Source organism: Anolis sagrei, chromosome 3 (genome assembly GCF_037176765.1).
Source record: "Anolis sagrei isolate rAnoSag1 chromosome 3, rAnoSag1.mat, whole genome shotgun sequence".
In the NCBI taxonomy this organism is placed as follows: Eukaryota; Metazoa; Chordata; class Lepidosauria; order Squamata; family Dactyloidae; genus Anolis; species Anolis sagrei.
The window spans coordinates 223348599-223467232 of NC_090023.1; the positions used below are offsets into that span (position 1 = coordinate 223348599).

General features: G+C 41.7%; 3 protein-coding genes across 4 annotated transcripts; 2 read left to right on the top strand and 1 right to left on the bottom strand.

Moving 5' to 3' along the window:
• Window positions 1-618: 618 nt before the first annotated feature.
• Window positions 619-19294, top strand: UBE2G2 (ubiquitin conjugating enzyme E2 G2). Its single transcript, XM_060768024.2, has 6 exons — window positions 619-790; window positions 4421-4456; window positions 4546-4591; window positions 12196-12314; window positions 15551-15691; window positions 17229-19294. The coding sequence occupies exons 1-6, from the start codon at window positions 748-750 to the stop codon at window positions 17339-17341; spliced, it is 498 nt and encodes a 165-aa protein (XP_060624007.1). The 5' UTR covers window positions 619-747; the 3' UTR covers window positions 17342-19294.
• Window positions 19295-50512: 31218 nt separating this feature from the next.
• On the top strand, window positions 50513-91786 carry TSPEAR (thrombospondin type laminin G domain and EAR repeats). The gene is made up of 12 exons (XM_060768023.2): window positions 50513-51029; window positions 63223-63443; window positions 65101-65339; window positions 69330-69420; window positions 74587-74743; window positions 79214-79345; window positions 80129-80361; window positions 84312-84498; window positions 86218-86447; window positions 89106-89293; window positions 90171-90272; window positions 90518-91786. Exons 1-12 carry the CDS (start codon window positions 50936-50938, stop codon window positions 90669-90671), a joined length of 2028 nt encoding a protein of 675 aa, XP_060624006.2. The 5' UTR covers window positions 50513-50935; the 3' UTR covers window positions 90672-91786.
• A 974-nt stretch (window positions 91787-92760) lies between these two features.
• On the bottom strand, window positions 92761-115504 carry LRRC3 (leucine rich repeat containing 3). Of its 2 annotated transcripts, none has more exons than XM_067465918.1 (2): window positions 115089-115504; window positions 92761-98639 (listed from the first exon to the last, which is right to left on the bottom strand). In XM_067465918.1, exon 2 carries the CDS (start codon window positions 98462-98464, stop codon window positions 97676-97678), a length of 789 nt encoding a protein of 262 aa, XP_067322019.1. In that variant the 5' UTR covers window positions 98465-98639; window positions 115089-115504; the 3' UTR covers window positions 92761-97675. The 2 variants fall into 2 exon arrangements, with proteins under 2 accessions (XP_067322019.1, XP_060624003.2); XM_060768020.2 differs by lacking the exon at window positions 115089-115504 and adding an exon at window positions 112228-112572.
• Between the last annotated feature and the right edge of the window lie 3130 nt (window positions 115505-118634).

Genomic DNA, 118634 nt, shown 5'->3' on the forward strand with positions numbered 1-118634 from the left:
GCTTCCCTGGAGACGGATGCGAAACAATGCCTTCAAACTACAAGAGAGGAGATTCCATCTGAACACGAGGAAGAACTTCCTGACTCTGAGAGCCGTTCAGCAGTGGAACTCACTGCCCCGGAGTGTGGTGGAGGCTCCTTCTTTAGAAGCTTTTAAACAGAGGCTGGATGGCCATCTGTCAGGGGTGATTTGAATGCAATATTCCTGCTTCTTGGCAGGGGGTTGGACTGGATGGCCCATGAGGTCTCTTCCAACTCTTTGATTCTATGATTCTATGATATAATCCAGCTTATCAAAGCAGATAATCCACTGAACGAATTGACCATCAATTTGGACACCAATACACCTATCAGGCCAACGAGTGACCATCACTCATTAAAAACACAGCAGAAGGGACTTAAAAGCCAATAAACAAATAATACATTACAACGCATGAGCAAAACCACAAATATATAGAAACATACACATACAAAACACATATACACAGACTGGGTCACAGCAACACGTGGCAGGGGACGGCTAGTGTTAAAAAAATCTCCTTATAAACCAGTCTTTTCTTTTAGTATATCTATGGGCTTCCTTGAAAGGCAAAGACTTCCGGTCTGGGTCGACATCCGCTCTGACAGGCGAACCGGAAGTGCGGCGCTGGAGGCGCCCGAGGCGAAAGGAGTTGGAAGCCAGGGGCGGGAGCGAGGTTTCCAGCGGCGTCTCTCGGCCTTGCTCGGAGGCTCCCTGGGCCGCTTCGCCATGGCCGGCACCGCGCTCAAGCGACTCATGGCGGAGTATAAACGTGAGCGGAGACGGGAGAGGAGGGGAGGGTCGTGGGAGACATTATAAAACAGGCCTAGGCAAACTGGGGCCCTCCAGGTGTTTTGGACTCCAACTCCCACCATTCCTAACAGCCTCAGGCCCTTTCCTTTTGCCCCTCAGCCGCTTAAGTCGTAGATCAGTTTTGCCCCTCAGCCGCTTAAGCGGCTGAGGGGCAAAAGGAAAGGGCCTGAGGCTGTTAGGAATGGTGGGAGTTGGAGTCCAAAACACCTGGAGGGCCCCAGTTTGCCCAGGCCTGGTGTAGATGCACTTTCTGCCCTCACTACACTACAACTCCCAGAATTCCTTGCCATTCTCAGGCTGATGGAAACTGTAGGCCTCTAAAGTATTCGAGTAGTCGTAGATCAGTTCTTCCCCTAACACTCTTCTTCCATGGGTTCAGGAATCCCAATTCCCAGAATTCCTGAGCATAATCCCAAGGAACAGATGCTTTTGGAAAATGAAGTCTAGAGTTTGGGAATCATTGCGTGTAGTCCCCCCCCCCCCTTTTCCCAGTTTAATTGGGAAAACTATGGGTCGAGTAATAATAATAAATTTTGTCTTGTCGAAGGCTCTCACGGCCATGATCACTGGACTGCTGTGAGTTTTCCGGGCTGTATGGCTATGTTCCAAAAGCATTCTCTCTTGACGTTTTGCCCACATCTATGGCAGGCATCATCAGAGGTTGTGAGGTATATTGGACAACTAGACAAGGGAGGTTTATATATCTGTTGAAAGTCCAAGGAGGGAGAAAGATCTCTTGTCTGTTGGAGGCAAGTGTCTCTCTTGACGTTTTGCCCACATCTATGAGAGGGATCATCAGAGGGTGTGAGGTATATTGGAAACTAGACAAGGGAGGTTTATATATCTGTTGAAAGTCCAAGGTGGGAGAAAGAACTCTTGTCTGTTGGAGGCAAGTGTGAATGTTGCAATTAATCACTCTGATTTATTTATTTTATTTCGAACATTTTTACCCCGCCCTTCTCAACCCCTAGGGCAGTGGTTCTCAACCTGGGGTCCCCAGATGTTTATGGCCTTCAACTCCTGGGATTTCTGGGAGTTGTAGGCCAAAAACATCTGTGGACCCCAGGTTGAGAGCCACTGCCCTAGGGGGACTCAGAGTGGCTTACAATTAGTAACAATTCAATGTCGTCATAAAATACAATAGCAAAAATAACAATTAAAACCATGAACATTAAAATAAAAATTAAACAGTATACTTACAATCCATTTAGCTATTGCCAGTCTGGTGGCTATTTATCTAGCCATATACTAATGATAACCCCGCTTCACTTATCCAAATCCACTTCCAAGCCATAGTCAAATATTATCCATTGTCCTTTAACCTGATTGCCCAAAGGCCTGGTCCCACAACCACGATTTTACCTTCTTTCTGAAGGTGAGGAGGGATGACGATGATCTAATTTCCCCGGGAAGCGTATTCCACAGGCGGGGGGCTACCACTGAGAAGGCCCTGTCCCTCGTCCCCGTGTTTGAGACAACATGTTTGAGACAACAAACGTGTTTGAGTCAACTGATTAGCATCGCAAAGTCTTGCAGCTTCAAGGCCTCAGCGATTCCTGCCTGGGGGAATCCTTTTCTTCGTGATCGCATCTTCCCCTATGAACCAGTGCGTACCTTGAGATCTTCTGGGGAGGAACTGCTCTCCCCCCTCCCCTCCCCGCCGTCTCATGCACGGTTCGTGGGGACGAGGGAGAGAGCCTTCTCAGTGATGGCCCCTCGACTCTGAAACTCCCTCCCTGGGAAGATCAGATAGGCTCCCACCTTGTCCTCCTTACGGGGTCAACTAAAAACCTGGATGTTCTGGTGTGCTTTTGATTAAGCAGCTCACCAATAACTTTCCTGTCCCTACTTGAAGTTCCGCACTTTACACCAGCCCGCACTTTACACCGGCATATGTTCTACTTCAGCATGTGTTATGACAGTATTTTCTGCCCAGTTTACTGTATTGTTGCACTTTCCTGCGCTCCTGTAAAAATGTATGGCACTCATTGAATCTGTACCTCAGCTATGTTTCTTTCTAAAGGTACCGCTAGGGGGTTTTTTTTCTTTAAAAAAGAGTGAATGGAACAAGAAGAACAAAGAAATAAGAGGATATTATATAGGAAATAATGGAAAAAGAAAAGAAGTTAAAAAGAGATCCAACTAATTTTGAACCAGACAAGAAACTAATAATGTAGAGAAAGAACAAGATGGAATCACAACGTTAGATGTAGAAAGAAAGTTAAGATACACAAATAAAACTACTTTGAACAAGCCAATACATCAGGAAAATGGCTAGTGTACAGAATAAAGAAAAATCAAGAAAATACACAAGAAAAGAAAGTGACATCTTTGCTTCCTGATGGTTCACTATACTAATTATTTAAAATATTGTATAATGTCACTTAGTAGCTAAGTGTATATGGTATATATGAAACATATTTCCATACTTCCAAAATATCCTATGGCCACATGAGAATTCAGAGTTCACTATTCTGAGCACCTAATCCAATAGTTATACATTTGCACTAGATTGGCTCATGGTTTCAGATATTCTCGAAAAGTACTGATTACTTTGATTTGTTATGTCATTACATTGGTTGTATTTGGGAGAGCTAAATGATAGGCTAGCTCAAATTCCAGTTCAATTATATAAAGCAGAAACAAACCTGTTAGTCAGGTAAGTAGTACATTAGATGAGTTTAATGTTATGTTAGTTAATCATGAGACATATTCAACTGAATTGTCAACTATGGTGACAATTCACCATAGTGCTTAGTGGTGGGATAGATGTTTTGAATGTAAAGATCTTATAATAGGAATCTTCAATTGGACTGGGAAACCCTTCAATCAAAAAACCCAGAGAGCTGCTGCCAGTCAATATAAACCTATATGAAGGAATGGTCTGGCTCAATATAAGGAGCTTCCTTTGTTTCTACCATGTGAAAATGTGGAATGTAATAGAAAAAAACACGATATTGACAATCATCATCATCATAGGCTATCACAAGTGTGATTGTCTTCCAGAAGTAGAGTCTTGGGGATGGATCTGTAAGTGACTGTAGAGACCTATTCTGGATCCGCATGGTCATCTTGCAAAATGGATATGTATGTGACTAAACATGTGAAGCTACCTTATCTAGGGCAAGAGCAAGGCGGTGGCATTTTCCAGTGCCAAACATATAATTAATTTAGCTGTCATGCACTGAATTATGGTGGCTCAGATAAGCATAGGTGAATAAATAAAACATTGATGCTGGTGTTTGCATTTTTTCCACTAGAGAGAGCAATAACTCCTTTTTTCATGGTGTTTCTTTTCTCTAGTCATTTTTCCATTCTAGTTCTAGAAATTAATATTAATTGACACGTATTAATAGTTACAATGTAGAGAAAAGTGAGATAATAATTTATATGTGATAAAACAGAAAATAGTTGTTCAAAAAATGCAAAGTACTTCAAAAAGTTCCCCTTCTCTTCTAGGCTTGCTATTTAGTCATTGTATAATGATTTGTAATTCCATTCTCATTGCAGACTGGTGAATGTCTTGTGCTTGCTTTTTTAAAGTATGTGTTTTTCCAAAAATACTGAAGACATATTTTCTTAATTTTAGAGTTGACTCTGAATCCACCAGAAGGCATAGTAGCCGGTAAGGGCTCTCTTTTATTCTTTTATTTCTTTACTTTTGAGTTAGATGTCTTTTGAGTCAAGTAACGCTTTTGTTTTTCTTTAAAACAGGGCCTATGAATGAAGAAAATTTCTTTGAGTGGGAAGCATTAATAATGTAAGTTATTCAGACATTGTGCATTTACATTATGTCTAAATATGTAATGAGTTGTACTCTTGGGCATTACAGAAGAAAAACCCTGATCTTCTAATAAACAATATATGTTAAAGGTTCACTTGGAAATTTGTCATTTTGTATGTACATATTAATCCACTCACATAAGCATTGTAAAGATAAAAACTGTCCACTTGCAAATCGGTTGTAGGATTCATTGATAAACTTTTTTTTGTATTATATAAAATCAAAAAGAGTTTGCAAGCTAAGCACACCTTTCTTCAGTTTGCTCTTAAATTGTTAATGTTTTCAATGTGATGCCATGAAGAACTTCGTTGCTACAGGAATAGTTTGTAGTAATAAATACAAAGACACTTAAAATATAGTGTGTATATGAAGATAGCAACTCACCTATTTAGGAGACTCAAAAAATGAAGAGGGAAGATATTACTAGTGTTTTAGCCTTAATCTCATACAAGCCCTCAGTATGTACAGATTCTATATGCATTGATGTGATCAACCATGATGTATGTGTGTGTGTGTAAAAAATTCAAAAACCAAACTTTGATTTTGCCATTGTGTATAAGGTACACTATTTTATTATGTCATTATATATAGAAGGATTTAAGTATCCACTGATTTTGGCATCCATGGGGGTCCTGGAACTAAACCTCAGCAGATAACAATGGCCTACTGTGAACAGATAGCCAAACATGATCAACAAAATATATTCTGGTTTTTATTTACATTAAATAGGGAGTGAAACAATTATAATTGAATCTATATGGATGCTGCTTTTGTTTAAATTGAGTATGTAGTTCTTCTTTACCATTTCATTTAAATCCAGAGTTGGACCTTGGCTTTCTTTGCCATAGCCGCAGTCTTCTAGGACCTTCTCCCTACTGAGGCTTGTAAATTGTTGAACTTGTCAGTTTTTGGAAGTGCCTGAAAACATTTGCACTTATGGGGTGCCAGCTCAAAAAGAATGCAAACAGGAAATTGTTCCCTTAGTTCTTATCCTTCAGGCTCACCTTAACACAAGATTGAGACATTCTGGCCCACAGGCCTGTCCCTTTAGCGCTAGGTTGTTACCCTATGCACTATCTCCTATAACTGATAGTAGTTATGTGATTTCATAATTGATCATATTCCTGCTTGTCGCTGAAGAAATGAAATCTTGTTTAGGAATAATGCAGGGCAACATCACCTTAATGTTTTCAGATTTCGATGTGTTACAACCTGGAATTGAAGTAGATTTAATTGTCATTGTCAGCCCCTTGATACATGCAAGACCCTCAACAATCAAATATTTATTTAATTTTTGTGTCAAAAATGTTTTGTAGCTTTATAGTCTTGAGATTATTGTATACATCAAGTGATATCAATATCAATTAAATTCATTTCAGTGCTAGGTTGTCACGACCAGCAAAAAAGAAATGTCAAAGTGGATTTGGGGTGGGGGTGGGGGGGGCGTATACTTTTTAGGTGCTTTATAAGTAAGATTGTTCTTTTTATCTTTTTGGTCCCATTTCGCTATAATATGGTAGTCATCGTGTAATAAGAATGGTTATTCTAAAGAAGAAATATAATATTAAACATTCTTCTCTTACTTCTCCCTCTGTCTTCTTCCAGATTTACTTGACACTTTGTCATGCTGCTTTATAACCCATGTGAGAGGAGAACTTTGTTTTTTTATAGACAAAATCATCACGTGATCTTGGGATAGCTTACAACAGTTCAGGGAATAAATGAGGCAGTTTTAAAACAGAAAGATCAAAACATAAAATGCTGAAAAACAAAAGCTGCTAGTACATGTCTAAAGATAAACAGAAAAGAAGCTAGTTATGGTTCAGAAGAAAGAGAACGTAGGTGGGCCTCTGGGAAATTCTGGATGTTTTAATAGCTGATAGGCATTTCACCTTTAGGAGGGCTTTTAAAACTAGCGTTATAGTTCATGCAGGTTGGAGAAAGTGTTCCTTCTACTGTTTGGGTTTAGGAGGCTTTGTATTTCTGTATATTCATCTTGAATTAGACTCTTTGACTCATACATTTGTGGAAGTAGAAGATGTCTCAATAAAAGATAGCAATAGTTCAGGTTTGGGAATATAAACATTATTTCTCCTCCATGTCATTTGAGTATTGTCTTGTCATTTTCAATTAACTGAAAACATGAGGACAAGTGTTGATGTATTTTCTATCTCTTACCAGAGCATACTGATTTAACATATTAACTTCAAAACTAATGGCATTTGAAAACTGTTAGTACTTGTTACCACAACAGTTTATCACACTAAAATAACATTAAAATGATCATTGTTAGAACTTGGTTAGCCTAAAGGCTCCTCTTAAAAATAACAAGTACAAATTTAAACCAATATTTTAAAAAGCTGTCTAGAAAAGTAATTATATTTTAGTTAGATATAGGTCTTGCATATGTTTACTTGAATTTGGAATTCCCCTTTGTAAATTGTGAAATGGGGAGAGAAGGGGATTGCAGCTGCTTTTGGAAAAACAGAAGAAACTGTTCATAAATGTGCTTAAAACAATTATTACAGCATTAACTGACCTCCCATGTTTTCGTTCCATTAGCAGATGTTTTTATGAAGATTCTCTACCCTCTTATTTTCAGTAATTGTATGTTACTGATATATTGCCAAGTTTTTATCCTATATTTTTGCACTTTTTTCCTGTGCCACTGAAGTGAAGCCAGCATTAATTTCTTAAACTTTTCAAGTTATTTTTATATTTTGAGTTGTTTACATAATGTTTCTAGCTAACGTTTATAAACAAAGTTGCACCTAACTGTTGGAGCTCTTTATGATTTTTGATTTGGCAGAGCAATCGGCTGCTTTGAATGTGTAGGTCAGTAAGGAAATTACTGCTTGCTTAGTTTCAGTATTTAACATTTAATTAGAATTTTTAAAGTATTGTGGTGTAACTATTATTCTTAATATTTAATATATAATACAAAGTAAAGCCTGGGGGAGAAATTAGAGAATATATGTGGCGCCATTGGTTAAGTCATGATTCTTTAGAAATATTTATGTTCTCACTTTTAAATTTAAAGAAGGTTTGTATTTCTGGATATCCTGGGAAACATTAGAATTCTGCATATTTTGCCTAGGCTTATGCTTATGTTATCTGCTATTTATTTTATAATTCAGATGTGCAGTCTTAATCTCTTCTTCCTTCTTACTGTAATCTGGGTAAGCAGAAGGAACTTAATATACTTTCTTTTGCATTTCCCCCAGCCATGAATGATTTTATTACTTATCTATTAAAAAACGGGATGGATTTGGAAATATTAGTTGCAAAAAACAAACAAACACTTTTGATCTAGAAAGATTACAATGTGCCATTCCAGGAGGGAAAAGTCAGTTGCAGCTCTATATATGGATGTCATTTTATACTATAAATAGCAATATGTCAAACTTTGTCATGATAGTGAACATTTGAGTGTTTCCTGCTTTTATGATGGAAACTATCTCATTTTTCCCAGTTCTGTGACAGAGACAATATTTCTTTGTAAACGTTGGCTGGATAAATTCTTTTTCTCTCTGCTACTTTATATGTGCTAGTACTGAAATATGTGTGTGAGTATCTAAATCATTGCTGCTGTTGCTTTGGAATTTGATAGTGCTTTCCTCCTCCCTCACTTTAGCTTTTTTCCCTATCCTTCCAATAAATGTCCTAAATGCTTGTAATTGAAATAAAACCATAACAGAATAATAAATATGGAACCAGAACTAAATATAAGCAAGAAAAGAAGGTTTCTTTTATTTAAAACAAATGATAATTAAACCTTTTAGTACAAAATTAAATATATTATTTATTTTACTTATATACCACTTTTCTTACTCCTGGGGGACTCAAATCAATTCCCAACATAATCAATGGCAAAATTCAATGCTTTACATGTATAAAACAACACATATCAAAAGAATAACAATGACAGTATATTAAAACCATTAAAATTATAAAACTAAAACAACAGTCACACACAATACATACAACAATTCAGAGGATATCTTTAACTACTTCCATATTTACATGTTTCTGACATTCACCAAATGCCTTCTTAAATAACCAGATCTTAAGTTGTTTCCTGAAGGCTAGGAGAGAGGGGGCCAATCTGATCTCACTGGGGGGAGTTTCACAGCCAAGGGGCCACCACCGAGAAGGCCCTGTCCCTTGTCCCTGCCAGTCACACCTGAGAAGATGGTGGGAGAGAGCAGGGCCTCCTTGGTGTTCTAGCTGGCTCTTAGAGGGAGATGCATTTGGACAGGTAAGCTGGACCAGACCCATTTAGGGATTTACAGACTAAAGCCAGCACTTTGAATTCTGCTCAATTGCAGAATGGCAGCCAGTGGAGCTAACACATATGCTCCCTGTATGTCGCTCCAATGAGCAATCTGGCTGCCGCCCGTTAGACTACTTTAGGCTTCCAAAAAGTCTTCAAAGGCAACCCCATGTAGAAGGCATTGTAGTAGTCTAAACAAAATGTGATGAGAGCACGGACCACTGTGGTAAGGTCTGGCTTCTCAGGGTATGGGCACAGCTGCCACATAAGTTTTAATTGTGTGAATGCTCCCCTGGCCACCACCAAAACCTGAGGTTCCAGGCTCAACAATGAGTTCAAGAGAATTCTCAAGCTGCAAGCCTGTGTCTTCAGTAAGATTGCAACCCTGTCCAACACAGGAGCACTTCTGTCTTGTTTGGATACAATTTCAATGTGTTCACCCTCATCCTTGAATGTTTCTAGGTTTCCCATATTTACTTACTAGTATAGCTTCGATTCCTCCCTAGAGTTATATTGTCCTTAACTTTTTGTTTAGCTAGATTTTGTTTCAGTAACCTGATGCCAGCAGCTCTGCTTGCTGAAGATAATGAGAGGGTACCAGAATGGGGATTGGGGAAGGGCTAATCTAGACAGGGTGGCTTCTGTTTGATTCATGTTCATCAATCTAACTCTTGTAATTCCCATTACAATTTATGTGCAATTAGCTCTGTAGAAGTTTGTAGAATAGGAGACACTCACTCAAGACTAAGTGAATCACCTTTGTGTTTTTAATGGCATTCTACTTTCTCCCAGAAATGGAACCCAAGGTACCTATTATTAACATGTTCTTTAAAAAGTGTTTTTGAAACGTCAAGCAGATCAGAAATTTCTGACTATTACCTTCTGCCACTGCTTCTGCTGCTTCTTATCCATGTTGGGGATCTGGAGGGCTCATAGAAGAAAGGGGGGGGGGGAAGGGGAGGGGGTGGGAAGAAAGGAGAGAGAAAAGGAAAAGGAGAAAAGGGGCAGAGAAGGAAGGAGAGTGGGGGGAAAGGAAAAAGAAAGGTAAGTAGGAAAAGGAGGGAGAAGGAATTTAGAAAACATAATGTAGTGGTTTTTACCTCGAACTATGGTGCTGAATCCCCTGAGTGATTTTAAACACACCCTCTCAGCCTCAGAGGAAGACAAAGGGAAATCCCCTTTTGAATAAATCTTGACAAGAAAACACTGTCAGAGGTTCGCCCTAAGTCTGAAATGACTTGAAGGCACACAACAACAAAAACCTAATTAATCATTAATTATACCTTATCAGGGAAGTGGGGTGCTAAAAGCCTATTTGTGGCCCCAAGAGACTTATCCTATCTAATTTTGGTTCCTTTCTCCTGACATGTGCAGGCCTGATCTAGGACAATGTAGACACATTTTCAAAGTGACACTTGTGTTCATCTGCTGCAGCATTAAAATAAAGAGTGAGGGATAAAGGAATCTAGTAGCATCTTTAAGACTAATTGATCTATTTTAGTATGAGCTTACACAGATTTCATTCTACTTCCTGAGCTATACAAATGAATTTTATATTAATGCAACAGATATAGATGTATCATTGTACATGTGGGAAAAGTGGGTTTCAGAAGTATGTTACATGAAAAGTGATTAAGACGGTATTTCCTAATTTTCAGAAAAGGAACAAATGTCCTAGGCTTAAGGAAATGAGTCTGGGGAAAGAGAAAAAGATTGAATATATGACAGAAGGAATGCAGTCACAGAGAAATCCTAAATTCTGCATTCCGCTATTTCCCTCTTCCGGTTACTACAATTGTGAAATTCTTTAGTTTTTGTTCCTATCAGCTGTGCACAGAGAGAAAGTTTTAACAATCTTTAAAGAAAGCAATACATGGCTGCACATATGAAACATTTCATATTCAGTCATTTTGCTTTCCAGATAGATGGCCAGTAGTATTTGGGTGTGTTCTGGTACAGCTCCTCTTGGGTGTTCTTCATTTCAAGAGCCTTAAGCTTAGACAGCCCATGCACCTAATTATATACCCTGAGGTTGCTTTGATTGCTTGAGTTGTATTAAATTGTAACATGTACACCTTTTTAGGGCCATTAGGGGAGTTTCTCATGAGCCTTAGTTATACAGTGTCTTTTAAATAGCAGCCTCTGCAGCCTTTGTCCATGCAGCATAGCAGCATCTTCAAAGCGGCAGGATCAGCACCTGCCGGCAATATCTTGACGTGCAAGCAGTAAAATCTGGAACATGCCTTGGAGACAGATTTGAGTATAATTGAATAAACACACCCTGGTAATTAAGCAGTGTGTTGTGACCTTCCTAGTAATTTAATGTGCATGCTTTGATTTCTCTCCCCTTCAGCTTTTGTTTTAGGTTAGTGAAAATGGATAAGAACAAGTTAACTCTTTATATTTAAGATTTCTGTCCAACAAATTGATTGTGTGAACCTTATATTGTGCATTGATTCAAAAGTTTGGCTGCCAAGGCCTGGAAGGTCTGCTCATCCAAATGCATATTGCTGATACTGTGGGTACTTTTGTAGATGTGGAATGCAAGCAGTAGAAACGTGGAAGCACATTTGTCAATTTTTAGATGTGGAAGCAAACATGCATGAAGCAAACACCCAAAATTGAGTAGTTACTGCTCCTATAACATGAAAAAGCTATTATCACTGAACCAGGTTATGGCAGTAATTAGATTGCAGCCTTTGGGATGAGGGGGACGTGATGGGGTCTAAATATCCTAAAGGCGCTAGATCCCATTTGACATTCAAAGCTAAACATGAACAGCTCTGGGTAGTACTTGAATTGGAGATTGCCAACAAATACCAGGTGCTGTAGGCTCTATTTCAGGGGAAGGGACTAATAAAACCACCTCTGTATAACAACAACAACTTTTTGTTTATATTCTGCCACCATCTCCCATAGGGACTTGGGGCAGCTTACAAGCACACAGTGGTGCCATACAACATATAAAGACCAGTATAACAACATTAAAACTATTAACACATTTTAACCCAAACATAAAATTAACAAGAGCAATATAATCAATAAAACATGGCAATAGTCGTTAATTAAAAGATCCATACAATATGACTCTCTGATTCATGGAGTTCCCATAAAGTTACAAGCAACTTGAAAGGACACACACACAGAGAGACTCCTTTGTAATGCTGCGTATTTTGACAGTAGCCTATTGTAATCAAACATACATTTCATGCTTTCATTCTTAGAATTAGTATTTTTGAGCAGGTTATAAAGCAGTGCGGAATGCCTCCTGTTATATATATTTAATACTCTCATTTGCTTTTTTTAGGGGCCCAGAAGACACTTGTTTTGAATATGGTGTTTTTCCTGCTATTTTGAGCTTTCCTCTTGATTATCCTTTAAGTCCTCCAAAGATGAGATTCACATGTGAGATGTTTCATCCCAATAGTAAGTTTCAACAGTAGATCATAGCATTACCTTTTCTACATAAGTAAAAAAAACCCCATCAAATCGTTATTCATATTGTCATTCATTTTTTTAGACCAGACAACAACATATTAAATAACCTATTGTTTTGACTTATATTTTAATGTAGGTTTTTTTTTTAAAAAAACAGTACTTAATGGAGATGTCACTTGGTTTGTTTAGTTATCTCTTCACACTTTTAACAAAGTTTTACACATTGGCCAGTGTGACCTAGGAGGTAGAAGTGATTCTTCCACACAGAAACCACCCTCCTCCTGATTCTGAGCTTTGTCAGTGATTACAATAAGCCATAGGAGGTTTCACTAGAGACCCTTGTGGCTCTTCCACAAGGGTCATCAAATGTAGATTTGATGGGAAGCCTATGAAAGATTGTTCCAAAGTAATGGTTAATCTTCAGAGTGCCACTGATTGTAGATTTTGCTGCAGCAAACATGGCATTTTCTTTTAAGGCACATGTTTCTACAGGGTTTATCCCAAAAGCACCATTTCAGATATTCCTCAATTATTCTGCAGTACAGTAAGATGGGAGTGGAGTGGGTTGCCTATGCTGCACATTTCTTTTCATGTGTCAAAGAGCCAATCTCTGTGAATGGTGCAGACACATTCATAAAGTTACAGTGTATGTGGCTGCTTGTCACAACTGCTTTGACCCACTTTCCATGTGCGAGTATGTCCCTAATTTGCTAATTTCTAATTCTATGTTCCTAATTTTAAACATTTATGGATTGTCTTATTAACTGCTTATGCTACTTTACAAACATTGAAATAAAATTGTAAATGTTATAACTGAAATTAAAAAATAATAGCATTTGCAGTTGGTAGATTCTGTATGCGGTTGCCTTTGCTCCTCTTAAAATCAAAGAAAACTTGGCCAATCCTTGCTTCTCATGTCCTATCTTTCTTGGCATTGCATGGTATAAAATAGTGGTTCTCAAATTGGTCATCCAAATATTTGGACTTCATATTTCAGAGACTGCAGCCAGATTGGCCAGTGGTCAGAGATTCTGGGAACTTAAATTCAAAATATCTGATCCAAAATGTGAGAATGATTGATCTATACAATAAGAGATCATGGAGAGTTGGAGTGTATAAGCTTGCCTGACAGCGTCCACAGATACTTCATTAAGATCTTACTGTAGAAATGAGACTGCTTATGAAGATCTTTTGTGTTTAATATTAAGACTGACAGATTTAGCAACAGTTAATTTAAGTTTCCATTTCATTTCTAGTGCTATTTTATCTTTACTCTGAAAATGCATAATTTCCATCTTGAAAGGCAAACTAATTCCCAGATTCTTAATCTTCCTTTTTTTTAAAAAATTGTGAGCTTTTTTCCTTTTAACATGTTGTAGACCTGCACAGCTGAAGGGAAAATCTGAATATCTGCCTGTCAGCTTTTAACCCCCCTCAAATATTCTGTATTTTTGGTGAAGCATAGCTGGACAGAAAGAAATTAAAAATTGAGAGCCAAAGTTTTCCTTCAGTTGTTAGGATAGAATAATGTTAATAGTTTCTATTTATGATGTGACCCATCTTCATCAAAGCTATTAAAAGCAAATAATAATAATAATAATAATAATAATAATAATAGAGTAAAATAACGGAAATGTAATAATAACAGTAATAATAGATTAAAATAATAAATGTAGTAATAATAGAGTAAAATAATAGAGTAAAATAATGTAAATTTAATAATTGAGTAAAATAATAAATGTAATAATAATAATAACAATAATGATGGAATAAAATAATAAATAACTTTGACTCGAGTATAAGATGAAGGAGGCTTTCTCAGCCTAAAAAAGGGCTGAAAAAATCTGCTTATACTTGAGTATATATGATATTCATGTGGAAGATTTCCAGGAAATATGATAATTTAATCAGGTTTCTCTTGTAACAGACTGACATACTCTCCAGTTCATTGTATTTTATATTGTATGGCAGATATACAATTAACCATCTGTTTTCCAGGACAAAAAGATCTCTAAAACATTCTTAGCAACAACAAAAGATTTTAACATGGCCAAATGACTAATAATGTTTAGATAGAATATATGTGAGAAATGTTTTTTAAAAAAGCAAGTATATACATTTCTTGGAAGCTGATGTGTTGATTTTCTCCAACTCATATGAAATAGATATATGAATGTCTGTATAGCAGGACTGGGCACCTGTAGCAGATCTGAGAGGAAAATTATATGTCAGAGGATCTTCCAAAGGCCACATGGGCTGCCAGTAAACAAACTCAGTAATGCTCAGCATTCTACTTCTGATTTTGAAAAAAAAAGTGTTAAAGTGTTAAGCCCTAAACAGTTCTGGTCCAACTTACCTGCCCAAATGCATCTCCCCTTATGAACCATCGAAGACTTTAAGATCGTCTGGAGAGGCCCTGCTCTCAGCCCCGCCTTTGTCACGAGTACGTCTGGTGGGGACGAGGGACAGAGCCTTCTCAGTGGTGGCCCCTCTGCTATGGAACACCCTCCCAAGGGAGATCAGATCGGCTTCTTCGCTCATAACATTTCGGAAAAAACTCAAGACATGGCTATTTGAGCAAGCATTTGTAAATATTGAGTAATGGACATAAGAAATAAATTATTATAAATTATTAAATAAATTATTGAAATAATAATTTAAATTATTACCATTAAAAGCCACTGTATTTCAGATAAATGTGGAGGAAGTGCACAATTTACCTATTTCATTTAATTTTTACTAATGTTTCCACTAATCTGAAAAACTACACGATGAGACTGGACAATGTTTTTAATGAGAATTTATTGATTTATGTTTTATTGTTACTGTTACGATTTTATTGATGTTAATGTTTTTATATTGTACTTTTGTTTCTATGGCATTGAATTTTGCCTTGTAAACCGCCCCGAGTTGCCGGAAGGCTGAGAGGGGCGGTATACAAATACAGTAAATAAATAAAGGTTAAACAGTGTTGAAGCGTCCCATAGACTATTAGAGATTGCCTAAGATGCATCTGGGCCATAAAGACAACATATTTTTTTCCTCCTGTTTTAGAGGTTTTCTTAGTCTTTGCATTAAACGCATTGTGAGCATTCTTTATTTTCGAGTGCAATATATTTCTGTTCTTTGGCTATTAATACTAGGCATAATTAACATGTTCCCTTTCTACATTTTTTTTAAAAAAAACATTTGTCATAGGAAAACATTTCTGTTCTTTTTTTCAGTTTATCCAGATGGGAGAGTATGCATTTCTATTCTTCATGCTCCTGGGGATGATCCTATGGGCTATGAGAGCAGTGCAGAACGATGGAGCCCCGTACAAAGTGTAGAGAAGATCCTCTTGTCTGTTGTCAGCATGCTGGCAGGTATGGAGCAGCATTTAATCTTCAGACACTAAAAAAGGCAGTCAGAACAAGGGCGATTTCAAGACTTGTCCAGCTTTTTCTGAGTCCAATCTGAGTTTTGCTGGTGCTGCTCTTTGGAAGCAAAGGTTACATTACTCTCAGATGCTTTGTGACTGTGCAATGGCATAAGAATTAAAAACAGAAATCACCCCAAATACACCGGTATTTTATTATCTGAAAGGCTGAAAAATCTATGTGCAGAGCAGGCCTGATGAGCTGCATCATGGTGATATCAGTCAATCTGGCATTGAAATAATCATTTAAATTATTACCATAAAAGCCACTGTATTTCAGATAAATGTAGAAGAAGTGCAAAATTTACCTATTTCATTTTATTTTTCCTAATGTTTCCACTAATCTGACTTTTTAATTAACAAAATCCAAACACCAATGTAAAATTAAAACCTAAAGGTGCAATTGACATGAGGATACAATTGTTCATTTCAGTGAACTAAGTTGACCAGTAGGTTTGCTGGAATTGTTTGTGATCCTAATATGGATAGTTCTTTATGGTTTCTATGTCACAACTCTATCAATAATCTTTGATTATATTATGATGTAATTACAAAGTTGCATGTTTTGATGCCTTCTTTTCCCACCTTCATTTAGTACAAAAGGGATAGACTTGCTGTTTTGTGCCTTCAAGTGATTTCTGACTTTGCAGTGATCCTAAGGCAATGCTATCATGGGGTGTTCTTGGGAAGATTTGTTCAGATTGGGTTTGCCTTTGCCTTCCTCTGAAGCTGAGAGAGTGTGAATTGGCCGAGGTCACTCAATGGGTTTCTATAACTTGCTGGAATTCAAACCCTGGTCTCTAGTCATAGTCCAATAAATGCAAGTTGTTTCTGGTGTGAGAGAATTAACTGTCTGCAAGGACATTACCCAAGGGACGCCTGGATGTTTTACATCCTGTGAGAGGCTTCTCTCATGTACCCGCATGAGAAGCTGGAGCTGACAGACAAGAGCTCACTCTGCTCCCCGGATTCAAACCACTAGTCTTTCAGTCAACAGTCCTGCCAGCACAAGGGTTTCACCCACTGCGCCAGCGGGGGCTCCAGTATTTAAACCACTACATTATATTGGCTCCCTTGGAGAGATTACATTTAAATAGTACTTTATTTTTCCCAGTTTGAAAGAAAGTACAAGTTACAGTATGATTTATTGCACATTGTGATGCGAAGTTTCAAATTTTCTCCATTCATTTATGTAAGATACAGAAATGCTTGGAGGACATGTAAAACCAAATTTCAAAAGATGCTCATGTTTGTAATGATGGACTGTGCAATCTGAGTCTATTATAAAATCTGCCCAATAATATTCTGAATCCTAAATTACTCTTGTGGATCAAAGTCTTTATTTCTAGAGCAGTACATAGTATGGACACTGGATATCTTCTACTGTGGGTGCTTGTAATTATTGTGCTCCCCTCTACATAGGCAAATCCATTAATGTCCCACTTTTAAATATTGTTTTAACTTTTCTGTATTTTCTATTTCAGAACCAAATGATGAGAGTGGAGCCAATGTGGATGCCTCTAAAATGTGGCGGGAAGACAGAGAGCAATTCAACAAAATAGCCAAGCAGATTGTCCAGAAGTCACTTGGGCTTTAAAAAGGAACGTGAACCCTGAAATGTTTGACAATCGGAGTGTTGAATTTTTTCATACAGCTAGACAAATGTAAAATGTGGTGGTATCAAAAGGCAAGTCTTGCAAAATATTGACTAGGTTTCATTATCCTGTTCCCCTATATGCATTCCCATCTTTTTCTCTATGAAAAAGAAATATCTCTCCCACTGAGACATATCTGTGTCTGGAATACAACTGAATTTAGTTTAGCAGAAAACTTTCCTGGCAGAAACCAGGGAACTTTACATTATATTCATCTTTTCACTTATAGTGTGAATGTTTTTTTGCTCAGTTGCTGGTAGTGAGATTGAGAAGGGCTATCTATTTAAAAGTGCTCAAAAGCATAAAAATGTTTTAAGCACAATGGGAATCAGATTTTTGGAAATGCAAAACTGCCCTGTAAGAAGACCTTTCTTCTTTAACGTAAGAGGAATTTCTTGCCTTCTAAATACTACGAAACAGCTTCATCTTGAAATTCAATAGAAACCGAATTAAACTTTTGGACAAGATTGCTTTATGAGCAAGAGATTTACTCTTTGAAACAAGAGTAAATCAGTGATGATGTGGTCAATGTAATCAGTATTTTTCCTCAGGACAACGCATTCTTCTTCCCTAAATGAGTAACTCTTTAGGTAGCTACTTATGAATAACATCAAACACCTCATGAAACACAAATCGAACTTATTACATACCCATCAGGTTTGATGTTATCGGAATAATATTCCTATAAGTATTGACTTCCTCAAACCTGTCTCCCTGCCCGAAACAGATGCTGGAAACAACATGTCTATTGATGTTGCAAAAGAGCAATCACTACCAGGTTATTTTTCAGTTCCAAATTGGCAGAAGTTGTTCTAAAATGAAAGGGTGTCTTGTCTTTCCTGTGAAAGAAAACTTAGTGAACAAAATCCAGCATTAATACTTCTGAATTAGCAGGAATTGGTGGTTCTTAGCATCTGTTATTGGATTCTCTTTCTGGAGCTGTGGAATTGGTCTTGATGACAACTGTTTAAAATACCTATGTATTTGTACCATAGGAATGAAAAATAGTGCTCTGTTCTTGTTAACTGAAGGAACTGAGCATTAAAGAACCTTCCTTGTATTTCATTTCCAGGTTGCAGAGCAGCTCCCAACCATCTTTTATAATGCAATATGGCTACCCATTTGGTACTACTTTGGAATGCCACGTTACAAGCTTATATTACAGGAAATATGATGGATGGCTCTTGCAAGAAGTCAGTTATTCTTATAGTATTTACACTTGAATCAGACTTTCAGATGTAAATAGATAACAATGAAGGAGTCCGTCAATAGAATGTTTTATTATGACAGTTCACATGATATATTTCCACATTGAACATCATTTGACAGCCTTTGTTCAACTTATACCATGTGTAGATCTGTAAGATTAAGTGAGAGACAATTGGCCAATCCAGATATTACTACCTTAGCATGCCTTCCAGTGAAAATAGCTTGCATGCCCTAACTGATCCACAGGGAAAACTGAATCCAGGCATGGAAGCAGGCTGTACGAAGATCTTACTCTGTGAGAGTGGTTTTCCGTGAGAGGAGTGCCATTGGAGCAGTGTCAGTATCGCACTTAGATTATTTCCTGTTTAGGAAGTTTTGGGGAAGAGATGTAGCTTTGAGTATGGCCTGGAATGTTTGGATTGAATAGGTATTAGTATTTGTCCAGTATGCCATCCACAGCTGTCGCTGATCTCTTCACATAGAAGAGCTTATTAAAAGATCGAGTATAACTTGAAGAACAAAACATGTCAGCAATATTCTAATGTATGAGTGTATTGCTTAATGGTTATTAAAAATTGATATGACAGCTATCCTACTCTTATACAGTGTTCATGTATTTAAAATATGTTGTTTTATAATGGACACATTCTCTTAATGAAAATAAATGCATATTTTCCTTAAAAGTAGAGGATTTATATCAGTCTTTTTTTTGAGCATCCTAATGTAACAAGAAATGCTTACAGTTCACAGAGTTTAAATGCCAGTGAAAAGAAGTGTAGAAAATGAATGAACCAATGGGAGTGAATTGCTGCAGAGGAAATGTCATCGGCTCTGACTCATCTGGCATTTGCCAGGAGATACTGTAAATACCAGTGGAGCTGTTTTAACTGTTTGTACTATAATTGTGACATATACATATTGTTTGTATCTTTATCATCAGGTTATATATTCTGTCTTTCTGTAATCTCTGTTTGCCAGGTCTTCCTAAGGGTGGCTGTAAATGCGGGTACATATTTCTATATGTGCTCAATTACCATTCACATGCTTTCTAGGAGAATTTGAATGTGTGCATGCCTTCACCACAATGCCATGTGACATATAGCATTGTCTGCATCAGAAGAGTGCAAAGCACAGTTGAATTTGAATCCCATGGCTGTTTTTGTGGCCATTACACAAACATCCAAACACACAGAGAGAGATTTTCCCAAATTGCCCTTTTCTGGTAAATAGGGTGAATTAGTTGTCCTTGAAGCCTCCAGGACCATTGATTAAATTGACAAACACTGGATTAGTCCATCACTGTACTACTTCAATACTTCTCCCAAGCAATGAGATTGGTGAGATCCAATAAAGCCATTCAGTGTATTTAGAATAGGCATGGACAAATTTAGGCCCTCCAGGTGTTTTGGACTTCAACTCCCATAATTGTGGGAAGTCGAAAACACCTGGAAGGCTGAAGTTTGCCCATGCCTGATTTAGAAGGTAAGAGCTGCCAGCTAAAACTGCCCCATCCTCTTCTTCCTCTCCTTTCTCCACTCCAGTGTTTTTCTAACCTGAAGAGAAAGATATTGATTGTGGGAATATGCTGTCTTTTAAAATCCAAATTACTAAAGCAGCCTTACTTTGATATGGATGCCCCCAAATTTGACCAAAATCTGTCCATTTTGTTTCTACACAATTTGAAGCATAGTCTTGCTACAAATTATGTTCCTTTTGCAAATTGCAGTGTTAATAGATGTTACCATATTATGCATGTGAGTGATCTCTTAATCTATATTTTTATCATCTTTTATTTAAATTGTTTGCTTTAGGCTTTATAGTTCTAACAGTTGAAAAGGATGCAATGCATACATTACCCCTGGCAAAAAGGCCTTTGTCATGACACACCCACACATGTGAATAAGAAACATAAATTAATAATCTCTCTTTCTCTCTCCCCTCCTCCATGGGTTTTTTGGGAGACCTAACTGCTGTATCAAAGGTGTTGGAACCACATAAAACAGTTGATGCTTAAGGGCAGGGCTGATTCCTGGATTCTTTCTGTCTTCTTGTATTCGGCCCAATTTTCACTTTGCGATTATTAGCGCGATGAAAGAAACGTGTGTGTTCTACATTGAGGTTGGCACATTTGCTTTGAAATTACTATGCATTGCCATTGACACCTGCCTGTGAAATTTTACTTCCCATTTGTGGGCAAAAGTTTCTTCCAGCAAGATGTGAGACATTGTCCACAAAGAGAAACATTGCATGCTTCATCTACCCAAGTCACAGCGAGATTGTAACTTCTGCGCTGATGTTGTGCCTGAAAGTTGATGGTGTTTTATATGTTGTCACAGGATTAAGTAAAGATGTGAGTTTTTCTTATTTGCTCTCAAGGGGGCCTCCGCTTGTGTGCCTGTCATCTTATGGCGCCCCCATGAAGTCTTGAATTCTTAGGCAAGAACAATCAAGAGGTTGTTTTGCCAGTTGCTGAAATGTGGCCTGCACTACCTGGTATTTCTTGGTAGCCTCCCTTCTAAGTTTTTAACCAGAGCTGAGCCTTTGTAATTTTCAAGATTTTGGTGCTTTTAGTGTATAGTAAAAATGAGAGACCTCCAGGTACGATCGATGGTCATCAGTCGCCTTGATTATGTCTTTCAAGCTCAGTGCTCTAGTTTCCTCGATTGAATCATTCCATCTGCTGCTTTTCTTACTACATTCAGCTTAACCGGGTGTTATCTTTTCCAGTGAATCATGTCATCTCATGATATATCCACAATCCAATAGCCTCAAATTAGTTATTCTGCCTTTAGTGAGAGTATAGACATGGTTTGCTCTCAGACCTTTCCATTTGTCTTCCTAACATTTATCACTGATGGATAACCCTATTTTTTCCTCATAGGTACTACTATCCTTCGGATATCTGCAGTGATTTTTTAAAAACAAAATATTGTATTTTTGTAGTATTATATTAGTATTTGGCCTGCACACTGTGTTTTTGAAATTTTATCTGGGAGAGGAAAAATCCATTCCTCTACTGATCTGTGACATCGGAAGAGCCTAGCACATTTTCGAAATCATCAAATTGATGGCTATGAAAAGGAATATACAGTAGTATCTTTAATAGTTTGTAGAATATATAGAAATCATATATTAGAAACCAAAATCCCAATAATACACTGCAATAACACATTTCAGTCTTTTTATTATTACATTGTGAAATCATCCAATAATCCTTTTATATTAAGTTATAAAATCTTCCAACCATATGATCAAAAAGTTGCAAATTATAGTAGCTATAATGGACGCCTGCAGAAATGTTCCTGACATAAAACCATGTTTTAGACTTGCCCTCTTGATCCTACCATTTGAAGTTCCTGATTTCATGAGGCGACACTGAAACTGCCTTTAAGTCCTTTGGAATTACCTTGCAGTTGCCTCATGTAGCTGTCAGAGCCCAAACCATTGTGCTAATAAAAAGGCTAGTAAATGGCTATGGTCCTAGCAATTTTCCCTACCTTAACTGGGAGTATCTAGAATAAAATATTACAAGAACAGCAACTGTTGTTCGAATTCTACACACTAACAGGTAGCTCAGGCTTATGAAGTAACTAGCTTAACAAACTTCAGATTCTCTCCGATTCAAAATATTTTCTTTGATGTTGATCTTAAGAGCCTAAGAACAGAAATATGTACTCTTTTATCTTCCACTGATTTGTCCTTTGGCACTTCCTGATAGGAATATTATTTAATCAGTTAACAAAATTATATTAACTTCATACATTCCAACAAATAACACATTTTGTCTACAAGTTACATCAGCCATAGCTGACACGCTTCTGGGAAAGGTGTCTAATAGAAGGTGAGACAGACACAAGTAATAATGCACATATAGATACTATTTAAATGTTAGTATGTTCTATTTTTTGTCGAAGGCTTTCATGGCGGGATCATTGGGTTGCTGTGAGTTTTCCAGGCTATATGGCCATGTTCCTTCTGGAGCCCGGGAAACTCACAGCGACTCAATATGTTCTGATTATCAAAGCATTTCTTATTTCTAGTTTAACAGCCATGTCCAATAATAATGTAGTACCTGTAAAGATGGAAAGTTTTGTTGCTATCACTCTAGGTAGGTAGGTGAAAATTATCATCCAGTGTACAATTTTGATGTCGGGCATCTCTGATCCAGTCTGCTGAAATTTGGATTACTCTAAATTAGACATAACAGTTGATTTCAGTTTGGAATGTGTTTTCAGTCAGTGTGCAGTGGACTCTTACCTTATCTCCCAAAATAATCATGCCTTAACTACTCTAGCCACTTGGTGGTGCTTACCACATGTCTAAATGTAGAATAATTGTGTTCAAAAAAAGGACAACAATCTGTATATTTATAAGAACCAACTAGGTCAGGTTGTCCTTATTTCTTCAGGTCTAATTTTTGGTCACTGGTCTTTGATGGTTAAATGATAGAAGGATGTTCAGTATATGTGCAATAGTGCAAAACTGGCACCAAGAGCTGGAGTACAGTAGTTCCCTTGTGAGGTTTAAAATCACCCTGCACATGAATGTAAAAGCTAGAAATTGCTGGATCAGTATAGTCCCATGTGTCATATTAAACATGAACCAACAATTTTGGGCTGTATTAAAACAGTATAGTGTCTATCTGTGGTTCTCGGCCTTTGGCACTCCGGGTGTTTTGGACTTCAACTCCTAGAAATCCCAGCTAGCTTACCAGCTGTTAGAAATTATAGGAGCTGAAGTTCAAAACATCCGGAGGACCTCTATTCTGCTGTGGTCAGACCTCACCTGGAATACTGTGTCTAATTCTGGCCACCACAGTTTAAAAGACAAGCTGGATGGTGTCCAGAGGAGGGCAACTGAAGTGTTCACAGGTCTGGAGACCATACCCTATGAGGAGCGCCTTAAAGAGCTGGGTATGTTTAGCCTGCAGAAGAGAAGGTTGAGAGGAGACAGGATCACCATGTTTAAATATTTGAAAGACTGTCATAAGGGAGCCTTTTTATTTATTTATTTATTTATTGCTTCCTGGAGACTAGGACTTGGAGCTGTAAGTTCAAGTTACAGGAAAAGAGAATCCAGTTGAACATTAGGAAGAACTTACTGACCATAAGAGCTGTTCAGCAGTGGAACTCTCTGCCTTGGAGTGTGGTGGAAGCTCCTTCTGTGGAGGCTTTTAAACAGAGGCTGGATGGCCATCTGTTGAGGGTGCTTTGATTGTGTTTTCCTGCATTGGGGGGTTGGACTAGATGACCCATGCAGTCTCTTCCAACTCTAATTCGGTGATTCTGTGGACACAATTAGCCTCGCACTTGAAAATACCTTCAGGTACGATTAGCTAGAGTGCCTTAGTACATCATCATAAAAATTCATGTCTGCATAAAATTTCCACATGTTAATGGATAGGCAGATTTAAACACAATTAGTAGCTTATTGGAAATACAGTAATAGTTTGCTCTGGTTTCGTCTGCAGTGCAGATGGTCCCTGTTGATGTGTGACTCAGAGGCCGCTGATCTATTTCCATATACTGTCATCCTTCCACATTCATTAGGGTTAAAAGCTCAGGACCCCCATGAAACTGGAAAAAGTGTGAATAAAAGACATTATTTTTGTTTACCTGATAGAACACCACTCTAGGATACTAGGTCCTCCAGTGTGACTTATGATCAACTTCCAATAGAAGTGTTCCAGAGGATGTTCTGATGTGTTATTTATAAGAATCTGTAGGTCCTCCATTGCTTGAAGTTGACCATAAAGATGCCCTGAATGACCTAGAGATTCCTAGGGAGACCACATTTGCAAATAAATCCACAGATGTAGAGACCTGGTTGTAGTTCTTTCCTTTAGGTATTACATTTCTCTATCTGACATGGATTATATACAGTACAGTGGAGATGGGAAACATGTTTGCTTGCATAGGCTGAGCTGGCACGTAGTGACACAAAGTCACTTCTGTGTATTGTCGAAGGCTTTCATGGCTGGAATCACTAGGTTCTTGTGGGTTTTTTCGGGCTATAGGGCCATGTTCTAGAGGCATTTCTCCTGACGTTTCGCCTGCATCTATGGCAAGCATCCTCAGAGGTAGTGACCTCACTGCCTTTGAGGATGCTTGCCATAGATGCAGGCGAAACGTCAGGAGAAATGCCTCTAGAACATGGCCCTATAGCCCGAAAAAACCCACAAGAACCTAAAGTCAGTTCTGCTTTCGTTTGGTTTTAATAAAACCTGGCCTTTGCCCTTGGTTCTGAGGATGTGGAAAAACCAGATTTCTGCATGGTGGGTGTATTTGGAGCTGTTTTTTCATGAATAATCACCTGAAACTCCACCTGACAATTCAAATAGGGTTTGGGGGGTTATTAGGAGGCTTTGGGCACTGAAAAAGTAGGGTTCAGGGGCACACAGCCTGCAAGGTACATTTCCCCTTCCTGAAATACAAGATGATTTAAAAAAGATAACTATTCTGAAAAGTAGAGTACCGTTGTGTAGAGCAGTGGTTCTCAACCTGTGGATTCCCAGGTGCTTTGGCCTATAACTCCCAGAACTCCCAGCCAGTTTACCAGCTGTTAGGATTTCTGGAAGATGAAGGCCAAAACATCTGGGGACCCACAGGTTGAGAAGCAATGGCGTAGAACAATACATTTTCATTCTTCTGGATTTGGAGTGTGGAAATATCAAACATGAATAGTTAGCTGCTGTGTAATAGTGTGCCTGTGCTAAATCTGTTGGGACACTGGTCATATGGCAATATTTTCTTTAATGAAAAGCTGGGAGTAGTTATTGGGACTGTGAAATAGTCTGTATGTATGAGTATGTTTGCAAAGGTGCATGTTTCATCTTTTCCCATGGCTGCAATCTCAGTGAGAACTTAACATTCTCCCTCTCATGTCTCCTATTCACAGTAGAAGGAAATATTGTGATGTTTGATGCTGATACATTACAGATATAGATACAGTTCTACACTTTTTAGTGGTCCACATTAAAATATAATGAGTAAAGTAGCTCAAGGTGGATTGTTGCAAGGCATTTGAACAGAACAGTGCAGATGGGAAAAGCAGCAGAGGTGTTCTTTGTTTACATATTATAATAATATGACTAAATTTGAAGTACTGTAAATAGATGTCAATATTTGTTTTAAACTGATTATATTTGCTATTTATTTGTTTATCGTGTCAGAAGCGAATTGAGGGTATGCTAAATGTCCTTTGACCAGTGCCTCTGGTGTTGCTATGTGAAGGCCTTCCATTGTGCATGTGGCAGGGCTCAGGCTGCATTGTAATAGGTGGTCTGTGGTTTGCTCTTCCTCACATTCGCATGTCATGGTCTCCACTTTGTAGCCACATTTCTTAAGGTTGGCTCTGCACCTCATGGTTCCAGAGTGCAGTCTCTCCAGCACCTTCCAAATCGCCCAGTCTTCTGTGTGCCCAGGAGGAAGTCTCTCATTCGGTATCAGCCATGGATTGAGATTCCGGGTTTTAGCTTGCCACTTTTGGACTCTTGCTTGCTGAGGTATTCCTGCAAGTATCTCTGTAGATCTTAGAAAGGTATTTCTTGATCCAAGGTTATCTTTGCTGTATAACAGGAGCCTCTGATGGTTCAGTGGGTTAGACCTCTAAGCTGCTGAATTTGCTGATATAAAGGTTGCTGGTTTGAATACAGGGAGTGGGGTGAGCTCCTGCTTTTAGGCCCAGCTACTGTCAATCTAGCAGTTCGAAAACATACAAATGTGAGTAGATCAATAGGTACCACTCTAGCGGGAAGGTAACGATGCTCCATGCAGTCATGCTGCCCAATGACCCTGGAGGTGTCTACAGACAACGCCAGCTCTTAGGCTTAGAAATGGAGATGAGTACCAACCCCCAGACACAGACACAACTGGACTTAATGTCAATGGAAAACCTTTACCTTTACCCTTGCTATATAACATGTAGAAGTTGATAAATGGCAAGGATCTAAATAACTATAAAATAAAGCCCATAATCCCAAAGCTGTGTGGGGATCCCCCCACCTTACATTTAAAAACAGCCCCTGTTCTCCATGACAAATGTATTCAAATATCACACAAATTGGGTTGTACCATGAAAATCAGAATTTATTAAAAAAGAAGAAAGTTGCCAGTTCCACAAAGGAGTGTAATGGCACCGGTCCCTTGCAAAGAATCTGAGTACCTTTCTGGATACTAGATACCTCTCAATTTCAAATATTCATTGAGGGCTGTATTCCATGTTATATGGAAATTAAAAACCCACATTGGCTGGTGGTTTGTTCCAGATATAGCAGCTTAAAGGTGAGGACATTTTGCAGGAGACAAATGGTGGGGAAGCTAGGTGTGTTCCCTTTCCCCTCCCTAAGCAGGTTTCAGATTTACCTCATAATTACAGATAATGCCCTCAAGGTGAGTTGCAAAGAAACAGAAGCCGCCTGGCACGAGAAGGAGTTAGCATCCCTCCCTACTTCCTTAAAACTTTGTCTACAATAGGAGTAGGACAATCATGTTAGTCTGGTGCAGCGAAAAGGGGGGGGGGGGGGAGGAAAGCAAGGCAAGGCAAGGTGTCTTTGTGGCATTAAAGACAGAAAATGTCAGTATGTATGACGGGTTGTGTGTATGTCAGTACATATGGAACCCCCTGTGGTGCAGTGGGTTAAACCACTGAGCTGCTGAGCTTGTTGATTGAAAGGTTACAGGTTCGAATCTGGCGAGTGGCATGAGCTCCCGTTGTTAGCCCCAGCTTCTGCCAACCTAGCAGTTCAAAAACATGCAAATGTGAGTAGATCAATAAATAGGTACCGCTCCGACGGGAAGGTAATGGTGCCCATGCAGACATGCCGGCCACATGACCTTGGAGATGTCTATGGACAATGCTGGCTCTTTGGCTTAGCAAATGGAGATGAGCACCAACCCCCAGAGTCAGACACGACTAGACTTAATGTCAGGGAAAAACCTTTACCTATGAGAGGCACAAAAGCCAATCTCAATGACCTGCAATTATCTATCTTATCTATATATCCCATCTACTATTCCTGGAATACTCCAGCTACTGGCTGTACTGGCTACTGGACTCTGGGAGTTTTCATCCAAGAAATATGTTTCACAGCTGCCTCTCCACCCCCCCCCCCCCCCAGACTCTTTGGGTCTCGACCTTTTCTTAGTGAGCAGAACCAGGCTAGCAATTACTGGTGTTTTGCAGGAGGATTAAGATGATCCCCGTGTGTGCGGCCCAGCAGCTGCCTGCTGTTTCTGAGCAATTAAAAAAGGCTCTCTGGTTGTAGCAGAGTGTTTTAGAACTATGCCCGCATTCCCTTGATGAAGCTGGACTCCCCAGGATTAATAGGTCCAGACTGCTTCTTTATGATGACTGAAGAACCTGTCTCCTGCCCTGTTATGAGGGGAAGGGAGGAGGGAAGAAACTAATTTCTTTTGAATCAGATTGCTGGTGCAATGGGTTAAATCTTTGTGCTGGCAAAACTGCTGACCGACAAGTCAGCGGTTCGAATCAGGGGAGAGCGAGTTGAGCTCCCCCTATCAGCTCCAGCTCCTCATGCAGGGACATGAGAGAAACCTCCCACAAGGATGGTAAAACATTAAACATCTGGGCATCCCCTGGGCAACGTTCTTGCAGGTGGCCAATCCTCTCACACCAGAGGCAACTTGAAGTTTCTGAAGTAGGTCCTGACACAAAAAAATGGCCAGGGGATATAGGAGTTGTGAGCCAACATATATGGAGGAAAGCATTGAGTGAGGACTACTGTTTCAGAGGATAGTTAACACAACGTCCGTGGCTTCTCAATCTGTTGCAGCCTTTTTCCACCTTCACAGCTGTTGTAACATGTACCATGCTATCCTCCGCCTGCTCCGCCGTTGAGGTCTTTGAGTCTTTAGACTGTGCTTGGTCTGGAACCTCCCCCGCAGCCACTCCTGGGAGTGCACGACTTCAGTTGTGCCTGCAGGTTCATTGGAATATGCAAGCCCCCTCACCATGACAAGATGACAGTCCATCAAAGGGGACTCAAAGATCGGCTCAAAGTCAACCTTACAAATTCTGGCATAGACACTGAGAACTGGGAAGCCCTGGCCCTTAAGCGCTCCAGTTGGAGGTCAGCTGTGACAAGCAGTGCTGCAGAATTTGAAGAGGCACGAATGGAGGACGAAAGAGAGAAATGTGCCAAGAGGAAGGCGCATCACGCCAACCCCGACCGGGACCTCCTTCCACCTGGAAACCACCTGGAGAACATGCAGATCAAGAATAGGGCTCCACAGCCACCTACGGACCCAGTACACCGATCTTGGAAGACAATCCTACTCAGACAATGAGGGATTGCCTAAGTAAGTAAGTACTTAGGCAATCTCGGAAGAGAAGCACTTCACATCATTAAGAAGAACAGCAGAAGAACTCTATAGGATGGAATGTGGATTGATAATTTTTCTGATGTTCTTGTAAGACCTTGGCCATATTGGCCAGTCCAAAACACATTTATTTTTTCCAACAGCATGAGTGACTCTTGAAGAGTGGCCAGGTTTTCCAGGCTGGTATTTTCAACAGAGAATTTTCTGGTTGCAAGAAAGAGTTTCTCCCTCATTAACAGCCTAGTGCAGCTCTTCAGGGCATTTGGATGCTTTATCACAAGTTCCCAGGTTTGGAGCACATTAAGGAAGATTGTCCCAAGTCTAAGGGGAGGGCAGTGTTGGGAGTGAGGGCTTGTTCCTGTTTGTTTCTTTAAAGAAGGTGACTTTAGAAGCTCCACAAGCTTGCATGCTCCATGAAAGGCCATTAAGATTATGGTGTGTACGAGTATATAATTAATGTTAATTATATGTTTTGCTATGTCATTAGAGAGGATGCGCTTCAGTTGGCATTGAATGGGTAACTGGCTTGTAAAGCAGGAACCTGAGTACTCCGTGGCAACTGAGCAGTTCCATCTGAGGGCTCATTTCATGCTGCCATTGTGAAGCAATAGATGGAGTCGGATGCCGGGTGTCTTTTCCTATTCTGGGAGTGTTCACAAACGCACTGTCTGCTTGCTTTTGAATCAGCACATTCTCAGGTCTCTCCATCTTTCACCCACTCACTCACACATGCGTCCATGCACTATCTAGCAATGCCCAGTTTTTCTCTTACTATCCTAGAACTTAATCCACTTTATGAAATGTTAAAATATGATTTGTGCTTGAATCATGCATTTTCTAATATACACCATTGTGCAGTTATGATGAAATTGTTTTGCTGTGGAGAGTCCAACATATGGCAACCCCATCCTAAGGTTTGATTGAGAGAAAATTTGCCATTGCCCTCCCCTTAGACTTGAGATAATGTGATTTAAACTGAGATCACACCATAGTTTTCTATGACTGGGTAGAATTTTGAACCCTACTGTCTTGAAGTCCTAAGTTATCATTCAAACCATTATGTTATGCAAACTCTATACATTGTTTAAGATTTCTTAACAGTGAGAGGACAACATGCTGAATGGTACAGCGTTTATGTGTTTTTGTACTTCAAATGAATGTGTTTTCCTGGATGTCACGAGCCTTTGGTGGTGTAATGGGTGCTGGCAGGACTGCTGACCGAAAGGTCGGAGGTTCAAATCTGAGCAGCGGGGTGAGTTCCCATCTGTCAGCTCCAGCTTCTCATGGGGACATGAGAGAAGCCTCCCACAGGGTGATAAAATATCCAGGCATCCCCTGGGCAACGTCCTTGCAGACAGCCAATTCTCTCACACCAGAAACAACTTGCAGTTTCTCAAGTCGCTCTTGACACAAAAAACCCAAAAACAAAACCTGGATTTCTACAGACATTATTACAGGCATTCTGAAATATAGTACATATCCAACCAAACAATGCAGAAATTACAGAAAAGTAAGTCAAATAGATAGGAAGACTAAACATTTCCATGCTGCTGAAAAATAGTGGGTGAAAACTGAACGAGAGTTCCCTGTTCCAGAGGAGTGTAATGGGGTGGGGGGAAATTCATGGAAGATCATAAGGCACCTCTTCCCCCTCCCCAGAGGTGTGTCAATATTAAAGAGAAAGAATACAAACTCAAATCAACTGTGGAATGAAGCCAAGAGAAAATTTGCCGCTAAACCTGACTGTGTGCTGTTTCCCCTGTATTTGTTAAACTAGCAATTAATACCCGGGAACACCCTGTAAGCCGCCTATATATGGGAGAAATATGGCAGTAGTTCTCTGTAAAAACCAGTAGAGAGCTAGAAGGTAAATGCCCATAATTGTTGTGTTGATGGATATGACATTGTAACAATCTGGAAGCAAAGAGACCTGATGTTTAGACACGCATAATGTGAAGTGTCAACAGCCTCTTTTACAGGCTATTTACTTGTCAAGGCACAGTTTATTGCTGGTGACAGCAGCTTGTTCAAATTGTTTTGGGGGAAGAAAGGCTGGTACAACACCAGCCGCCATACCTCAAGAAGGGAAAGAAGCCTGTTCCAGGCAGGACAGTAGAGATAACAACATTGTGGGTTGAGATAGTTGGAAGTACTTTCTTTTAAATGGGTTGCCATCAAAGGAAAAGAATGGACACATGGGTACAGGCATTGTCTTCTACATGCTGAGCGGTGGGGGAAGACACACATCTTTAGTATTCAATAATAGCACCATTAATATGGGTTGAATGTTGGACTTAGACTTTGGAGACCCAGCTGTAGAAGCGCAATGCATTATCTCGAGTGAATCACACTCTCAGCTTCAAAGGAATCATATAATGATAGACTTGGAAGATACCTCGTGGGCCATCCAGTCCAACCCCCTGCCAAGAAGCAGGAAAAATGCATTCAAAGCACCCCAACAGATGGTCATCAAGCCTCTATTTATGAGCTTCCAAAGAAGGAGCCTCCACCACACTCCAGGGCAGAGAGTTCCACTGCTGAACAGCTCTCTCTCACAGTGAGGAAGTTCTTCCTAATGTTCAGGTAGAATCTTCTTTCCTGTAATTTGAAGCCATTGTTCCACGTCCAAGTCTCCAGGGCAGCAAAAACCAAGCCTGCTCCCTCCTCCTTGTGACTTCACATATTCATACATAACTATCACGTCTCCGCTCAGCCTTCTCTTCTGCAGGCTAAACATGCCCAGTTCTTTAAGCTGCTCCTCATAGTGCTTGTTCTTCAGACCTTTGATCATTTTGGTTGCCCTCCTCTAGACACATTCCAGCTTATCAACATCTCTCTTCAATTGTTGTGCCTGGAATTGAACACAATCTTCCAGGTGTGGTCTGACCAAGGCAGAATAGAGCATGGGTAGCATAACCTCCTTGGATCTAGGCACTATACTCCTATTTTTGCAGGTCAAAGTCTCATTGGCTTTTTAAGCTGCCGCATGACATTGTTGGCTCATGTTCAACTTGTTCTCCATGAGGACTCCAAGACCTTTTTCACACGTTCTGCTCTTAAGCCAGGCATCCCCCATTCTGTATCATAGCATTTCATTTTTTCTGGCATTTGTCACTGTTGAACTTCGTTTTGTTAATTTTGGCCCATCTCTCTAATCTGTTAAGATCGTTTTGAATATTGCTCCTGTCTTCTGGGGTATTGGCTATCTCTTCCAATTTGGTGTCACCTGCAAACTTGATGATTATGCCTTCTAACCCTTCATCTAAGTCATTGATAAAGATGTTGAACAGGACCGGGCCCAGAATGGAACCCTGCGGCACTCCACTCGTCACTTCTCTCCAGGAGGAAGAAAAGCATTCATGAGCACCTTCTGGGTTCGTTTGCTTAATCAAATATAGATCCACCTAACTGTAGCTTTGCCTAGCCCACATCTGACTAGTTTGTTTGTCAAAAGGTCACAGGGGACCTTGTTGAAGGCCTTCCTGAAATCCACATATGCTACATCCATGACATTCCCTGCATCCACCCAGCTTGTAACTCTATTGAACAAAGAGATCAGATTAGTTTGACATGTTTTGTTTTTTTATAAATCCATGTTGCCTATTAGCTATGACCGCATTTGTTTCTAAGTGTTTGCAGACCACTTCCTTAATGATCTTTTCCAGACTCTTGCCCAGTATCGTTGTGAGGCTGACTGGATGGTAATTGTTTGGGTCATCCTTTTTTCCCTTCTTGAAGGGAATAGATGTCAAAGGCGAAAGCTTCCTTGAACAAATCTTGCCAAGAAACCTCCATAAGTCAGAAATGCACACCACAATAACAACAATATTAGTATCACCTGAGTCCATGGAGTACCAGATCCCTAAGATCACAGGAAATGTGTGATTATTCCAACTACACATCTTTCAGCTGTATTATTTTGTGTCAAAGCCTTTTTAGTACCAAAGATTATGAACTGTGCTCCTCTCCCAAAAGCTCTGGTGATTACATTTTCCTCCTTCAGTCTCTTTAGAAACCATGTTGTACTGTATACTCATGGCCTACACCCACCCCCATCCCTGTCTGGGAAACCAGAAACATTTTCACCTTCATCTTTTGGTGATAATTCACCCCAAACCAGATGCTTTCCACTACTGTCAGCCCTCTGTCAGTATTCAGTTTAAAGGTTGCTCTGATGTCAAGCACCAGCAGTCTGGTTACAAACGGCACCCAATTCCTTTTTTACATACTTATCTTGTCATCAGATCTTCCCCAGTTCATCCTTCATCTAAAAACACGCACACCACCTTCACAAACAGAGACTTCTCAACATCCCCCATGTAGCTGACTTGTAAGGTCAGTTATATAGGAGATGTTGAGAAGTCTCTGTTTCTGAAGGTGATATGTGTGCCTTTAGATGAAGGATGAACTGCGGAAGATCTGATGACAAGATACGTGGAACATGTGGCACTTTACAAAAAGCTACTGTGGTGTATATGTGTTCCACAGACGTGTGCTTTGATTCAGGGCATGATTTTCCATGTGGTTGTAGGTTCTGAGGGTTAGAGTCCCAAAAAGTAACATTTTTGGGCTGTGGCCTTTAATTGTAGAAACTTCTGCACAACAATAGTTTTGGTAAGTAATAGTGAACTGAAAGTGCTGTTAGCCGAAATCAGTGATATGTGAACAGGTGAAGTTAATGACCCCCACAATGAAATTGAGACCTACTAAACTCTGTCTAAGAGTCTAATAGGCTCTTAAACATCCAATATAATCACCTGGATCTTGTTTCTGGACACTAGAAAGGCTGCTGAAATCCCAAGTGCTTGTCAGAAGGATGACACGTGACCAGCTAAGGGAAAAGTGCATGCCCCAGGTCTGCTAATCCCTCTGTTTTTTCTCAAGTGAGAATTATAATTAACCATAACATTAGGAGCCCTGTTTGCTTTTGATGTGCCTTTTCTTTGGCACCTCCAACAATATGCTAAGCCTACAGAATCTTGTGGAAACCTCCAGACAGTATTCATAGCACATACCAGAAGAGATTTACACCTCTCCATTTAGAAGACTGCAAGAGTCTCCTTGCATGAGCAATAAAGGATTGCTAGTTCAGTGGCTCTCCAGATGTTTGGAGGTCAACTTCTGGAATTCCTGGGCATTGGCCAAGCTGGCTGGCCTTTCTGGGGGTTGAGTTCCAAAATGTAGGATGAAAGTTTAAGGAGTAGCATTTCCAAACAACTGAAAACTGTAGCCGTAGCCTTCCAGAAGAGCCATCATGTCTAGAGACTATTTATCACATTTATGGGAATTGACATGAACACCTTTAGGACTGAGCTAACCACGATATGTTTGCAGAAAGTCCCCATCTGCCACAATCCTATATCCTTCAATGCAAACATTCCCATTCATGTTTTAATGAAATGGGGGGCCTGGAACATACCAGAGAAGCGCGTGGTCTGATAGAATTAATCTGGACAGTGGTAAAAATGACATTTAACTCTTGTCACCAAGCTTCCGCTGCTGTTTTCAATAAATGTACAGTGTCATCTTCATGATTACATTTTTAAGCTGTATGAAATATATGTATGTAACAAAGCTTCAGGGGCAGAGATCATTTAGAGGGGGGAAAGAGATAATTACCAGAAACCAGAAATGCACAGGAAAGCTTTCCAAACACTACATAAAAGTAAAAGAGATCATTTGCCTTTGGAAGGAACTTCTAAGAGAATCTGGATGAATGAGTAAAATGGCCTTATTTTCTGCATTACCCAAGAACGATGCATACATTGCTGTTTAGCTCTTGTTTTGTTGTCAATTTGGTATTTTCCATCTTTGCAACAGCAATGACAAGCCTGTATTTACTAGTCTGTACATCTAATTTGTGAAATTGCCTCTTTCACGATCTGTTCTGCAAAACCCCATTTTTAGTTCCAGCTAGAGTCAACCTGTGATATAAATAGAACTTATACAAATATTATCTTACCAAGATTTCATTCATTTAGTGAGTCTACTAAACACCTGACAGTTGGATTTAAACCTTGCAAGTGTTCTATTCAAATCGGATGTGTTTACTTCTTATCATTTAGTCATTTATTTACTTCACTTGTATACCGCTTTTCTCACCCTAGCAAGGGATTCAAAGTGTTTTCCAACATAATTATTGGCAAAATGTAATGCTTCACATACAGAAACTTAACATAATGACAATAACATAAAATTATCAATTAAATCATAAAGCATGACATCATTTGATAATATCATATCAACGTAAACATGAAAATCACACAACGTAAACATGAAAATCACACAATCCAACAATCCTAGTCCAGGCCATTCCAAATATTATATCAATAATAATAATAATAATAATAAAATAATAATAATAATAAAATAATAATAAAAGTCTGGATTATTGATGTCGCCATACCAGGTGACAGTCGCATTGAGGAAAAACAACAGGAAAAACTCAGCCACTATCAAGACCTCAAAATTGAACTGCAAAGGCTCTGGCATAAAACAGTACAGGTGGCCCAGTGGTCATTGGCGTACTGGGTGCCGTGTCAAAAGATCTCAGCCGGCATTTGGAAACAATAAACATCGACAAAATCACGATCTGTCAACTGCAAAAGGCCACCTAACTTGGATCTGCACGCATCATTCAAAAATACATCACACAGTCCTAGATGCTTGGGAAGTGTTCAACTTGTGATTTTGTGATATAAAATCCAGCATATAGATCTCATTTGCTGTGACATAGTGTGCTTTTGTGTCAATAATAATAAACGTTATTTATACCCCACTACCATCTCCCCCAACGGGGACTTGGGGCGGCTCACATGAGGCCAAGCCCAAACAGCAAATTACAATACAGTAAAATACAATAATATAAAAACCGAAACGTAAGCAACAACACAGTAAAATACAAAAACATGATGAATACAATAAGCAATTAACACAAAACATAAGAATGCAATGAACAATCACAATAACAGTGAGTTGGCCGCATGTACAATAAAATGATTAAAAACTCAGGGTGATATAAAAGGAGCAGATTATTTGCAAGGGAGAGCTCATAGGGAAACGGGGTAGTAAACAGGCCTTCGTACAATGGGAGGTGTACTCCAAAGGACAAAAGTGTTGAGGGGAGCAATAGCACAAGGTTGTATGGCTGCTCTCCAAAAGCTCAACGGCAGAGCCAGGTCTTGAAATTCTTTTAAAAGCTTTCTAAGGTAGGGGCTTTCCTAATCTCTCCGGGCAATGAGTTCCAGAGTCGGGGAGCCACAGAGGAGAAGGCTCTCTCCCTTGTACCCACAAGACGAGCCTGTGAAACTGGTAGGGGTGAAAGGATCCCCCGAGCTCTTTGATCCCCCGAAGATCAAAGAGCTCGGGCTGGTTCACAGAGAGAGATACATAATCCCTGATCATTCCTTGTACTGCTTACTGCCCAATGCATAGCAAACACAATCCTATGCAATTGTTTGGATGGGTGAGTAGGGGTTTCTGTGTGTGTCGGGAGCAACTTGAGAAACTGCAAGTCACTTCTGGTGTGAGAGAATTGGCTGTCTGCAAGGACGTTGCCCAGGGGATTCCCAGATGTTAGATGTTTGACCATTCTTGTGGGAGGCTTCTCTCCCACAATGTCCTTGTATGGGGAGCTGGAGCTGACAGAGGAAGCTCATATGTGCTCTCCCTGGATTCAAACCTCTGACCTGTCAGTCTTTAGTCCTGCCGGCACAAGGGTTTAACCCACTGCACCACCAGGGGCCACTTTGGGTAAGGCCACTTTGTCCTATAGGACAGGAGTCCCTCTGTGATCCATTTGGTTTCCTTATGGTTAAATGTGTGTAGGACTAAACCGATGGATTTCTTGCCACAACATGACGTGAAGGCCACCAGCTTGTACCAAATGCTGGACCAGATGGGTCTTTAGTGCTGTCCAGCACAGCTTGTCTAAACGCCATATGTTTACTTTGGAAATGATGCTAACCTTTTCCGCCCTACCCAAAGAGCATTCATCCAAAAACAGAAGACTCCGCCGACCACTCCCTTAATTCCCAAGTCAGAGTAAACAGATGGATCAAAGAGTTACCTTGCCTTAAAAGTAAATAAATAACATTTACTGTAAGCTCCCAATGAGAGGGAAAGACCCTTGTTTGCAATTTTTCATGAAAAGAAATTAAGATACAGGGTGTGTGTATGTTTTTCTGTCTTCATCTCTTCTGTTTGGAAAGACCCAGTTCAATGAGTTTGATCCAGTTTAAGTGTGTGCAATCGGACTGATAGAAGTGGACCCATTCCTCACCACATAAGTTCTTTCAACCCTCTGCAAACACGCTCACAGACATTTAGACATGTCGTTGAATGGGAAATCCCCAAAATTGGGCAGATGCACCTTTTGTGAATAGAGCTTTCCATTCTATTCCTAAGGGAGCATAGGATTTCACCCTCTTTTGCTACTGTCATTTTTGCTAGTTCTCATGTTGTGCATTCTCAGAGTGTTTTCGAATGACAGTAGAGTCTCGCTTATCCAACATAAATGGGCCGGCAGAACATTGGATCAGTGAAAATGTTGGATAATAAGGAGGGATTAAGGAAAATTATGTTATGATTTTACAAATTAAGCACCAAAACATCATGTTTTACAACAAATTGACAGAATGTCATATGTTCTGCAGTTGATGGTGGTTGGTGATAGAAGGGTTAATGTGAGTATTAGTTCTAGAGGGTTTGGTAATCTGTAAGTGGGAGTTCATGGGTGAAAGCAATTAGGGGTGGAGGTGTGCAGGAGATGGGTTACTGGATTTATGGAGCTATCCTTCAGACTGATCTTTGGGAGAAAAGTTTTTGTTGTATTTTGGTGGTGGATGCTACTGGTTTTCCCCCCAGGTCTGTTGGATTTTTTGGTATCCTGACCTGTCTCCTGTAATCTTTGAATTCCTTCAGCCTTGAACTTTTGGACTAGCTTTTGACTACGGTATAGACTCTTGATCCCTGGACTTTGTTTATTGAACTCTTGGCATTTGACTATTGGACTGGACCCTTTTTGACTACGAAGTTATTTTTGTATCAGTTTTTGTTTATTCTGTAGCTGCGTGCTATCTTTGTGTTTTATATTTTGGTCTATTAAAACAGCCAGCAAGTAAGTGCTGTTTTAATTAAACTGTTTGATAAAACTGGGAGTTTGGTTCATCTCTACCTAAACAAGGTAGAGCCCTGGCAATGTGACAGAGAAAAAGCCATCCAATACACAGTAACATTATGTAGTGATTATTGTATTTATGAATTTAGCACCAAAACATCGCAATATATTGAAACAGCTGTGGATCCGGGCAGGAGGTTGACTGTGTTGGATAATACAGAATGTTGGATGAGCGAAGGTTGGATAAGTGAGATTCTACTGTAGATGTGATTACTAAGTTCCTGTTTGCTCATTTTAATAGGACATCCTCATTATGTTTTAGCAAATTCTTTTCCTATCATGTTTCCTTATGCTTTTTTGAACTTTTTTTCAGGCTGCAGAAAATCTGAGTGGTTCCAAATGAGGTTTTCATTGAATATTCACACTCTAGAAAAAAAAGTATTCTCTTATTCAACACTTATTCAAGGAGGTTAGTAGGGAACCTTGAAAACGGTTGCATAAAGCGGTCCTGGTGATCTTCTTTTGCAACATCAGGAAAACTAGTCACAGTCGACCCTCAATTTTGCTGTTGATAAGCACAGGAAAATTCTGGCCAGAGTATTAAATAGTGATATTTACTGATGTTCCAGTTTTTAAATCTTTATTTCTACATACATCGGCTTCTGGAGATTAATTTTACATTTTATTCTACTTTTTAAAACAGTAATTCCCATTGAAGCATATAAAGCAATTCCTATTTTTTTCAAATGGAAATCAAGTTATTTACAATTCCACGCGTGGCTGATAGGAAAATAAGTATGTTTCAGGCCCCTTCCACACAGCTGAATAAAATCCCACATTATCAGCTTTGAACTGGAATATATGGTAACATAGACTCAGTTAACCCAGTTCAAAGCAGATATTGTGGGCTATTCTGCCTTGATATTCTGGGTTATATGGCTGTGTGGAAGGGCTCCCAGTAGCTATAAAAGATCCTGTTTTGAATCATTCTTAAAAATACACTAGACGTTAAGGTAAATACCTATTTCCTGTCCTAGACTAGTTTCCACTTTCAGAGTGAAATTTCCTCAGTAATCAGATTTGCAAATGAAGCCTGTGCTGTCATAAAAAGCACAGTAAGGATTCAATACAAAGCAAAGAAAGGCAAAGCAAAAGGATCCTAAAGATAACATATGTAGGTACACATGTACTAGGCATTCTTGCTGCTTGAAAGGCTGCCTCATTTAAAAATAATTACCTATCTAGTTTGACTCATACATATTGTGATACTGCTTTTGTTGCAAATAATTTTCCGGTCTATTAATAACAGCATTTGGTTTCATAGCAACATAGAATCATAGAGTTGGAAGAGACCTCATGGGCCCTCAATCCAACTCCCTGTCAAGAAACAGGAAAATCCCACTCAAAGCACCCCCAACAGATGGACATCCAGCCTCTGCTTAAAAGCCTCCATAGAAGGAGCCTCCACCACACTCTGGGCAGAGAGTTCCACTGCTGAACAGATCTGACAGTCAGGAAGTTTTTCCTAATGTTCAGGTGGAATCTCCTTTTCTGTAGTTTGAAACTATTGTACTGCATCCTAGTCTCCAGGGCAGCAGAAAACAAGCTTGCTCTCTCCTCCCTATGACTTCCCCTCACATATTTGTACATGACCATCATGTCTCCCCTCAGCCTTCTCTACTGCAGGCTAAAAATGCCCAGCTCTTTAAGCTGCTCCTCATAGGGCTTGTTCTCCAGATCCTTGATCATTTTAGTTGCCCTTTTCTGGACACATTCCAGTTTGTTGACATCTCCAATTGCAGTGCTCAGAATTGGATACAGTATTCCAGGTGTGGTCTGAGCAAGGCAGAATAGAGGGGTAGAATGATACAGACACTCTACTCCTATTGTCGCATGACATTGTTGCCTTATGTTCAACTTGTTGTCCATGAGGACTCCAGGATCTTTTTCACACATACTGCTATTGAGCCAAGCATCCCCCATTCTGTATTTTTGCATTTCATTTTTTTCTGCCTAAGTGGAGCATCTAGTTTCATCAAAAGATAATTCTCTAATATGCCTGTTATCCTTAGCATCTATTTTTGAACTCTGTATCTACACACATGCGTGCGCGCGCGCACACACACACACAAGATCTTTCTGTTAATCTCTTCAAATAATAGAGGGTTTGAACCCTTTTGACCAGGAAGCTTCAAACTATGGCTAGTACAACAGTCCTTAAGCCTCTCGGTGTATTTCATTGCCTAATGAATGGTGTGCTTAGCCACTGAATCACAAGAAAACAGCAAGCTACAGCTCTGGAGAGGTGGTGGATTGTAAGATGAATTGTAATTTTAGGGCAGAAATCTTGGATCAAGCCCCCTTTTCCCTTCTGCCAAATACACTGCAATTAAGGGTGCAAAAAAAATACCTGAATGTCCTCCACGTAATTTCTGAAAAGTGCTGACTTCAAAGGCTTGGAAAGTGGAGAAGTGCTGAGATATTGAAGCTCACTGACGAAGGGATATAATTACAGCTAAAAGAAAAGAAAAAAGAAGAGAAGGGAAAGGGAGGGAGAACTCACCTGAGCTCAGGGTGGGATCAAGGGCTTGCTTGTCGTCGTCATCATACAGAGCTTCCCCTGTCTATTTATCTTCTGCTTTTTGGAAGCAGAGCCCTCTATTTACTGACGCACAGCCCTATTAGGAACAAAGGTGTTTTCTGTTTGATGTGAATCAAATGCAGTCTATAAAAAGGAAATCTGTGCCAGGTTTTTCTCTGGTAGCTTGTTGTTTTCTTCTTTCTTCGCCCTTTGATACTTCATCTATGTTTAACATGAAGCACCCCCCACCCATTTTGTGGTAAGATTGTATGCAAAGTGTCATGGAAGCATTGCTTTCCTGACCTCCCCTGCCATCTGCCTCCTGCACAACAAACCCCACCTGGCACTCCCCCCCACATTAACAATTAAGCATAAGACTCCCGTGGTTTGCACTAGGATACAGTTGGTTGACACTAAGATGGCAACGGAAAGCCCTTTCGCATTACACAGTTCTTAAGTTTTATGGAATTCTTGGACTTGCTGTTTATACCACACTACAAACTCTAGGATTCCATGCTAGTAAAAGTCTATAGTGCTATAGTTGGGTAGTCTGAAAGGACACTGAATGTAGATGGAGTCCCAGGGAATCGTAATTTCCATGGATATATGTGGTGCCAAATCCAGCCGAACATATCATGTAACACCTTTTGTGCAGATAATATTTCTTCACTGTTTCCACTATAGACTTTTTTATTACACCAAAAACCAACATTTGGCAAACAAGATGTTCAGGGGAAGGTTGCTAACAAATGGCACTATGAGAAGCCCACAAGTAGTTTTCTAGTAACTGATTTTAAAAGCATACTGCTTTTGGTCCTGCATGGCATACACACACACACACACTCACACACACACGTCACTATTGATAGTAAAGGTTTCCCTTTGATATTAAGTCTTGTTGAGTTCAACTCTTGGGGGTGGTGCTCATCTCCATTTCTAATCCAAAGAGCCACCGTTGTCTGTAGACCCCTCCATGGTCATATGGCCAGCATGACTGCCTGGAGTGCTGTTATCTTCCTGCTGAAGTAGTCCCTATTGGTTTACTCACATTGGCATGTTTTTGAACTGCTAGATTGGTAGAAGCTGTGGCTAACAATAGGAGCCCACCCTGCCCACTGACCTTCTGATCAGCAAGTTCTGCAGCTTAGTGGTTGGACTTTTGCACAGTACTAACTGTGCCACCGTGGCCCCTGCCTATTGATAAGCTCTATTAATTTAATTGGATTTTAAAGCTGTCCAAGTTGGTATCCTGAATTCTGTAGTTTAATGATATGTGTGAAGAAGTTATCTATCTGGACCAACCACCAATGGCACAACCTTTTTGTGGTGTTGGGATTGCATGCTCCTGTGGGGAAAGAGACCATGGTGATGGCATGGTTTCCATTATTAAACATTTGCTGGAGACCCAGACTATATGTTCCATGCTGCTACTGGATATCAGCAGGTATATGTGTTTGAAACTGGTGAAAGAAACTGGTGAAAGATCTCTGAGATAACAGCAGTGGCAGCATAGATATAGATAAAGGTAAAGGTTTTCCCTTGACATTAAGTCTAGTCGATGAGTGGTGCTCATCTCCATTTCTAAGCTGAAGATCCGGTGTTGTCTGTAGATGCCTCCAAGGTCATGTGGCCCGCATGACTGCATGGAGCACCATTACCTTCCCACCGGAGCGATTCTTATTGATCTACTCACATGTTTTCGAACTGCTAGGTTTGAAGAAGCTGGGGCTAACAGTGGAATCTCACGCCGGTCCCCGGATTCAAACCACTGACATTTCGGTCAGCAAGTTCAGCAGCTCAGAGGTTTAACCCACTGCCCTACCAGGGGCTCCATCTTGTTTGCATATTGAGGGAAAATTGGAAAATATCATATTGGGCTCCAGTTTTAATCAATATGTGGTCATCTCCCACTACCACTTACATAAGCACAAGAGGTTACTCCATCTCAGTGGGGACTAGAAAGATAAGTTTTTACTGTGCTTGAAGGATAAACTCCTTGAGACTTGGGATTTTGAGGCCGTCCATGTTCAGACTCCTCCATGCCATCAATTTCCTGACATGCCTGCTGGCAATTAAAAATAGGACCTGTATTGTAATAACCTTAATCCTTTTATGTTTTGTATCATATTTTCCATTCACAAAGTTAACCAGAACTTTCCACCTTACTGTGACTGTAAATTAACTGCTTTTCAGTGCCTGACAGACTAAAGACTTAGTTTCCATTCTCTCAGAATGGATTATACTATATCCTTAGAAAAACCTGTCACTTTGTCTTGTTGTATAAATCACTTTTAAAGTCAGTTGTAGTAAATCAGGTGAGAGGAGAGTGTATTAGCTGGCACAGTTATACAAACAAGGGTTAAAATGGGAAAGCAAGCCTTTATGGTTTCACATTCAGCCTCAGGGGCTCAAATCTAATTCAGATTCCAATTCAGACCAAAGGCAAATAAAATACATTGCAAATTGTTCTCAAAAAGCTGCCAAAATGGCAGGAGGAGTTTTAAAAAAAATGTCAAACAGCAGGAACAAGGCTCTTTACTTGACCAAAAACACTGAAAGTCTCGATCTTATCTTAGGCAGTAGCATGCCAACACCTTAAATCAAGAAACAACTTCCTAAGATCTACAAAGTTCTTGCAGGAACACCTCAGCAAGCAAGCAAGAGTCCAAAAGGGGCAGGCTAAAATCCAGCATCTCAATCAGTTGCTGAGACCAGATGAGAAACTCCCTCCTGGGCAGACAGAAGAGTGGACAACCTGGAAGGCGCTGAACAGGCTGCACTCTGGCACCATGAGTTGCAGACAGGGGCGGCTCAACCCATTACGCAAAGTAAGCATTTGCAGTATAGTTGATTTTGCCCAGGGGCGCTCTTGAGGCGCTCTTGGGGGAAAATAGACCTTGACATATGCGAGTTGTAATTACTGGGATGTATAGTTCACCTACAATCAAAGAGCATTCTGAACTCCACCAATGATGGAATTGAACCAAATATAGCACACAGAACTCCCACGACGAACAGAAAATATATATCAGTGATGGGTGGGGTGGGGTGGGGGGGCTAAATACTGTTTGCTTACCGTTGAAAATTACCTAGGGCCGCCTCTGGTTGCAGAGCTAACCTTAAGAAATGGGGCTACAAAGTGGAGTCCACAACATGTGAGTGTGGAGAAGAGCAAACCACAGACCACCTATTACAATGCAGTCTGAGCCCTGCCACATGCACAATGGAGGACCTTCTCACAGTGACACCAGAGGCACTCCAAGTGGCCAGCTACTGGTCAAAAAACATTTAGCCTAATGCCAAGTTTTTAAAACTTTGTTTGGGTTTTTAAATGCATTTAACTGTACCCTCAACTAATTTCTGACACGATGAATAAATAAATATCTTAGGTAGTGATTGGCATGTGAAAGTAAGGCAAAGTTGTATGAATCTGTATTACAGCTCCCTAATTTTCCAAAATACCCTAAAGGCACCAGATCCCATCTAATCTTGGAAGCTAGGAAAGGTTGACTTTGGTGAGTACAGGTAGGCTGCCAACTAATACCATGTGCTGTAGGCTGTGTTCCAGAGGTAGGAACTGGCAAAACCATATTGAAGTATTCCTTCTCTTAGGCTTGATTTACACTGCCATATAATGCAATTTGAAACTCATGATATAGTCAGTGTCAAAAACTGCATTATATGGGTCTACACTGGCCATATAATGCAGTTTGAAACTGAATAAAATAGTAGTGTATATCCAGCCTAAGAAAACCCTATGAAATTCATGGCATTGCTTGCCATAAATTGACATGCTACTTCAGTCAAACACAAACATGTATATTTGTGTGTATGTATGTATTTACTACTATATTTCTATTAATAAAATAGTCTTGGGGTTATACAATTACCTGTTCTGTCTCTCATATGAAAATATCATGAGCATCCTGTCCTTAAGAATATTTCAATAGAGTGTTGATGCTAAATTTGCTTGTTTGAACTATATTATTGTTCATGAGTTAGGAGTCCAGGTCACTCGAAAATGATAAAGTTCCACTGGAGGCTCACAGTGGTTCCCAAGCTTTGGGCCTCGAGGTATTTTGGACTTCAACTCCCAGAAACCCCAGTCATCTTACCAGCTGTTAGGAGTTGTGGGAGCTGAAGTCCAAAACACCTGAGGCCCAAAGCTTGGGAATCATTGTTAGAGTGACCATATTAACAAAATTTGAATATAACTCTATGTGACACAGTTTTTGTTCCTGGGTTATAAATGTCATTTCCTAATTGGTTCTATCATAAAAACATGGAAAAGTTTATTAAACTGCAAAAACTTAGTTTTTGTGGGATATCCTGTAGCACATTTTGCTATAGTTTTTCAATTAAAATCTCATATAGTCTCAACTAATTCAACATAGTTTGTGGTAGCCACAAAAAATGAAGTTTCTAGAGTATAACAACTACAGTAGAGTTTCACTTATTCAACATAGATGGGCCAGCAGAACATTGGATAAGCAAAAAAGTTGGATAATAAGGAGGGATTAAGAAAAAACTATTAAACGTCAAATTACGATATGATTTTACAAATTAAACACCAAAACATCATGTTTTACAACAAATTGATAGAAAAAAGCAGTTCAATACTCGGTAACATTATGTAGTAATTATTGTATTTACAAACGTAGCACCAAAACATCACAATGTATTGAAACAACCATGGATCCGGGCGGGAGGCAGACTGCATTGGATAATACAGAACGTTGGATGAGCAAAAGTTGGATAAGCGAGACTCTACTGTACTTTCAAAGTAAGCACTGCACAATTAAACAGGAAATAACACTTTCAAACTTTTTCAAATTTTGTTACATAGTGTAATCAAATTCACCAGCAAATGAGGAGGGCTGATTATATAACAATTTAAATGTAAAATTAAATTTTAAATGTAAAAATAATCAGAATCTGATTCTAAAACAGTTTAAACAGCACTTTGAAACCTTTGATGCCATGTGGAACAGCACTCTTTTGACTGCCCACTACCTAAGAAAAACCAAACACGCCTGGTTAAGTGATGAAGCTCCCCGAGCCGCCAAAAAAATAAAAAGTTCCATGTTATTAGCATTAATTTAACACAATTAGAACTTCCAAATACCTTTATTAGAACTACTAAAATATCACAAGACGTTAGTTTTTATTCAGTCTTGAGTGTTAACCTGGGATTCCAGGGGAATCAGGTAAGTCCAAATATCCCTGTGTAGAGTTGCAGTGAAGTCAGCAGGGAGTGTCTCCTTGGGACAGGGTGGAGACCTGGGTACACTTGATCACGGTCTCAGTTTTCAAAGTGAAGGCTTCGTTCATCTGCTTCAATTAAACCAAAAAGTAAAGGAGAAGGAGGAAGGAATCATTGAGCACTTTAAAAATTAAATGACTTATTTATTTTAGTACGAGCTTTCACAGCTTAAATACCATTTCTTCGTAAGGTCTGTGGTTCTGCAGAAGCTTGGATGACTCATCTCACATTACTTTTTCCACTTTTTCAGTCATCAACTAACTCATCATAGCTTTTGAATGTTTTGCATTTGACGGCTGCACATTTCCCCTCTGAGAATTGCACAATTTGTGTGTAATGGTACATATACTGTATATATGTACACATATATATGTATATACACACACAGCCCTTCATTTTTAGTGTCATCAACATTCTCCATTAGTTCTTTCACACATATTATAGAACATCTACATGCTGGAGAAGTTCAGAATGGTGTGTTCAATATGGTTGTCATGAACTAATGGAAGCTTAGAACCCAAGTCCTCAGAGAAAGTGGCTTCTTTGACACTATGAATGGGACCCACATGGTCACCCACCCAGTTCATGCTTTTCAGCAGGTTCTGGAGGAATATTCAGATTGACCACACTTTTCCAATAATGAGTTAAAGATACAAGTTGAATAAGTTGGAGCAGGTTTTGGGAAGGGCAACAAGGATGATAAGAGGTATGGAGAACAAATCATATGAGGAAAGGTTGAAGAAGCATGTTCAACTTGGTGAAGACTGAGGAGTGACAAGATTGTATTCCTTAAATACCTCGTGGCTGTCACAAAGGTGAGGGGCAAAACCAATACTAGGTCAAATGATTTTAAATTACAGGAGAGTAATTTCAATTGAACCTTAGAAGGAACTCCTTCACAGTGATTCAGCAATGGAACTAATTGTCTAGAACAGTGTTTCTGAAACTGTGCTCCTCCAGGTGTTTTGGACTTCCACTCCCAGAAACCCCAGCCATCTTACCAGCTGTTAGGAATTGTGGGAGCTGAAGTCCAAAACATCTGGAGGAGCACAGTTTAAGAAACTCTGGTCTAGAGAGATGGTGAGGTACTCCTTCACATAATCCACTTATTTTTTAAGTTACACTGTAAATGTGTCTTAAGAAATTTCTATTTGTCATTAATTTTCCAAGTTTTGTGCCATTGTCTTATTATTTGTAATCACAATTACTAACAACAAAACATTGCAATGGGAACGGGAACAATCAGAAGTATAGCTACCTGAGAAAGAAGCAGAATTATTCTCTTTTTCTCAATAAGAATTTTGCTTCCCAATGACATTTTACTTCAGTTACCAACCCTGTAGCACCACATTAACTTACAACATAATTGGAGCCTTTCAAAATTCAGTTTAGGCATCCAATGAAAAGAGAAGGCCAACTTACCAAAGAATTGCGAAAACAGTAAATACGACATTTCTAGGAGTAGATGATATTCATTGTCTTACTCTCTGCAATGCTAGAAATTTGGAGACTGCACAACAATGTTAACGCCAGTGTGTTGTAATGGTTTGAGCACTGGACTGCTACTCCAGAGATCGGGGTTCAAATACCCACTTGGCCATGGAAACCCATTGGGTGACCTTGGGCAAGTCACCCTCCCCCCCCCCCCCGCCCCAAATTACTCTTTCCAAGAAAACCCAGTGATAGGCTTGTCTGAGGGTCACCATAAGTCAAAAACAACCTGAAAACACACATCAACAATAACAAACTTTCATGAAGGGGGAGAATTCTTGTTTGGAAGGACAATATCTCCATTCTCCACTATCTGCAATGACACTTCTAGGAACAAACTGTTTTTAAAAAGTAGTTGAGTTGGACTCTTTGCAGATGGAAGGTCTATGATGTTTTGGGAAGTCGTTTGGGCCCAGGGTGCACCTGGAACAAGCAGGTTAAAGATTTCTGAAGCATTTATGGTTCTCATGGTCTTCATTAGTAGGAGTACATTCTTGCTAGCCATTTCCTCTCCCACCGCCATGAAGGAATGTGTAACAGCAGGCTGGGCTCCTGTCTTGTGGAGATGCCACAGCAATGTCTGAAGCCTTCAGGGTTTTGTGTACACCAGTCTGTATCTAATTTACAATCTGAGGGCTTTAAAGTTTTTATACTAATGTCCACAGGATATCTGCCAACTAAATTGGATTAATTACAGCCCAGCGTCTGTTTTGTTTTTTGGCCCATGAGCATTATTTTCCAGCTTTATATTGGATTTTTCATTACCATTGCCATCCTAATTTTTGTGTATGTACAATGTTCCCAGGTATCAGCCTCCACTCTTCCATGTTCCAGATCAAACCCATTGAAAATCTCTGCTATGGACTTTGTTCCCAATTTTACCTCTCCTTTCTCAAGAAAGCTGCTGTCCCAATGTTAAGACAGCACTGTAGAATCCAAAAACCACAACTAAAATTTGAAATACGTATTGAAACCACATCCAGGAATTTGAGGAGTTCTTCCACAAAGATGCCTAGTTCCAAACATCTTAAGAATGTATGTCTGTGTTCCATAATCTATGAGGATTACTGTGTAAGATTTATGTAGGCAGCATAATACAGTTGGTAAAAAAGCACGAATTCTGAGAGCCTTGAAGATTTGCCACACATGATGCTGTTTCAGATTGGTGTGAAAGCAGAATTTAATTATGATTTAGGGTTCAGAGAAGGTCCAACTTGATGTTCTTTCAAAGTTTCATGTCACTGGGTTGTTTGCACTACCTCCCATCCCCATTCCTCCTCATGTCTTATATGGCAGAAATGGCATCACTATCCTCCCATGATTGTTGCCCCCTATAAAGAGCAGCCCTAGGGAAATGAAGCAACTTAAACTGCTTTCCATGGAGTCCATTCGCACTACACAAATATGAAGAATTATAGCCCTCTGATTCCCCTTTAATTGCTATAGTTCTGTCCTATGGAATGCTGAGATTTGAAGTTTGGGGAGCACTGGAACACTGGCTGAGGATTCTATATGCCCTTCTCTGCACTACAAATCCCAGGATTCATAAAATCATAGAATCATAGAGTTGGAAGAGACCTTATGGGCCATCCAGTCCAGCCCCCTGCCAAGAAGCAGGAAAAAAGCATTCAAAGCATCCCCGGCAGATGGCTGTCCAGCCTCTGTTTAAGAGCCTCCAAATAAGGAGCCTCCACCACACTCCGGGGCAGAAACTTCCACTGCCGAACAGCTCTCACTGTCAGGAAGTTCTTCCTAATGTTCAGGTGGAATCTCCCTTCTTGTAGTTTGAAGCCATTATTCCGCATCCTAGTCTCCAGGGCAGCAGAAAACAAGCTTGCTCCCTCCTCTCTATGACTTGCTCTCACATATTTATACATGGCATCATTTTCCTCTCAGCCTTCTCTTCTGAAGGCTAAACATGCCTGCTTCTTTAAGCTGCTCCTCATAGTGCTTGTTCTCCAGACCCTTGATCATTTTGGTCACCCTCCTCTGGACACATTCCAGCTTGTCAACATCTCCCTTCAATTGTGGTGCCCAAAATTGGACACAGTATTCCAGATGTGGCCTGACCAAGGCAGAATAGAGGGATAGCATGACTTCCCTGGATCTAGACACTAAACTCCTATTGATGCAGGCCAAAATCCATTGGCTTTTTTTTGTCGCCTCATCACATTGTTGGCTCATGTTTAACTTGTTGTCCACAAATACTCCAAGACCTTTTTCACACGTACTGCTCTCAAACCAGGCGTCCCCCACCTTATGCATTTCATTTTTTCTGCCAAAGTGGACTATCTTGCATTTGTCACTGTTGAACTTCATTTTGTTTGTTTTGGCCCATCTCTCTAATCTGTTAAGATCATTTTGAATCTTAGGACATAGTACAAAACCATGATATTTAAGGTGGAATCCTAGCACTCTTGTTTTGTAATAGTGCCTTGTTCTAAGGTGTCTGTGTTGGATCCTTTCTCCAAGTTGGCCCTTCAATTCCAACCAGTGAGAAAACTCACGTCTAGTAAATGGTTGCCATCCACATAGAATTTAAGCAGACAATAGGTGTTTAATTTTTTTATTTTAGGTCCTACTGGAACACCAAGACCATCAACCAGAGCCAAAAAGGGCCTGAATGATGAGTTAGGTTTTACAATAATCCTCATTGATTCACAGGGGTGACACTAGATTGGACTACCCTTAGCATTGTGGTCAGGATTCTCTAAGCACATTCTGAATATAGAATGCTATTTCCATATGTAAAGTGGAATTAATAATAAAGATCTGTGAGAGGGATGCTGGATCTTTCATCTTCTGCATCTTATGGCCTTGCATATTGCTCCTCTAATGACTTTTCCCCTTATGTACCCAAGCTGGTGAAATACTGTATTCCTGCTCTTTTCAGTCTGCCATCTCGTCTGAGCACTGACTCTGGTGGAGAGGGAAATTCCTTTGCTTAATCATTATTTAAAGCCTAACCTCAAGAGGGCTGGGCAAAAGATGAAAAGCTCCCCAAGGCAGAAGAACTCCTCCTCCTTCTCCTCTTCTCTTTTTTTTCCAGGCTAATTTCCATTTAAATGTCTGAAAACTGCTGCTCACAGCTATTGCAGACTTTGTAGTTAGTATGAAGTCTCCCTCTGATGGGGCATTTCAGCAACTTGGCAGCTGCCTGCTAAGAAGAGCTCCCTGCTTGGCTATTCTCTCTGTTGAACATTTCCTATCTGTCGGAAAATGACTCTTACCTAGTAGCTTCCTAACAGACTGAGCCAGATAGTATTTTGTGGATGACATGAGGCAGAATATATCAGGGCGAGAGGCAAAGGGAGGAGACATTGATTTATGGTGACCAATCCTGAACTTCAATACTTCGATGAGAAGCAGAAGTTCTAGGTTGCTGGCTCACTTACCATATGTCTTTACTCCCAACCAAAGCTTTTTGCAAAGCCTTTGGAATCTGTACGAATCTTTGAGGAGGTGTTTAGGATGAGGAAGTTAGATGATGACCAGGAGGGTTCTTCTGCATGGACCTGGTGACCAAGTTCCCTGATGTCTGCTCTGCTCCTGGTTTGGGCTGTGCTTCTGCACTTGGGAATTGAACAGTCACTGGGCAGAGGAGGCAAGTCATGGGACCACTGCACAGGTAAGCACTGCAGATAGGAATATGCTAATCTGTGCATCTCATTCTCATCTCTCAGAATGCTGCCAACGTTCTCATCCTAGTCTAAAGCTCTTTTAATCTTTCTCCTATCTCCCCTGTAAGGAATTTTGTATATTGTGCATATTTTAATTCAGCACTTTTGTGTGTGTGCATTTTTCCTGTGTTCATTGTATTTTGTTAATGTACTTATGCAAGACAGTGGGCTTGTGCACATATTGGGAGATGGGGTCAACCAGCATAGTGGTGAAATGGGCATTTCTAGTATCTGGCAGGGAACACTGATCATCTTCGCATAGAGCTTTGGTTGGTCACTAGGATGGAATGTAATCTGAACCCTGAGGCACCAAGCACATGGAGGAAACCACTTCTACAAGGGTTGCTGAATGTATCCGTATATAAGGTGCCTTGGATAATTCCTCACACAATCTTATAAAAATGTGCCCAGAATTATATGGGCATCATGATGTTGATAAGCTGGAAGGTGTCCAGAGGAGGGCAACTAAAATGATCAATGGTTTGGAGAACAAGCCCTATGAGGAGTGGCTTAAAGAGCTGGCCCTGGGCATGTTTAGCCTGAAGAAGAGAAGGCTGAGAGGAGACATGATAACCACATATAAATGTGAGAGGAAGTCATAGGGAGGAGGGAGCAAGCTGGTTTTCTGCTGCCCTGGAGACTAGGACACTGAACAATGGCTTCAAACTACAAGAAAGGAAATTCCATCTGAACATTAGGAAGACTGTGAGAGCTGTTCAGCAGTGGAACTCTCTGCCCCGAAGTGTGGTGCAGGCTCCTTCTTTGGAGGCTTTAATCAGAGGCTGGATGGCCATGTGTCAGGGGTGCTTTAAATGCAATTTTCCTGCTTCTTGGCAGGGGATTGGACTGGATGGCCCATGAGGTCTCTGTGATTCTATGATTCTATGACCCAGTTGGTTCCTGGTCTGAGGCATTACATACTTTATCTCCTTGCAAGTCTCCTGAAGTGCAAAACTGGTGCTTTCATGGGGAATTTTAAATGTAATGAACTCTTTTTCCATCTCTTGCTGGGACATATCGGTGGAAATCTTTAGCAGCATTTATGAAGGTGGTTGGAGTGGTTTGGTTTGACCACACTGTGATACACTGTAAAGCAGAGGCAGGCAAAATGCAGTCCTCCATATGTTGGACTGCACACTGGAATGCCTTTCTCATAGGTCCTAGCCAGCAAAGAGGGATGATGGGAGTTGTCATCTGACAACATCTGGATAGTCACACTTTGCCCACGGTTGCTTTGATGCATGTGCTGTTCTAAATTTGAATGCATATTTAGATTGCAAGGTCCCAGGCATGGCCAGCTGAACAAATAAATGGACTCCAAACAATCATTCCACTCCTCTGAATGGTATTATAGCATGGAACATAAAAGGGGGAGTCATCTGCGAGCTTTGAGCAGCACTTTGCCTCTTCATCAATCAGCACATGTCTGTTGAAGGAAAACAAAATGCCACTGTTACATATCCTTGCTTGGTGTTGTGTAACTTGGTTGCCCTGAGAGCAAAGAAGCTGGAAATTGGAGTAATTTCACTTGCTCGATGACTCAGTTCTTTTGCTGGAAGGACAGCAAAGAAATTACACAGCATAACTGAAAAATCACCACTGCTTCGGGCTTTCCTATTTCCACTTCTATGTAAGATGTAGAGAAACCTTGTACAGAAGAAAATGTACTGACAAAGTTCACTGTTTTTGTTATGATGGACGTTAAATGGGATGTAGGTAATGCTAACATTCTGCCATTGCAAACCTTTTCTTGCTTGCTGAATATCCATCTTTATCATTGCTCAAGTGTCAGAGACGCCATTGTGGCATAGAAATGATCTCATCACATGGGGCTTTTGCCCCGTCCTACAACACTTCCAGGACAGAGCCAAGACGGAGCCCGCCACGATGCAGGGCTACTTCTAGTGGGGCTCCATCCTGGCTCTATCCTGGAAGCATCATAGGACAGAGCCCTGAGAACACGGGTGGCTACCCGTGTTCTCATTACCTAAGCTGGGGGCACAGGGGGAAGCCAGGCAATGATTGCCCCCCCCCCAACCATGTGATGGGGAAGGGGGTGATGTGGTGCACGGGTTACAGTTTTCCTTGCTGCCGAATGGATTTGCCCCACTGCCGGATGGATTCCCCTGCTGTCCCCTGGCTTGAGAACCTCCATGTGACAAGGTCCTTAGACTGGTCTGGATGTGGGACTCACACTCTAGAAGACCAGGTTAAAAATGGCATAAGAAAGGTTAGAAACAGCACACTGAAAGGTTAAAAATGGCAAAGTTTCTGTAGTATAACAACTACTTTCAAATTAAGTACTGCACAATGAAACAGGAAGTAATACTTTCAAACCGGGACAGATTTTCTTTCCAAATTTTGTTACATAATGTAATGGTTTCTCATTATGACAGTGTTTCTCAACCTTCCTAATGCCACAACCCCTTAATGCAGTTCCTCATGTTGTGTTGATCCCCAACCATAAGATTATTTTCGTTGCTACTTCATAACTGTGATTTTGCTAATGTTATGAATCACAATGTAAATATCTGATATGCAGAATGTATTTTCATTCACTGGACCAAATTTGGCACAAATACCCAATATGCCCAAATTAGAATACTGGTGGTGTCGGGGTGGGGGTGGGGGGGAGTAGATTTTGTCATTTGGGAGTTGTAGTTGCTGGGATTTATAGTTCACCTACAATCAAAGAGCATTCTGAACTCCAACAACAATGGAATTGAACCAAATTTGGCACACACAACTCCTATGATCAACAAAAAATACTGGAAGGGTTTCGTGGACATTGACCTTGAGTTTTGGAGTTGGAGTTTGGAGAGCACTGTGGACTTAAACAATGATGGATCTGGACCAAACTTGGCACTAATACTCAATATGCCCAGATGTGAACACTGGTGGAGTTTGGGGAAAATAGACCTTGACATTTGGGAGTTGTATTTGCTGGGATTTATAGTTCACCTACAATCAAAGAGCACTCTGAAACCCACTAACAGTACAATTGGGCCAAACTTCCCACCGAGAGCCTCAATGACCAACAGAACAATACTGTGTTTTCCGATGGTCTTTGGTAACCTCTCCGACACCCCCTTGCCACCTTCCAGTGGTCCCGACCATCAGGTTGAGGAATGCTGCATTATGAAGACCCCAGTTGAGTTTTTAATTCTTTCTTAAAATGATATACTTCCTTTACCAGAATATTTTTATGTGCAGTATAGCCCTAGCTTCAAAGCTCTGTTCAAATGTTTATGCTAGCATGGGGCTCTTCCCTTTGTAAAATACCAAAACACTGGACTTTGTTTGCAGGTGTTGCAGTTTGTTATTACGTAAAATTCTTGTTGTTAATCCAAACCATTAACTCATATTCTATCTCACTGTTAGTTTTTTAAGTTGGTAATTTTAATCTTAACTTTGCTTATCGTAAATAACAGCAAGGCTGATGGGAAGAGACATTTAGCTGTAAATTGAGGCATAAATACAGATGATACCCGAATTTCAAATGGAAATGACAAGAAAGATAATATATGAGTTCACATTTATCTTTAAGTATAATTACATCTGTTAGTAATTATATGTAAATATAATTACAGCTAGGCACACAAAACAAAAATCTACAAATGCACCTTCTCTTGTGAAATTAATATATGTTGAGCATCCCTTCCCTGGAATTCCCAAATCCAAAATACCCCAATATCCAAAATTGTCCACATTGGAGGCTAAAATGATTACATCTTTTTTCTCTTTAAACTTCTTTTGTCATGGAAATAAGTGCTCACTTATGGATTTCCAAAGTGATATTGATTGTTTTCCCATTTTAATCAGTTCAAACCAGCCATTAAAACTTACAAATATTTGGGCCCTTCCAGACAGGACCTATATCCCAGGATATGATCCCAGGTTTTCTGCTTTAAACTGGATTATATGAGTCCATACTGTCAGATAAACTGGGATAAACAGAAAACCTGGGATCAGATCCTGGGATATAGGGCCTGCCTGGAAGCATGAGAGATGTTGTCGAAGGCTTTCATGGCCGAAATCACTGGGTTGCTGTGGAGCCCCCGTTAGCGCAGTGGGTTAAACCCTTGTGCCGGCAGGACTGAAGATTGACAGGTCGCAGGTTCGAATACGGGGAGAGAGTGGATGAGCTTCCTCTGTCAGCTCCAGCTCCTCATATGGGGACATGGGAGAAGCCTCCCACAAGGATGGTAAAACATCAAAACATCCTGGCATCCCCTGGGCAACGTCCTAGCAGACGGCCAATTCTCTCACAGCAGAAGTAACTTGCAGTTTCTCAAGTCACTCCTGACACCAAAAAAAAACCTGGGTGGCTGTGAGTACTCCCAATTATTATTATTATTATTATTATTATTATTATTATTATTATTGTTTACCCCCTCCTCCCTGGACATACAATTTATACAATAAATTACAGAAATTATATTTGAAATTTCCAGATAGTGTCCTTCAGGGTCTGGGAGGATGATGAATAGCCTCTGGAAGCATACACTGCTGTTGTCAGCTCTCCATTGTCCTCTTGCCTCTGACTGACAATAGAGGAAGAACTGCAGCAACAAAACACTGTGGATTCATTTCTAGAGAATTAAAATCAGTATTTTCCAACTGAATGCCTTGGTTGTTGGGGGGGGGGAGAGACATTTACATCTCCTTCATTGAATGGATAATAACTGTATATTTACTTCACTGAAGAAGATGATAATTCCGAAAGTTCTCTTCCAATTAAAAAAACCAAGTATTTGTTTTGAGGCAGTAATAGTTAAGTTGTAGCATGGTGGACGATCAATATATTTTTCAATAATTCACTGACAGTTCCAGAGATTCATTTAGAAAATTAAACTTAAACATGTTAAACAAGAGAATCCATCCAACTGCACTTAAATCTGAGTTGAACTGATCAAAAGAGTAATGCCTTTGGAGAAGTGCCTCTGCCTCTTAAAGCCTGGCACACTTGGCAGCCAGGGAACAAGACGGCTGATGGATATCTGGCACAGCCTGGGTGTTTTGCATGTACTGACAGTGCCAGGCCCAGCTCTTCACCAGTGTGCTCAGAACCATGGAATACCTCTCCCAGTCAACTTGGCAAGTGCCTCTTTCAGTTGCCAAATCAACCCCCTGCTCTGATTTGTTGCACAACACAGCCACCTGACATTGAAAGGAGGTGCACAGGTTTTGTATTACACAAGGCAAACTCATTTTGCTTTGAATACACAAAGAGCATGGCTCACACAGACCTACCATTGCTAATGTGGCTTTATTTAAACTAATATGAGACTATAGGCCCTTCCACACAGCCCTGTATCCCAGAATATGAAGCCAGGAAATCCCACATTATCTGAGTGTGGACTCAGATAACCCAGTTCAAAGCAGATATTGTGGAATTTCTGCCTTCATATTCTGGGATATAGGGGCTGTGTGGAAGGGACCTATGAAAAACAATTTTATTTGCAGTATTATCAAAACATGAAAAGTAACCATTTTCAATTAATCCCGTGTATTTCATTTGGATGAGTCAAGGGAGACTCTTGGTGTGCTTGTTTGTTTATAGTCATTTTCTTACAAAGCACCATTACAGATTAGGGAGGGGGGAAGATTGTGGAGTGTGAAAGGCAGCATGCGCATGGCGGTAATATCTATCTTGAAGATGGATAAAATCCAAATCATTATGTTCCAACACATTTGAGGTGGTTAAAAAAATAACCTCTGGAGATGCATGTAAGCTCTTATGACGAAGAGTACAAACCACAGTGATTAATATCTTGAGGTTACTCATGATGAGTAATTGGCAAAATGACTTTATATACAGGAAAGGTTGTGCTGTGAGGTGATTAACTAAAACCTGAGAGGATGAAGAAAGTGAGCGCAGCTATTGGTCGGCATGGCTGTGGAGATCTAGGGTGTGTAATTCAAAAAAGTAACTTTCCTACACAATGGCTGGTATCCTGTTAGTGATTTCTGCATGCATAATGGCAGCTTAGTGAAAGAAAAGGTTAAGTTTTCCCCCTGACTTTAAGTCTAGTTGCGTTCAACTCTGGGGGGTTGTGCTCATCTCCATTTCTAAGCTGAAGAGCCAGCATTGTCCATAGACACTTCCAAGGTCATGTGGCTAGCATGACTGCATGGAGCACTGTTACCTTCCTGCTGAAGCGGTACCTTTTGATCTACTCACATTTGCATGTTTTTGAACTGCTAGGTTGGCAGAAGCTGGGCCTAACAGCAGGAGCTCACCCCGCTCTTCGGATTCAAACCACCCACCTTTTGGTCAGCAAGTTCAGCAACTCAGTGGTTTAACCCGCTGTGCCATCAGGGTGTAAACTGCAGCTTACATGTGTGCAAACCCTTTTGCATGAGTAAACAGAGACCATTCTCTTCCCCTTGCACTTTCTCCTAAAAATCCTCACTGTCCAGCAGCTGTCAAATCCCAAAAAGGGGTTCCTTCTGCTCTTTCTGATTGGTTGGGGGAAAGCAGGGCAATTCAGTCCCTGAAGATCTGGGTGCTCCTAGGGGAAGGAAAAGGCATTTCAGTGCATTTCATTTGCAAACACATCCTCCTTTCTTTCTTTTCCCCAATCAAACTGAGTCCATCTGCTTCTCCAAGGTCTGAATTGCTTCCCTTTCCCTTCTCTTCAGTAATTGACAGCTGCAAGGTTGTGATGATGGTCAGGTGGTCAGAGGATATAAGATTGACAGAGTAACACAGAGATGTAGGACCTCAGCTCTGTAATATACCTGTCCCATTAGTCATTTTGACTGGGGAATTCTGAGACTTGTGCAATTCAAACGTGTAAATTACTATTTGCAATCCAACAATTAATATTTCCACACTTTGTAATCAAATTGACCTAGCAACTGTTCTTTCTGCCTGTCTGTTCGACAAGGAAACAGTAGTAGTTTCTGCCAACTACTCTGCTTATTTATTTACTTACAGTATTTATATTCCACCTTTTTCACCCCGCAGGGGACTCAGGGCGGATTACAATCCGCATATACATGGCAAACATTCAATGCCATTAGACATACAACATATATAGACAGACACAGAGGCAATTTAACAGTCCAGCTTTCTGGCTTCATGAGGGTATGCTCAATTCTGGCCACAGGGGGAGCTGCCGCTTCACCATCCACTTGTAACACCGAGTCCTTGATGGAGTACTTCCTCATTCTTATGCACACTACTGGAAGGATTTATGGTGTCGTAAATTAGTTAAATTAGCCTCCCCACATAAAGAGGTACCTAAATTTCCTACTTGACAGTTGTAACTGTCTTTCAGGCTGCATAGGTCAACAGCAAGCTAGACTATTAATGGGCAGGAGCTCACTTCAACCCATGCTGGCTTCGAACTCATGACCTCTCGGTCAGTATTGATTTAATGCAACTGGCTACTAACTACCTGTGCAACAGCCTGATCTGGTCCAGATAAAAATGGTACAAGCCAACACTGTGGCTACAAACATGCTTACTTTTGGTGACCTATTAATTATTGTTTACACATGGGCAAATTACAGAAGCTTTGGGAGCATAAACAATGTGAAGACAGTGAAGGGCTTTGCAAATCAAAACTGGTATTTCACCTATGAGCACCTTTACCTCATTTCCTCATTTCTCCTGTTCAGGAGCTCCACAACAGAAGATACTTGTGGATTGTCACATCATCAGTACCTTTCCCAGCTAAGGGAAATTAGATATCCAAGTACCCTGAGAACTTTTGAAAATGCTGCCCCAGGCACTGCCTTGATCTGTGTGATGTGCCCATTCTCATATATTTTGTAAATGGCGAGAAAGGATCTAACCAGAATCCTCATGGCATGAACTGCCAACGTTCTCTCAAGTACTGACAGCTGCTATTCATTAATATGATCCCGTCTAATCTTTGTTTGGCTTTAATCATTAAAAAAGGTTTGTTTAACATGGGAGATGAAATGAAAAGGACTGGTTTGGCTTTTGATTTTACATTGGTGTAAGAAATCGACTCGTTTATTTGTGGAAAATGTCTACAAAACATAGTCCGAAAACTGCTTGTATTCATCTACCACATCTGTCCTTCTACTGAAGAGAAAGCTTTAATTAGGGGCCATTTCACATTGCACAGTTATAGCACTTTGATACCACTTTAACTGCTACCACTACACCCAATGGCATTCCAAAGTTTTGGGGAGGCATCAAAGCTTGGTAGCCAAGAACTATAAAAGCTTCTTCTTTAAATGTAAATCGCAGGATTCCATAGGACAGAAGCATGACAATTAAAATGGAATCATAATGCCCTACTTGTGTAGCGTAAAAGGACACTAGATGAGTATGAGGAGCATAGGCATCCAGGAGAACAAGTTCAGTTTTCAAATACAGCATTGTTATTCGATGGATTTAGATATCACCTCCACATTTGGAAGTTCTGATTTATGAGCATTAAAAGAAATAACAAGACAAAATACACCAAACTAGGATTTTTGAATGAAACCTGATAGAAAGCTGTGTTGCCTGAGTTAGGAATTCCAAATCCCAAGAGGAAAGATATTTATCTGTACACCCAAATATCTATCTATCTATCTATCTATCTATCTATCTATCTATCTATCTATCTATCTGGACACACTTCCCCTGTACTATAAATTGACACTTGGAAATAGTAAATTAGTAAGACTGACACCCCAAATAAGAGTGTGGCCTTAGTCCTGTCCTATAGATAGGAGTGATATAATAAGAAAATATTTGTCACTTTTAGCACTTCAGTTAGTGTTTTTATCAGGAATATTGGGACAAGATCACTATATCCTTTTGATTCTTAGTAAAGGTAAAGGTTTCCCTTTGACATTAAGTCTAATCATGTCTAACTCTGGGAGGTGGTGCTCATTTCCATTTCTAAGCCAAAGAGCCGGCATTGTCCGTAGACACCTCATAGATCATGTAATAGGTACCGCCGGAGTGGTACCTATTAATCTACTCACATTTGCATGTTTTCGAACTGCTAGGTTGGCAGAAGCTGGGGCTAACAGTGGGAGCTCACCCTGCTCTCCAGATTTGAACCACCAGCCTTTTGGTCAGCCCAGGCCCGTAGCCAGGATTTTGATTGGGGGGGGGGGGGACTGAGTTTGGTTCGGGGAGGCTGAGTCTGAGTGAAAAAGGGTCTATCCTAGCAAACCTTTTGTATCATTACCCCAATATCCCCATGCATATGGAATATATTGAGCATGGTGATCAGATAATGATATGAATAAACATCACAGTCTAAATAATGTACCAGTAAGGCCTTCTCGCGGACCACCATGAGAATTTGGGGGGGGGGGCTGAAGCCCCCAAGCCCCCCTCCCCCCCCCCCCCCGGCTACATGCCTGGGTCAGCCAGTTCAGCAGCTCAGTGGTTTAACCCACTGCGCCACCAGTGCCACCTTAAAAAAAGTTAATTGAAATGGTGACTTTTAAAAAAGGAAACAAAATACAGAGGCAGCACACATACATACCAAGCCCCCGGTAAAGCTTATCCATTACTAGATGCCCTACAAAACATTATGCATAACCAGTATTAAAACATGAGTATTTCCCTTTGTTGCTAAACAGATTTTGTGTTGCTGGTGTTTTCATGGACCACTGCAGACTTGCGTTAGCTGGCATAACAAAGCTGAGATCTGTACTTAGCAGATGTTTTCTGTCAAAGCGACTTATCCCTTATGTTTTTTTTTTTAAGTCCCAGTGTTTTCCTGGGGCTACTCCTGTCTCTTGCTTTCTTCTGTGAAGAATGTGAATGCTTTGGAAGCTGTGTGTCTTTGCGGGAGTGTATGTAGACATGGCTGAGTTTGTGCAGAACAAAGACAGCTAGGCTAGCAGCCAATTCCCTAGAGTCTAAATGCATTTGGTAATACTAACATGGTTAGATAATTTTCTGAGTGTGATATTCAAGTGTGTCCAGAGGGTTCACAGCCTTTAGTCTATTCTTAAATGAAATCAGATCATCTGTGGTTCCTCTGGCAAATAAGGACAAGGGCTTGTCCTATCATTAAGTAGTATAAAGCAACAACTTCAGGCAGCAGATGTTTTAGAGGACAAAACATTTAGGTGAGTCTCCCATCCATTCTCTTGGAGGACAGTGATATCTTTGCCAGCTGACTTGTTTTGACCCTTAATAAGGCTGCTTCCTCTAGGTATCCTGTGGGAAATTTTGCCAATATAAAAATAGCACTCAGGTGGAAATTGAGTTGGCTTCTCAGTGTGGAATGGGATGGGCGAGGGAGTGCCATCTTATCTATCACCCGAGGCAGCAAGATGTCTTCAAACAGTGCTCTGTGTTTCCAAACCTGCCTCTACAAAAGTCTAATGGATTATCTTTAAATGTTAAACATCTGTTGCAGATCAGCTTTCACTTTGTCAAAATGAGTACGTACATGTATAGGAGTAGACACATGTTTTTCATACACCCACCTGTAACAGGCTTTCACAGCATTGTTCCTTCTGCATCTGCCAAAAAGGGGACAAAGGATAACGATTGGCACGAAATTGCTGTGTACGAATGTATCCATATACACTGGGCTCTTTGGATGTGAAGGATCTGGTTCTGTGATTTCCAGTGGTTGGCATTTAATAATATGGGGTGTGATCATCCATGGGGGATTTTTTTGAATTCATGGTGGGTCCCAGCACTGAACCCCCATGGATTCAAAGAGCCCACTGTAGTGCAATTTTAATAATAATTGCTAGATTTTGATGGAAATATAGTGTGTCTTACTAGAGAGAAGCTATCTATGACTAGGGGAGCCATGTGGTACAGCTATAATGTATTTTTTAAACCCACAAAATTTAAAAAACTTGGCATTATACTAAATGTCCTTTGACCAGTCACTGGCCACTTGGAGTGCCTCTGGTATTGTTATAAGAAGGTCCTCCATTGTGCATGTGGCAGGGCTCAGGTTGCATTGTAATAGGTATTTAGTTATTTGCTCTTCTCCACACTCGCATGTCGTGGACTCCACTTTGTGGCCCCATTTCCTAATGTTGGCTCTGCATCTCGTGGTGCCAGAGTGCAGCCTGTTCAGCACCTTCCAAGTCACTTAGTCTTCTGTGTGCCCAGGAGGGAGTTTCTCATTTGGTATCAGTCATGGATTGAGGTTCTGGGTTTTAGCCTGCCCCTTTTGGACTCTCACTTGCTTCCGCCCTGCAAGTATCTCTGTAGATTTTAGGAAACGATTTCTTGATTTGCTGTTTCAATGAAAGGCAGTGATATTTCCAGCCCATCCTCTGTTCGGATATCAGCCAGTACACTATTTCATTGGTGTGCTGGCTGATATCCGAACAGGGGATGGGCTGGAAATATCACTGCCTTTCATTATTGGCTGCTATTTCCCAGCAGATGTTAAGTGGTGCGATACCAGCTAAACAGTGTAATTTCTCCAGTAGTGAAGGGTGCAGACATCCTGTGATAATGCGGCATGTTTAATTAAGGACCACATCCACTGCTTTAGAGTGGTGAGATGTGTTCCACACTGGGCATGCGTACTCAACAGCACAGTAGCAAAGCACAAGGGCAGATGTCTTCACTGTATCTGGTTGTGATCCCCAGGTTGTGCCAGTCAGCTTTCGTATGATATTATTTCTAGTGCCCACTTTTTGCTTGATATTTAAGCAGTGCTTCTTGTAGGTCAGAGCACGGTCCAGGGTAACTCCCAGGTATTTTGTGTGTGCTGCAGTGGGATTCCTTCCCAAGTAATCCTCAAAGTTTGAAATGCCTGACTGTTCTTAAAATGTAATCCAGGTAATCCCTGGAAACTAAGTTCAAAATGTGGAAGATGTTGGTACTATATAAACTCAGAGAAGAGGGAAAGAGATGGCATTTGCCCTTTTCAGTAGATTCAGGCAAAAGCAAACTGCCGCCGTCCCTCTTAGCTTGCATTTTCATCCCCATGAGTAACCTTTGCCATCTTGATCTTTAGGTGTGGAGTGATGGATCTGTGGAATGCTGTTCAATGCTTTAATAAGACAACGAAGGGATTTTTAAACCAGTTGTATTCTGCTATCAAATCAGTTTTCCTCCTTGTTTTGATTTGTTTGGAAACTGCTTTGTAATAAGAAGCTTCCCTGCTGCACTCTGCTTGTGTTCTCCCAGCTCAAGTAATACAATTTTCTGTTTTGTCTCTGTTATAGATTTGCGCCCTTTGGATATTCTCTCTGAAGTGGTTCCTATGAATGGAGTGATGAGTGGGATACGGATGATCCAAATCCAAGGGGCACGTGGTTTCAAGTTCTCTGCAATGCGTCCTCGTTTCCTTAGTTTTCCAGCATCACGGATTTTCATTTACTGTGACCTCTTTCCAGAGGAATTCTCCATTGTGTTCACCCTCAGAACTCTCCACATGCAATCCAAGGTAACGATGTCGTAGATTGTATTGTCGAAGGCTTTCATGGCCGGAATCACTCAGTTCTTGTGGGTTTTTTCGGGCTATATGGCCATGTTCTAGAGGCATTTCTCCTTAGATGTCGTAGATTTTACAAAAGAGTATCACATATCCAGTATCATTGCTGGATATAATTTATAAACCATTTTGGAGATGTTCTCTTTTGGACAACGTCTCCCAGAATGTGCCAATCAGCTTGACTAGTAGCCATGATGTCTGGCAATTTTGAGAAATGTTGTCCAAAAACAACTTTTTCAACCTCTGAACTGGATTTAGAATTTTGTTAATTAACCAAACTTGGTCAAATCATGTAAATTGTAGTTGCTGGGATTTATAGTTCACCTACAATCAAAGAGCTTTCTGAACTCCACCATCTATGGAATTTAACCAGTCTTAGCACACACAGAACTCCCATGACCAGAAGAAAATACTGAAAGGGTTTGGTGGGCAATGGCCTTGAGTTTTGGGAGTTGTAGTTCACCTACATCCAGGGAGCACTGTGGACTTAAACCAGAGTTTCTCAACCTGTGGGTCCCCAGATGTTTTGGCCTACAGCTCCCAGACATCCGAGCCTGTTTACTAATTGTTAGGATTTCTGAGAGTTGAAGGCCAAAACACCTGGGGACCCACAGGTTGAGAACCACTGACTTAAACAATGATGGATCTGGACCAAACTTGGCACTAATACTCAATATGCCCAGATGTGAACACTGGTGGAGTTTGGGGAAATAGACCTTTACATTTGGGAATTGTAATTGCTGAGATTTATAGTTAACCTACAATCAAACAGCACTTTGAACCCAGCCCACAATGGATCTGGACCAAGCTTAGCACATTAAGTACATGGCCAACATTGAATACTGGTGGGGTTGGGGGGCTGTTTTTGAATTATGGGAGCACCAAAAACGAAGAGAAGGACAGACAGAGAGATCTTCACCCTTCTCTGTCAAAGGGGTTCCTAAGACCATCAGAAATTTGTGTTTTCTGATGGTTTTTGGTGACCCCTCTAAAACCTCTCTTGCGAACCCCACTTCCAGACCCCAACTTGGAGTCCAGACCCCAAGTTGGGAAACACTGAAATAGAGTTTAAGATATTTTTAAAAAAGCATTGTTGACATTTGTTATTGTTAACTGCCATCTATTTAACTTCAGCTTATGGTGACCTCTATGAATGAGAGACCTCTAAGCTAAGATGTTTTCAACTGTACTGCTCAGGTCATGCAAACCTGAGGTTGTGGCTTCCTTGACTGCACCTGTATTGCAGTTTTCCTCTTTCCCTACTGCCAAGCATTATTATATCATGTCTTCTCAGGATATGTCTGAAGTATGACAGCTTAAACTTAGTCTAGTTTAGGCTTGATTGGCTCTAGCGCCCATTTATTTGTCCTTTTGGGACTTCAAGGATATTTTCAGAACTCTCCTCCATTTCAGATGAGTTCATTTTCTTCCTATCAGCTCATTTCACTGTGCAGCTTTCACATCACACTCCTTGTATAAGTTTGCTCTTCATCCATTTTTTTAAAAACATGATGCCAACAAATCATTAAAAATAATAAATACCTTTTGAGGTGATAGAGGAAAAGTATTGTTGAAGAATAAGGACTAACAGATTTAACTTTGTTTTCAGAGAAATGAATACATCTTTACGGTGCTGGAGGAAAACAGTGACACCTTACTGCTTGGACTCCGATATTCACGGAATAAGCTCCACTTCTTCTTCTGGAGCAGAGAGCTCTCCAATGGCTGGCAGACCCGGGTCACCTTCCGAGATGTCTTTTTGGCAGACAACCAGTGGCACACAGGGGTGCTGGCAGTATCCAAAGGCTCCTTCTCTCTCACTGTGGACTGCAGCATCCCCACAGATGTGTATGTGAAGCAGATACAATTCAGGGGTAATTTAACCACCACCATCCCTGGGATGGGAATGCATGGGAACTGGCACTCCCCAAAAGTGTAGAATGCTGAATTTATGGGTCAATACCTGAAAACTCTAGGCACCTAAATAGTCCAGGCTCCCTTCAAAAAATATAAAAAGGATTCGGGTCTGTTGGAGGGTCTGCCTCTGTCCCATTGTAGAGGAATGGAGAAGCATGTGTTGGGAAGATGTGGGAGACGGTGTTTTCTGTTGTGGAATCCTAGTAGAGTGTCCTAGGGATCTAGTTGTGCCAACATTGAGTTCATTTCAGCATCAATGAAAAATGTTGCCAATTGATTTTACCCATATCTGTACATGTTTATGGTTTCAAAATATTTTAATAGTCTTAAAGTATATTATCTGAACATGTCAAATGGTTTAATATATTTTTCTCTTTTTAAATTATTCTTTATTAAAAACACATTTTTATATAATATGAAAAGTAGAAACTACAACAAGACAAAAAATATTTATTTATTTATTTACCGTATTTATATCCTGTCTTTCTCATCCCGGAGGGGACTCAAGGCGGCCTTACAACAGGCAGCAATTTGATGCCATACACACACATATCAAACAAACAATTACAATTAAAACCAAATAATTAAAACAGGAATTATTAAAACATCAGTTAAAAACACGCCATCCAAAACATAATCCAGGGCTATTCAATTTGTCAATCACATTGCTCAATAGTCACTTATTGAACTGCTCCAATTACTTGTCAAAAGCTTGGTCCCAAAGCCACATCTTAAGTTTTTTCCTGAAGGTCAGGAGAGAAGAGGCTGATCTGATCTCATTGGGGAGGGAATTCCATAGTCGAGGGGACACCACTGAGAAGGTCCTGTCTCTCATCTCCACCAATCGCACCTGCGAAGGAAATGGAATTGAGAGCAGGGCCTCCTCAGACTATCTTAACCTCCGAGATGGTTTATAGAGGGAGATACATTTGGACAGGTAAGCTGGTCTGGAACAATTTAGGATTTTATAGGCTAAAGCCAGCACGTTGCATTGTGCTCGGAAGCAGATTGGCAGCAAGTAGAGCTGGTGTAACGGGGGGTTGTGTGCTCCCTGTCCTCTGGTGAGAAATCTGGCTTCCACCCATTAGACCACTTGAAGTTTCTGAACAGTCTTCAAGGCAACCCCATGTAGAGCACGTTGCAGTAGTCTGTCTATTCAGGATGTAACCAGAGCATGAACTACCGTGGCCAAGTCTGATTTCTCAAGGTATGGGTGCAACTGGTGCACAAGTTTTAATTGTGCAAAAGCTCCCCTAGCCACTGCCGAAATCTGGTGTTTCAGGCTCAGCAATGAGTCCAGAAGGACACCAAAGCTGCAAACCTGTGTCTTCAGGGGGAGTGTAACTCCATCCAGCACAGGCTGTAACCCTATTCCCTGTTCGGCCTTCTGACTGACCAGGAGAACCTCGGTCTTGTCTGGATTCAGTTTCAATTTGTTCGCCTTCATCCAGATTGTCACAGCTGCCAAGCACCGGTGCAGGACCTGAACAGCCTCCTTAGCAGTAGGTGGAAAGGAGTAACAGAGTGAACCTGCAATAACGTTTCAAATACAATTCATAAAACTATACTACCCAACTCAATTAACTATTTACAAAGTACAAAAAATGAAAGAGAGGAAAAAGGCTATTACTTCCAACTATCAAGCTAATGTTCTAATTATCCAATTATCTTACTTCCTCTAATTATGAACCTGAAACGAACTTCTACATATCATTCCATCCTACTATTCTTTAGCTCCCAATCCTGATGGTCTTCCTCCAATAATCCCTCTAAAAATACTAATTTATTTTCTTTATTAAAACTCCCTAATGACTTCTCTCTAATTAAAATTGCTAATTTATCCATCTCTGCAATATCATATAATTTATGTGTAGAACAATCTGGCAGCGGTAGTCATATACTGAACGAGTCTTTCATGTTTCTTCTTCAACTGGTCCCCCATCAGTTACATGAAAAAGAAATCGCGTTTTAATTATTCTTGACATTTTAAAATGAGTTAACCGATTGAAATTGATTTTAATTGTAGACAGCCTTGAAATCCTTAGGGTGGGGTATAACTTGAATGAAGCAACCAGTCTACTACATAGCCAACTATGATGGTGCTTGCTTCATAATCCAGCCTCCTAGACTGACTAGAAAATATACATCAGGATCAAAACACAACACCTTGGGAGCCATATATCTCTATCAGAGTAGGCAAAGAAAAGGGATAGTTTAGGAAAGGTATGACTTTTTTAGAGATCATAATCTTTTGGAAAACCAGAATCTCCATAACATTTTGGAGAATAATGGCATTCACAACCATTTGGAAATAATAACCTTTTGTAAAAGTATGATCCTACAGAGAAGAGCCAAAAAAAAAAAAAACCCTCATTTGAGTAAAATCTTCTATTCTGTGGTATATAACCACATGTACTTATGCAAGGCAATTTGGTTTCCAGTTGTTAGAGTGATAACCTGATTATCTCTGATCTATTAGGAACAGAGATTATGCCAATGCACAAAACCAGCAGGATTTCAGAAGTGTTCTTTTCAATGCCCAAAAATTTTTACTCTCCCATCAAATTTCTTGTTTCTATGTCATGCTCTCAAGAGACAAAAATAAGGTAGACTTCATTAAAAGTAACATATCTGGTTTACTCACAACCTTAATGTATTCAGCATACAGGTACATAACTTGTCAATGAGTTACAGATAGGTTTGAAGTAGTTTCTCTGTGCAGAAATCACAGGCCGTGTATCTTTCTTATAATCAAGAGCAACATGAGTTTGCTCTTAATTGTCCAAAGTCTACATGATGTCTGTGCTCTAATGAAGTCTCCGCTCCAAGCAATCTCATTGCTAAAGCATTTTTGTTGTTCTAAAATGGAGTCTAAGATCTCCGCAATCCCAGATCTGATCATGTGGTCCCCACCCACCCCCAATCTCAAGAAACATAGAATAAAGGAAAAGCTGCATACCAAAACATACCTATACAAAGCAGTAAGCAAATAGAATCATATACAAACAAATTATTACTGGAGGTTTGAAAAAGGTCGCTATTTCCAACAGATGTTTCGTATAGTTTATGGAAAGAGCAGAAAAACAATATTTGTTAGGAAGGGCACAGTTCACACAAATAAGTGTTGGGTTGATGAGGTGTATTTGAGAAGAAGGACCCCTTCACACTACTGTGATTCCACTTTAATCCATTTTTTTTCCCTATGGACTAGGACTTGCAATTTAGAGAAAGGGCCTTAGAATTATCAGGGAATTCTAGTGCAAGAAACTGCAGAAACTTAGGATTCCATAGGATGCTGTCATGGCAGTTAAAGCATGGTTGTGTAGTGTAAATGGGCCCAAAGTGTAATTGTCAACAGCATCCTGCTTTGGAAGTTAAATTACTGTGCAGCCATGGGGACAGGGAGAGTTTTCAGGCATTTTCAAAAAAGGGAGGAATAAAAAACCGCCACAGAAAAACAAGGATCAGCATGGTATTGGCATTGTTGTCATCATAGGCTATCACTCGCAGCCAAGTATGATTGCCTTCAAGTGTAGGGTCTTGGTGGTGAGACCATAGGTGGCTCGAGAGACCTATTCTTGATCCACATGTTCCTTTGCAGTGAGGGCACTGGTTTCCAGATGGAAGGCAGTCCTGACAAGGGTTGGCTTGACACGCCTTCTTCCTCTTGACAGGTTTCCCTCTTTCGCCCTCCATTTGTGCCTCTTCGAATTCCACAGCATTGTTGGTAACAGCTGACCTCCAGTTAGAATGCTCAAAAGCCAGGGCTTCCCAGTTCTCAGTCTACACCTCTGAAGGCCAGATCTCTTGTCAACAAAAAGTTTCTCAGTTTTACTTTTAATCTTGCCTCTGCTATTAGCAATAGTGAAGATGACCTTAGCAGTCTAGAATTCATATGCTTTTCTTTTTCATCCCCTTCAGGATTTCGGATACTCCTTTCCCTCCCTCCCTGACTGTGAGAGGATCTCGCTTTTATGTAGGAAACAGAAGGAGAAGGAAAGGCTTCTTCACTGTGAGTATCACTTCTGATATTTTGTTTTATTTAAGAGAGTATCCCAGCTATTCTGCGGAAATTGAATGGTCTGCCCTATGCTGCGCTTATTGTGTGCAGGGTGTGTATTTGATTGACATTAGTTTTGTACTCTTTTACTGTCACAGCTTTCTCAAAACAAAAGGCACTATGTCCAGACTTCTAACACAGGGAGGCTTAATATTACATTATCCCTGCAGATGTCCATTTAATAAGTATTGAAGAAACTTTCAACCACCTCCATCCCCAGTGACCCTTTGCTTAGGCGCTTTCCACGCAGCTGCATAAAATCCTCATTGAACTGGATTATATGGCAGTGTGGACTCAGTTAACCCGGTTCAAATCAGATATTGTGGATTATCTGCCTTGATATTCTGGGTTATATAGCTGTGTGGAAGGGCCCTTAGTCACTGCCTACCTTCCAATAGGCATTTAAAGGTTGTTGAATGACAGGGACTGGATAGGAAGCTGGATGACTGAAGAAGACAATTTCCTGAGCCTCCCAGGGGCCCTTTAGGTAGGGCGGCTAGTCTTCTAGTCTCATCATTTAACAAAGAGTTCACATAGGGGACAATAACATCTGTGGAATGATATGGCCCATTTGTTACGAATCCCTAGCTTCCTCTGACCCGCTTAAATACCCTAGGGGCACCAGATCCCATCTGTTCATGGAAGCTAAGCAGGGTCAGGTTTGATTAGTATTTAGATGAGAGATTGTCAGTTAATGCCAGGTGCTGTAGGCTAGCTATATTTCAGAGGAAGGAACTGTCAAAATCGCTTCTCCATATTCCTTGCCTAACAGAATCCTATGAAAAACTAATGAGGTCATCGTATGTTGATATGTGGCTTGAAGACATGTACACACACACACACACAGAGAGAGAGAGAGAGAGAGAGATATTTTAGGGATCATTCAGATTGCCTAAAACTCTCTGGATTTTGTAGGAATTTGGTCATATAAGAATTAGGGGAGGGGAAAGTTGAACCTCCAAAAAGCATATTTCCTGTCTTGATCTATTTCTGGTGAAGCCAGACGTTACTTTTGAAATTCAGGACAGGAGATGCTTCTTTTTGGAATATTGACAGATTCAAATATAGGCAGACAGTGTCTCCTTTTCCTCCATTCCTGCAGCATCTGCACACTCTCTGATGACATTGTATGGAGGAGGACGCGGAGGGAAGGAGACCCTGCCTACATCCACTGTGGTTAACTACACACCTTGCAGGACAACACAAATGGATACATTAAGGCAGTGGTTCCCAACCTCTGGGCCCTCCGGGTGTTTTGGACTTCAGCTTCCATAATCCTTAACAGCTGGTGAGATGATGATGATAATAATGATGATGATGATAATCATCATCATCATCATCTGGTGGGATCACAAGCCAGAAAAAGTTACAGAGAATGAACACGTCAAGCTACTCTGGGACTTCCAGATTCAGACTGACAGTGTTTTGGAGCACAATACTCCTGACCTCACGATCATGTTAAAAAAACAAAGTTTGGATTGTCGATGTTGCAATCCAAGGTGACAGCAGGATTGAAGAGAAACAACTGGAAAAACTGACATGATATGAGGATTTAAAGATCGAACTGCAAAGACTCTGGCAGAAGCCAGTTAAGGTGGTCCCAGTGGTGGTCAGCACACTGGGTGCAGTGCCTAAAGACTTTGGCCTACACTTAAACACAATCGGTGCTGACAAAAATTATCATCTGCCAGCTGCAGAAGGCCACCTTACTGGGATCTGCACGCATTATTCACTGATACATCACACAGTCCTAGACACTTGGGAAGTGTCGGACATGTGATCCAATACAACAGCCAGCAGAGTGTCTGCTGTGGACTCATTGTTGTGTTTCAAATAATAATCTTTATTTATACCCTGCTACCATCTTCCTGAAGGGGACTTGGGATGGCTAACATGAGGCAAGCCCAAAGTTACAATACAGCAAAATAAAATACAGAATGCAGACAACGAACATTACATAAGAATAAAATACATACAGTAGCAAAATAAAACAAATAAAGCAAATTAACACAATATAAAATTGAACAGAATTGGCAGGCCAAATGGGTAAGGTAAAATGATAAAACCCTGGATGAGGTAGGAATAGAAAAAGTGTAATTGATGGCTGAATTTTCCAGGAGTTGAAGTCCAAACAACTGGAGGACTAAAGGATGGGAACCACTGCATTCAGGCATAAGGAGATGCAGGGACAGAAATAATTGCCTTTTGCTTATTCCTCCTAAGGTTTTTCCAGCTTTACCTTCAGCAATGGGATGGGAACTATGTGGCTCTACAGCATTCCTCACTATCAGTGTATTGGCTAGGGATTTGGGGAACTGTGCCTGCAAGACCACTATCCCCGGTTTCACTTACCAGTTTCAGACGAAATATGGCCTCCTTAGGTCATATTTTGTAGGTCCTTCAGCATGACTCTATAGCAAGCAGCATGGGCAAACTTCAGCCTTTCAGGTGTTTTGGACTTCAGCTTCCACAATTCTTAACAGCCTTAGGTCCCTTCCTTTCCCCCCTCTGCCACTTAAGCTGTTAGGAATTGTGGGGGTTGAAGTCCAAAACACCTGGAAGGCTGAAGTTTGCCCATGTCTGCTCTATAGTATCATTGGGCCAGGCATCCTTCACTTCACTACTATTCACAGTTTTGTGTACCCACATGAAGTCTGGGAATGTATCCCTTATAGATACAGGGTTTTGTTTTGTTTTTTGTTTTTGTTTTTTTTGTCTTTGGTTGGACTATAATACCCAGTTGCATGCAAAAGCAGGGCTTGCAAAAGTATCAAAAGGAGAACTGGGAAAAAATTATGTGTTCAGTGAAGTTCTTAGAAAATTTAATTTCCATCCAGGCGAATATTTTTCTTTTATTAGACTTCATATTTTTTTATTAAAAATGACATGCTCTCAGCAACTGTGGTTGATGCTTCATGACGTTGCCATATCTGCAGGGAAATTCTCCCTAGCTTCGTGATTTGGGCCCTGAAATTTAAAAGCACGGGGTGGTCCTGACCTGGCAGAACTGCTTTAAAATATGGTCATACTTTTTTATTCCTCAGAAAGAACTTCGATGAGAAAAGATTTTTTAAAAGGAAGGGGAAAAGACATTAGCTGAAGTGGTTTACCCTGGTTTTCATTTGGCACTTTGAAATGATTTATTAAATTCAGATTATGCCAGAAGAGCCTGCAGCATGCATTTCAAACTTAAATATAATGAGCAGCCAAACTATTTTCACTATGTTGGGCGTGTGTGCTCAGAATGGGTGGCTGGAAGAGGTGTGCTGGGGAAATGCTGGAACTAAGAGATTGCATCCAAGATGCTGAAATGCAATTAGTTCAGTATAGAAGAGAATCAGATGACCCAGATGCTATTATGTCTTTTCCAGGAGGGGAAAGAACCACAAGGGAAGAAACCATTATAGAAAATTATAGGTTGCGGAGGGGGAAACATACATAGAAGCACTATTTTGGAATCTCAAGTGGCAACTCTTCCTCCCAGCGAAATTTTGGACTCTATGCTATCAATTCTTAAGAGTCATTTCATAATTAGTATAGCCAGGGCCGTAGCCAGAAAATGTTTTTGGGAGGGGTTGAAATTTTGGGGGGGGGGGGGGGGTTGAAAATTTCACGGGAGGGGGGTTGAAATCTGCCTCCTAGCTCAAGCTGAAGCAAAGAGCAGAGCAGGGGGCAGAGCAACCTTCAATAGCCTGCAGCTCCACCCCTGTCAACCACCTCCACCAAGTCTGGCCTCCTTAATGAGAGCATTCAACACACACACACACAACTTGGTTGCTTCACTACATCGGCTATTTCTGCAAGTAATGACAGTGTGAATAAATTGTCAATATTTGCCTGAGATAGTGCTTACAGTTCTGGAGGGACTCTTAATTTTTTGCATCTCATAGACTTAGCATGGGGATTTGGTTAACCAGTTAAAATTCATGAGTAAACCAGGTTTTTTAAAAAATCTGAAACATTTCGGGGGGGGGGGGTTGAACCCCTAACCCCCCCCCCTCGCTACAGGCCTGAGTATAGCTACAAACTCTTTTTTTATAAGCCCAGTTTACATGTACTATATCAATTTGCTAATTTATTTTAGGAACCCTCTAATGTCTATGTTGTAGCCACCGCAATCATTATTACCTACTTTCAGAAACACTTTGAATAATGTATTTCATTTGGCCATTGTTTTTGTTGCTACGGATTTTTTTTTTCACATAAAAAGTGATTTTGTCCATTTTTCTGGTATTTTAGCTACAATATGGTAGTACAGTCAGAGGTCTCTGGGAGTGACACTAATCATAGTGACACCAATAGACACCAGGAGACACTGTAGTGACACCAGGAGCCCCCGGTGGCACAATGGGTTAAACCCTTGTGCCGGCAGGACTGTTGACCAAAAGGTCAGTGGTTCGAATCCGGGGAGTGGGGTGAGTTCCCATTTGTTAGCTCCAGCTTCTCATGCAGAGACACAAGAGAAGCCTCCCATAAGATTGTAAAACATCTGGGTGTCCCCTCGGCAACATCCTTGCAGAAATCTTGTTCTTTCACACCAGAAGCGACTTGCAGTTTCTCGAGTCACTCCTGACATGAAAAAAAAACCCAAAACAATAGAAATAACTTTAGCAAGCTGCAAATGTATCAGAGTCTGGAAAAATTACTTTTAGTGAGGCCCAAGAGCTTGCTGACTGACAATTCTGAATTTACATTTGCCAGTCCTGTCCCTTCCTAAACTGCAAATCGCAGCATTCCATATGGCTGTTCAATTGGAATAATGCACTGTAACAATGTAGTATTATAGGGCCCTAGGATTCAATTTCAATAGTGTTCCAGCCTTGAGTGGCACAGCCAAAATCAGTTTTCAGTGGCAGACCTCAAGCCTCAAAAACATGAATCAAAGAGATGTGGGGACTTCTAATCATATGAAGAGTACCCCCCCCCCCCCCCATTACTGCAAAAGCACAATTATTTCCCAAACACCTGGAACGAGCTTCAAGATCAGAGGCTGTAATTTTCAGACAAATTTAAGCCCTGGGACTTATTTTAAAGAAATGACACACATGCACCCACCAATCCTTGTTCCTCAATAACTATAATAGGACTGATGCCCTGGTCTTTCTTCTCTCTTTTCAGGGCTTGTTAAGGCAGCTAGTCCTGTTGCCAGGATCTGATGCTACCTCACGGATGTGCACTGGCAAGAACTTTAATCTAGCAGTGCTCTCCATCCCCCAAATTCTGCAGGATCTCCCTGTGAAACCAGTGGGCAATGAGCTGCTGAAATACCCCTACGGTCAGTAAAGGGAAACCTTGAGGGGGGCAAACACTTACGGCTAAACCAGCCAAGAATCTAAAGTAGGTTTGGGAATTAAGCATCCCCCCCCCCCCCATTGATCTCTGCCTTAGTCAATGATGAGGAATGCTAGGCTATGTTATTCCACCAATATCAGGGAAGTGCGTGTGAACACAATTCCCTGTCCTTTTTTCATGGCTGTCAGCCTGTGCCTGGGATGAAGTATTTTGTTGCAGTCTACAAAATCTAATGATAAAACTTAAAAGTGTTAGGAAGACGTTGCTGAAAATGAAACACAGGGTTCATCCAGGTTGACCAAATATAGAATTAATGCAGTTTGACACCTTTTTAACAGCCATGGCGCAATGGTATGGAATCATGAGAGTTTGGTATGAATCTGTATTAATTCTACAGGGTAGATACACCCAATATTACTTGAGCTGGGTCAAGAGGTCTCTCCTGACAATGTTTTTAACAAATACCCCACCAAAAAACGTCTACATATTACTTTCCAGCTATCAGGGATGGCCATTATGGGGTCCTCCAGTTGTCAGTCATACTGTGAATACTCTCTGGGGTTTAGTCAGAACTTTAAAGGAGTCATCCAAGGCATGGAACTAATCTGAAAGATACGGTTCAGCACCTTGGATATTTATTTATTTATGGGTTTATTTCTGACATTTATATGCTGCCCTTCTCACTCCGAAGGGGACTCAGAGCGGCTTACAAGATATATATATATATATATATATATATATATATATATATATATATATACACACACACACACACACACACTCATATATATATATATATATATATATATATATATATATATAATTAGCATAGCACAGTATCCGTATTATATATTACTATATTGTACTATACCATTATATTATAATATTATTAGTAATATTACATGTAAAATAAAATATATAATTATAATATTGTATTATTAGTATTATATTGTATTACATTATCACATTATAAATATTATATATTATATTATATTATTAGCATAGCACAGGAGACAAGGTGGAGCTGTCTTCCTGGCCCCCTCTCTCTTCACTCTGGCCCAAAGCAGCAGTTGGTGCTGGGGAGAGCCGGGGGGGGGGGGGATCTCCCAACTGATGACATAGGCAGGAGACAAGGTGGAACTGACTTCTGGCCCCCTCTCTCCTTTAGTTTATACTACAGTCTAAAGTAGATGCATCGCATCACTGAAACAGGAGCCATTGACTACCACATCTTAATTGATATTCCTCTGTGTTGGACTTACGGGCCAAGGCTGATGGAACATGTCTGATGGGCCATAGACTCTTAATAGAAATGATGTTGGCCAGAAAGATATATGGAGTCTGAAGTACACCCAGGAGGAAAAGTTGCTTGCTGGGTTTCCAAAACGATATTGCTATCCAGTATAATTGTGGAGTGATGCTCATTCCACATCCCTGCTCTATGTTATGTCCCAGAGCATCTTATCTGAGCTAAACCTCAACTGGTTTGCCATTTATTCATTCCAGGTACTTAATGGGAAAATGCACTGGATTTAAGAAGGTGTATGGCTCATTGACACTGAACATATAATGGCACTTGCTCCAAACTGCAGTGGCTAGATCACTGCTTCTTAAACTGCGAGTCCTGACCCCAAATGGGGTCCTGTTGTTGGAATCCTCAAGAATTTGGCAAAAGTAAAAGGTTTCTGAACACCTAGTGGCTGTTTTAGACATTTATAGGAATCTGTTATGTTTACAGTAGACTCTGCAGAAGATGCTTGAGCTGTACATCATAAAAAGCAATCACAGCCTGTTTAGCAAGCCTTGCAAATGCTAATTTGTTATCGATAAATGTTTGGTTTTTAAATCTATTTTATATAACTATGTGCATGGGGTCATGCAAACATTTCTTGGGCCAAATGGGGTTATGAGTGGAAAAGTTTAAGAACCCCTGGACTAGATAATATATGCCACCAAAGCACACTACAGTGGTCTTTAAGGAGTTTAGACGAAGACAAGCCCTTGGATGCGTTGCAGCTTGCCTGCAATGTAAACCAGATTGCATGGTAAAATTGGCTCAACATAATGCAAAATGCATGGTGGCCACCCAAGGTGCTGATGCATTCTGTAAAGCAGTGGTTCTCAACCTGGGGTTCCCAGATGTTTTTGGCCTACAATTCCCAGAAATCCCAGCTAGTTTACCAGCTGTTAGGATTTCTGGGAGTTGAAGGCCAAAAACATCTGGGGACTCCAGGTTGAAAACCACTGCTGTAAAGCCTGGAATGTGGTCAGCTGACAGAAAAAAAAATCCCTGTGGATTTTCTAACTAGTTTGATGCCACCTTTTGTGATTAATGTAATCACCATCCTGGCTTCAGAAACTGCTCAAATAATCTAATAATTCATGTAGCAAAACCAATTTCTGCTGATCTGGTTTAGAACTGACCTAATTGGTCAGTTTAGATAGCCCCTTAGTAGAGTGTTATCAGTGTACAGACACTGCCCTCCAAATCTTCAAACCAGCACAACCAGCATGTGTGACAACATGGGAATATGCAGGATTTGTAGGATGATTCCCAAAGATCTTGCAATCCTGCTGGAAAGGTTGCTAGGATAACTGGATACTATTTATTAGTGCAGGTCATAATAAATCAGAAAAAACCTATCTAACTCCAGATGGTAGTAGTGTGTGTTTATGTGTGCCTATAGCGGTGTAGTTGTAAAGAATGTGTGGAAATCTGAAGGAACATTCCTTCGAAGCCAGAAAGCAGGAGGGAAACAAAAGAACTATATATCTATTATTGCTGAGGTCACTACCCAGTTTAATTTTTTGCATCTTATGCCAATTTCCTGGTGTCTTCTCATTTGGAGGAGGATTTGGCAATTATTTGCTTTACTTAAATGGCAGAATTCTCATTTTAACAGGCCTGCTGCCCACACTTCCTTTCAATCTGGATATAATTTTATGTAAGATGAGATCTATACACTGTCATCTGTGAAATGATTGGGTGTTCTTATTCTACTGCGAGCACATGAAATTGGAAGGTGGTAATACAGCAATGGTGTGAAGGGATTTTTTTAAAACCTCTATGTCTGATATTAGATTGAATTTTGCAATTTATTTAGTGACAGAGTGCTGGCTGGACTCTGGGTTCAAAGTCCAACCTTTCATACTGAACAGCCTTATCTAGAATTCTGACAAAACCATGCAGTGGCAGCAACTGAACAACAAAACACTATGTAGACCAACTCGCCTATAAAGAGCAAGCCAGTGTGGTCTTGTGGTTTCAGCATTGGACTGTGACTTTAGAGAACATTTGAATACCAGGAGAAAGTTGCACAACATTCTTGCTGGTCTATTGTTCTTTTCAATGGGGCCACTAAACTGTCAGGCAACACAATTTTTAACTTGAGAATGAATACACAGCCCAACCAAAGTTTTTGATGTCTTAGTTGTTAGACCTGTTCCTTGGGTTATTTGGGGTGCTGGTTTAGAAAACAGCATCAGTTCTTGTTTCTTAGATATGGTTACCATGGTTTTCTGTAGGTGAGTCGATGATGATTGATATATACTATGCTCTCATTCTCAAAAACTGATATGGGAAAACTGATCCCGTTTTTAGAAACAGCAGGTCAAATATACCCAGAAGCAGGGCTACTGTTGCACCAGGGCCCTGAAACCTCTTTTCACCACAAACTAATCATTGTCCAGGTAGTCCAATAAGTAAAAGTTTATTAAAAGTAGGAAATTCAAAAGAGAGAATCAAAGTTCAAATGGTTATTTCCATGAAAGCTAAGAGTCCAAAAATCCAGAAATATAAAATCTCCACAATCAATACAAAAGGATATCCAAGGGCAAAATACCATGAATCCAAGGCAGACACACTATGCCACACATGAACTAAAAGCAAGAACAGTGTGGGAACTTGAATACATGAATTCCAAGAAGATAGCCCCCCAAAAAAGAGCTCTTCACTTGAATGCAGTGTGGCTCTCACAAAGATTGTACAATCAGGTACCACTTTTAAAAGCCTTGATTCCTCCCATAACATCACTTCTCACACACCTGATTTTCTTCTCCTTATCTCTAATTCTCTGGAAAAAGTGCATGTCCAGTCTTCACAACTCCAATCGCCTTGACCTAGAGTAGACAAACATTTGTCTCCCACGTTTCTCTCAACCTGCACTTCTGGCAGGTTCCCATGGGAATGGATATTGCCTTCTCCGGTCTCTTGGGAACTGCTAGGAGATTGCAGAACAACTCTTCCTGGACCATTTCCGCTCTCCTGTGGGCCCTCTGAAACCTTCCCAGCACCCCCTTCCTCATCTTCTGAACACTCAGAATCTGACCAGTCTACAACAGCTTATATTAGAGGCACCAAAATATGTGTTGGCCAGTGTTATATGTCTTCTTTCCATCCCTAGTTGGATCCCTTATTTCACGGCTGTTGATTTTTTTTATTCTTGTTCTCCAGAAGCAGACATGAAGGTGACTTTGGGGTCCCGTCCTCCCTGCACCAAGAGTGAAAGTGGACAGTTCTGGTTTAATGCTGCTCAGAAAGGACTCTATATCTGTAATGGAACTGCATGGATTTCTATGCTAGAAGGTAAATTATTTCTGGATGCATATCAGCGGTGGCTGTTTGGTGCTTTTACCAATACTAGTTTGTCAAAGGAAGTAAATGTTGCAAGATTGTGAGTGGTAAGTCTTCCTCATAAAAACCTGCCTCTGAACCCTTTGAAAAGGAGCGAAAGGAAATATCTTATATCTGTTCACTAGGCAGAGATAAAGGTAGTTGAGAAGCTGCCAGGTCAGAGGTGGACCATTCTTCTGTCATGTCCAGCCAACGCACCACAGACTGGCTGCCTCATGCTTCATTGTCACTCAGCTAAACTATGCATGATGGAAGTGTTCACATCTTATATGCTTGCTTACCTCCACTTGCATCCACTTTTTCAGTTTCCTGGTGCTTGTTTTAGACCTTAAGCACTTTGGGTATCATAAGCTGGAATGTAAACTGGAATAACAGCAGCAGCAATCATATTACAAATGCTGTTTCTGTACATCACACACACACAGAGTGAAGTTTGGGATTCACCCAAATTATATTTTAATAATTCCTGTCTTGTGAGTCTATAATTGACAAGATTACTAAATTACATCAGATTGATTGGGCATGTATGATCTGGAAGAGGCTTTACTATTAGGAAGGTAAGCTGATTGGTTACTTTAGGAAGAGAGTTTACCTGTCCCTCTCCACCAGCCAATATCTGTAGCTGGCTTAGACTTGGAAAATGATTGGGTGACCTTTCAGAAAATTCATTCTACTAAATGATCAAGAAGCCTTTTAGTAGTATCAATTATTTTCCTCTGCTTTCTTGTTTTCTAGTTGAAGAAAAATTGGACTACCTGGAAGAATATCAGAGTTTAGTAACAAGTTCTGAAACCAAAGGCATTGAAGTTTTCATCATCCCCAATGTGGGACTCTTTGCAGCGACTGCGAATCGCTATACTCCTCCTGGCTCAGCCATCTATAAATGGACTGATGAGAAATTTGTCGCTTACCAAAATATTCCCACCTACCAAGCTGAATCTTGGAAATTCTTTGCAATTGGAAAAAAGGTAATCCAAACTTGTATTGGCTTGAATGTTAATTCAGTACTCCAGAAAACAAGGTTTCAATCCACACTGAACTCCATGGAATGATTTTAGAGAAGTCATACTCTCTCAGTCTAATAGGAAGGCAATGAAAACCCTCCTCTGGATAAAACTTGCCAAGAGAGATCTATGATAGATAGGGTCCCCATATGTTCATGGTGACATGAACACACATAATAATATGCTTCTCTGCAGCCAATATCTGTAGCTGAGACAGAAGCCTCTTCTACGCTGCTATATAAAATCCAGATTATCTGCTTTGAACTGGATTATAGAAGCGGTCTGTGTTCAGTGACTGTAGATTTCCAGCTTCTATAACCACAGGTTAAACTAGTTTCAACAGAACCATCCCAGTAATGACATTTTGAGACGATTCCAGATGTCAGAAAAGTTCCTTTTTTATGTCTTACTGGAAGAAACAGTGACTAACCTCAATAACATACAGCCTGCAGAACTGTACAGAGTTGTCACCTTTTCCCCCTAAGGATAACTTAATTAGGAAAAGCCTAGCTGTAATTGAAGGTCATTCTAGTAATTCAGGACCATTATGCAAATGGATGTATTGGTGTGCTGGCTTCAGATAGTGGAAGTTGTAGTCAAATACATCTGAAGGACAGCCAGTTAAGCAGCGGATCTAAAAACAGGGTTTCATAACAAGGACTTGCTAGGAAACCTTAACAGACTAGAACCTCATATCAGAAGACAAGGCTATGTAGTTTTCTGTAGTTTTCAATGTGGGCTTGTCTACATAGAAGGACTGTTTCATTTTTGGTGTTCTTCAAAGTGTTTTTCCAAACCAACTTTCATGACATTTTATTACTCTGCTGTGCTTTGTTGTCTTCTGTGTATTGTTGTAGCAGTACTGGTTGCAATTCTTTTGTAAGTAGTTTCAGCATCGACTTTTCAGCATCGACTGAAAAGAAACTCAGAAGCACTCCAAATAAGTAAATGCTGGAGGGAGGATAGCCTACATGTGCTGGAAACATTTCCACTTTGCAAAACTGAGTTCTCCCTAATCTTAAGAATAATTGATCATTGTAATTTGACGATTTGATAGGGAAACCTTAAAAAAAGTGGGACATGAACTCTGCCTCCTTTCTTGAAAGTCTAGCAAAACAATATATTAGCCCTTAGCAGCCAAAGATACCAAGGAGTCTTATGGAACATGAGGGATTAAATATATATTATGACTGAATGCTCATTGGCAAGTGCATACTTATCATTCAGTTAAAATCTGTGGCAGTCTTTTTCAACCTGATACACTTCAGATATTGGAAACATTAGCTTTTTGGACTGCAATGTCTAGAAAACATGAGCTGGTTTGGTCACTGACTACAGGATACAAGGAACTCTGGTCTAGACAAGTTACTTTCCCAAGCTGTGTTCTAAACCTCAGCCATTCCCAAGCGTCACAATGACTGTACATGACAGCTAGGAATGATGTGAGTTGTGCTTTCACACATCTAGAACATGCTCGTACTTTGAGGAAGAACATTTGTAATAATTCAGTAACTTCAAGAATTGCATTCTGCACACCATATGAATGAACAAAGCAAATCTTCCTTGTTTTTAAGGTTTCACCAGCATAAACAAATAGGCAGACAGTTTTAATGCCATTTTATTAGAGGCATAGAGAGTTGATGCTATTGATAACCAAGAGTTATCATGCACATTGTGCCAAAATTACACCCTTGATCTCTTCTCAAGTATTTTTCTCCTTTGTACCTCATATCTGACCTCTTTCTACTCTGTAGATTGTTCCAGGGGGGTTCATTAAAGATTTCTTCTGAACCATTTCCTGTGGACTGAGAGCAATGAAACTTGGCACAGTTATTAGTCCTTCTCTACATAGGTGCCACCTAGGGACACACACTTCTCCCATCTTTTTCCAATAACTTCATTGTTGGAAAGAGGTGGAAATCCGATGGTGTGAGGTCGGGTGAAAAAGGGGTATGAGGTAGAATTTCAAAGCCACAGAATCATGTTTCCATTTGGGCAACATGTGAGTTGTGAACTGCTGCATTGCTTTGCAGAAGGCAGACACCTTTGGTGAGCATGCCATGTCTCTTGGTTTTGATGGCCTCTCACCATTTCCACATCAGTGAAGCATAGTTTGCCCCAGTGATCATGGTACCCTTTCCTAGGAAATCCATCAATACTACTCTGTGCTGGTCCCAAAATACTGTGAGCATGACCTTGCCTGCCAAGAGTTGGGCATGTACCTTCTTTGGAGGTGGTGAGTCATGCTACTTCCATTGCATTGACTGGGATTTAGACTCAGGATCATAGTGATGGACACAGCTTTCATCCTGTGTGATCACTCTGTTGAAAAAATTCTCCTTCAACTCATTCCTGCTTCTGAAAAGGTGTGAGCAGCAGGAAGACCAAGCAAGTGGATATCTTACGCATGTGAAGATGGTCTTGGATTATTTTTTCCATGGACCCCACATTAATATTGACATTTTGGGCTAGGTGGCAAATGGTTATGCAGTGATTTTCCAAAATGGTAACCTCCACTTGCTGGGTGGTGTGTTCATCCATAGCAGAGTGGGGTCGCCCTGGAATTGGAGATGTTTCCACCAAAATCCAACCACATTCGAATTGACAATGCCAGTTCTTGACTACATCATATGATGGGGAATCCTCACCATAAAGCTCTTTCATCTCATCAAATGTTTCCTTTGGTGTGCTGCCTTTCAAGTAAAGGAGCTTGATGGCTGCTCTGTATTCCACTGGGTCCATTATCAAACCTCACACCACTTCAGCACCTGTAAAATCAAGGCTTTTACCTGTTCTGAGTTGTAAATTGGCACATAACCTATAGAGATTTATATCATTACACATGTGCAGTTTCATCATCATGTGTTAAATAGAAGTTGATCAGGGGACATCTTTAATGAACGCCCCTCGTATAGCATGCATAGTGCAAGAAACCATACTTTCCATAAAACCAGGCTTACTGAGATATGACTTACTAAAACTTCTTGATCTCTCAGTCAGTCTCTAAGGTGCTACAAGACCCTTTGCATTATATTGCAGAATAACACAGCAATGCTATCTGAAAGATAGTATACTAATGGTATATGGGGAATGAGTCAGGAATAATTTGTAATTTCAGTGACCTTTACTGCAGAATCTTTTTATTGTCTCTCAAAGTTTAAAGAGCTCCAGATGAAAGGCATCTTGACAGCAGAAATAGTTCTTTTGAAATCCCAATGAGCTTTTGGTTCAGATGTTGGTTTTCAGAATTTGCCACCAGCAAGAGTGATCCCATCTGGAATGGTTTAGCCCACAAATGAAATCCAAATGAATAGAACAGGCAGAAGTGGACAATCTCCAGAGAGGCCTTGTGCTGTCTTGAGAGAAGGTCAGATTTTCAAGACAAATTGAAGAGATGGCTCTTTGTTTGTTGCAAGACAAATTCATATCCCATGGAGGACACAGACAATTCAAATGTGTCCAGGGGAGAATAACAGAGATTTTTAAAGGTTCTGGAAAACAATCCCTGTGAGTAACAATTGTGGCATCTGGGTTCTTTTGAAATCCCAATGAGCTTTACCATGAGGAAGAGAAGACTGAGAAATGGCATGATAACCATCTTTAAATACCTGAAAGGACTGTCATGTGGAACATGGAGCAAGCTTGTTTTTTCCTGCTCCAAAGGAGAGGACCCTGGTGGATTCAAAATACAAGAATGGAGTTTTAGACAAACTATTAAAATAATGTCCAGGCTCTCCTTCTTTGAGCCCTGGAAACAGAGAATGGATGGCATCTGCCAGGAATGCCCTAACTGTGGATGCTCTCCATTGCTATATTTTGCAACACTGCAATACTTTTTATTGTGTGAATAATATGTTCACTCTTACCTGTCCTGTGCAAGAAGAGAGCCTGAGTTATGCTTTTTTGTTTTTCAGATTTTCCTAGCTGTAGCTAATTTTGAAGGGGATGAAATGGGTCAGGAGTTTTCTGTAATTTACAAGTGGAACTACAGAAAAGAGAAATTCATTGTGTACCAGAGGATTGTCACGCATGGAGCCAGGGACTGGGAGTCTTTTGTCATTGATGGAGAGGTCTTCCTTGCAGTGGCTAATCACAGAAAAGGTATCTACACATTCATGCACAATTATTATAATTAATATATGCAAAAATCCCTTTCTTTTCTGCTTGAATTCACAAGCATTAGTATTGTGCCCTTTTCTTCCTCAAATCCCCTCAAGAAAATAAGGTGCTAAATATTTACTAAAAACATTACTTATAGTGTCAAGTTACAATGATCTAAACTCAAATCAATAGTATATAAGCATACAAGATCTCTAATCCAGTGGTTCCCAACCTATAATCCATGTGGGCTGCAAGAATGAAAATATGGTCCACTGCCTCACCATTACTACACCGTTGCCTCAAAACCATGCAGCAACGAGAGCTACTAGTCTCAACGAGAGCTACTGGTCTCTCTTATAGTGCCGAGGCAACAAGGATGTCAGGAGGGGAGAGTCTGACTACCCACGAAAGATTACTACTACCACATCAGTTCTAGATTGGAGCCCTGGTGTTGCAATGGGTTAAACCTTTGTGCCGGCCGGACTGAAGACCAACAGGTTGAAGGTTTGAATATGGAGAAAGCGTGGATGAGCTCCCTCTGTCAGCTCCAGCTCCCCATTCGGGGACATGAGAGAAATCTCCCTCAAGGATGGTAAAACATCAAAAACATCCAGGCATCCCCTGAGCAACATCCTTGAAGATGGCCAATTTTCTCACACCAGAAGAGACTTGCAGTTTCAAAAATCACTATTGGCATGAAAAAAAGCACTAGATTATTAAATATGGTTTTCTGTGGGTGAGCTGATGGCAAGTATTGGATGGCTTATGTTCTGTATTGGAAACTAGAGCTGATGTGGTCTATACAATGCCATTTTCTGAATCAGCACCCCAAATAACCAAACCAAAGCTAAAGTTGACCAAAAACTGATTCGTAAATCTTTTGGTACTAATGTTGGAGAGTGGTCCCTCATCAAGTGGTTCCAAGTCAAAGTCATTCCTGGTCAAGTGCCCCCCCCCCCCAAAAAAGGTTGGGAACTACAACTAAGATGGCACTTTCTACCATGTGTAGCCAGGTACTGAGAGGCTGAGGCTGACTACTGAGAAACTATGAAGTCAATAACCATGTGCCATTGTTTTTCTTCAGGGAACTCTGCTTCAGAGTATAAGTAGCCATCATAACTAGAAGTTATTAGCATATTTTCTTCCACAAACTTATCTGATTCCCTTTAAACAAAAATGGAATCTACTGACAGTTTTTCTGAAATTACAGTCATCTTTAGATACTGGGCTTTGAAGGACATCCACATGGAAAGGCTGTATGCTGCCACCCAGCGGAGTCTGTTATCTTTTCTGTAAAGAACAATGTGCAGTACAGTAGTTGTTTTCAGCTTTTCAAAAAGTGTTGTGTGGAAAAAAATGTGTTAACAGAGTTGTTATGAATATATAAACAGAGTTGTTATGAATATAAACAGTTTCACATCAGTTGTATTCTTGCAGTGATTCTTCTCTCTGTTTTTGCAAACAGGAAAAGCAGTGGCAAATGAAGCAATTTTCCTAATTCTTCCACCTTCTTAGTGATTGCCTATATGCTTGGTGTCAACTTTTTATTTTTTTAAAATTATTATCTGTTAATTCTACAGTGTAGTTGCACCCTAGGTGTGTGAAAGTCATATATCGAATGTAACTTCATTCTTATCATGTGATCACCTCTCATTCTTTGTGTTTCATCCTTTTTTGTGCTATTCCCATTCAAGTGGCTCTTTTCTTATTTTTCTGCAGGGGATAACCACAATATAAATAGTGTCATATACAGGTGGAACTCCAGAATTGGGCTTTTTGAAACCAACCAAACCATTCCTACCTCAGGAGCCTATGACTGGGAGTTTTTTAGTATTGGGCCTTATTCCTTCCTGGTGGTGGCCAACACATTTAATGGAACAACCACCAAGATCGACTCTCGCATTTACATTTGGCTTAGTGGAACCTTCCAGCTCTTCCAGTCAATCTTGGTAAGTTATATTGTTATGGGTAGTCCTTCCAGCAATATATATTGCAGCAGTCATACTGGTCACTTTATCATAGTTGTCAGAATGTATCACCTGGAAATCAATCTTCTGGTGACAAGTCCCTTTGCATTTAGCTGGGCTGGTCCTTGGATGACAAATTTATCTCTGGAGCAAAAGAAATTCTTGCTTTTCCTCAGAATTAGGAAATTGCAATGTTTAGACTACAAAATCCAAGCCATTTATTATATCTCATGTTTAGAGTGTTGCAGTTTGGCTGCTAAGCCACTTTCAAAGCAACAAGTAGTAAAGGTACCGTGAATGGAGGTGATCTTTGCATCCTGGGTTCCACAACAGATACCACATTTCTGTCCCATAAACTCGACTCAGTTGTTCTTAATCATGAGACTTTAGCCTGGATTCCTGGGGGAGCAAGTAAGATAAAATATGAGGATAAGGAGGTGAAATAATAAAGCAGTGGTTCCCAACCTTTTTTTGACCAGGGACCACTTGACCAGGAAACACTTGCCAGAGACCACTTTGACCAGAGACAACTCTCCAACATTAGTACCAAAAGGGTTACAAATCAGTTTTTGGTCAACTTTAGATTTGGTTTGATTATTTGGGGTGCTGATTCAGAAAATTGCATTAGACCACACCAGCTCTCGTTTCTAATACAGAACATATGTCATCCAGTAGTCGCCATCTGCTCACCCACAGAAAACCATATTTAATAAGCCTCTGCACTATAAGAGGATTTTGCATGATCAGTCACTCTCTTTGCAATGATGTAGGCCGCAGATCATATTTTAGTTCTTCCAGACCACTGGTGGTCCATGGACCACAGGTTGGGAACCACTGTCATAAAGGAAGGGAAAAGGAAACCAGTGAAAGCTCAAAAACAAGTACTCTGGGATGGAGATGTTTAAAATCATGGATGATATTTTTCAAGAATGGATAAGACTTTTAGTGTAAATGCGTAATTTAAATTTAAATAGCAATGTAAGATATAATTAAGAGTTAAAAACTTCCACTTGCAATATAAGTGTGATTGAATTAGCTCTATTTTAAGCTGATCAGTGTCTGCCATGGAAACAGAGTTGAGTTTTATCTTTGCTTTCTTAATCATTGCAAATCTATGGCTGTTGCTTTTATGTATGTTTCCAAGTAAACTTGTCCATACGGTTTTTCAGCAAAAGCCATAAACAAAATCTCTTCTGTTATAGCAGTGGTTCTTAACCTGTGGGCCACAGACCACTAGTGGGCTGTGAGGATGAAAATCTGGTCCACAAGCCTCCTTCCTCTTTATTTTATTTTATTTCCGCTCCTTTCGTGCTGCCTGCTACTCCTTCCCTGTCGCTGACCAGGCCTGCCTCCTTGGATAGACCACATCAGGTCTAGATTATTAAATATGGTTCTCTGTGTGTGAGCAGATGGCAACTACCGGATAGCATATATTCTGTATCAGAAACTAGAGCTGATGTGGTCTATCTAATGCAATTTTCTGAATCAGCACCCCAAATAACCAAACCAAATCCAAAGTTGACCAAAAACTGATTCGTAACCTTTTCGTACTAATGTTGGAGAGTGGTCCCTGGTCAAATGGTCCCTGGTCAAGTGGTCCTAGTCAAAATGGTCCCTGGTAAAAAAAAAAAGGCTGGTAACTATTGTATTATAGAGACTAGCTTCTGCAAGAATTATTTAGTCATCCAAATCTTACTGTACATGAAACTGTAATTAAAAAGTAAAGACTCTGGAATGTAGGAGGCTGTGGAAAGCATTTCCAAGTCTTGATGGTGTATCCTCTTTTAAAAAGACAACTTAAGTGGGAAAAGAAGAAAAGTAATTATTAGTAAACAAACAAGCAAGAGACTTACAAGTATGAGGTACTACTTTTCTACCTTGTCATGAGAACAAGCCCCTGGCATTGTCCATATGTAAGTCTCTGTGCCAGTCTCACAATCATCTCTATGCATGCCACAACAAAAGCTGAACTTATATCATGAGAATTGGATGAGGTATGCAAAGCATTATAATTTATGATTTCATAAATCAGTAAAATCAAATATTTTAGTAATGGAAGTACGAAGCAGAAGAAAAAAACTGTCAGCATTAATCACATTCAAAAAGTTAGTGTGAACAGACATCTTATTACAGTAGGTCCTCTACTTTTACATGGGTTAGAGATGGAGGACCACCATGAAAATTGAGAAAATGTGATTTTTTGAATGATTTTTTAACCTGAGAGAACATTTTTGTAGGAATCTGTAGGGGATCACATTGAAGGATTTAGAGATCCCTAGAGAAGTGTTGTCTCCAGAAACGTCTAGGTCTTCAAAGGCGACTCTATGGTTAACATCCAGCAGAAGTTGACAATAGTCTCATCCTGAAAGACATAGAGATTCCTATAGCGAACATATTTGCGAATAATCAAATCCGCAGAGGTTAAACCTGCAAATGCAGAGGGCTGTATTTGTACAAGCCCTTGTGTGACCTTGGACCTAATGCTCAGTCTCTATATGCAGACTGGTGCATATTCTGAATTGCTTTTCTTAAAAGTTTTATGTATGTCTCCTTTACATATGTGACTGGATCAGAGGCATTCTGCTACAGTTGCTGCTCATTTTGGCAAGTAGTTTCCTTTTCATTTTTCTTTTGGCCTAGACTTTTGGTGCTACTGACTGGGAGGTCTTTCACATCCAAGACAGAGTCTTCCTTGCTGTGGCCAACAGCCACAGTTATGACAGTAGATCTGCTTTCCCCAACAGCTACCATGCCATCAATTCTTCCATCTATGAGCTCAACATCACTGCACAGATGTTTGTCAAGTTCCAAGACATTCTGACCTACAGGTACACTTTTCTTGTATAGCTCAAAACACTGTCCTTGTAACATCTGATAGACTGGGGTGAGATTCACACGGCCCATGAAGCCAATGTCTGTAACCCTCAATGTCTCAAGTTATTGTGATGGCACTTTTCCTACCCTGTGATGGAAGAAAGGGCATTGATTGATGCTGATCCTTTCCCCTATGAATATAGTGATTTCTGTCTTCAGATTGTATGAGAACATTCTGAACCACAGGGTGGACCAAAAGTCACAAAGGGGCTGTTAACCACCAGCTGCAATAAATCTTGTCAATCGAAAGGTTGGCAATTCAAAGTCCGGGTTGGAGCTGAGTGCCCAACCTTCAGCCCAGCTCACTGCTCACCTAGCAGATGAAAAACTGCTTTGAGTCCCCCTTATAAATACTGTAAATAAAATAAATAAATATGAGTAGATGAATAGGTACCGCTTAATGGGGAGGTATTTTAATGGAACCATAAGGAAATATCAGAAAAAGAAATTCCGGCAATTCATTCAAAAGGAGGAAGTTTGTAAACAAGGCTCTTTGGCATGGAGGATGGAGCAACAGCTCACCCTGTGGCCACAATTGAGCACAACCTCCAAGAAACAGATGGGAAAGCCCATATGCCTCTATCTATATACAGCTGTCTGTCTTATCAGTGTATAGTGGCATTGATTGTTTGCGGTATATGTGTTCTGCAATCAGAAATGTGTAATAAAAGACAAAAATGCTCCCTTTTCTAAATAAATGTAGAAAGTCCTTTTAAGAAATTCATTTAAAAACAAAACAAGAATAATCTAACATTCTAAATGCAAACAAGATATATGCACTAGTTTTCCTAGGACCAATTCTTGCAATATTGTTCTGTTTTCCCCCCACAGTGCTCTGGACTGGGAGTTCTTTTCAGTGGGAGAAGATAACTTTTTGGTGGTAGCAAATTCCTTTGATGGTGTGACCTACTCTGTAAACAGTATTATTTACAGGTAAGATGTTGGGGAGCACAATTCCTCAGATGTCGTAGACTGCATTTATTATGCCAACCCCAAAGGCAAATTTGATACACATTACTTGTACTTATTATTTCAAAGCTCCGGTTCTCTCTGATGCATTTCCGCAGGAACCAGTATTTCTGGATCACAGGGAAAATGTGTCAAGAAAATGAGAAGAAACAGAGCCTGTGTGTTGAGAATCATGTATGTGGTATAACTCTTTTTTGCCTTTTCTTCAGATGGCAAGGATATGAAGGCTTTGTAGCAGTTCACCGTCTTCCAACTTTTGGCTGTAGGGACTGGGAAGCTTTTAACACTACAACTGGATCATACCTCATGTATTCCAGTGCACGGGAACCACTCTGCAAAGTGCTGAAGCTTAAAACTTTTTGACCTGGAAAGAGAGACTGTGATTTAAAGCAAACAAGAGACTTAAACCTGGAAGGGAGACTTTTGGCTCCTTAGAGTTAGAATGAGGAACATTGTACCTTGGACACACTGCAGTGGAAGTCATCAATATTCCAGGATCAAACTCTTCTGGGCCTCTCTCAGCTAAGCACAATGTGTGCATGAAATTGCAGAGGATTAGATGTGATGCCCTAGTTACTGTTATATTCCTGGACTACAAATGCAATTTTGAGCTGGCTAGTTATATGAATGAATAGAACTTGGCAAAGTTGCACTCTGGATTACAAGTTCCAGAATCCCATGGGTAGGAGACTCTGGAAGATAGTTTTCCAAGCACTTCTAGTAAGTACAGTATGTGTTCACAGGGTTTTCTTAGCATGATTTGTTCAGAATTGCTTTGCCATTGCCTTCCTCTCAGAGTGTTTTATGGTGGGCATTAGAACCCTGGTCTCCAAAGTTGTAGTCGAATGCTCAAGTCAGTACACCACAACATGCATAACTGAAAAGGTGCTGATGTAATCTTCTGATTCAAACTCTTTTCCCACTAGAGAAGGACACTGGAAACAGAATAGCGCCTCTGGCATTTTATGACTTGTTGATCTACAGCTTGAAAATTGGGGGGGGGGGGGATAAAGGCATTTGTTTGGAATGCCTCAGTTGCCATCACTCATGGGGAAGAACATGGAAGCACATAATGCCATATTCTTCACTATGCTACAATAGCTGGAGCCCTGATAATGGTTTCAGAAGATTGCTCAGTTGATGGTAGCATGTAAAATTCCCAAGACCCAACTGCTTGTTTGACAGTCTTAAACTTCTGTGGCTATCACTAAAAATTATTTGTAGCTCCAGATCTCTCACTTTTATGAGAAAATACTTGTGTTTCATAGAGCAAATTAGAATCTTAGTTGTTCCCTTAGTACAAAGCAAGATGTCTCATTTATATATACCTATGAGATGCTGCACCAACTGTGGCACAGGTCAGTGGGGTAGATGAAGGCCAAAGCCTTCCAAAGTGCCCATGACATGGGTGGAAATGTATGATCCTCCAGATGTTGCTGGACAGCAGCTTCTATCAGTCCCAACCCATATACCTAGTGGTGAGGATTTCATGGCTGGGGTCTTATTGGATAACCCCCAACTAAAATGGAGCCAGATTGCTGAGTTTTCCAGGCTGTATGGCCATATTCCAGAAGCATTCTCTCCTGACGTTTCACCCACATCTTTGGCAGGCATCCTCAGAGGTTGTCTGATATATTAGAAACTGGACAAGGGAGGTTTATATATCTGTTGAAGGTCCAGGGTGGGAGAAAGAACTCTTGTCTGTTGGAGGAAAGTGTGAATGTTGCAATTAATCACCTTAATTAGCATTGTAAAGCCTTGCAGCTTCAAGGCCTGATTCCTGCCTGAAGGAATCCTTTGTTAGGAGATGTTAGCTAGCCCTGATTGTTTTATGCCTGGAATTCCCGTTTTCAGAGTGTTCTTTATTTACTGTCCTGATTTGAGAGTTTTTAAATACTGCTAGCCAGATTTTGTTCATTTTCATGGTTTCCTCCTTTCTGTTAAAATGGAATCATTAAATAAATTGATTGATAGTAAGCCAACACAAGGGTTAACTCCAATTGAATCAGGATTGTAGTCTGGACTTATATTAGAGTTAAGGTCACCATCCTATGGGTTAGACCCATGGCCTACAATCAGTGCTTGAAACCTCTGTGTAGGTAGCATAATTATGAAGAACTGAAAGCTGCATAAAACTGAAAGTTTCAAGGCAGGGCCATGCAAAATGTGATCTTCTAACTGTTGCTGGAGTGTAATTCCTAGCATTTCCTACGATTGGCTATGCTGTCTAGGAATTGCAGCCCAACAACATCTGTAGCACTGTACGATGACCATTTGTGTTTTAAGAAAACAATAGTTCTGGATGGGCATTTGAAAAGCCATTGCTCTCTTGCCAAATGGGCTTTTGATATCTCTGTAGTATCCGCCACTCCATTATTATTTTTTCATCCTTATTTTCTCTTATTTGCCCCCAAAGTGTAGTTTCTGCTGGTTGTTGCAAATTATTTCAACATTGTCTATAAATTGTATGTTTTTATTGTATAAACTGATAGTGTTGACAATCACCTTTGTTATACTGTATGGAGATAGAATTATTTATTATTCAGAGAACATTTGCAACAATGAATATAATCCCCAATAAAACTAGCAGAATGACTTGCACCATCCCAGTGGTTGAGTTCTGTTTCAGGTCTTATTCAACATCATCTCACTGGAAATAAAAAGGGGAAATGCAGCACCTTTTGGCAAAAACAGACACATATACACCAAACACTTACATGGTTCTAGAGCAGCATTTCTCAACCTGGGGTTCTGGACCTCTGGGAGGGGGTCCCCAAAGACCATCAGAGAACACAGTATTTTCTGTTGGTCATGGGGGTTCTGCATGGGAAGTTTGGCCCAATTCTCTTGTTGGTTGGGTTTAGAATGCTCTTTGATTGTAGGTGAACTATAAATCCTAGCAGAAACAACTCTCAAATGTCAAGGTCTATTTCCCCCAAACTCCACCTGTGTTCACATTTGGGCATATTGAGTATTCATGCCAAGCTTGGTCCAGATCCATCACTCTTTGAATCCACAGTGCTCTTTGGATGTAGATGAACTACAACTCCAAAACTCAAGATCAATGCCCACCAAACCCATCCAGTATATTCTGTTGGTTGTGGGAGTTCTGTGTGCCAAGTTTGGTTCAATTCCATCGTTGATGGAGTTCAGAATGCTTTTTGATTGTAGGCTACAAATCCCAGCAACTACAACTCCCAAATGACAATATCCCCAGCATTCAAATTTGGGTATATCAGGTATTTGTGCCAAATTTGATCCAGTGAATGAAAATACATCCTGCATATCATATATTTATATTACAATTCATAAGAGTAGCAAAAGTACAGTTATGAAGTAGCAACAAAATAATTTTATGGTTGGGGGTCACCACAACATAAGGAACTGTATTAAGGGGTCATGGCATTAGGAAGGTTGAGAAACACTGTTCAAGAGGACACCTAAGTCACATTCACATTTATGTTTTAAAAAGCATGAGAACTTAAACTGAAAAACACGAGAAGCCTGCTAGAACAGACAAAGGGGTTACAAACCCTAGTCCAGGCTTTGTATGCTTGGAACAAGCAATAGTAACCAAAGCAGGAACAGTATCAAGGAGCATAGAAGGGACACTTGGGTTGGCCTTCATGGCCCAGTAATGGTTGTTGTGTGCCTTCAAGTCATTTCTGACTTATGGCAACCCTAAGGCAACCCTGTCACAGGGTTTTCTTGGTAAGATTTCTTCAAAGGGTCTCTTGAACTGGTCACTGACCGTAATAAAATGAACTTGAACTTCGAAGTGTTTTGCCTTTACCTTTCACTGAGGCTGAGGAATTGTGGCTTGTCCAAGGTCACAGAGTAGATTTTCATGGTTGGGCAAACACTGTAGCATGCTCTTGCTCGCTCGCTCTCAGTAACTGTAGTCCATTTTTACACACAATCCTACAATTTCTCGAATACCACATTGGTGGTTTGATTTTGTTGATAGCTAGAGAAGAAAATGCCTTTGTTGAGAGCTAGAGATGGGGGAAAAAGGTCTATTCTCTACAGTGATTTGGGTGACATTGCCATGATGGCTGCAGGCCATACGAATGAGAAAAATACGAGAATGCCAAAGTATCCAGTGGTTTCTTCATTTTCAGGATGTCATGCAATTTTCCTGGCCATGTACATTTTGGTGCATCAGTGTTCCCTTGCACCTTTTTTCTGTAGATGTCTCTCTCTCTCTGCCATATTCATGCTCTAAAAAATTCCTGTTTTTTATATTACAGAATAATGTTCTGTCTTGTTTTTGGAGCTAGAACATGAGATCACCTCAAACCAACAAAATATTGCAGCTTATTGCAGCTGGATTTAACCAACACTCTTCCATTGGCTCAACCAAGGCTAAAAAAGGATTTTTTTTTTGTTAGGAAGCCCAGCAGAGGGCAATGCAGGAGTGTGTACCACAGAAAGATGTACAGTGGGAAGAGGAGTTAAATTTGCAGCAGCGAGCAGCTTTTCCTCACTCCTAAGCAGGAACAGCGAGGCAGTATAATACCATCTCCATGCCATAAATATGCCATGTGTGAAAAATGAGTGTCTGGATTTTCTGGCTCTTCTGTTCCCTCATTGTCTCCTTTTCTTTTTGCATCATGTCTAGTAGACTGCATTCCTGCAGCTAAGGGCTGTATTTGTTTTGGTCTTCTTTTTAATATCACTGCAGCCAAGGAATGTTTCCCCTCCATCTTTAGGAATAATGAAGAAAACATTCCTGAAATGGGTGGTTTTTCTTTTTAGGCTTATTAAAAAAGCAGTACAGATAACCACTCCACTACTATGGAAATATAGTCAATGAATGCATAGCCACTAGGGAGATCGGGGGAAATTGCATTTCTCTAAGGCTAGGACTATATGATCTGTCCAAGGTCACCCAATGGGTTTACATGGCTGAGCAGGGTTTCAGACTCTGGTTTTGTAGCCCAGCACTCACTACACTGTATATACAGTATGTATGTATGTGTGTATGTGTGTGTAGATACAGAGTTCAAAAAGAGATGCCAGTATTTTACCATTTCATTGCAAATCAATAGCAGTTGCCTGTCATATACAAACCATGTGGGATGGGGAACACATAGCCCTCTGGAAATGGTTGGACTGTGATGCCCATCATCCATTTACTATGATAGCAAAGGCTAATGGATGTGGCACTCCCAACAACAGTTGGAAGACCACACATCCTCCCTCTGTTTTGTATAGATCACACAATAGGGGAGACATGAATCTCATTACAAACGATAGCGTGGTGCACCCCACTATAAAATATAATAAATATAACAAATATTATAATATAAGATAAGATAAAAAGGATCATTAGTGTCCATCTATTTTCTCTTTCAGTATCTAGGAGGATTGTCCCTAATTTTTAGTTCTATTGACGACTTGTCAAAAAACATCAAAGCAGTAGTTAATTAGATGCCATGCAGGGCTAGTTTTTACAATACACAGTTGTAGCAGTATGATTCCAATTTAACAACATGGCTATAGAAACCTGGGCTATTTAGCTTAGTGAGCCATTAGTGATCTTTGGCCGAGAAACTACGCACTCCTTCCTAAACTGCAAATCCCAGAATGACCTAGGATATAATCACTGCAATTATAGTGGAATCATTATGCTATAATTGTGTTGTATGAAAGGAACCCCAGTTCACAACAAAGGTGATTTTTTAAATCATGTCAGAAGTGACTTGAGAAACTGCAAGTCACTTCTGGTGTGAGAGAATTGACCATCTGCAGAGACGTTGCCCTGTGGAAGGCTTCTCTCATGTCCCTGCATAGAAAGCTGGGGCTGACAGACCAGAGTTCAACCTGTCTTGCAGATTTGAACCGCCGACTTTCAGGTCAGTAGTTCAGCCAGCACAAGGGTTTAACCCATTGCGCCACCGCAGCTCCTAACAAAGGTGATGAAAATGGAGAAACACATAGAACTGTGTCCATTTCCATAGCTCAGGAAAGGTATATGTTAAAACAACTACTATCAGAAGTAGGTCATTGGCTTTGTAAACTATAGTCTTAAAAATTGAACCATTTCCAAGCCCTGGCCATCATTTTCTGAATGATGGCAAAGTATGAGCTTTGATATCATACATATGAAACTGTTGGGCACTGAACTTTTGATTATTTCAATGAATGGTATGAATTTTCTGGAATTATATTTCATTTCCTGAAGTACTTACATGTTCAGCAAATTATCTTTATTATTTTTCAATTTTTTTCAACTGAAGAAAGCAGTCATTTAGGTAATTTTGAAAAAAATATATATGTGGGAAAGAAGTTGTCATTGCTATATTCGTCTGTTTTTCAAAGCTATATGTATGGACCACATTTCACCTTCTTAGACTCTGGTTCCAGCTGTATTCCAGGACCAGTACTCAAGGAATGGATAAGTTTGCAATATGTCAAAAAAAAAGGATACAATCATAGAATTATAGACTTGTAAGGAACTCCGTGGGCCAATCTAGTTGAACCCAATGCTATGCAGGAATCCATGGCCAAAGTACTCCAAGGATATGGCCACTTGAAAAACCTCCACTTCGGAGTGTGCCCAGGTAATTTACACTACCTTCCTAGGATGGAACCTATCCGGCACTGGAGAGAGTGTAACATATGCACAGATAGGCCTCTCTGGCATTTTTTTGTCCCATTGTAACAATAATACATTGAAAAAAAATCAGCAACAGAAAAAAAGAGGTGTTAGCTCCAGAGACACTGTAGCAGGTAAGATTAAGGGAAGCATTCTGTGTATGTGCCTTCAAGTTGCCTGTTGACTTATGGCAATCCTATTAATTAAATAGGGTTTTCTAAGGCAAGGAATATCAACCCATAAACACACATGCTCCACAAACATCCTATTAAACACTACATCAATCTGTGCATGTGTGCGCACACATGTGCACACATGCGCACCAACAAAATGTATGAATTTGGAGGCAGGACCGTTCTGTGGGTCTGAATGCTCCTGGAAGTGCTTTTTTTGTGGTAGCTCCAAGCAAAAGTCAACCATGAGATCATTAGTATCTTTCGGTAACTCCACTCAGGGCCCTTTGGATCTCTCCAAATTAAAACTTGACTGCACATTAATGGTGTCCGCACCTTAGAGTTCAAATGTTGTTCTGGATAGCAGATCTCTTTATAGAGCTCTCTTTACAGAGCTTTATAGAGCCACTGCTGGTATCCTAGTACACCATATGGGAAACTTTGGTTTGGACATTCGTTCTACATTTATATTAACACACAATTTTCCCCATGCTATTAAACATGTAGAAAAGTCCTTACAGAACAAGTAGGAAATCAAAGTTCCACGTCCCACCCAAGAAAACAAACTCTGTAATCCCGTCACCCTTCCTGGATCACAGGATCATGCTGATGGTTTCTTTAGGAACCCTTGTGCTAGGCAGTGATTTCAGGTACTCTAAGTGCTTCCTTGTGTCCTCTTGGTTATGCCGGACATAGTAGACCACATAGCTAATGACCAAGGTAAACCAGCTGAACATGGTAACAAACATGGCGACATCTGTGGTTTTCTGGTGCATGTTGCAAAAGCGGGAATCAAGGATATGGAGCAGAGGCTTCCCAGTATATTCTTCTTGCACAGATGTTTGGCAGGTGGTCTCATTGACCGAGTCAGGGTCTAGTTTCACTTCCCACAAGACTTCCTGTAAAGTACATTCACAATGCCAGGGGTTGTTGGACAGGCGGATCATGGCATTCAAGTTGACCAGGGCTTCCTTTGGGATCCTCTGAATGTGATTCCCAGAGAGATCCAGAAGCCGCAAGCCATCGGCAACCCCCTTGAATGCTGCAGAATCGATCTTCTCAATGGCATTTTTAGACAGGTCTATCTCTTGTAAGTGGGCAAGGTGCCGGAACGTGCTGTTGGGAACAGCAGTGATTTTATTTGCGTCCAGCTTTAGAAACATGGTGTCTTTGGGAATATCCCTTGGGATCTCTTGCAGGTTGCTGGCGCTGCACAGAACTGCTGTTGCCTCTGAGGAGTTGGTACACTGACACTGCTCAGGGCAGGAAGTACAATAGGAAGGGACACAGAAGAGGAGGAAGAAGAGAGCTTGGAAGTAGAACCATAGCATGGGCCAAGATACCTCAGCTGCCAGAAACATGCTGGTCATCCAGTCAGGCATCTGCAGTCCTGCATGGCTGCTAAGGCAAAGAAAATGAGGCTTTCTCACAACCTTCGGAACTGGGAATTCTCACAGTGCTTTCTTCAGACATCTGGTGACCGTTCCTCAACAGACCCAGGCCTGGTACACTCACTCTTCTTATCCTTCAAAGCAAGGACAGATAGCCAAGGAATTTCTATGAGATAGACAATATAAACATAACAGAAGAAAATAAGAAAAGTTAGATTGAAGACCTATCTAGAGCATTGTGTACCATTGTGTTCCTACAGATATCAACCAGATGGCTACAGAAAGCACACAAAGTAGATGATGATAATAATAATAATAATAATAATACTTTATTTATAGACTGCCCTATCTCCCTGAAGTGACTCAGGGCGGTTTCCAACAAATATGGCAAACATTCAATGCCAAAAGAAAACCATACAAACAATTTAAATCAAGACAAACCACAATAGACAATACAGAACAATCTAACTGTAACATAAAAACAAATAGCAAAAAACAAACAAACATCAAAAATACAAAAATCCTGATAAAACACACTAAAAATAAAAATACAAAACCAATTTCATCAAAGTGCCATCAGATGAGGTTCAACAGTACCAATGGGCAGGAGTACTAAAATGGATCTGATCAACTATAAAAGGGCTGGGTGAGAGATAGTGCAAACAGAGTATCATAGGGCTGGGAAAGTGGATGAAATGGATGAAGTGCAGAACAGAGTACTATCTGGTGACCTAGGGACTAGTCATTCATGAAAACTTGCTGGAACATCCAGGTTTTCAGTTCCCTACGAAAGAAAGACAGTGTGGGGGCCTGTCTAATTTTCTTGGGGAGGTTTTTCCAAAATTGGGGGGGGGGGGGGAACCGCCAAGAAGACCTTCTCCCTCGTCCCCACCAGAGGAGAGCCTTCCCAGTAGATCTTAGAGCCCGCACTGGTTCATAGGGGGAAATGCGATCACAAAGACAGGCAGGGCCTGAACCATTTAGGGCTTTGTAGGTCATAACCTGCACCTTGAATTGGGACTGGAAACTTATCGACAGCCAGTGGAGCTGCTTTAATAGGGGTGCCGTGCACTCCCTATAATTACCTCTAGTTAGAAACTTGGCTGCCAACCATTGTACCTATTGCAGTTTCTGGGCCTTCTTCAAGGGCAGCCCCGCATAGAGTGCACTGCAATCTCGGTATAACCAAGGCATGGACCACCGTGGCCAAGTCGGGATTCTTGAGGTACAGTCACAGCTGGCACACAAGTGTCCCCCCCCCCCAACCACCGCTGACACTTGGACATCAAGCATCAGTTCTGAGTCCAGGAGGACCTCCAAGCTGCGGACCTGTGTCCTCAGGGGGAGTGTACCCCGTCAAGCACAGGTTGCCTCACGATTGACTTGTCTGGATTAAGCTTTAACTTATTAGCCCTCATCCAATCCATCATGGCTGCCAGGCACTGGTTCAGGATCCAGGGAGCTTTCTTGGAATTCAGTGGAAAGGAGTAGTAGAGTTGAGAGTCATCTGCGTACAGATGGCACCAAACTCCAAAACTCTGGATGACCTCATGTAGATGTTAAGAAGCATGTGAGATAGAATGGAACCTTGCAGAACTCCATAGGTCAATAGCCAGAGCAGGAGTCCCCCAGCTTCACCAACTGGGTGCAATCCTCCAGGAAGGAGCACCCACTGCTGTGCAATGCCCCCAAGACCCATTCTGGAGAGCCGCCCCAGAAGGATACCATGGTCGATGGTATCAAAAACTGCTGAGATGTCCAAGAGAACCAATAAGGACACACTTCCCCTGTCTAGCTCTCTGTGGAGGTGAATGCAATAGCAGCTGTGATCCCTAGCAACTGGTATTCAAAATCATATTGCTTCTATTGTTTTTGTTCTGTGCATTTAAGTAATTTCCAACTGATGGTGACCCTATGATGTGGGTTTCTAAGGTTAAGAGTGTGTGACCTGCCCAAGGTGTCCCACTGGGTTTTCTTGGCCAAGCAAAGATTCAAACCTTGTTTTTCAGAATCATAGCCAATCAGGACACTATGCTGGTTCCATATTAAAAGAGGAGATATATCTATATCTATATCTATATAGATATAGATACACACACACACACACACCATCATGTAGATTTTAAATTGTATCAAAATGCTTTTAATGTAAGCCGCTTTGAGTCTCCTTGTGGAGAGAGAAAGCGGGTTATAAATAAACATAAACATAAGCATAATAATGATAATGATAATAGTAATAATAGATGATCTTTTCAGGGACTGTCCTTGGACTCTGGAAATCCAAAATTAGTCAATAAAGACTGGTTGAGCTTTTGAAAATTTAAGGTTTTAAAGAAATAGTTTTAGGAGAGCATAGTACTGTTTCTAGTTTAATCGTATTGTTCTTTCAATCTGTATTTTATCCTTTTTATCTGTATGCTTCCAACTGTTTTTAAATATTTCAGTGTTGATATTTTTTTTTTTTCCAAGATGGCGCTGTGAACACACACAGCACTGCCAGCTCCTGAGGGCGAGATCTAATTGCCCCCGATTTTTTCCCCTCGCTGCCTCCCCTGCCCAGTTACTTTTGGGGAAGGCCCCCCCCGGAGGACACCTCGGGACAGCGGAAGGGAAAGAAGCCCCGAAGGCCGGAACAGCCGCGCGCCGCCGCCACTCAATCGCGGCTGGCTGCGCCACGCCGCCATTACCATCGCGGCCTGCTCTCTCTCCTCCTTGCTCGCCAGGCATCGCGACCAGTCACTTTTGGGGAAGGCCCCCCCGGAGGGCACCTCGGGACGGCGGAAGGGAAAGAAGCCCCGAAGGCCGGAACAGCCGCGCGCCGCCGCCACTCAATCGCGGCTGGCTGCGCCACGCCGCCATTACCATCGCGGCCTGCTCTCCTCCTTGTCGCCAGGCATCGCGACCTCTCCATCGTCGCGCCCCCCCCCCACCTCCTTATCCCGGGGGAGGGACCCACTCACCTCCCGCAGGGCCTCCACTCCACCCAGGCCCAAGGCAGACCGTCCTTCCAGCGATCCATCATACTGGAGGAGGTGAGTGAAGGCCTGAGCAGCCGCCCTCCCAGCCACTCCAAAGCCATCGGGAGGAAGCCAGCTGTTACCGCCCCCCCCACGCCACCGGGAGGGCGAGAAAGAGGGAGCCAGCCGCCCCATCCAGCCATCGGCTGAGCGCCAGGCCGCGCCACTCGCCCCCCCACGCCATCGGGAGGGCGAGGAAGAGGGACCAGCCGCTGCCGCCCATCCAGCTACCGGCCCTTTCGCCGCATCGGGAAAGGGCCGGCTGAGCGCTAGGCCGCGCCACTCGCCCCCCCCACGCCATCGGGAGGGCGAGGAAGAGGGTTCCAGCCGCTGTTGCCCCATCCAGTCACCGGCCCTTTCGCCGCACCGGGAAAGGGCCGGCTTGAGCGCCAGGCCTGCGCTATTTGCCCCACACACCATCGGGAGGGGTGAAGAAGCGGAAGCCAGCGGTTGCTGCCGTCCAGCCACTGGCCCTTCCGCCGTACCGGGGAAGGGCCAGCTGAAGCGCCAAGCTGCGCCACCTTCATTCCCCACACCATCGGGATAAAGGGGTGAAGAAGAGGGAGCCAGCTGATCCACCCACCAGCATTGGAAGGAGCTGAGGAACTCATCAGGCTCTGCCTGGAGCAGAAATTTGCAGCTGCCATCTGACTCTTTTTTCTTACTATTTTTATTTTCTTTCCTTACTTTTCCTTAGCTAGTTGTATTTTATTTAGTTAGCTATATGTTTTATGTTTAATTGCTGATAATAATAGGAGGTGCGAGGAGCAATTAGGAGTAGCAATAGGAGAGGATAGGATTGCATGAGATGGTGTGAGTGAAGAAGTCCAGGAGAGCGTATGAGTTGTCCGTGATAGTAGCGAATTATAGGAAGGTGTGGATGATAGCGGTGTGTGTGAGAGAATGTATAAGTTGGTTTTAGTGTGCTGAGAGAAATGTGGGAGGATGTGCAGAGTATGGGAGCAGTGGAATGTTTGCCGGATTGACTGATTGTGTTGTAAGTGGGAGTGAGTGAGTAGTGATAAGAGTGTCTGGTGCTAGTGGTGAGAGAGTGAATTCTTTTTGTCATAGGAATGGCTACAGCGGACTCTTATCCGAAAAATGACATTTTGCACTTTTACGACCTCCTGAGGGACTCGTTCAACCATGTGCTGCTCCAGCTCAGGTTTTTGAACGAGAAAATGGACCATCTCCTCAGAGGCTTTGCCTCCTTTTCAGGAATTACTGTGCAATCTAACCCTCCAAAGATTGAAGACTCTCTCTGTGCAGACTTAGCTAAGGACTTGTGCCAGAATGGGGAGGAAAGCACTTTAGAGCATTCGGAACTTAAGGCGGAAGGAGGGAGGGAGGGAGGGATTAAGGATGAGACATCTGAGGGAAAAGGAGAATTTCTGGGCGTACATAGGAATGGAAACATCCGGGAGTGGCAGCGGTGTGGGCTGGCTGCTCAGAGAATGGCCAACAACACAACATCCGGCCACGTGGATCAGCCCACTGCACTTTATGATTGGAATCAACATCTTTCCACAGACAGTTTTGCAGTGGACATTGCCGATTTAATGATAAACAGAGGCAGATGGACCTCCAAGAGGGCAGTTTGCAATTCCCTGGCCCAAATCCTAGGTAAAAGATCTCAGGATATAAGACTAAAAGCCATAGTGTGGTTGTGGAGGGATTACCAATCCCCTGACCGCTCCACCCGTCTTCAAATTTCATCAGAAGACGCCACTTGGCTTGGTGAGCTAATGGCTAAACAATCTGGCCTAAAGAAATGGGGAATCACCATTAGGAGGGTAGTTGTAGACCCTCACATTCGCCCCTTGTTCGATCCTGGGGCTTTGTCCCACCACACTCCACCTGGCCCCCAGGCGAACTCTACAACTAGCTCACCAGTCACGGCCCCCCCTCCTGGTTCGTATAATTTTAAGACCCCATCTGCCCCAATCGCTTCCACTCAGCCAGTCACACTTCTCCGCTCGAGAACACTCCCTTTATTCAGCCCACTTAGCTCCCTTGATACCTCACTGGCCACCTCAATATCAGAGTCATCCCTTCCAGATGCTCAAGGGAGATTATTTCCCAGTCCAACTTCCTCCCCTGAGAGTTGACTAGACTCTGGTTGGGCGGGGGGAGGGAAGGTTCCAGAGGAAAGGGGCGCCATCCCAGTCGTGTGGGGAAGGAGATTTGCGGTTCATAAACATCCCAGGGAGAAGCGCAACAGAGTCCTTGCGACCCTGGAAAAGGTGGGTAGTGGTAGGCTCCTTGGCAGCCCCCTTGGTCTTAAGGTCCTGTTGATTAATGCCAGATCCGTGAATGGTAAGACCGCAGCCATCCAGGACCTGATCCTGGATGAGAGGGCGGATCTGGCATGCATCACCGAGACCTGGTTGGACGAGGTGGGAGGTGTAAACCTTTCCCAACTGTGTCCTCCAGGTTTCGGAGTGCATCAACAGGCCAGACAAGGGGGGCGGGGAGGAGGGGTCGCAGTGGTCTTCCGGCAAACCATCGCCGTGACCAGATGCGCTGTCCCGCAAGCGTCTGGGTTTGAATGTGTCCACCTGAGGGTGGGGAGCCGTGACAGTGTGGGGTTCCTGCTGGTATATCGCCCACCCCGAGATCCAGCAGCTTCCCTGGCTGAGTTAGCGGAGGTGGTCTCTAATTCGGCCTTGGTCTCCCAGCGCCTTGTGGTGCTGGGAGACTTTAACATCCACGCCGAGACCACTTTATCTGGCGCAGCTCAGGATTTTATGGCCACCATGACGGCCATAGGACTGTCACAGATAATATCTGGCCCCACGCATCATGCTGGGCACACTCTTGACCTCGTCTTTGTGGCGGACGACGAATTGATCAGAGTGGAAGATCAAAACATCCTTCCAGTGTCATGGTCTGACCATCATCTGATCACATTTAGACTTACTGCGACCCTAAACCCCCCCAGGGGTGGAGGACAAATTAAGATGGTCCGCCCTAGGAGACTGATGGATCCGGATGGATTCCTGAGGAATCTTAGGGTTCTTCCTGCCTTGGAGCCTGGCGATTCTATCGACGCCTTAGTAACTCTCTACAACGGGGAGATGGCCAGGGCGTTAGATATGATCGCACCCGAACGCCCCATCTCGTTGCGTCGTGACAGGCCATCTCCTTGGTTCACCGAGGAGCTGGCCGTGATGAAGCATACGAGAAGGGGGCTAGAGCGCAAATGGAGGAAATCTCGAGATGTATCTGATCGAACACGGGCTAGAGCCTCCCTTAAGGCATACTCCGTGGCCATACGGGCGGCCAGGAAGTCGTTCACGACCGCTCGTATAGCATCTGCAGCAAATAGATCATCGGAGCTGTTTCGGGTCGTGGGTGAGCTCCTCCACCCTCCAGTGGTGGAGGGGCTCCCCGACGACCCCGCAGCTCGGTGTCGCGATTTCGCACACCATTTTGCAGATAAAGTCGCCCAGATACGCCTCGAGCTCGACTCCAATTCCATCGCAGTGCCAGAAGAGGTGACGGAGGCACCTGCTTGTCCGGTTTTATGGGATTCTTTTAGGCTTGTTCTTCCTGAAACCGTTGAGGAGATCCTTGGGGCTGTGAGAGCGACCACCTCATCCCTGGACCCATGCCCATCCTGGCTCATTAAATCAGCCAGAGGGGGGTTGCTTGATTGGTTTGTACCAATTATCAATACATCGTTGGAGCAAGGAATTTTTCCATCTAACCTGAAGCAGGCCGTGGTTCGCCCACTTATCAAAAAAGCTTCCCTTGACTCCTCGGTGTTGAATAATTACAGGCCGATCTCCAACCTTCCCTTTTTGGGAAAGGTGCTGGAGAGGGTGGTCGCCTCTCAGCTTCAGGGTTTCCTAGACGATACCAACTACCTAGATCGGTCACAGTCTGGTTTCAGGCCTGGCCATGGCACCGAGACAGCCTTGGTCGCCTTGGTGGATGACCTCCGCAGAGAGCTAGACAGGGGGAGTGTGACTCTGCTGGTTCTCCTGGACATCTCAGCGGCTTTCGATACCATCGATCATGGTATCCTTCTGGGTCGTCTCTCCGGGATGGGCCTTGGGGGCACGGTTCTGTCGTGGCTCCAGTCCTTCCTGGAGGGACGAACCCAGATGGTGAAGCTGGGAGAGGCCTGCTCTGACCCCTGGCCTTTGACCTGTGGGGTCCCGCAAGGCTCTATTTTGTCTCCCATGCTTTTTAACATCTACATGAAACCGCTGGGAGAGGTCATCCGGGGTTTTGGAGTTGGGTGCCATCTCTACGCAGATGACACACAACTCTACTACTCCTTTCCACCTAATTCCAAGGAGGCTTCTCAGGTGCTAGGTGAGTGCCTGGCCGCTGTGTCGATCTGGATGAGGAAGAACAAGCTGAAGATCAATCCCGACAAGACAGAGGTCCTCCTGGTCGATCGTAAACCGAATCGGGGTATAGGGTGGTTACCTGTGTTGGACGGGGTTACACTCCCCCTGAAGCCACAGGTCCGCAGTTTGGGCGTCCTCTTGGATTCTTCGCTTACACTTGAAGCTCAGGTGTCGGCGGTATCCGGGAGGGCCTTTGCGCAACTGAGACTTGTGCGCCAACTGCGACCATACCTCGTGAAGGCTGATCTGGCCGGGGTGGTCCACGCCTTGGTCACCTCTAGAATGGATTACTGCAATGCGCTCTACGTGGGGCTACCCTTGAAGACGGCCCGGAAACTGCAACTGGTCCAACGTGCAGCAGCCAGGATGCTAACCGGAGCCCATTATCAAGAGAGGTCTACCCCTCTGTTTAAGGAGCTCCACTGGCTGCCATTCATCTTCCGGGCCCAATTCAAGGTGCAGGTGCTCACCTATAAAGCCCTGAACGGTTTGGGACCACCCTACCTGTGTGACCGCATCTCCATCTACGAACCCACACGCGTGTTACGGTCATCCGGAGAGGCCCTGCTCGTGATCCCACCCACGTCGCAAGCGCGCTTGGTGGGGACGCGTGACAGGGCCTTTTCCGTGGCGGCCCCCAGACTTTGGAACGCCCTCCCAAAAGATCTCAGACAGGCCCCCACTCTAGCCGTTTTCAAAAGGAATTTAAAAACTTGGCTGTTCCGTTGTGCCTTCCCAAACTAGGAATCCCCATCCCAAGTCCTGGAAGCACTTTAGTACAACAAATGTTGCTGCACATCACACTTTAATCCTACGTTCCTCCTGCCATATCAGCACTTTTAACCCTGTACCCCTTTGCGCCGGCCGAACCAGTTTTTAATAGTGTCTTGATGTATGTCATTTGCTGTTTATTTTGCTTAATTGTTTTGATTTGCTTGTTTACTGCTGTGATATGTTTTCTTTGTATTGTGTTAGTGGCTTCGGCCTGTGTAAGCCGCATCGAGTCCTTCGGGAGATGCTAGCGGGGTACAAATAAAGTTAATAATAATAATAATAATAATATTATATATGTTTTAAATGTCTTGCTTTTTTATTTGTAAGCTATTTTGCAATGGTTTTGTGGGAAAGGTAGGGTATAAATAAAGTGAACAACAACAGCAGTCCTACAGCAGTTTTATCTTTCTTTAAAATGAATACCTAGCTTGGGAAATTACTTGTTTTGGACAATCTCAGAATACCCTCAGACAGTATGGCTAGTTTTCAAAAATAACTTCCAATCTCTGTATAAATACATATGGATTTGTCAGTATGTCTAGTCATATTCTTCTTGTGGAGTTAACTAAATGTGACATGCAAATTATACCTATATCAAAGTCCTGATATCTACACAGGTTTTCCCTTGACATTAAGTCTAGTCGAGTCTGACTCTGGGGGTTGGAACTCCTCTCTATTTCTAAGCTGAAGAGCTGGCATTGTCCATAGACACCTCCAAGGTCATGTGGCCAGCATGACTGCAGGGAGTGCTGTTACCTTCCAGCCAGAGTGGTACCTACTGATCTACTCACATTTGCATGTTTTTGAACTGCTAGGGGCTAATAGTGGGAGCTCACCCTGCTCCCGGGATTCGGACCACTGACCTTTCGATCAGCAAGTTCAGCAGCTCAGCAGTTAACTGGGATGATAATGTTTTAATGTGTATGGTGCTGATATTTTAATCGTGTAATTAAGTGGCAATGTGTTGTTATTGTATATTTTTTGTATGTTAACACATGTTGTGAACCGGTCCGAATCCCTCTTTGAAGGTGAGAGGGTTGGTATATAAAACCTTGAAATAAATAAATAAATAAATAAACAATAAATAGCAGTTTAGCCCGCTGCATCACAGCAGGCTCCTCTACACAACAAGCCTTTTTCCCCTTCCTGACTGAAACTCGAGTGAGAGAAAGAACAAACAAAGGGCAAAGGTGTTCCTTGCTAAACTCTTCCTAGTACCTCACTGGTGAAGATGATACAAATGAGGGTTTGGGACAGATGCACAACTACTTTTAGATCACAGCTCTGGGTAAAAATGATCAAAAAGAGCATTATTTGCAGGAACACATTACTGAATGTTAGAAGGAATGCCAGAATTATTAGCAGATTCTCTCTAACTAAATAATTATAACACTTTAAAATCAATTATAAGTGAAACCTTGTGAATTACATTACAGAGCTCTTATGCCTCACAGAATTCCATAGGACAGAGCCATGGCAGTCAAAGGAATGTGTCAAGCTATGTCAAAGAGACTAATATATCATCCTGGCTTTAAAATAGTGAGGGAGTGGGAGGAAAGGAGATTTCTCCACTTGCCAGTATTTGGTTTTCTATCTCTTTGAAGTTCCAAATATGTGCTTGTTAACCTAAAAATGCAGGTGTGTAGCTCTTTGAGGGGAGAGCAGCTAATGTTAATCTGAAAATAGGTTCCTTCTCATCCTTGTATTGCATTTGGTAGTGCATTTGTGTTGTGCTAATTTCAATCAAGGAATCAAAGAACTGAAAGAGACCACAAGGGCCATTGAGTCCAACCCCCTGCCATGCAGGAAAATACAATCAAAGCATCCCCGACAGATGGGCATCCAACCTGCTTCTTAAAAACCTGCAGCGAAGGTGACTCCACCATACTATGGAAAAATATCACCAGCTCTACACAGTTGTTGAGAAAATGAGCACACATAAACACATAAAAAATCTACCTGGCTGCATAGACTAAAAATGGCAAAGTATTCACACATTTTAAAATAACCCACCCAATGCACGTGTTTGCTGTTCGTGTTCTTGCTTCATTATGATGCAGTGATACCAAATGATGTGGACAAAATTGGCAGAGGTAAGTATGCACAAGCAAACAAGACCCTGAATGGGCAAACTTTGTCCCTCTAGGTGTTTTGGATTTCAGCTCCCACAATTCCTAACAGCTTCAGGCCTTTTCCTTTCTGCTTAAGCTGCTGAGGCAGAAAAGGAAAGGGCATGAGGCTGTTAGGAATGGTGGGAGTTGAAGTCCAAAACACCTGGAGGGTCGAAGTTTGCCCATGCATGATGTAGACGCACCCATAGTTTCCTTTAAAGAACTCTGAGAATCACAGTCTGATGAGGAGACCGGGAATTCCTCTGGGTCAGTCATGAGGTTGATTGGGGCATAGGATGGCAACCTGTGCTCGATGGGGTTACACTCCCCCTGAGGACACAGGTCCGCAGCTTGGAGGTCCTCCTGGACTCAGTACTGACAATTGATGCTCAGGTATTAGTGGTGGCCAGGAGGGCTTTTGCACAGTTTAAACTTGTGCAAAACCTGCACCGTACCCTGAGAAGCCCGAGCTGGCCATGGTGGTCCATGCCTTGGGTACATCTAGATTGCATTACTACAACACACTCTCTGTGGGGCTGCCTTTGAAGATGGTCTGGAAACTGCAACTAGTGCAAAGATCGGCAGCCAGGTTGCTAACTGGAGCTAGTTATGGGAAGTGGACGACACCCCTACTGAAGCAGCTCCACTGGTTGCCAATAGGTTTCTGATCTCAATTCAAAGTGCAGGTTATCACCTATAAAGCCCTAAATGGTTTGGGACCTGCCTATCTTTGTGATCATATCTTTCCCTATGAGCTGGCATGATCTCTAAGACCTTCTGGGGAAGTTCTTCTCTCACTCCTACCCCTGTCTCAGATATGGTTGGTGGGGACAAGAGAGAGGGCCTTCTTGGTGGTGATTCCCCAGCTCTGGAACTTCCTCCCCAGAGAGATTAGTCCCCACTCTGTCCACCTTCCGCAGGGATTTGAAAATCTGGATGTTCCAGTGTGCATTTAAATAACAGTCCCTGATCATAAATGCACAGCCCTAATTTACTGATAAGGTTTATCAGTCCCCGGTGGCACAGTGGGTTAAAGTGCTGAACTGCTGAATTTGCTGACCGAAAGATTGCATGAGCTCCCACTGTTAGCCCCAGTTTCTGCCGACCTAGTAGTTCGAAAACATGCAAATGTGAGTAGATCATTAAGTACCACTTTGGCAGGAGGGTAACACCATTCCATGAAGTCATGCTGGCCACATGACCTTGGAGGTGTCTACTATCGACGCTGGCTCTTTGGCTTAGAAATTGAGATGACCACCATCCCCAAGAGTTGGACATGACTGGACAGGGGAAAATGTTTACCTTTACTTTACCTACCCCAGCCTGGCTCTATAGTTTAAATTTTGCACAAATCCTGGCCCTGTCCTCTCCAATCTGATAATGCCTACCATATTCTTGGTCACTGGTTGTTGAGACTGATTTGACATATTTTATGTTTTATATTTGGCTGTTTTTTTAATTGTTTTAATTAGATTATGTTGTATTATATATTATTATGTTTTTTATTCTGTCTCAGTTTGTAAATTCTGTTGTGTGCAGGGCTTGGTCCCCATTTAAGCCTTTCAGGAGATGGTGGTGGGGTATAACAATAAAGTTGTTCTTTGAGCAACCCTTTAGTTAGCTCCAACTCACAGAATGACAACTGCCTTTGTTCCTGATGGGAAAGAGAAAGACTAGTATAAGATTTTGGCACAAGGATGCCCGTGAAAATGATCATGTGAAGTCACCCCTTGTTTTGGGATGTGTAAATCCAAAATGTTGGCATTGCTTCGATAGAAGCCCTGCCGTATGCTCCAGCCTTTTGCCTGCTGGTTGGCACAGAGAGGAGCTCCTTGCAAGCAGGGAGGAGGGTGCCTCTCCATGGTGCCAGGGGAATCCCTCCAGCTCCTTGACTCCTCCGATGATGCTTTCACCAGCCTGGCAACTCCTTGAACCTCCAATTGTGGGACGGGCAAGGAAATTATACGGAGGGCAAGCTTCTGAGCTCTTTTTCCACCCGCCATGCCATGCCATGCCTAGCAGCATCTGCTGCCTCTCTTGCTATTACTATTCAAGGTCTGTGAGTCATGAGGCTGAAGGGCCATCTCTGCTGGAAAGCAGCGCCAGACAGAAAGAGCCAGTCAGCCTATTGTCGAAGGTTTTCATGGCCAGAATCACTGGGTTGCTGTGAGTTTTTGGGGCTGAATGGCCATGTTCCAGAAGCATTCTCTCCTGATGGTTCGCCTACATTTATGACAGGCATCCTCAGAGGTTGTGAGGTTTGTTGGAAATTAGGAAAATTGAGTTTATAGATCTGTGGAAGGTCCAGGGTGGGAGAAAGAACTCTTGCCTGTTCTGTTTCAATTGGACACCTTGATTAGCATTTAATGGCCTTGCAGTTTCAAGGTCTGGCTGCTGAGTACCTGAGGGAATCCTTTGTTGGAAAATGATTAGTTGGCATTGATTGTTTCTTGTCTGGAATTCCCCTGACCCTGCATTTCTATGTTCTCAAATAATATGATGAACCAACCTGGACTCAGCATATTATTTGACAACACAGAAATGCTGGACCACTCTAACAACCACCATGTCAGACCACACAGAGAAGCCACTGAAATTCACAAGCATGTGAACAATTTCAACAGAAAGGAGGAAACCATGAAAATGAACAAAATCTGACAACCAGTATTTAAAAAACTCTAAAATCAGAACAGTAAATAAAGAACAACACTAAAAAAGGGGGAAATTTCAGACATGAAACAATCAGTGCCAACCAACACCTCCCAACAAAGGATTCCCTCAGGCAGCAACGAGTCAGGTTTTGAAGCTACAAGGCCATTCAATGCTAATCAAAGAGGCCAGTTGCAACATTCACACCTGCTTCAAACAGTCAAGAGTTCTTTCTCCCACCCTAGACATTCCTGATAGGTAAATCCAATTTTCCTAGTTTCCAACAGACCTCGTAACCTCTGAGGATGCCTGCCATAGATGCAGACGAAATGTAAGGAGAGAATGCTTCTGGAATATGGCCATGCAGCTCGGAAAACTCACAGCAGCCAGTCAGCCTTTCCTTGGATTTTGCCTCCAGAATTTTGTCTCCATCTCTAGAAGGTGATGGATAGTCCTCAAAATAAGTCATTATAATTCTATTTTAATATTTATACGCTGGGGATATTAAATTATATTGGGGTTTTTAAAACTGTGAGATGCTTTGTGCCTCAACCCCAGGAGAGGAGAGCAGGATACAACTAAAGAACAACAACCACAACAACAACACCACTAATGGTGATGATGATGAAGATGAGGGTGATGTCAATCTGACACTCAGCCTGGCTGCAGCACCCGCCTACGCTTTCCCACCAGAGTTTCCTAGCTGCAAAAGGGAGCCTTGGAGATGGAGCTCCAGGCAAAGATGGGCTTTGGATCAACCCAGCATCCAGCATCATTCCCCATCCTCCACGTCCCAATCCCCCTTTCCAGCAAATCCAAAGAGGAGGAAGAAGATGCATTACCTTGAGTGCGACCCTCTTCCTGGGCTGGCCCAAGTTTCTTGGGGACTGAGGCGCAAAGGCAGGCAGGCTGGCAGGCAGGCTGGCTGTCTCTCCCTCCCTGGCATGCCACGCCCTGGGCTGGTCTTGCGTGGGGGACTCTCCGCTTGCTTGCGCACCCGCGCACTTGTTGCTGCCCTCCTCCTTCCCTCCTTCCCTCCTTCCTTCCCTCCCAGCCTCTTCCTCCCCGGCGCCCACCGAGCCATTCATGGAGAGGGTGGGCTGCCATTGGATGGAGCTTGTTTGTCGCTGGCATCCTGGCAGGAGCATCTTTGGGTTTTTTAAAGGGGCAGCGCCAGAATCTCAGCCAAGCCATGCCTTCCTTGCTCATCCCTCTCCCAGGAAGCAGCAGCTGATGGCCATCTTGTGAGTGTGAGTGGGTGTTTTCAAGAGGAGTTGGAAGCCTTCTCCATCCAAGTCCAACACCCTCCCCACCTCCGCCAAGAAGCAGGAACATCACATTCAAAGCACCCCCGACAGATGGCCACCCAGCCTCTGCTTAAAAGCCTCCACAGAAGGAGCCTCCACCACACTCTGGGGCAGAGAGTTCCACTGCTGAACAGCTCTCACAGTCAGGAAGTTCTTCTCCATCCAAGTGTCTGGAAGGCAAAATTCAAGAAGCCCACCATTGTCTGGAACAGGCATGGGCAAACTTTGGCCCTCCAGATGTTTTGGACTTTAACTCCCCTAAGCGGCTGAGGGGGGAAAGGAAAGGGCCTGAGGCTGTTAGGAATGGTGGGAGTTGAAGTCCAAAACATCTGGAGGGCCATAATTTGGCCACAGAATCGTAGAATCATAGTTGGAAGAGACCTTGTGGCTCATCCAGTCCAACCCCCAGCCAAGAAGCAAGGAAATTGTATTCAAAGCACCCCCAAAAGATCATAGAATCATAGAATTGGAAGAGACCTCATGAGCCGTCCAGTCCAACCCCCCCCCCCTCAAGAAGCAGGAACATCACATTCAAAGTACCTCTGACAGATGGCCATCCAGCCTCTGCTTTAAAGTCTCCAAAGAAGGAGTCTCCACCAAACCTTCTACTGCTGAACAGCGCTCACAGTCAGGAAGTTCCTCGAATCATAGAATCATAGAGTTGGAAGAAACCTCATGAGCCATCCAGTCCAACCACCTGCCAAGAAGCAGGAAAATCGCATTCAAAGCACCCCTGACAGATGGCCACCCAGCCTCTGCTTTAAAGTCTCCAAAGAAGGAGCCTCCACCACACCCTGGGGCAGAGAGTTCCACTGCTGAATAGCACTCACACTCAGGAGGTTCTTCGAATCATAGAATTGGAAGAGACCTCATAGGCCATCCAGTCCAATCCCCCCCCCCCCTCACCAAGAAGCAGGAACATCACATTCAAAGCACCCCTGACAGATGGCCATCCAGCCTCTGCTTAAAAGCCTCCACAGAAGGAGCCTCCACCATACTCTGGGGCAGAGAGTTCCACTGCTGAACAGCTTTCATAGTCAGGAGGTTCTTCGAATCATAGAATCATAGAGTTGGAAGAGACCTCATGGGCCATCCAGTACAACCCCCCCCCTCGCCAAGAAGCAAGAACATCACATTCAAAGCACCCCCAACGGATGGCCATCCAGCCTCTGCTTAAAAGCCTCCACAGAAGGAGCCTCCACCATACTCTGGGGCAGAGAGTTCCACTGCTGAACAGCTCTCACAGTCAGGAAGTTCTTCCTAATGTTCAGGTGGAATCTCCTTTCCTGTAGTTTGAAGCCATTGTTCCACGTCCTCGTCTCCAGGGAAGCAGAAAACAAGCTTGCTCCCTCCTCCTTATGACTTCCCCTCACATATTTATGAAGAAACACAACCTATAACCATGCCTGGTCTAAAACTGGAAGGTGGGGAAGCAGCCCTTTGTTGTGACTTCCACTTGCTGCCTCAATGCCTAGGTATTTATCATAGAATTAGAAGAGACCACAAGGGTCGTCCAAACCAACCCCATTCTGCCATGCAGGGAAAGATAAATCATAGAGTTGGAAGATACCACAAGGGCCATAGAATCATATAGAATCATGGAGTTGGAAGAGACCTTGTGGGCCATCCAACCCTTTGCCAAGAAGCAGAAAAATTGCATTCAAAGCATCATCTAGTCCAACCCTCTGCTGTGCAGGAAAAGCAGATTCAAAGTACCCCTGGCAGACGGCCATCCAGCCATAGGGAAGCTGATGAAGAAACACAACTTACAAACTATCGACACACCCCCTAAGAAAATCCAACAAATGCTACTTTCAGCAAAGGACAAAAGGGATCATCTCACCTCAGCCGGAGTCTGCCATATACTGTGCAACTGTGGACAAGTCTACATAGGGACCACCAAACGAAGCATTGCCCAAACATGAATCAAGGAACATGAAAGGCACTGCAGACTAATTCAACAAGAGAAGTCAGCCATAGCAGAGCACCTGATGAACTAACCTGTGCACAGCATATTATTTGAAAACACAGAAATGCTGGACCACTTGAACAACCAACATGTCAGACTACACAGAGAAGGAACTGAAATCCACAAGCAAGTGGACAATTTGAATAGAAAGGAGGTAAAAATGAAAATGAACAAAAAATTCTAAAATCAGGACAGTAAATAAAGAACAACTCTCAAAAAACAGGGGAATTCCAGACAGGAAACAATCAGGGCTAGGTAACACCTCCCGACAAAGGATTCCCCCAGGCAGGAAGCAGCCAGGCTTTGAAGAAGCAAGACTATTCGATGCTAATCAAGCTGGCCAATTGCAACAGTCACACTTTCCTCAAACAGACAGGCGTTCTTTCTCCCACCCTGGACATTTTACAGGTATAAAAACCTCACCTACCTAGTTTCCAGCAGACCTCACAACCTCTAAGGATGCTTGCCTGCCATAGATGTGGGTGAAACATCAGGAGAGAATGCTTCTGGAACATGGCCATACAGCCTGGAATACTCACAGCAACCCATCCAGCCTCTGTTTAAAAGCCTCCAGAAAAGGACCTTCCACTACTCAGAGGCAGAGAGTTCCACTGTTGAACAGCTCTTACTGTCAGGTAGTTCTTCTAATGAAAGCATTCCCGACAGAGAGCCAACCAGCTAAATAACCTCCAGAGAAGAAAACTCCACTACACTCTAAGGCAGCACTGTCAACAGTCCTTATCTTTGGGAAGATCTTCCTAACGTGTGGGTGGAATTTCTTTTCCTGCAGTTTGAATCCAGTCCACTCTGCTTCTGTGTCAGCAAATGTGCTTCCCTCCTTTTCGGCACCAAGGCTTCCAGGGTTAATTCATTCTTCTCTGTCATCACACGCAGCCTTCATTTTGATCTCAAAGGGCAGCATCACTGTGCATTAGCCTCAAGATCAAGCCAGAGAGGTTTGCCTCCTGGGGAAAACCTCAGTATAGAAAAGGAAAGACGTGTTCGCATACATGATGCAGAGGTGCCAGCCGCATGTTTGCAGACATGTCTTTCAGTGTTCACAGCAGAACCCATTTTGAATTGCATTATTTTTTAGACTGAATGTAGTTTGACACCACTTTAACTGACATGGGGGCAATGCTATGGAGTCCTGGAACATGTAGTTTGTTGGGAAACCAGCTGTCTTTGGCAGAGAAGGATAAAGACCTTGTAAAGCTACAACTCCCAAAATTCCATAGCATTGAGCCATGCCAGTTAATATGGTGCCAAACTGCATTAACCCTACAGTGTAGTTGTACTTAGTGTGGAGTGTGAGCCACCTTGAGCCCTGCGGGTTAAAATGCTGAGTTGCTGAACTTGTTGACCAAAAGGTCGCAGGTTCAAATCCGGGGAGCGGTATGAGCTCCCGCTGTCAGCCCCAGCTTCTGCCAACCTAGTAGTTCAAAAACATGCCAATGTGAATTGATCAATAGGTACCGCTTCGGCAGGAAGGTAATGGCACTCCATGCAGTCATGCTGGCCACATGACCTTGGAGGTGTCTATGGACAACGCTGGCATTTTGGCTTAGAAATGGCAATGAGCACCACCCCCAGAGTTGGACACGACTGGACGTAATGTCACAGAAAAACCTTTACTTTTACTATTATATAACTATAAATTAAAACCAATAAGAGCATTAAACATAAGACATAAATAACATTTAAACGTTAAGACAAAGCATTAAAACATGCTAATATGAATATTAAAATCACAAGATCCAAAATCGTAAACCATAGCCATTCCAATTGTCATTGTACATATTCCCTAATTATTCTGGCCAAAGGCTTGGTCCAACAACCGTGTCTTTGTTTTCTTTCTGAAGACCAGGATGGAGGGCACTAATCTAATCTCACTGGGGAGAGAATTCCAGAGCTGAGGAGCCACCAATGAGAAGGCCCTGTCTCTCATTCCCACCAACCACAATTGCGACAGAGGTGGGACTGAGATTAGGGCCTTCCCAGAAGATCTTAGGCCTCATGATGGTTCATAAAGGGAGATACGTTTGGACAGTTAAGCTCGGCCAGAACCGTTAAAAGTCTTTGATCTTCAACTGCCTTATCTGCATGAAGTAAGGTGGATGTCCCTAAGAAGAAGGAATCCAAAGAAACCACTGGAACCCATAGTTATAGTGACTTACTTAGCCAATCCCTCGTAGTCCGAGGATGATGGTCCTCCAAGTGTAGTATCCTGGGGGTGGGTCCATAGGTGACTGTCGAGCCCTATTCTTGATCTGCATCTTCACCCACAGTGAGGACATTGGTTTCCAGGTGGAAGGTGGTCCTGGTCAGGGTTGGCTTGACGCGCCTTCCTCTTGGCACATTTCTTTTTCACCCTCCATTGGTGCTTCTTCAAATTCTGCAGCACTGCTGGTCACAGCTGACCTCCAGCTAGAGCGCTCAAGGGCCAGGGCTTCCCAGTTCTCAGTGTCTATGCCAGAGTTTTTAAGGTTGGCTTTGAGCCCATCTTTAAATCTCTTTTCCTGCCTGCCAACATTCCATTTTCCATTCTTGAGTTCAGAATAGAGCAACTGTTTTGGGAGATGGTGGTCGGGCATCCCCCAGAATATTTCTGACTTTTGCCTGCTAGCTTGATAAAAGAGGTGAGGCCAGAGTTTCAAGAACAAGCCCAGTATGGTTTAGGGTAGAGATGTAGACAAGCCACATAAGTAGGTTTTGTTGTGTTGTTGGAGTGATATAAGTGTCTGTAAATGGAGATTACAATCACTCTGCCCAATTTTGTGTCATACTGTAGCTAGTAGGATCAGTAGTTTAGAAATGGAAGTATAGAGGGACTTTTATCTGTTTTTCCTCATGGTAAAGCTATGTTAGGGCCTGTTCATCTTTATTTAAAATGGCCTTTGCCCAATGAATTGTTTTGAACGTCACAGAGAACATCATGCGTGAGCCAGCTCATGCCTCCCAGAAGCTAATGGTAATGTGCAGTGGTTGGAAAATGGGCATCATTTCTGGGAGGCCTTGTCATTACCTAGAGCAGGTTCGATCATGCCTGAGATTCGATTTGAGAATGTGATTCAGCAAAACAGCTGGGATCTATTTCATGGGCAAAATACTAAGTGTCCGAACTGGACCTTGGAAGGCTGGATATTTTAAGCAACAGCAGCTGGTGGGATAAAAGGTTTCAATTTAGGCAGTCTGCAGACTTATTTATGATCAGGGGTGAATTTCTTTTCTGTCCAGTGGCCGGAGCTGACTCCAAATTGAATATTGATTTAATCTTTCCAGGTGGTTATCCTGTGAAATACATATTTGGTGACTCCTTTTATTAAAGGTTGTATTTTAAAATATAAAAAGGTAAAGGTTTCCCCTTGACATTAAGTCTAGTTGTGTCCGACTCTGGGGGTTGGTGCTCATCTCCATTTCTAAGCCAAAGAGCCAGCGTTGTCCATAGACGACTCCAAGGTCATGTGGCTGGCATGACTGCTTGGAGCACCATTACCTTCCCGCTGGAGTGGTGCCTATTGATCTACTCACATTTGCATGTTTTCGAACTGCTAGGTTGGCAGAAGCTAGGGCTCACAGTGGGAGCTCACCCTGCTCCCCGGATTCAAACCACTGAACTTTTGGTCAGTAAGTTCAGTAGCTCAGCGGTTTAACCCGCTGTGCCACTGGGGCTCGATGGTGTTTAAACCTCCAAGGTCATGTGGCTGGCATGACTGCATGGAATGCCGTTACCTTCCTGCCAAAGAGGTACCTAATGATCTACTCACATTTGCATGTTTTCGAACTGCTAGGTTGGCAGAAGCTGGGGCTCACAGTGGGAGCTCACCCTGCTCCCCAGATTCGAACCACCAAAGTCAGTAAGTCAGTAAGTTCAGTAGCTCAGTGGTTTAACTCATTGTGCCACTGGGGCTCCATGGTGTTTAAAATATAAACATGGATTAATGTGAAGGCCAGAGTGGCTTTACGATGTACC

Bases quoted from the DNA above. Each gene is read 5' to 3' on its own strand.
- LRRC3 (XM_067465918.1), bottom strand. From the start codon at position 98,464: ATGCCTGACTGGATGACCAGCATGTTTCTGGCAGCTGAGGTATCTTGG.
- TSPEAR (XM_060768023.2), top strand. From the start codon at position 50,936: ATGTCTGCTCTGCTCCTGGTTTGGGCTGTGCTTCTGCACTTGGGAATT. The intron at 74,744-79,213 runs GTCAGTAAAGGG...CTTGTTCTCCAG, and splicing joins GCTGCTGAAATACCCCTACG to AAGCAGACATGAAGGTGACT. The intron at 90,273-90,517 runs GTAAGATGTTGG...CCTTTTCTTCAG, and splicing joins GTAAACAGTATTATTTACAG to ATGGCAAGGATATGAAGGCT.
- UBE2G2 (XM_060768024.2), top strand. From the start codon at position 748: ATGGCCGGCACCGCGCTCAAGCGACTCATGGCGGAGTATAAAC. The intron at 791-4,420 runs GTGAGCGGAGAC...TCTTAATTTTAG, and splicing joins ACTCATGGCGGAGTATAAAC to AGTTGACTCTGAATCCACCA. The intron at 4,457-4,545 runs GTAAGGGCTCTC...TCTTTAAAACAG, and splicing joins ACCAGAAGGCATAGTAGCCG to GGCCTATGAATGAAGAAAAT.